The 144179-nt window shown below is 41.7% G+C and overlaps 1 protein-coding gene across 1 annotated transcript; it reads left to right on the top strand.

Moving 5' to 3' along the window:
• The first annotated feature begins 72129 nt into the window (after positions 1–72129).
• Positions 72130–143856, top strand: TOP1 (DNA topoisomerase I). Its single transcript, XM_081009234.1, has 21 exons — positions 72130–72311; positions 73311–73335; positions 105231–105333; positions 114283–114418; positions 115174–115229; positions 117237–117323; positions 118361–118436; positions 119010–119110; positions 123071–123186; positions 126906–127027; positions 128337–128459; positions 128880–129067; positions 130331–130475; positions 130949–131092; positions 131820–132005; positions 132752–132820; positions 134619–134733; positions 136498–136625; positions 139949–140043; positions 140973–141122; positions 141295–143856. Exons 1-21 carry the CDS (start codon positions 72279–72281, stop codon positions 141395–141397), a joined length of 2301 nt encoding a protein of 766 aa, XP_080865360.1. The 5' UTR covers positions 72130–72278; the 3' UTR covers positions 141398–143856.
• Positions 143857–144179: the final 323 nt, after the last annotated feature.

Genomic DNA, 144179 nt, shown 5'->3' with positions numbered 1-144179 from the left:
ATTCACAAATGGTAATATTATTTAATACACTTTTATCTTTCCCTTCCTTCAAGAAGTAAGGGTGGAATGGATGCCCACTGCTGCTCCTTTATCTTCACAGAAATCTTGGGGGTATGTAGGGCTGAGTGATGGTGAGTGACTGGCTTAAAATCACTCTGTGAGCTTTATGCAGTGATTTTTGATCCCAGGTCTCTCTGATCAAAGTCTGATGCTCTAACACAGCGATTCTCAACCTGTGGGTCCCCAGATGTTGGTGGACTACAACTCCAATCATCCCTGAGCTCTGGCCTGGCTAGCTAGGGATGATGGGAGTTGTAGTTCAACAACATCTGGGGACCTACAGGTTGAGAAAGGCTTCTCTAACTGAACCTGGTGCCATTCAGATGTTCAAGGCCATTGGCGAAGAAGAGGCCCTGCTAGCTCACTCTGCTCGCCAGTTTGGAGCAGAGTCCTTAAAGATGACCTGCAAGCCAATGCATGGTGAATAATCTTCTAAGGCAGGGATGAGCAACATCTGCAGAGTAAACGGCCATGCTCACCTGGAAGAAAGTCATCAGGGGCCATGTACCTGTGTTGTTGGGCAGAGCCAAAACAAAGTGGGAAGGGCCAATGCAAAAATCAGATGGAACACTTCTCTCTGTCTCTGTCTCCATCTCTCTCTCTCTCACTCACTCCTCCACCATCCATTAATTATGTCTCTCACTTACACCTATTCATATAGTCAAACCTCAGTTGTTGAACGTAATCCGTTCTGGAAGACCGTTTGACTTCCCAAACATTCGACAACCAAAAACTGAAAGTGGAAGCCTCAGTACAATAGGGAAACTCAAAACAGAAGCCGTGTAGCATGTTCGGCTTCTGAAAATATTAAAAAACCAGAGCAGTTACTTCTGGGTTTGGGGCAGAAAATGGAGCCAAGGTTTGACTGTACAAGCAAGCACATAAGCTCCCATTCTTTCCCTTCCATTCATCCTCCATCCAGTGATTTTCTTTCATTCTTTCTCTTTCTCTCTCCCCGCTTCAGGGAGAGCATACTGAAGGAAGTGCAGGGCTGCAGGCTGCTCACCTTTACTTGAGTCTAAGATATGCATCCACTCTAAGGGTGAGCCGAGCAGCTTACATAAATGCATACTGAATTCATATCTGAAGTGACTCTGGAACCAGAGGTTTCCTACTTCCTAGTTTCTGAACTAGTCTCACAGAGCTCTTCAAGATCCTCCCCATTACTCTGAGAGTGTTGCAGGATATAGAAATCTGCCTTATACCACATCAGATTGTCCACCTAGCCCAATATCATCTGCTAGCAGCTTGCATAAAGAATTCTATGCAACCAGTGGTAAAAACTGTTCAGTTTGTAATTAATTATTATTATTAATAATTTATTATTTATACCCCACCCATCTGGCTGAGTTTCCCCAGCCACTCTGGGCAGCTCCCAATCAAGTGTTAAAAACAATGCAGCATTAAATATTTAAAAATTCCCTAAACAGGGCTGCCTTCAGATGTCTTTTAAAAATAGGATAGCTGCTTATTTTCTTGACATCTGATGGGAGGGCGTTCCACAGGGCGGGCGCCATTACCGACAAGGCCCTCTGTCTGGTTCCCTGTAACCTCACTTCTTGCAATGAGGGAACAGCCAGAAGGCCCTCAGTGCTGGATCTCAGTGTCCGGGCTGAACGATGGGGGTGGAGACACTCCTTCAGGTATACTGGACTGAGGCCATTTAGGGCTTTAAAGGTCAGCACCAACACTTTGAATTGTGCTCGGAAACTTACTGGGAGCCAATGCAGATCTCTCAGGACCAGTGTTATATGGTCCTGGCGGCCACTCCCAGTCACCAGTCTAGCTGCTGCATTCTGGATTAGTTGTAGTTTCCGGGTCACTTTCAAAGGTAGCCCCACACAGAGCGCATTGCACTAGTCCAAGCGGGAGATAACCAGATCATGCACCACTCTGGCGAGGCAGTCTGTGGGCAGATAGGGTCTCAGCCTGCGTACCAGATGGAGCTGGTAAACAGCTGCCCTGGACACAGAATTAACCTGCACCTCCATGGACAGCTGTGAGTCCAAAATGACTCCCAGGCTGCGCACCTGGTCCTTCAGGGGCCCATTTACCCCATTCAGGACCAGGGAGTCCCCCACACCCGGCCACCCCCTTTCCCCAAAAAACAGTACTTCTGTCTTGTCAGGATTCAACCTCAATCTGTTAGCCAGCCATCCATCCGCCTCCAGGCACTCACACAGGACATTCACCGCCTTCACTGGTTCTGATTTAAAAGAGAAGTAGAGCTGGGTGTCATCTGCATACTAATGAACACCCAGCCCATACCCTCTGATGATCTCTCCCAGCAGCTTCATATAGACATTAAAAAGAATGGGGGAGAGGATGGAAGAGTCATCCCACCATCTTTATTCAAAATGGCCCCCAATTGTATCCAAATCATAACTAAAGCCTACTCCTTGATCTCAGGAACCATCAAACAAAATTTGGTTGTGGTGCCTTAAGATGTGTCCAAATGCACAGCAAACAGACAAGCAAACCACTTTCCAAAAGATATAATAGAAAAAGATTATGACTGGCAGCTGTTCTGCCCATCACCTGCCACCTGACCTTTTGAACTGGACAGGCCAGGGAATAGACTCTGGGACCATGGGCTCTCTCACTGAGCTGTGATCCCTCCGTTAACCCACTCAGTGAATTTCCCCACTGTAATGCACATCAATATCATTTGCCAATGGAGGCAGGCAAGGAGCTGCAATGCATGAAGACCCTGACTCAGAGCTGAGGAAATGAACCCTGCACGAACTCAGAGGCACTCTCTCCTTTTGTATTACATCTTTGTTTCTAGGACTGAGAACTGACAGTGAAAACCACACCAGTGGACCCTTGGCTCAAATTAAGCCCCACTTCAAATTCTTGTGCGTAACTTCTCCGACTTCTCATTTCCTTTGCTAAACACATGATATGTGGTCCAGTTCTCTCTGGTCAAAAGAACATTAATGATCCTGTTAATATTTTCCAGAGTCAGGAGTCAACTCTGCTTGCACAGTTGCACTCCGATTAGGCTCAGAGTGCCGGTAACCTTACGGTCGTAAATGAGTGTCACATATATAGTTGGACAATTATATGTATTGTGACTAAATTTCCCCCTGAAGAGCTCATTCAAGATGTTAGAGTGAAAGGATCATAAAATGAATTAATAGCTGATTCACTGTATAATTTCCTAGTTCAATATACTTTAGTGTACCAGCTAAATGAGGCATACACAGCATTCAGCCTGGCCAGTTAACAACTTTATCATTGAGATTTCAGGCATGGAAATAAAAGCGATTCTTCTGAAGTAATTGCGTCTAATTAAAAGAAACATTTAAAAAGTGTAACCAAAAGGAATTCATTTCAAATGGAAAATTAATGCTGAAAAATAGCCCTAAGCTCTCTTGTCTCTGCTAATAGCTAAGCATTTTCGGAATAATTAAACTGTTTTGAAATGTTGATACCTTCCTCCGTTAGGAATGATTCCCATTCCTGAGCCCATTAGGAAAAGTCTTCAAGGAGTGCCTAGCTGTTAAAGGGGGCAAAGCATGCAGGACAATCAGCAACAGAATGAGACCAAGCGGCAAGCAATGGTTGTGTGAGGCACCATACATTTCCTTAACTCATATACATGTGTCTGTGACATAACAGCATTGGAAGAGGCCTGCTGGGTCAGATCAAAGGCCCATCTAGTCCAGCATCCTGTTCTCACAGTGGCAAACCAGATGCCATAGTATATATATATATATATATATATATATATATATATATATATAGGAATGCATATAAAAAATAAAGTGTCCTCAACCATCAATATGGATGGTGAATAAATTTGATTCAGTTCGCATTTAAAGGCAAACCTACCTAATTTTTTGGCCTTTCCAAGATGATATGTGGACCGCAAAGCACCCATCCTTCAAGATTCGCCCTTTCTGAATTTTGCAATTCGGTTCTGCAGCCAAGGAAATATCAAAAATGTGTATACTGGATACAAAAATGTGTATACTAAGTGTGCATTAACATGGACAGAAGGGCATTGGTTTGCAAAAGCAAATGTATGCATCGAATTAAAAATGTGCATATTAGGATAAATTTGCACTAAAACGCTGACAAAATTTCAAGAGGATGTGCTGAAATTGACAGTTTTGACAGCCCTGTGCATCCCTTACCGCCAAGCAACACAAAACTCCAACCCATAGCAAATCCTGGAAAGCTGCATCTAATACTCTGCAATGTAAGTGCATCAGTGTTCTGCTCTTTAATTGTCTCAACATGTGTGGGTAACACCTTGCAGCTTGCAGCTTTCTTGTGATGCGGTATGCATTGGCTCACAGGGCACATATGCATATGACAAAGTCAGATAAGATACATCTCTTCCATCCTCTCTGAGGGTCAGCTTGCACCTACCCTCTCAAGCAACAGGAGCTTATTTCAGCACTAAAGTGCTTTTATTTCTTGGGGTGAAGATTCACTAAAGTGATCAGGAGCAGTTTATTTGCCACTGCATTGGCAGAGCTGGCCATTCGAAGGCTGTCATTCAATCCAAGTAGTATTGAGTCAATACAAGTCTGAATTAATTAATAGATTGAAAGAAACCAATGTTTCTTTGGGGGGAAATTCCACTCTGTTCACAGGAGCTCTGTCCCAGGAAAGTGTGAAGAGAGACCTGTAGCCAAAACTCTGCAAAAACAAGCTGCAATTGACTTTTTTAAAAGTGTACTTGTGAAAGCAGGTGTGTGACTAGCCCAAGGTCACCCAGCAGCTGCATGTGGAGGAGCAGAGACGCGAATCCAGTTCACCAGATTACGAGTCTACCGCTCTTAACCACTACACCGCACTGGCTCCACTACACCACTGGAGGACCATCTCTGCCTTAGAAGCAGAGGGGATGTATCTTCTTAGATGGCACCAGCTGTCCATATGATTTGTTGTTTCTTATACTAATATTTGTCATTGTAACATTTAACAAAAAAAATCTGCTACTCTACAGAGCAATCTAAATAGGCTGCTGCCGCCACATCTGTAGCCTACCGCTCACAGCAGAGGAAGGTGGTGGGGAGGCAGATTTGGGCCCAATCTCTTGCCAGCTGAAGCCTGGCACAGAAATTGAATCTGGATAGGGACCTATGCCGGCTGCTGCTGGCTGTAAGAACAGCTTGGGTTTCAGTGGCTCATCCCCAAGCTGCCCTCAGAACACCCCAGTTTGGGGCTTTCTGCTGGTCTCTGCTCACAGGAGCATCACCAGTGGGCACCAGTGGGCACAACCAACATGAGGCTGGCAGAGCTGGCAGAGGAATGCATCAAGTCCATCCAAACTTCCAAGAGCATAACAGGGTGGGTGGGGGAGGATTGCAGCCCTGTTCCTATTGATTGACTTAAATAATGAAGCCTTGGTTAGTAAATAAGACGAGTACTTGCCTACAGAATTTATTGTTGGAATCAACTCCCTCTGCTCAAGAAGATAGATGCATCCTCAGTACTGCTTTGTGTTGTCCGTGATATTCACTTGACACATTGCGTCTGCAAATAACACCCAGTAGTGAGAATCAGGGTATATCAAAGAGGCAGGCAGGGTTAGCCGGGGTCACCTGTCAAGCATACATTGGGAAGGGTGGGCAAAGGGCAGCAAGTGAAAACATACATGAGCAAGTCCTTTTGCCAGCTGAAACCCTGAATCCCTTCCAGAAACAAAAATCTGCACTCGTTCACCCAGTGTTTCACAGCTTTAAAATGTGTGTTACATTATTTTAGAGTTGTATACAAGAGTTCAGCAACGAAAGTACGGCTTCCGCTCAGCAATGCCTCAAAATGCAGTTACAAGCATAATGATCTAGTTCACCACACCCTTGAAATGTCAATCTGAGTTTAGATGGCAAAATCTTTGCATGGTGCCATCAGTGATATGTGTTGTGTATGCATTACAGCAGGCTGCTTAAACACGCATGCACCTTTCACAGTTTGCAGCACTGCAGGTGCATTTTGCTATCTAAAGCTGGGTCCTTTTCGTATTCGGGTTCAAAACATATAGTGTGGATCAGCCTAAAATGAATGGGATGTTTCTATTGGGGGCAACACATTTGACCTAAACAAAGAAGCATTTGTCAAAGCACCTTGCAGAATATTGCATGCTTGTAAACATGCCCACAATCCACCTTTTCACATTCAAAGGGAAGTTTTTAGCCTTTATCCACTTTAAAATCTTTAGGTGCCATGCAAAAACATTCCTTTGCTCCCAGGCCATTGGCTAATTAAACAACCTATGGCCTTTTAAATAGGGGGTGGGGGTTGTATTGTTTTGTTTGTTATTAAGCTATGTTTTGTTGTGTTTTTATATTATAAACCACCCTGTGGTCCTCGGATATAGATTCAATAAATTGATCAGTAATAAAAAACAAAAGATTACAAACTCAGTAAACTAAAGGCCATAAACCCCTCATTTCTGCAATTGTACAGTAATTTCATGAAATGCCTGGTTCACACTTCCAGAGACACCTTCTTAAGCAAAAATGCCTGCAATATTGTATGACATGAGAATAGGGGGGAAGTGGAAGTGGTGACTGGAAGAGGAGAAAATGAGCAGACACAATCAAGAATAAACTAATTGAAACAAACAAGTTGCAAAATGCTGAGAAGGACTGAATAGATCAGATCTCAGCAGGCAGAACATCCCAGAACTAAGGAAGAATCGAACAAAAAAAAGAATCAAGAAAGGGAAAATGAAAGATTTGGTTTTGCAAGGCAAAAAGGGAACTCACAGAACATAAGGATCATTGACACAACATAGGTACACATCACGAGGAATTAATTGAAATGTCTGCAAGCTGTAAAAAAGGGCATCTTTTGCAACTCCTGTGTATCTCAGTGAGGTTTGCTCAAGAGAAGTTTCCTGTGGATTGTAGCCCATCTCTGTGTCCTGTGTGTGTTTTAAATCCCTTGATGGTTCTAACTGAGCTAACATTATTAGACCTTGTTTTTTCTCCCCCCCCCCTCCCCTTTTCAGGGAAAAAAAGAAGAAGAAGCTTCCCAAATTCTCTTTGCGTCTCAGCAGCTCCTTAATATGCAAGGCAGCAAAAGATGAGCTTGGTCTAATTATGAGTCCCAGGAGTAGCCAGTCAGAAAATGAATTGATGCCTTTTTCCTTATGAACAATGCATGTACCACAAATTAGCGGCACCATCACCAGAGATTTAATTACAAAATATCATTACTTTCACACATCATTTCAGATTTGGCTGATCAAATCAAAGTTAGGGGAGAGGGGAGGGCAAAGGAGGGAGAGAGGGGGGAGAGGAAAAACTGCACCACTAGCAGGGTCATTCGTTCAGGGGTACTTGGAAGCAGAAGGGAGCTGGTGTTATTGAAGGCTCCCAAAGGCATCTCTGCGGAGAAATGGCTTCAGGGATGATAGGGAAAGGGGAAATCCTTTCTTCCTTCCAAAGGGCTCACAGACAGGTTTGACTTCAGCAGCTGTTTATATCATGGCAGAAATAAATAGGGTGATCACATATATAAGAGGACAGATCATCAGCACCTCTACAATGTGCAATTTCAGCAGGTATCACTTGCCAGATGGGGGTTGTTGTTGTTGTTTAGTCTTTTAGTCGTGTCCGACTCTTCATGACCCCATGGACCAGAGCATGCCAGGCACTCCTGTCTTCAGATGGGGGTTAGGAAGCCTATATTTGCTGAATGTATTCCACCACCACCACCCCTTCTCTCATCATACTAAAGAACCTAGGGCCATCCAAGAAAGCTAAATGTTGGAAGATTCAGGGCAGGGGTCAGCAACCTAAGGCCCATGGGCCACAAGCAGCCCACATGGATTGTTTAACCGGCCCACGAGGCTGCCCCCAAACTGAGCTGCCCGCTCGGTGAGTCCCCGTGCGCTACGCTAAACAGGCATAGCATGGTACGGGGACTCGCTTCCGCGGTGCCGGAAATTGCATCTGCGCAGGTGCCAGAAATTGCGGCCGCATGCACAATCCAGCCCATGGAGGGATCTCCGCTGGAGTGAACCAGCCAAGGCAAGGTAAACCTTGCCGACCCCTGATTCAGGGCATCTTCACAAAGTGCAAAATTCATCTATGGCATTTGCTACCACAAGGGACAGCGATGCCCACCAACTTGGATGGCTTTAAAAGAGGAATGAGCAAGTTTCACCAATGATAAAGGCTATCAGTGGCTACTAGCTGCAGTGGCTATGTTCTACCTGCCCTGTTGGAGGCAGTATGCATGACGACTAGTGGGAATCACAACTGGGGAGAGTGATCGCACACTCAGCTGGTTGGCCACTGTGGGAACAGCATTGGCCCATTGGTCTGATCCAGCTTCTTATGTTCTCATATACATTTCCCATCTCCATTTATTCATTTGTTTCTTACATTATGCTATTATCAACCCACCTTTAAGTGCTAAGCCCTATTTGCAAGGCTTACATAATAAGAATTAGAATCCTTTTTTAAAAAATGCTATATTATTTAAAAGGATGCTGTTTTAAAGTTTGTTTAGTTTATTAACGGAAAATGAGTTTGATTTTCTGTTATTCTCAATTCATTAAAACTGGATTGTTTGTTAGACTAAAAGCACTGTAGTACTTATCCTTAAGTTGTTTTGAAAAATGCTTTAAGCATGAAGACTTCCCATGTGATTTAGAACCCTGGAAAATCAGTGTTCTAAATTGTGCATATGTTTCCTTTGCAACCTATGAGAGGCATGTAGACTGAGTAGTGAAGAGGTGACAGAGGAGGCAGGACCGGGAAACAGGATCGTGCTCATCTTCACATCATTATAATCATGTGAAGGGGACTCTCAACAGGGCTACTTTGACTGCCCCATCTCATGATGACCTACAGACATGAATGAGCCATCGCATTCATGTTACCTTGAACACAATGCTTTCAATGGATCCTCTTAGTTCATTCAGCTGCCAGTCATCAAGTGTAGAGTAATCAAAGAATAAGAAACAGGGTGGCCATGTGGCCTACTTTACATAGGGCAGTCCTCTATTTTGAAGCATTCTCTATTTGAAGAGTTGTCCAGTCCAAGTCTGGTTGAAAGATAAAGAACCATGAGAAAAGAGACCAGGTGAGATTCCTGCATTACAGGGGGTTGGACTAGATGACCCTTGGTTCCCTTCCAATTCTATGATTCTATGATTCTGTGGAATGCCCTCACATCAGATATCAAGGAGATAAAGAACTACATTTTTAGAAGACATCTGAAGGCAGTCCTGTATAGGGGAGTTTTTAACGTTTGATGTTTTATTATGTTTTTATATTCTGCTGGAAGCCACCCAGAATGTCTGGAGAAACCCAGCCAGATGGGCATGGTATGATTATTATTATTATTATTATTAGCCCATCAACAGTTAGCAGCTGGACAGCAGAATGAGCAGGTCACCTGATCATCACCTTCTCACTATGGTGAGATGCATTGCATTTCTATTGAAAGTATGGTATTTATTTCTAAATTTGAAACTTATCTACATATAAATTAGCATGGGAAAATCTATGTCCCAATGGGTTAAGTCCTTAATCTAATGAGAAATCATATGACATCCATGTGCATGTAGGAGGCAGACCTTTCCATCACAAACCCCTCAGGCTAAATGAAGGATGCTAGACTTTGAAGGGGGAGGAGGACGATGGGTATTGAAAGTCTTGTCTTCCAAGAAATTTAGCAAGAATCTACTGGAAGCAATAGCATGGGATATTTCCCCAATGGGAGTTTATCAGAGGAAAAGTGAAGGAAGATTTTTCATAACAGACCAGACCATCTGGATCAATATTGCCTGCTATTCTAGGTCTTTCCTATCACCTGAGCCTATCACCTGATGAGGACAGGGATTGAACTTGTAACCTCTGTTACCTGGTGAGGGGAGAGACTTCATCAGGCAAGACCTTCTTCCGCCTGCCTTGCCCCACCCTCCATCCCTGGGAGTCCTCATAAGGGAGCTGTGCCTGGAGGAAGAACTGTGAGGGGAGAGACTTCATCAGGCAAGGCCTTCTTCTACCTGCCTTGCTACACCCTCCAGTCTCTGCTTCTCAATTTGTATTGTATTATTTTATACACTGTGGCTTGCCATTGTTTTATTTATTGTAGTTTAGAAGTTATTTATTGTACAGTGGTACCTCAGGTTACAGGCGCTTCAAGTTACAGACTCCACTAACCCAGAAATAGTACCTCAGGTTAAGAACTTTGCTTCAGGATGAGAACAGAAATCGTGCTCTGGCGGTGCGGCAGCAGCAGGAGGCCCCTTTAGCTAAAGTGGTACCTCAGGTTAAGAACAGTTTCAGGTTAAAAACGGACCTCTGGAACTAATTAAGTTCTTAACCCGAGGTCCCACTGTAATTGTTAAGAGTGGATTTCTGTTTAATTTTTATATGCTGATATTTAATATTATTCTATACTATTCTAAGGATTGTTGAATGTTACTTTATTTGATGTAGATTGCTTATTTTAAAGTTATGTTTTATTATCACATTTTTGTATTGCATTAGATTGTTATAAGGTGTACATTCTTTGCTTCTTCATCTTGTAAACCTCCTTGGGTATTGTAAGATAGAAAGACGCTATACAAATTAAAAGTAATGATGATGATGATAAGCTTCTGTGGGCAAAGGATGATGCTGCCCACTGAGCAATTGTTGCTCCCTAAAAACCATGAACCTGGATATATCTCGGCATGACTTCTCCATGTTTAAAGGCAGTACATGTTTAGAGGCAGTACACACAGAAATGCAACTTGGGAACAAGCAGAAGTGGTTTGCTGCCTTTGTGCCCTGCTTGTAAACTTTAGTGCTCAGAATCTCCCTTCCAATGTCTCAAAAAAATTCTTCCCCAGCAAAAAAGTGGGCGGGTGGGGAGGTGCTTTCATTTTTCTGCATCATTCTCAGGGGAACCTTGAGAATTTCCTTAGAACTTTGGGAGCTTTTGAACTCACCTAATGTGAGATGGCAAAGGCTGGGGTGTGCATTTCTCTTTTCACTAAGCATTGCTCCGGCCCACTGCAGGCTCCCCAGCTGCCTGCACTTCCTGATCTGAAAAAAGACCCATGGGAAGAGTTACCTTGGGATGAATTCCTCTGGGCTTTCATTGAACCCTGGGCACCTGGAAGGACTGCAGAGTGCAAACCACTTGTGAGATGGTGAAAGCCAGGGCAGTCATAGACATCTCTCAACCAAGAAGGTAAGGACAACATAAACCCTCCGCACACACACACCCATGATAATTTTATCTTCCAATTGCTAATTTTCAAATGCAATTTCTTTTCTCATTAGCTGATGTAGAATTGTTTTGTTTTTTTAATGCAGGAGAAATTTTCAGCACAGCACTAATAAACTTCCAAGAAGCCTCTGGCTGGCCACTACCTCTTGGTCTGAAACAGCAGAGTTCTTCTTACATTCCCAAACCCAGCTCTTAGCTTGATTTTTGCCACCATGGTTTCTGACGGCGATGAAATTAGTGCATATACATGCTGGCACCTGCTTGGTTGTTACACAGATGCCTGGTCTTTAAATAGTGCTGTGTATCCCTGTAAACTAGAGTGACAGATGCGGGGAGGGGGGGCGAATGCGAGCGGTCACAAACCCTTGAGATTGATTTACAGCTGCAGCTTTCAGGGTAGGCCATGGGTTGTGATTATTTCTCAGGCGGATCTGCGAGCCAATCGTTTCAGGAAGCAAAAACGCTCTCCAGAATTTACGAGGGAAATGACAGCTTGTTGAATGCACGATGTTGCGAGATGTAGTTTTACATTAACTTAAGAGGCACTTATGGGGCGATATTCATCGTCCCTATATTATGGTGAGTATAATAGCAAAGGACGCTATGTCAGCAGGATATTATACCTGACAGATAAGATGTACATGGAGAAGAATGGTGATGCTTGTGACGGAGGACGGCATGGAGGTGCCACGGCAGTGGGCGATTGTTGGAAGGGTGTTGGGTTTCGATGAAATGGAGGCTGTAGCTTATCCTCCACTTTATATGAATAAATGAAAGCTGTGTTCAAGCTCCATTCAAATACTGTATCTGTGCAACAGTTTGCCTTGTTCCTCCTTCTTCTGCCTTGTTACTTTGGTTCACATTTCTGCTTTCATAATAGAAGCCAATGGAGGCTGGTCCATTAGAGTGAATGGTGCACCACCCTCACCAAACTCTGTGCTTGTCATTGGCTCTGGTGCCAACTTTGGGTCCTCTGCCTGCAGCTGTACCAGTTCCATTGACCCCCAACCGATACTGCTGGAAGCTCAATCAAGTTCCTGCACTAATTGCATTATGCTGAGGCAATGGGGGCATTCCCTATCCTTGGAATGGGAGTGTGTCACTTGATTTCCATGCTTGAGAATTATTTGGCTCTTTTTCTTGACTGAAGGTGGGTGGGACTGTCAGGAGTTGAGCCTACACTCGAGTAGGACCCTGGCAGAGACACATGCCCGACTGGCATGTTCCCTCCCTCTTGGTCGATCGTTCGGGAGCTTCAAAAGCTTTCTTCTGCCCAAGCATCACAGCAACCGGTGCCAACCGACACCAGCACACTTGGGGATCTGCAGAGTTTATGCATCATACGCGTGACAGACCTCAGCAGCTCAGCATTTTGGCTAATCTACTTTATTTACATATAAGCATACATGGAGCAGTGCAACATGGCTCCTTCTCTCTCCAGCATCAGGCAGCAAAGAGAAAAAGAACAAAAGACAATAGTCCCACTTCATGGAACACAGTAACACAAACATCCTGTCTCCACCACTTCCCACTCTGTGGGGTCAAAACATATACCTTCATGTGAAAGACAAAAATCCCATGACTGCAATCATGGAGCAGGAATTCTAACAGGGACGGGTCATAGAATTGTAGAGTTGGAAGGGACCCTGAGGGTCAATCTGGTCCAATGTCCTGTGATGCAGGAATCTCAATTCAAGCATCCATGACAGATGGCCATCCAACCTCTGCTCCAAGGAAGGAGAGTCCATCACCTCCCGAGGGAAACAGTCCCACTGTCCTGTAAGGGCAAGTCTCCTGTTACATAAAAATGTAACCATAACTATACATTGTGGGAAAACACAAGGCGAACTCATTGCAAATATATCAGGGAGCAGACCTTTGAACTCACGGTGAACACACAAAAAGTCATGCAGAACCCAGAAGCTGCAGCAGAAACAGCACAAAATGGAGAGGGCTTCCCTAGACAACCAATCACCATTTTACCCCAGCATTACATGTAGCAAGAACCAGCTTCCTGGCTCGCCTTGTGCTAATCAAACATAGGACTAATTTGGGCTGTGCGGAAAGAGCACTTTCTGACGGTTCCAAGGAAGACCGAAACAAAAGGCGCCGGCTTGCAGGCGAAGGAAGAGAGGCATGACGTATGACACCCATTAGACTGTGGCGAAATTAAAAGGATTGATTGATATCAATTATCGGGAACAATTTGTTGCTGCACAATTGACACGTTAATCACCCTCCCTTGCTGCATTTTGGCACGCCGGATTTTTGACCAATTTGAGAGGTTTACGGCAACAATATGATGCTGATTTATCTCTCCTTAATAAAAAAGTGATCAGCTGAAACCTGCATCCATCATTCTGTTTATCACTCATGGTGATTTATTAACTAATTATACTTACAGTGGGTCTTTTTCTATAAGTATGGATAATAGAGTGATATAGTAGTGGTCCAAGTCATAAATAATGCCACTGTACAGTATGTTTAATACTTAGTCAGAGGACCTGCCCATAATATGCTGCCTTGATTAAGGCAACCAGATGGCTTTGTTTGTCAGGAATTCAAGAGACAGAATGAATATATCTCTCTCTTTCACAGTTTACTGTATGTTGTGTCAAGGAATTCAGCCACAGATTCCATATAGGGTGGGCATACCTTCTATTAACAGCCTAGTTCCCCAACCCCAACCCCTGCCCCCAGAAATGGCTGAAACTACCAAATTTAGCTTATTTGCTTCTAACATAGTTTAGAAAACTTTCCACTTCATTTTGGAAAAAGTGAACACTTTTTGAGGGGGGAGTGCTTTAGAAATTTGGAGTGTTTTGAAATGGTCACTGACATCCATAATATATATATATATATATATATATATATATATATATATGTATATATATGTATATATATATATATATATATATATATATAATATAGAATTAACCATGGGTGTGATCCAATGTTACTCATACTCACCTATTGAAATAAAAGGATTTATGCAATTCAGGTCCATCAAGTTCCATAAGTGTCCTCTGAGTATAATAGATCAGATATCGCCCTATTATTTTAAAAGAAAAAGATCTTTAAAACTGGTCCTTTAAAAAAGGGGGGTGCACAGACAAACTGTATCCTTATTATATCCTGCCTCTCCTCAAATGAGCTCAAGGAACCACCTACAGCTTCACCTTCTCATTTTATCATCTCAATAACAGTGTGGGGTGAGAGCTAACACTTGGACAAAGCTCACTCACTGAGCTTCATAGGCTGTGTGGGGATTTGAATTCATGTCTCCCAGGTCCTAATCCAACACTTTAACAACTGCACCATGCAGGGCTTCCACCATCATCCTCTCTTCTCCTCATGCATCACTCATAGCGTTCTGTTGACAACTGCAGCCAGTAGTTGGTTAGAGTGTAATGCTGATAATTGCCAAGGTTGCAGGTTCGATCCCCGAATGGGATAGCTGCATATTCCTGTACTGCAGGAGGCAGGACTAGATGGTCCTCAAGGTCCCTCACAACTCTACAATTTTGTGATTCTATGTATTTTTGCTTAGATCTACTCTTGCATCACAGGTCTTCCACCATCTGTTCAAGCTGTGCCCTTAGTCCAAAAGGCTGAACATGAGCTGAGTTGAGCACATTTAAGTTCCTTTGATTTCAGCAGGAAAACTGAGCATATACTTTAACTCAGGGGTCAGCAACCTTTTTCAGCTGTGGGCCAGTCCACCATCCCTCAGACCATGTGGTGGGTCAGACTATATTTTTTTTGGGGGGGGGGGGAATGAACGAATTCCTATGCCCCACAAATAACCCAGAGATGCATTTTAAATAAAAGCACACATTCTGCTCATGTAAAAACACCAGGCAGGCCCCACAAATAACCCAGAGATGCATTTTAAATAAAAGGATACATTCTACTCATGTAAAAACACACTGATTCCTGGACCGTCTGTGGGCCGGATTGAGAAGGTGATTGGGCAGCATCCGGCCCCCGGGCCTTAGGTTGCCTACCCCTGCTTTAACTCTCCCACTGAAAGTAGCTGGATTTTAAAATGTTTTCACTTGTCTGGATGATACTACCCACTCTCTACTGTCCCGTAAAGTACGTGTTGATTGACAGAAAAACAAAGGTACAAAAGTAAACTTCAGAGCCCCCAAATCTCGCCTTAGTTTCAGCTTCCATCCATCCATCAAAATATCTTTATAAAGTTTGCAATCCAGCAAACTGGCCTAAGCACACTTCTAGATGTCCCCTAGCGGCACAAATATATGTGGTCAGTCACCTTGTCTAGCTCAAAGGCATTTTGATGCGACTCTATTAAATAACTATGCCTAATAATGTAATTCTCAAGGAGAAAAGGACAGCTCAGGAAAAAACTGTACACTCATGTATTCAAAAGTATCATCTAAGATCGGAACTAGAGAATCACCCTGTTCATCATTATTATTTTTTAAATTTCTTTATCACCTTTCATCCGAAGATCACAGGGCAGTTTACAATATAAAAACAAAAAAATGCATACCATAATGACAAGCAAAAGCAATAATGTTATAAAGGTAAAGGGTAAAGGGACCCCTGACCATTAGGTCCAGTCGTGACTGACTCTGGGGTTGCGGCGCTCATCTCGTTTTATTGGCCGAGGGAGCCGGCGTACAGCTTCCGGGTCATGTGGCCAGCATGACTAAGCCGCTTCTGGTGAACCAGAGCAGCACACGGAAGCACGTTTTCCCTTCCCGCCGGAGCGGTACCTATTTATCTACTTGCACTTTGACGTGCTTTCGAACTGCTAGGTTGGCAGGAGCAGGGACCGAGCAACGGGAGCTCACCCCATCGCGGGGATTCGAACCGCCGACCTTCTGATCAGCAAGTCCTAGGCTCTGTGGTTTAACCCACAGCACCACCCACATAGTTTAAAAAGCCATTGATTGTTTAATTAGCCGGGAAGAAGAGGAATGTTTTTGCCTGACACCTAAAGATATGTAACAAAGAAGGTGCCAAGTGAGCCTCCCCAGGAGGACGATGATGATGATGATTACCATGCCCACCAGAATGGGTTGCCCCAGCCACTCTGGGCAGCTTCCCACAGATAAAAAAAACCATAAATAAAATATCAAACATGAAAAGCTTCCATATATGGGGCTGCCTTCAGATGTCTTCTAAAAGTTGTGTAGTTATTTATCTCCTTGACATCTGGTGGGAGGGCGTTCCACAGGGTGGGTGCCACTACTGAGAAGGTCCTCTGTCTGGTTCAGGCATTCAGCATAGGGTCACAAAGTGTGTTGGGTGGGAGTGGGAAGTTTTTTTCAGCTCTAGGGCCACACTGCCATGCAAGGAACTTTTTGCAGGCCACAGGCAAGTGATGGGCAGAGCCAGAAGAAGATTTGGGTAGAGCACTGGATGTGTACAATAGGCTGAGGGAACCAGATCCACACACTCCATGTCCTTACGATAAGTTAAACATCACTTCTGTTTGTCATGGAGAGAGGGAGAAGGAACCCTAAGGAACAAGTGTAATTAAAGTGCTATAAGAGCCTTATGTGAAGCATACTCAAGTAGGGTGAAATATGCTTGGTGGAAAGAGTTTCCATAAGAAACCCCCAAAGATTGATCTGTGGAATGGTTACCGTAACTATTCTCCTTTCCCTTTTCACTCTCTGTTGTGAAAGAGGTGCTTCAGGGCAGAGAGGCAGAATATTGCATATCTTCCAACTTTTCCCAAATGAAAACAAGGACCTGCTTGTAACATCTCTATGTTCACTCCAAGAACCACTGTCTGGCCCACATACACAAATACACACACCTCGGAAGACACAAGACTTACCCACACTGGAGGAATGGCAGATGAAATTGATGGACTACATGGAATTGGCGGAAATGACTGGCAGAATCCGAGACCAGGGAGAAGAGTCGGTGGAAGAAGATTGGAAGAAATTTAAAGACTATTTACAGAAATATTGCAAAATTAATGAATGCTAGAATGATGTTGGATTGAAGTTAAGTGGTTTCTAGCTGTAACGGTATAAAAGAATATGGAAAAATTGGATTTTAAATACGTAAAAACCTAATGCTATAATATATTAAGATTAAAGACCAGGATTAAAAAGGAGGGAAGGCAATTGCTGAACTAATAAATTGAACTGGAATACAAAAAAGGGAGGTATGAGGAGGTCCGGGAAACAAGTAAATGAAAGAGAAGTGATCAAAAGATGGAATTGTTTTTAATTGTTCTTTTTTGTATTTTGTGTTTTTCTTTTTTCTATTTTTCTTTTTCTTAAACTTTAATAAATATCATTTAAAAAAACAAAAACAAATACACACACCTCTGCCCTGTTACACGTTGTTGCAAGTTATGGTATTTCATTTACCTGTTTTAAAACCAAGAAGGTATTTGTGCTTTAGATTTAATATTGTCTAAGAAAACATTATTGGCCTGCTCACTGTTATTAACAGTACAAGGTGTACTCTTGCCAACATAGGAGCCAACTTCTAGAGGCCAAGGAGACTTCAGCTCCCCCAATAAAATGTCTGAGAGGGCCACCCCTGCCCAAGTTAATGGGCACTGCCATTCTAATGGTGTAGGTGCACCATGTCATGTGACTGAATGTGCGGGGGGGCGCTTACCTGCCCCCCCAATATTTTGTTCAAGTTGACACCCCTGCTTGCCACCATGTGAAATGGTAAGTCTGCATATTACTTCTCATTCCTGCTTGTGCACTAACACACATGCGATGAAATTTGAAAAGTGGCAAATCCAGCATCTCCCATGAGCAGAGTTTTAACAAAGCATCCCCTAAAGTCAAACACTGGGGCACAAATAGGGGCAGCAATTTACCAGGGACACGGTCCATGCAATCAGAAATGTTTCTGGTGATCTTCCTAATTTTTATTCAGAATCTCCTCTCTCGTTATTTATACCCTCTGGAGCAGCAGGAAACAAGCTTGCTGCCTCTTCCATGTGACAGCCCTTCAGATATTTGAAGATGACTATCGTCTCATCTCTCAATCTTCTCTTCTCCAGGTTAAACATACCCACCTCCCTCAACCGTTCCTCATCAGGCTTCGTTTCCAAGCCCTTTATCATCTTGGTTGCCCTCCTCTGCACACATTCCTGCTTGTCAATATCCTCCTTAAACTGTGGTGCCCAGAACTGAGCTACAGGTCTAAAGGGAAAGGAGCTGGGCTAATATTCTCATTTAAGTCCTGGGACCTAGGATTGTTCCTTTTTTATAAACAACAGCAACATACTAACATGGACAACTTTTTCAATATAAAAAGAAACAAAATACACAAATTGTACAAGATAAACATGCATCTATAGCAATATTTTTACAGTAAATTAAACTTTGAGTCTCACAACTGTAGAACTGTGAAACTGCCAGTAATTAACAAAGGAAGTCCAATCTGAACAAAATTGTTATATCTTTGCCTCGCTCCTCTCACTCTGGTATAACTTGTCAGTTTTGACACAATTGCATAATGGGATGAACAATATTCTCTCTTTTTTTCTTTCTTTCTTTTTTGCATAGCACACTCATGCAGCAGTAACCCATGTATGAAATTAATTCATGATAGTTAAATGGTATATCCCTTAAATAAGTTAACAAGAAGATTAATGGTTCTCAATGTAATTGTAAGCCCCTGATCCTCTCAACTGCTGTATTAATTTTGTTACAGAATGTTACAGCTAGGACCTAGGGTGGTTTCTAAGGAAAGTCATTGAGAACTATTGTGCTGCGTGCTTTAAAATTGTATGGCATAGTCTGAGTGGCTCCAAACCAGAAGTGTGACTTAATTTCCTCTTAAGCCAAAGGGTCCAAAGGTATTCAATTACCTGCGTTCCATAAGCATTTAGTATACTGGCTACATCCCTGCTCAGCTGATTAGACTGCCACCATGCCAGTCTCCTGCAATAGCTTTATATGGTGTCAGTTGTCCTCTTTGGGCGTCTGTATCAGATTGTTATGGATATTCAAGAAGGATGGGTGAGCAGCCTTTAAAGTGTTTCATTTCAAAACTACAAAGGTATACTTCTGCCTTGCGGGGAAAAACAGACAGGCACGTAGCTGAAATTGTGGGGCTTATTTACTAGAACCCTGTGCTAGCAATCTCAATACCCAGAGGGGCAAGTAGAATCACAGCCCCAACCCACCCCCAAAGAGACCCAGTGTGGTGTAGTGGTTAGGGTGCTGGACATGGATCTGGGAAACCAGGGTTCAAATCTCCACTCGACTGTGAGTGGTCAAGCTCATTGAGTCTCAAAGCGGCTAACATTCTCCTTTCCCTTCCTCCCCCACAACAAACACTCTGTGAGGTGAGTGAGGCTGAGAGACTTCAGAGAAGTGTGACTAGCCCAAGGTCACTCAGCAGCTGCATGTGGAGGAGCGGAGATGCGAACCCGGTTCACCAGATTACGAGTCTACCGCTCTTAACCACTACACCACACTGGCTCTCACAGGGTTGTTGTGGGGGTTAATTGAGGAGGAGAACATCTAAGTACACTACCTTGAGCTCCTTGGAGAAAAAGGTGAGATATAAATGCAATAAATATAAATAAATGAGACCTCATGAGCATTCAGCATCCCCTTGTGCATGAAGCTTGCACATATTGGGACACAGGTGGCTCCTGTCTGTGTGGTCAAGGAAGGGAGCACATGAAAACCCTGTATGTATGTGAGTTCGCCTGAGCTCTGCGAGTGCGGCTTTCTTCTGATAGAAGTGCAGTGTTTGAGGACCAGGACATTCGCAGGGAAACCAAAATGCTTGTTTACAAAGCTATTGTACTACCAATCTTACTGTATGCTTGTGAAACATGGACCACTTATAAAAGCCATCTCCAACTCCTTGAAAGATTTCATCGACGGTGTCTCCGAAAATTTTTACACATCACTTGGGAAGACAGGCGAACTAAGACCAGTGTACTGGAAGAAGCAAAGATCACCAGTGTTGAAGCAATGATTCTTCAACATCAACTTCGCTGGACTGATCACGTTGTGCAGATGCCTGATTATCGTCTTCCAAAGCAACTACTCTATTCCAAACTTAAAAATGGAAAGCGTCATGCTGGTGGTCAACAAAAGAGGTTTAAAGACGCTCTCAAGGCAAATCTTAAAAATGCAGTATAAACACCAACAATTGGGAAACACTTGCCCGTGGGCACTCCAACTGGAGAACACCTTTACCAAAGGTGTCATGCGCTTTGAAGACACTCAAACTCAGGATGCAAGGGAGAAACATGCTAAGAGGAAGACACGCTTGGCAAATCCACACCGTGATCAACTCCCGCCCGAAACCAATATCCCCTCTGTGGAAGGACGTGTGGATCCAGTTCACAGTCACTTACAGACTCATTGTTAAAACCACGTTTATGGAAGACAATCTTACTCGGCTACGAGTGATCGCCAAAGATAGAAGAGCATACTCTCTGCACATGAGGCATGATGAATGCATGGAGGGCATAGATGAATGCTTGCCCCTGCAATCCCACTCATTTACCTAAAGTGTATCTAGATTTAGAATACCTGGGTTTTATTAGAAGTGTGCTTTCATTGAAAACAGCAGTTGTGTGTGTCTAATATCTCCATCTCCTTCCAGTCAGGTGTCCTGACATCAGGGCATCCTTTCCAAGCTATTGACTTCTGATGGTGGATAGTATGGAAGTGCGGAACATCAAGGAGCAGGGAAGTCACAATAGATATGACATACCCTCCAACATTTCTCCAATAAAAATAGGGATGTCCCAGTCCATAATGATAATTTTACTATTTATACCTCACACATCTTACTGAGTTGTCTCAGCCTCTCTGGGCAGCTTCTAACATATATAAAAACATCATTAAATATTAAACATTTTTTTAAAAGAAAAACCCTTCCTTATAAAGGATTGCCTTCAGACAGCTCGGGGGTCAGATAATGCCATACCCTCCAACATTTCTCCAGTAAAAAATAGGGACATCCCACCAAACCCTCCAACATTTCTCCAAGGGAAATAGGGACACCCTAAGGAAAAGAGGCAGGTTGCACTGTGGTCTAAACCACAGAGCCTAGGACTTGCTGATCAGAAGGTTGGTGGTTCGAATCCCTGCGACGGGGTGAGCTCCTGTTGCTCAGTCCCTGCTCCTGCCAACCTAGCAGTTCAAAAGCACGTCAAAGTGCAAGTAGATAAATAGGTACCACTCCAGCGGGAAGGTAAACGGCGTTTCCGTGTGCTGCTCTGGTTCGCCAGAAGTGGCTTAGTCATGCTGGCCACATGACCCAGAAGCTGTAAGCCGGCTCCCTTGGTCAATAAAGCAAGATGAGCGCTGCAACCCCAGAGTCATTCGCAACTGGCCCTAATGGTCAGGGGTCCCTTTACCTTTTAAGGAGAAGTGGGACTTTCCAGGATCAAATCAGAAAATGGGACAGTTTCTCTAAATAGGGGCACTTGGAGGGTCTGATATTATAGAGGGGAAACTGGACATGACACATAGTTGCCATTGGGATGTGGCAGGGAATTTGGAGGGGCTGCGGTTGGTTCAAGGTGTTGAGAGACTCCTGTTCCCTTCCCAGAGCTACAGTTTCCAGAGTTCCCTATGAAGAGGGTTTGATTGTTCATCTGTTCTGAAGCTCTAGCTCTGTGAGGGGAATGGAGTCTCCTAACAACTGTCAGCATCCTTAACAAACTACAACTCCCAGAATTCTTTGAGGGAAAGCCATGACAGTTTAAAGTGGTATCGTGGTGCGTTATAAGTATGGTGTGAATGTGGCCTTGGGGGTTGAACATAGCCCACTGTGTGGGAATAATTATTTGCCCTGACTGCGAACAACGCTGAAGGGATGATCAGATCCAGATCAGATCAAGAAAGAGCCAGGGGTTCTTCGAAGTGACAAGTTAAAGATGAACCGAACGGTTCTCACATCCCAAACCAAGATTGTTAAGAGGGGAAAAGAAAATGCAGACCTTCATCTTTCTCTCTTTTCATTAGTTTTTGAGGAAACTCTACATTCTCACTATTTGGAGGAGCCTAAATCACAGAACCTGACAGAACTTGGGAGCTATTTATCAACCAAGAAGCCATCTTTGAAGAGGCAAAATTGAAGCCGTCTTTTTTGTTGTTATTGGTGTTATAAAGAACAACAGCGCCACCTGCTGAAAATGTTCTCCTCCTTCCAACTCTCCCCCCACCCTCCACTTTTCCTTCTGAAGGCAGCCAACTATATATGCCTACCCCATCAGGCTGGTAATTATGCATAAAGAATGCCAGTTTATAGCTAGCACTACACAAGGGAGTGATGTGACCATCGCTATATCCATCAACCTTTTGATTCCCCACATGAATGGATTGCCTCATCAGCTGCTGACTGGAAGTAGCCATCCATGAGAATTGAGATGCTATGCATCTCACTGTCACCCTCCCAAAAGAAGCCATGTGTGCGTGTGTATCTATATAATTTATCTACAGTATTTATACCTCACCCTTTTGCCCAAAAGGCTCTTTGAGTGGCTTATACAAATCAGTTCTATGACAGGCCCTGCCCTCGGGATCACGATCCAAAAAGACGCAGCATGTGAGGAAAAATGGAATGGGAGGGAGGAGGGGAAAGCAAGCTCAAACACCAGTTCTGAAACTTGCTCAAGCACCATAGCCCAGGCTAGCTAGCTGTCCTGCCCTTGATGAAAAGCAGTCCTTCCCCTGGAGCACTCTTCTCCACAGATCAAACCCAGGACCAGAGCTGGTGACAACATCCAGGCTAGAAGAACTTGGGGTGCATTCACCTTATAGTGGCACTATAATACCACTTTAAACAGTCATAACTTCCCCCCAAAGAATTCTGGGAACTGTAGTTTGTTAAGGTTGCTGAGGGTTGTTAAGAGACCCCTGTTCCCCTCACAAAGCTACCATTTCCAGAGAGGCTTAACACTCAATCCCTTTTCACAGGGAACTCTAAAAAAATATATCTCCTGGGGATGCCAAGGATTGAACCTGGTGCATTCTGCATGCAAGGCAGATAGTCTATCATGCAATGACAGCCCTTCAAGAGCCAGTGTGGTGTAGTGGTTAAGAGCGGTAGACTCGTAATCTGGGGAACCGGGTTTGCGTCTCCGCTCCTCCACATGCAGCTGCTGGGTGACCTTGGGCCAGTCACACTTCTCTGAAGTCTCTCAGCCCCACTCACCTCACAGAGTGTTTGTTGTGGGGGAGGAAGGGAAAGGAGAATGTTAGCCGCTTTGAGACTCCTTCGGGTAGTGATAAAGCGGGGTATCAAATCCAAACACCTCTTCTTCTTCTTCTTCTTCTTCTTCTTCTTCTTCTTCTTCTTCTTCTTCACCACAGTCATTCATTGGGCAGGCATCTTGGCCAATTGTGAGATGTTCTGCTTTCTAAGCAGGGGAAAGTGTCTAGAGAACACTACCTAGTGTTGTAGGCCCTATCTTCATTGTACATTGTACAGCCATGGCTTCTTCCCCCAAAGAATTCTGAGAGCTGTACTTTGTTAAGGGTGTTGAGAGTTGTTAAGAAGATCCCTATTCCCATCACAGAGATCCAATTCCCAGAGTTCCCCAGGAAGAGGGACTGACTGTTAAACTACAGTGAGAATTGCAACTCTGGGAGGCCTCCTGGCAACGCTCAGCACCCTTAACAAACTACAGTTCCCAAAGGATTTGGGGGGTGCCACGATTGTTTTAAAGTGGTATGATGCCGCTTTAAATGTACAGTGCAGATGGAGCCGTAGAACAGAAACCTGTTTGGGGGGGGCTCTTTTTAGAGCCAAAAAGAAATGCCTTTAGAAATATAGTTTAATGTACATGAAGGACAGGCTTTGTGCAGGTGTTAATGGCAATGGAATTATAGCACGGAGATGCTGAAATGTTGATCTCTTGGCTTACCATGTGGTTTCAACACATTGTACTTGGTTTTCTGCATGCAGCATGCTGCCATTCCAATAACCAACGCACAGTGGTATCATTCAATACCCGAAGCAGGCAATGCGTGTGTTGTGAAGGGAAGACAGCACCATTGCTTGAATTGGAGCAACTTCTCTGAAGCAGGTGTGCAAAGTTTTGAAGTTCAAATAGTTCATCTTCAAGAGGAATGCAGAAGAACTCTGTGAAACTCAGTAAAAGATGTATCCTTATTTCATGTATCCCATTTTCTGGGACAAGCAGAATAATAATAATAATAATAATAATAATAATAATAATAATAATAGGATTGTATGCAAAACTTATCTGATGAGTTTGGTTCATTATTTTGCCACAAGATGGCACTCAAACTTCTTTTCCAACGCATCCCAAATTTATCTGTTTATTCAAAGCATTTCTATGTTTCGGAACATGGGTTGTATATAATGCCAGCTGAAGTTGATGGACATGACTAATTTAGGTTCATTAATTTCAGTTTGCCTGCTCTTGGTAGAACTAGCATTGGCTGCAAGCCCAAATCACAATGCTGTTTACAACCTATCTTCAAACTTCAAGCAGAACTTCCTAACTATTCTAACATTTTCAGAATTAAATGAAAATTCATTCCAATTAAAAAAAAAACCACAAATACAAAATGGTCCACGTTTTAAAGCAGGACAATTAACAGGAAAACAAAATATGCTTATGTAAAAAAGAAATACAAATTACAATTTAAAAATCTACATGTAAAAGCATCATTAGTGACTCAGTTCTGCTTTTTTATCCTGCTACATCCCAATTGGCTAAATAATAAAAATCTACCTGCTTTGTGCAAAAGAATTTCATGATGTGTTCCAGGAAAATTCCAGTTTATTGTCCTTTTTCTATCTGTGCTAAGTTTATTTCTATATACTCGTACCATTCCTATTTATCTATCTTTGGAACAATATTGTCTTCATATAGTTGCTATTTTCTATTTTGGTGAGATACTGGGAAAGCAATTTAAATCATTATTAGTGTATACCTTCCTTCCCCAACCAGGTGCCCTCCAGATGTTTTGGACTACAACTCCCGTTGGCCCCAGTCAACAAGGCCAATGGTATGGGGTGATGGGAATTGTAGTCCAGAAACCTCTAGAGGGCACCAGATAGGGGAAGGTTGGACTAAAGTAGGTAGTGAACTTGTGACTCTTCAGACATTGCTGGACTACATCTCCCATGATCCTTGGCCGTTGGCCATGCTGGCTGGTGTGGCTGAGACATGGAGCCCAACAATAGCTGGAAGGCCACAGGTTCCCCCTGACTGCGCTTGGGGTTTCAGCTGCTTCTTCCAGATTTCAAGACTGGGACCTACATGTGGATTGCATTCAGTATACAGTATATGGCATGCAACTAATGTGTCCCATCAGTGCAAGGATTTAAGCTTGCGCAGCAGAACTTCCTGCATCTTTGTGCACCCTGCACTCTCCCCCAATCTGCTCTGGAGAGTTGGGGGAACCCATAGAACAGATTAAGGGGGGGTTCAGGGGAGGAGAGAAGGTAAGTTCCATTTTGCAAGTGCAAATCCTTGCACTGATGGGACACGTTAGTTAGATACTGCCCAATAAGTAAGGTGTGGTTTGGATCTCCATGTTTGTGTGTAGCTGCATATCTAGTGTGGGGTGTTATAGTTTTCATTTGCTATTACAATACGTATTTTGTGGTTTTATGGTGGTACCTTGGTTCTGAAACGCCTTGGTACTCGAACAACTTGGAACCCAAACACTGCAAACCCGGGCGGTTTGCAGACTTTTTTCGGAAGCCAAACATGCTCTGTTTTGAGTGTTATGCTTCCAATTTGAGTGCCACTCTTCCATTTTGAGTGTTAAGCTGAGGTCTGTCTGTTTTTGCTATTTATTTTGTGTTTCTGCTTTTGTGACTGTATGGAACCCAGTTCAGCTACTGATTGATTGACTGTGTGACTGCAGTACATTGTTTATTGCTTTCATTTTATGTATCAATGGTCTCGTTAGAGAGTAAAATTCATGTCAAATTGCACTTTTAGGGGTTATTTTTAAAAGTCTGGAACAGATTAATCCATTTTGCTTTACTTTTTATGGGAAAGCGCGCCTTGGTTTTGGAAGGCTTTGGTTTTGGAACAGACTTCCGGAACGGATTAAGTTTGAGAACCAAGGTACCACTGTATATTGTAAACCACCCTGTGATCTTCAGATTAAGGGCACTATTAAATTTATTAAATAAAGAATAACAACAAGAAATAATAACAACAACAACAATCCAGATAAGACGGAGTCACTGTTACTGGGTGGTTCCCTAGACCAGATGGCAGGGAGGTTGCCTGCTCTTGATGGGGTTATACATCATCTGAAGGAGCAGGTTCATAGCTTGGGGGTACTCCTGGATCCTTTGCTGTTGCTCGAGGCTCAGGTGGCCTCAGTGGCCCGGAGTGCCTTCCATCAGCTTTGGCTGGTTGCCCAGCTACACCCTTATCTGGACAGGGATAGCCTAACTACTGTTGTTTATGCTCTGGTAGCTTCAAGGTTAGATTACTGCAATGCGTTATACGTAGGGCTGCCTATGAAGACAGTTCGGAAACTTCAGCTAGTGCAGAATTCAGAGGCCAGGTTGCTCACCAGAGCAAGATGGTTTGAGCATATTACACCGATCCTGGTCCAACTGCACTGGCTACCAATTAGGTTCTGGGCCCAATTCAAAGTGCTGGTTTTGACTTATAAAGCTTTACATGGCTCAGGAATGCAATACCTCAAGGACTGCCTCTTTCCATATGTACCTACCTGAGATCATGTTCTGAGGCCCTCCTTCATGTGCCTCCTCCTTGAGAGGTCAGGAGGGTGGCAACACAAGAACACGCCTTCTCCGCAGTGGCTCCCCATCTGTGGAATGCTCTCCCCAGGGAAGTTTGCCTGGCGCCTTCATTATACACTTTTAGGCACCAGGCAAAAATGTTCCTTTTTAACCAGGCCTTTGGCCAATCTGATTGACATAATATATGTTGCTCTTTTGGGGGGGGGGTGTTATTGGGTTATTATTTTTATTTCGGTTTTATATATTCTGATCTTTTCTGTGAACCACCCTAAGACTTCTGGGTATAGGGCGGTATAATAATAATAATAGTAATAGTAATAATAATAATAATAATAATGTAAAGGTAAAGGTACCCCTGCCCGTACAGGCCAGTCGTGTCCGACTCTAGGGTTGCACGCTCATCTCGCTCAAGAGGCCGGGAGCCAGCGTTGTCCGGAGACACTTCCGGGTCACGTGGCCAGCATGACTAAGCGGCATCTGGCGAACCAGTGCAGCATACGGAAACGCCGTTTACCTTCCCGCTATAAAGCGGTACCTATTTATCTACTTGCACTTAGGGGTGCATTCGAACTGCTAGGTGGGCAGGAGCTGGGACCGAATGACAAGAGCTCACCCCGCCATGGGGATTCGAACCGCCGACCTTGCGATCAGCGCCACCCGCGTCCCAATAATAATGGTGCAAAAGTACATGGAATGTGTGTGGGCATATCTACTCCCACACCCTATTTCACAGGAAGGTTGATTGTGGTTGATCTTGAGGGCCCCAAACAAGTAGGGAAACTTAACTCCTATTACCTTGAAGAACTGGAACCTGCCCTACCAAACCTTGCTTACCTGAGTTCTTAGTTGAGCAACATACTAGGATGACTAGCATGGTGCTTATCTCAAGACCAGCCCATAACACCCCAGATTATTTGATAGAGATCGCATTATTTGTACTGGTATGCTGCCCAGCTCCCTGTGGCTATTATGGTGTGTTGGTAATCATAGAATCATAGAGTTGGAAGGAACCCCAAGGATCATCTAGTCCAACCCCCTGCGATGCAGGAATTCTGCTCACAGCCATCCCTGGGTAGAATCGAACAACCAACCTTCTGGCTAACAGCCAGGCACACTGACACACTGCACCACCGAATCTACCTCCTTGCGCTTCTCTCCCATTATATAGTACCAACGGTGTCTCTGAATCAAGGAGATTGCACTTTTTTCTGCCCTGGCTCCTGAACAACAATAGAATCATAGAATTGTAGAGTTGGAAGGGGCCCCAATCCCCTGCAATGCAGGAACCTTTTCCCCAAGGTGGGGCTTGAACCCTGAGATTAAGAATCCTATGCTCTACCAACTGAGCTATCCCTGACCTCCATTCAGTCACATCATCCTTTTTGGGTTGAATCCAGCAAAGTTACTGTGGGAGCAGAGCAACTTCCACTTGTGCAACATAATTTTTCCTTCCCTCTCATCCCTCTGTGCACACCTGCATACCCTCCCCAATCTGTTCTAGAGGTTTTTCTCAACCTTGGAGGGGCATGCTGGGGGTGGGGGAGGTGGAGAGAGAGAAAGTTGTTGCTATTGTTTATTTCATTTTGATACTGCTTTATAATTTCAAGGGGGGGATATCAAAGCTGTTTAAAACACATTAAAACATCAAATAAGACAATCCATCATAAAACACTACTGAGAAAAGTCATTTTTGACTATTTGAAGGAAGTCAGATATAAAGTACAGTCATACCTTGGGTTACAGATGCTTCAGGTTGCATTTTTTCAGGTTACGGACCTGCCGAAACCTGGAAGTACCGGAATGGGTTACTTTCGGGTTTTGACAGTCGCACATGCACAGAAGTGCCAAATCGCAACCCACGCATGCACAGATGCGCCACTGCGGGTTGTGAACGCTGCAGGTTGCAAACGTGCATCCCACATGTTCACAACCGAGCATCCACTGTATACATTCAAAGCAACATAATTAACAGGAAACCAAACTATTATCTTAAAAATTGTAAAATAAAACATTGCAAAGGAGGTCGACAACAGAAGGCATATTTAATGCCACAAAGTTAACAAACAAAAAATCTTAACCATTTCAAAAGAAGACATTACTAAATGAAGTCAAATATAAAATTCAGCTTTAAAAGAGCATAACTGACAATAGAATAAAGTTCTGTTGCATGGACAGAAGTCATTCTGCTCATGCAATGACTTGGCTGAATTCAACCCAGTAAAAAGCAAGCCATCATAGCTCACAGAGAAGTGTGGGTGCGCTCTAGGAAGGACTGTCAAGTTGTGCACACACTAAACCTCCAAAGAACATTGTTTCGCTCAAAAAATTCTGGGCACTGATGTTTGTTAAGTGTCGCTGGGAAACTGAACTCTGTGAGGGGTAAACGGCACTGCCCAGAATTCTTTGAGCAAAAGATTGTGCTTTAAAGGTATTGTGGGTGCGCCATACCTCAAATTCTACAGAGCAAAGGTGAGGGCCAACAGCCGTGGCCACATCCTGCATGAAATGGGTGTGTTAACAACATCCTCTGCCACACCTAGGATCACCTGGCAGAGAAGCAGAAGTTGCTCAATGGGTGAGTTGATGCAGCAAGGAGGTCCCTGAAGCTAGAAAGTCTGAAGAACCACCAAACAATCACACCTTAAGATCAAATGAAAAAGAGGAGCGTAAGGTTTAGAGTAAGGGAACAGAGTCGTTTGTGACTTCAGATCACCCAAAAAGGCAGCTGGAAATATAATACAGATGGCTGGGGAAATAATTAATAAAGCAATAACTACGAGCAAGCAAGTTAAGGAAAGAAAAATTCACCGCACAGTTTTCAGGAGAATGATCGTAGCTAATAACCCCATCGGCAAGATTTCTGAACCATGGATTTTTCTCATGAGTTAGCAAAAAAAAGCAATGCTGGCTGTTCACGATTTACAGCATTGTCATCAATTACGTTTTAAGACTGGAATTTTGTATCATCAGTAAAGACACATTTTATTTTTATATAGCATCTATAATACACACTTAAGGAGAATGATAGTGTTGTCAGAGGACATTGTGATGATGGAGAGAGGGAAGGCAAGGGCTGCCCAGAAAGAGTTTAATCTGCAAGATATTTAGTGGCTGACAGATTTAAGGGAGAGTCACAGGGGCATCTTTGCAAGGTGGATGGTTACCAAAGGAGCAGCCAGATAGATTTTTACCCGGCTTAACAGAAATGCAAATGACTTTCATATACAGTTGTCTATTTAAAGTGTCCCATCTGTCTGTGACTCTGTCCGTCAGCTTGTCCAAATCTCTACTTGAACCATTTTGAGGGCATGATAATAATAATAATAATAAACCTCTGTAGAAATAGAGTGATGGGGTTGAGTAAAAGGTAGTAGGCTGTGTTTTGGGAGCTAGTAGCCTTTCAGGTCATTGATGGAAAAAGATCCCCCAGATGCTCCCAGGGCAAGGGTGGAATGACTGGTTTCCTATGCTTTCAGGAGTCACCAAAAGACACTGGCAACCATTGGACCCATCTCATATCTATTTGCATAACTAGAAACCAATAAACACAAGGGTTTCAGCTCAGGCCCTAACTGCCAGCCATATCAGGCCTATTCAGACAGGTCTAGGCCTCATTTGAGTCACTCTGAGACAGCCCTGGGTCACTACAGGTTGGGTTGAGCAGCCCAAGGCCATTCAGGGCTGTCAGGGAGCAGGCGTCAGGCAGGATAGAGAGGTAGGTATGAGTGAGAAGGAGAAACTGCAAGAAGGAGGGACCTGTTGGGCAGCTGCATCTTTGTGGAAGAAAGATGGCAATCTGGAAACAGTGGCTCATGTTCTCCTGTCCTGTCCCCTTTATAAAGATCTGAGGAATGAGATCATCACCCCACTCTTACTTACCATCCCAGGCCACCCATCTGCGGCCACATTGTTCTTTCTTTTATCAGACCAAAATGGTCAGACAACAGCAAAGGTTGCTAGGTTTATCGAGGGTGCAGTGAGATTAAGGACCACTATCTGAACGATAATCTTGGTCATTTGAATGCCCTTTTAACCCATTGTTGTCTTTTTAATTGTATATAACGCTTGTTTTATGTTGCTATGGCCGTTGGCTAATGCAAATAAAGTTTATCTATCTAAAAAAGAAAGATGCTAGGTCTCTCCATCTTCCTGCCAAGCATCTCCTCCTTCCTGCCCCCTGTGCAGAACCAAACAGTGAAAATGTTCTGGAAGGCCTGTAAACGCCATCTTCGTAGTCAACCCCAGGACAAATTGGTAGCTGCTGCCAGAATGAGCTCACCTATGTTTATGTGCTTGCTTTGATGTCATGCTATTCTGGTTATTGGCCTAGGGAAGGGAGCTATCTGTAAGACTTGGAGGCCTGCCACCTTTGCCTTCATCAGCCAGGTGAACAGACAGGAGGTTCTGGCCCAAATGACGTATGCTGTTTTTTTGTATAGGTAATGCATCAATGTTTCCCCAGGTGTGGACAAGTCATGACAAATGCTTGCTGTTCCGGTGTCCATCCTGAGTCTGTAACGGCAGCAAGGCTCTGCAGGCTGTGTTGTAAGTGTGCACTTTCTTCTGGCGTTTTTGACATCCTTCTTTAGTGTCCCTCCACCAAACCACTCGCACAGGCCTTTCTTTGGGTCTGTGGATCAGTGCTACACTGAAGCAGTGCCACGCATGATTGGCTCTTCCTGCTTAGCAGCTGATATGTGAGAGGATATGATCCTGAGCAGTGCTGCTTCTTCAGGAGTGGCGTCGCTTGCATGCAAGGAAGCTGCTCATGGAAGAGCAGCACTGCACAGAATTGCATCCTCTCACTTATGTAAGCAAGAGGATCCAATCATGAACCCACCCTCTCCCGACAATATTCTTAAATCTTATTTTCACTATACGTTGAAACAGGGTGTGAGACGAGTGGTGGATTGGGACCACATGGCGTGCTCAGCCCTAATAAACACACTACATAAAGAGACACATGTTACATTGAATGTGTCTACAAATAATGTGTACACAAATAATTGAGTTGCATGCTTCTATTGTTATTCACATATACCGAGTGTACAGTCTGTGTACACAATAGTTGAACTGAACAGATCATTTTTTTAAAAAAATAATCTTTATTGCTTTCAAAACTTACAATAAAATAAAAGGGAAGAAAATAGGCGAAAGAAAAAGACAAAATAGAACAGAGAAGAAAAAAGAGAGAGAGAAAAGAAAAAACAATACAATAAACAATACAAAACACAACCTTAACACATTAACGTAAACAAAGCAAAAGAACAACAATTTAAAAACATATACCGTACCATTTCATTACTCTATCTTTCATTCCCTTATTTCATTGACCTCCTCTCACCTCCCTTTTTGTATTCCACTTCTATTACTTGTTTCAGCAATTCCTTTCCATATTTCTCTATTTTTATCATTATGAATATCTTAACATATTTTGTACCTTATTTTCCATTAAAACTGAAATACTTAATTATACCTAACTCCTTATAACATTTCTGCTAAAGCCATAAAATTTCATTCCAACAATTTTCTAACACTCATTAAATTTACAATATTTCTATATATAAACTTTAAACTTTCCCAATCTTCTACCACCATCTCTTCTCCCTGGTCTCGGATTCTGCCAATCATTTCCGTCCATTCCATATAGTTCATCAACCTGGAGATCTTCTGTCCGAGGCTCTTAAATCTTTTCCAAGTCCCTTCTGCAGTTTTTCTTCATATTCTTTGATACTGAGGGTGCTGAAGCGCAGGTCTTGGGGGGGGGGGCAATCCAACCATGCCCCCATTCCCTCTCAACAGACCAACCAACTCTCCACAGCTAAAACCAGTGTCCATACAATGTCTCAAATCATGTTTCAAGGCTCCTCCAGATCCAAAGGCCCCCACAACTCCAATCACCTCCTCAACCAAATTCAGGACCCAAGGGTCAGTAAATCTCTGCTTGAAAGAGTCTATCTAACCTTCCTTCTTCAATCCAAGCAGGGCTCCAATCTTCAAATTCTGACTTTTTCTATATTCATTCATAAAAGGCCTCCACTTATAGTCCTCAGTTTGCCTCTGTAAAACTGGGGCTTCCACTTGTATTATTTTAGGTTTAACAACACCAACATTCTCCTTCGTCTTCTCCCCAGTTTGTCCTGTCAAGGTAAGTTCCTGTGTCAAATCCTGAACAATCTGTATTAATGGTCACTTTTTGTTCCAAATTAGTCACTTTTTGTCCCAAGTTCTCAAGTTTGGTATTCATAACGTCCGTCTTCTTGTGGAGCTGTTCCAACGAATAGCTTATCTTACATAATACAGTCACTAAGGCTCCTTCTGTCAACATTCTTAAAGTCCAAGGTCAATCTCTATTTCACACAGTTCTTATCTTGTGACTGGAAAAACCCCAGCTCCACTCTTGTAACAGTTTCAAAAGCTCCCTCTAGAGGGAAACAGTCTCCACTTGTATCAATCCTTTCAAACACAATTTAAACTATAAAGTTAGTTTCTTTTCCCACTTTTTAAATGCAGATGAGTACAATGGAAACAATGTATTTCTCTTATTGCTAGCTGTCAAAAGACGTCACTCTTTCTGGCAGCCCGTTTCCAGGTTCGGAGCAGTGGTAATTTGGTTTTTCACTCTCTCCTGCAGGCTCACTAGGTCCAAAATTTCCCCCCTCTTCTCCTGCTTCCAAGGGGGGTTTAATAGTTTTAACCGATGGAGATTTAATCCTTTACAAAAATAAACTTTCCAAGGCTTTAACTTGCAACTTCTTTGCTTCAATCTGTTTACAAAAAAGGAAGGCGGACTTCCTGTTTAGAACCTTCCCGTTTCGATGCCAAATTAATGAATTTAAGGATCTAATTTTCCGTTCTACTCACGGGTAGTTGTTTAAAATCCAATTGTCCACAGGAAAAAGTCAGTGCTCTCCGGCAACAGCGATGCGGCTTCACTCCGTGAAAGAAGCAGTCAATTCGAAGCACCGCGCCACTCACCCCACTTCGCTCCGGATCCCCAAATCAGGGTTTCCCCGCGAGTAGGGGAGGTGCAAAGGGTGCCAGCCGAATCCCAAGTTCACAGGCTTCTCCCGCCTGTGATTTCAGTGGGTCTCCTTCGCCGTGGCGGTCAGACCCTAATTTCCGCGGAGCAAATTCCTCCCGATCGGAGGAACTCCGCCATTGCCTGGAGGCGCCAACCTGGAAGTCCGAACTGAACAGATCAACAACTGTATACTCTTTCACACAAACGTGTAGCTTGTACAGTCATATCTCGGGTTAAAGTCACTTCAGGTTGAACGTTTTCAGGTTGCGTCCCACAATGACCCGGAAGTAACGGAATGGGTTTCGCCGCTCGCGCATGCGCAGACGCTCAGAATGACATCGTGCACATGCGCAGACGTGGCGAATCAGGACCCGCACACACGCAGACGCAAAGACATGGGTTGAGTTCTGCTCATGATGCGAACGGGGCTCCGGAACGGATCCCGTTCACATCCAGAGGTACCACTGTACCTGTGTTCAGTGCTATGTGTGAACAAGCCTAAAGACTGCCGTGCTCAGAAAAACCTAGAAACAAAGAATCGAGAATGAACACATAGGGGCAAGCTCTATTTATATCAAATTGGCCACCACATTGCGTATGGCTACTTCAGACACATGCCCAACATGTGATGGTCAGTTTGCTAAAAATACTGTTTTGTTACAATGATTCCCCAATGGTACATCCATCCATGATGGAAGACCACAAGTTCCCCATCCTGCATTAAGAGAAACCTCCTAATGAAAAGAGCTGTGGAACAGACTCCCTTGGGAGGTGGTGGGTGGCCATCTCTCAGGGATGCCATAGTTGCAAGAATTTTGCATTGAGCAGGAGATTGGACTAGATGACTTCCAAGGTACCTTCCAACTCTACAATTTTGTCATTCAGTGGTGGGCATCAGATCTCCTGGATCTCTGGCAGGGGTCTTTTCCCATCGTGGCTACCTGGCCCTTTAAAAGAAAAACTAGAAATGCCAAGAATCAAACCTGGGACTTTGGAGGTGAGTTTGGTGTGTCAAGCTGTGTGCCAGACTCCTTCAATCCCCTCCCTCAACAAACAAAGCCAGAGTTCTGCAGTGATGTGACCTATAAGAAAAGCAGCAAGCTGACAAGAGAGTCAGAGCGAAGTTTTAGAGCAATGTTTTATTTCTATTTGAATCTGATGCTGCAGCTATGGGAAAAACAGGACCCTTTTGGGGTGTTAATATTGTGAACTCTTCCACTGTAGGCTCAGATTGCATACATGTGTAAATCAGGCATAGGCAAACTCGGCCTTACAGATGTTTTGGGACTACAACTCCCATCATCCCTAGCTAACAGGACCAGTGGTCAGGGATGATGGGAGTTGTAGTCCCAAAACATCTGGAGGGCCGAGTTTGCCTATGTCTGGTGAAAATAAACAATATATCATAAAGACACCACAGTCTTTATGACCCTGTTTTGTAGGATCACAGCGATCACTCTGTTGAATAAGAATGCCAGGTTGTAATTCAATAACAGGAGGAAAAATCCAATTTGCTTCCATACAGAGATCAGTAGAATCTCCCACGATTAGGGAAAGGTTGGGTCAGGTCTGGAAATTTACTATGATGACATCCCCAACAGAGACAATATGATTAGACAGATTTTTGAGAGATACCAGTTAATTATTGCAAGCATGGTGACAATCTTGATATAAACTAAACAAAAAATAAAAATTCCCTTCATGTAAAAGCAACCTAATACATTTGCAGTCTTCATCCATGTACAGTGGTACCTTGGGTTACAAATGCTTCAGGTTACAGACGCTTCAGGTTACAGACTCCGCTAACCCAGAAATAGTACCTCGGGATGAGAACAGAAATCGTGCTCCGGTGGCGCGGCGGCAGCGGGAGGCCCCATTAGCTAAAGTGGTGCTTCAGGTTAAGAACAGTTTCAGGTTAAGAATGGACCTCCAGAACGAATTAAGTACTTCACCCGAGGTACCACTGTAAACTTCAGAGACAGCATGAATGTGCATCTTCACGCATACAGTATCTGTTTTCATACACTGAATGTGCTTCCTTCCCCTCCAGATTCTCTGTTGCCATCTGCTTTAGGGGGTGGGGGGTTTTATATTAATTATTAATTAATTAACTAATTAATTAAATTTGTAAACCCACCTTTCAACCCTACATTTCAGGGCAATTCACAGCAGAAAAATACAAAATAAAAACACAAAACACATAATATGAACAAAACAAATCAATAACTCTGAGAAGTCTCAGTTTTGCTTGGAAAATTAATTTGAGGGGGGCCACTAGGGGGCGCATTGGAAGATGGCCGACAATACCATCTCTCTGACCCACACGGGGTAATTAAGAGGCTGTTATGGGAGTAGGCAGCCTCCCTTGTTGCCCCAAGGAAATGGGGAACACTGCCCTTGCCTGCTGTGCCCATAAATCACCCCCTAATTCGAAAGAAGGGGGTGAGGGCCCTAGGCAGAATGCCCCCGTGTGGACATCGGCTCTCCTGGACGCTGTCTCTGATCGCGCATTAGTTGCAGCAATTTGGAATAATTAATTACAAAAGAAGCAAATGCACATATTTCAAGTGAAGGAGGGGAGTGAAGTCTGCTAATTTAAGTGACCTCTGCAAAAGAAGACGACGGGCTGGAGAAACAGGAATATTTTACGATGAAGATACACCAAAGGCGGGGTATGTTGACAACAGGGCTGAATGGGGGGGGGGGAAACCTTTTTTACTTTCCTTCTATGTGATTTACAAGAACCCCTCCTCATTAGAACCGTCGGCTGAACTGACCCAAGCAGGATGATTAAGGTCTGTGTGGAGATAAACCTTAACCAAAAGTATGCTTTATGGAAACTGAGAAGCAATAAGAGCTTTTGGGAATGGCGCAGCAATTAATTCGGAGTCGCCATCTTGCCAAAGGATTTTACAGCCGGGAGGAAGAACAGATTTGTTTTCAGACTGCATTCCTAGTGAATCTCCTCAGAGGTTTTGAGAAAGGAGGCAGATTGGTGAAGATTAATGACGCTAAGACTGTTTTGACGTATGGAAGTGATGTTATATGGAAAACATCTGGATATGGCTACTGGATAAAAAAAAATTAATATCCACGCAGGATTACAAACTGTTCTAACCAGCTTGCAGAGACTATCAGAGGTCACAAAGAGAAAGGAAAAATATATGAAAATAACAACAAGAGATGTGGAAAAATAATAAGAAAGGACTGGATAGTACTGTGAACATCATAAGGTTAGATTTGTGGACATTAAAACAGCAGTAAGAAGCAAGAAGTTGATTGGATCCCTTCGGAACTTGAAATATGGGTACCCCCAACAAAAATTTAAAATTCGGCTGTGTAATTTGGAATTTATGTAATTTGGTTTGATTTGATGTGATTGGTCGGTTAATAAAAAATTATTCTTAAAAAAAAAGGAAAATTAATTTGAAAAGTTTCTTTTTTAAATGATATTTATTAAGAATTTAAAGTTACAAAGAAAAAAGAAAGAAAAGACAAGAGAAGGAGAAAAAGAGAGAGAAAAGTAGATAAACATAACAATTAAACAATACAGATCAATAAAAACCAAAGTAAAAAAAAAAACACACACACAATGCATCTAAATCAAAAAACAAAAATAAACAAAAAAATTAAAAACAAGTCTAATATTAATTTGAAAAGTTTCAAGCATGCAAAATGTAAGATAACCTCAGACATTCTGGACAGTAAGAGCAGATCCTCTGAAAGTCACCACCAGTTGCCGCATTTTTTGTTTTGCCAGCCCTAGTGAATAATCACAGGGCAAAATTTAATCTGCAGTGTTAAAGCTTGGTGAGTTTAATATGCTCCAGCTGCTCCTGTTTTGCCAGAGACTGTTCCTAACTGCCTCTCCTCTCACCTCCCCTGTTGTTCGTGACCCCTGGCCCCCCTCACATGTTGAAAGGAGAGGTTTGAAGCAGAGTGGCTTGCGGCTCTCAATATTTCGGCCCTCTCTCAATGTTAACTCTCTTTCCATAACTGTGGAACTTTTTTGGCTGTTTCATTGCAGTTAACACGTTTCCCACTAGATGTCTCTTGCTTCCCAAGCAATCAATTGACGCCAACCCGTTTAGCAGTCTGTTAAATTGGACGCCTTGGCAGCTTTTGTTGTGAATTTTAAGGGCACCTCCGACAGAAGCCTTCTCGCAGTGTGTGCAGAGTGCTGGCTTTCTGGGCACCTGGGCAAAGCGAATATTCTGTTTATGCTTCTAAAAGGATCTAAGGGCAAAAGGGGCTTCTAAGTACAGTACGTCCAGTGTGTTTTCTCTTTCCACTCTTTAAAAATCAGTGTTAAGAACAGCGCTTTTCATCATGCGCATGCCATTGTCTGAAGGATACAAGGTCTCCTTTTCTTTCTCTCTTTTTAAAACTGCATCGTGTAGAAAGAAGGTAGATGTGGAAAGAGTTTGCACGCACATCTTTAGGCTTTGCATGCTCCTTTTCTGGCTGACTCACTCAATTCTGGCCAGTTGTCAACTGCAGTTGGATGTCATGTTCTGTGGCAGTAGCAGAGAGAAGGTGGTTACAAGTGTTCACTTGTCACTTAGAAAATGTTCCATGCCGCAGCTATAAATGCACAGAGGCCTGGTAAGAACAGGATGTTCTCACTCAGTGTTCCACAAGGGATCTCTTTCCTAGGTAGCCACAGTCAGAAGAACATAGGAGCAGACAAAGGTTGGAACAGGCCAAAGGCCCATCTAGTCACATGGCGGCCAATGACATGCCCACAAGCAGAGTCCAAGTTCAGAAGCACAACCTGAGCACAACACGCATCTTGAGGATAAAGTTACTCAGCTCCATATGTTTTCAAAATGTAAGCCTTTATATTCTTTTTTTTAAAAGCACTGTAGATATTGAAATAGGATCCACATTGTTGTCTCTATGCTAAAATCCTTGCACAAAAGCAAAATTATTAAGATGTAAAAGTATTTCACAAAGTTTTAGAGATGGCATATATATATATATATATATATATATATATATATATATATATATGGTCCACTTTGACAAATGCAACTTAGTACAGTGGTTTTTCTAAGGGCTTCCATTTCAGGTGGTTTTCTATTGTTGGAGCAAACCTAGCAGCTAAACAGTGTTGGACCAATAGGCATACTGGTGAAATATTTGCATATTTCCACTAAACCACCACCACCACTGCACTTTGAACATGCTTAAAGTATATTTAGTCTGGTTTATACTTCACATTAGAAACAAGCATTTTGATATAGGTTTATGCAATGGTTAAGCTAAACCGTAGTCTATAATCCTATGCACACTATTTTAACAACAGAATCTTCCATCCTTGGCCAGTGTGAGCATCAGTGAGCAACTTCCAAATTTCAGCAGTCAGGTCCAATGCTACTTCATGCATGAAGTCCTTACAGTGAGTGTAAATTTCACACAATGCAGAATATTTCCGTTATGCACATGGAAAAGGAGTAAGTTATTTCCTACAAGTCATTTCCTATAAGTTATTTCCAGCCTTCAGTTGTAGACAAATCATCTGACAACTGTTGATTAACTTAGTGTTACCTAAGTGCTAACAAACTGTCACTTGAAAAAGCGAGTCTGATTTTCTCCAGCCAGTTTCTTAAGATGCAATTCCATTTTCTGCCCCTTTCATATTAAGTGAGTAGTTGATCGACTTAAAAGTATGACTCACCTTTTCAAACACTGGCGGCAGGATAATCAAGGAAAAAGAGCGGTCGCCTTCAGCCAGTCCTCCAGGCATCACCCGCTTCATCTCTGGTGGTGGTGATGACTGGGCAAGAACTGGCCAGGGAGCAGCCATTTAGGGTTTCGGAACTGGAATCAATTCTTCCTTCTAGACCAGAGATTGTGGCCTAGCACTTAGAGAGCTACCATCAGTGGAGAAGGCTTGCAAAGTGTTTAATTGGTTCGCTAACCCTCCAAATGTCCCTATTTTCCAGGGACAGTCCCAGATTTACAGAAGCCATCCCAGTTTCTGATTTGATCCCATAATATCCTACTTTTCCTTAGGGACGTCCCTATTTTCATTGGAGAAATGTTGGAGGATACACTGCTGTGTGCCATCAAAGCTCTTCGAAATGCTCTCCATGGTGTGGGAATGTGTGTAAAATTAACAGTTGTTGCTTCACCCATGTTTGCCTGTGGCTCCCACCTACTGTGCTCCCCTCAAAGAGTGCCCAGAAAGGAATGGGACCCTTGCCTAGACTGAAAAAGGGTTCCCCACCCCTGCCATACATGTTTATTTGTAAAGATGCCCCACTGAGTGAAATGGGGCTTACTCTCTGGTAAGTATGCATGAGACTCCTATAGATTTTGGCTACATGCACACCCTACATTTAAACATAGCTGTCAACTTACAGATTTGAAAATAGGGAACCAGCAGCCTCGAAAATAAGGGATCAGCAGCCAAAATAAGGGATTTTGCTTAGCTTATACGGAAATCCGGCACTGATGGAGCCATGCTGCTTTTGCTGCGACTGACTGTGTTTTGCAGGGGGTTGGACTAGATGATCCTAAGGGTCTACAACTCCCACCAAAGAAGAGTGGCAGACAAAACTGATGAACGACATCGAGATGGCAAATCTTACAGGCAGAATTAAAAACCAGGAAGAGGACCTCTTTAATAAAGAATGGGGAAAGTTTATAATTTAGTTGAAAAGCTATTGTGAAGAGTTACATACATTTGTAGGATTGACAGAAAACTTGTAGTAAAAATTTGAACTATGGATGGACAAATGATTTATAAAAATAGAGTTATGAAAGGGATGCAGAGGGGGAAATTACTACATTAAGATGCTGCACTGGTTGGAGGGTATGCTAAGCAGCACGTCGGGGCTGCCGTCGTCCTGGCACAAGGAGTTCCATTGGCCCTTCCCCGCCTGGGAGAGAGGGAGGGAGGGAGAGAGGCTCTCGCCCACGCCGCCTGCGAGCCCGGCATGAGGCGGTTGTGGCGCCGTGGCAGCCGATGAAGCGCCGCCCTTCTGCATCCCTCCCCATCCCCTCCTCTTCCTCCTTCCTCAGGCCACCTTCTCAGCCGCCACTGCCACCTTTGGCTTTCCCTGGCAGCGCGGCAGAAGTCTCGCGAGAGAGGGGCTGCCTGCCCGCCCACCGCCACCCGTCTCTTCACGACGCTCCCCTGAGGGGGGAAAGGGAGAGACGGAGAGGTGGCAGCTTGTGCGTGCGGCTCTCATGCGACAGAGGACCCCGAGCCGCTGCTTCCCTCCCCAGCCAGGCGAGCATGAAACCCGGGAAATTTAAGGGACATCATCAATAAGGGACAGCAGCGGGATATGGCGCTGGGATAAGGGAGTTTCCCGCCAAATAAGGGACGGTTGACAGCTATGCATTTAAAGCACATTTCAAGCTTTCTCTCCACCCCCAAGAATCCAGGGAATTGTAGTTTGTTTAAAGCACTGGGAATTGCAGCCCTGTGAGGGGTAGACAGTTCCCAGGATTCTCTGGGCGAAGCGGTGTGCTTTAACTGTGTTTTGAACGTGTGGTGTGTACATAGCCTTAATATACATGAAGAGCTTTGAGGACGCTGAAGGAGCTGCATCAGTTCTAAACATGTTTTTATTATTAACTTGGAGCCATTTGAGGGAGGATTTGAGATTTTACTGTCTTTTTTCTTCTTCTTCTTTTTGCTGAAAACCTCTAGAGCTGCATTATGAACAATCAAGCTGAGTACAAACAAGAGGGATGGCAGGGTGAGATTCTTCTCATTTGTCTCCGAAGCCATCTGTCAGCTGGTGACAATCTGTGGAGATGTGTCAATATAGAGCTGGCTTCAGAATCTCCAAGCCTCCCACTGAGAAAGACAGAATTTTACTGATTCTTCAGCAAACAAGGCCGATCTTTCTCTCTCTCCTCTATAAAAAGTGGGGGGGGGGGGAGTCATAGTTATGCAGCATTAATGTAAATAGCTGAAGAGAAGCCGTTTTCCATTTATCGGTAGGCTTACCTTTAATTGCTTGTGCTCTTAAGAGCTGCCTAGCAGACAGAAATTCACCAGGTGCAGCCTTTCCCATACCCCATCTCCATTTCAGGAAAATCTGCTCCTGTTGAATTTTGGCTTGCACCTCCATTCATTCTCCCACTGCAGTGGGGTGGGTGACTCTTTGTCCTGAGTTGTTTTTCTGATTAAAAGTCCCTTCCTCATCTGTTTGCCCTTCAAGGTGGGTATTGGGGGGCACAGTTTAAAAACAGCAGTTGGGGAGGCATGATTTTGATTGGGAACATGCAGGCCTGGCCTTACCATTAGGCAAAGTGAGGCAGCTGCCTCAGGTGGCAAATTCTGGTGGGCGGCAACAGTCCTTCGTCCCTTCTCCCTAGTTCCCTAAGCTAGCTTGTTCTATACCTTCTCAGCTACCCTGTTGATGTAATGCACTGGAGGGTGCTGTCTCATTGCTGGTGTCAAAATAAAATTCAGCTGCCAGCCCAGTCAGATTCCGTATGTGGGATGAAAGGGTGCCATCTTGTCCTTCACCCCAGTCAGCAAAATGTCTGCGACACCCCTAGAGAAATGCATGGTGGGGAATTCCAGTCATCAGCTCCAGGCATCTTTATTATATTTTTTAAAAGATTTTAATTGCTCTGAAATACTGCAGAATTTAGGTTGCAATCTGAACACACTTGCTAGGAAGTGTGTCCCACTGAATGCAGTAAGACTTCAGTCAGTGTTGCTCTTTACGGTGGTACCTTGGTTCTCAAACACTTTGGTTCTCAAACTCCGAAAACCCGGAAGTAAGTGTTCTAGTTCTCGAACAATTTTTGGAAGCCAAACATCCGATACGGTTGTTGGCTATTGTTTCCGGGGGAACCTGCACCAATCAGAAGCTGTGCCTTGGTTTTTGAACATTTCGGAAGTCAAACAGACTTCCAGAACGGATTAAGTTTGGTGCTTTTGTTTTTGCTATTTATTTTCCGTTTTTGTTTCTGAGGCTTTTTCGGTTAATTTGTTTTTGTGACTGTGGAACCCAGTGCAGCTACTGATTGATTGATTGATTGATTGTGTGACTGCGGAAAGGGATAAAAGTCCCCCATCCAAACAATGACTATCATCAGTGCAGGGAAGAAAAAAATTCCATTTTAATTTTTATCATCTACAATACGGGCTTATTTATTTTATAATACAGTACATTGATTATCGCTTTCATTTTATGGATCAGTGGTCTTGTTATATAGTAAAATTCATGTTAAATTGCTGCTTTGGGCATTGTTTTTAAAAGTCTGGAACAGATTAATTAATTTTGCATTACTTTCTATGGGAAAGCATGTCTTGGTTTTGGAACGCTTTGGTTTTGGAACCGACTTCCGGAATGGATTAAGTTTGAGAACCAAGGTACCACTGTATCTAGCAAGCAGGCCTTGATTGTCTGCACACTTGCTCTGGAAAAAGCCCCACCGCATATAATGAGATGTACCTCTCCAAGTCAGCATGCAGAGAGCTGACTCTAGGAGGAAATCTGGAACATATCTCATTTACGTAGGAGGAAGGGGAAATGTACAGACAGCAATCAACCAGATCCAGGGACCTTCACTTCAGTAAACTTGGCCATGAGGGTTTGTTTTTTGCAGAGTGCAAGTGCTCATTCTCTTGCTGCATTTGAGAAATGCATGCCAAGTGAGAGAGTGCTTTGGTCAGAGTTCAAATTAGCAACCCACCATTTGCAGGAAGGATTGCAACGATAAAGATGAACGTGCTACCGAAAATGTTATTTTTATTTCAAACAATACCAATAATAAAAGGAGTGACAATATTTAAAGAATGGCAAAGAATATTATCAAGATATATTTGGCAGGGCAAGAAACCAAGAATTAAATTTAAGATATTAACTGACGCTAGAGAAAGAGGAGGTTTCGCCCTGCCAGACTTGAGGTTATATTATGAAGCGTCATGTCTTTGTTGGTTGAAAGAATGGATGAAGTTAGAAAATAATGAATTATTGGATTTAGAAGGTTATGATAATAGATTCGGTTGGCACGCGTATTTATGGTATGATAAAAAAAGAATACATAAAGGGTTTGAGAACCACATCTTTAGAGGATCTTTGATTGGAGTTTGGAATAGGTATAAAAATGTATTAGAACCAAAGATTCCACATTGGTTATCACCATTAGAGGTTATGAGTATTAAAAAGATAAATATGAGCGGGAGATGGATAACATATGAGAAACTATTAAAAAAGGAAGGAAATAAGTGGAAATTGAAACCATATGAAGAAGTAAAAGAATATGTTAAGGATTGGCTGCATTATTTTCAGTTAAATGAAATGTTTAAAAAAGAGGTTTTAGAGAGGGGATATTCTGAAAAAGAATCTAGATTTCAACAAGAAATCTTTAACAATGAAGTGAAAATTTTATCTAAAATGTATAAAATATTGTTGGAATGGAATACTGTGGACGAAGAGGTTAAATCTGTTATGATTAGTTGGGCTAGAGATTTTGGATATAATATTGAATTTGAGAAATGGACTAAATTATGGAAGGATGGGTTAAAGTTTACAGCTTGTACAACGATTAAGGAAAATGTTATGAAGATGTTATATAGATGGTATACAACACCAGTAAAACTGGGTAAAATGTATAAAGTGAGTAATAAATGTTGGAAGTGTAAGGAGACAGAAGAAACATTTTACCATATGTGGTGGGAATGTAAGAAGGTAAAAAGCTTCTGGGAGATGATGTATAATGAGTTAAAGAAAATGCTGAAATATACTTTTGCTAAAAAACCAGAAGCTCTCTTGTTGGGAATACTGGATAATGAAATTAGTAAAAAAGATGTGAAATTAGTTTTGTATGCAGTAACAGCAGCCAGAATTTTGCTGGCACAGAAATGGAAACAGGAAGAGATGCCCACGAAAGAAGAATGGAGGATGAAACTGATGGAATACGCAGGAATGGACAGATTGACGGGGAGAATTAGGAACCAACGTGACCAGAGATTCTCCGAGAACTGGAAGAAATTTACAGAGTATATCAAAAATTTCTGTGATGAGCAAATAACGTTTGTTGGCTTTCAAGAAGCTCTGTGAAATTACTGTTAGAAATATTGTTTAAAAAATATGATGTGATTAAGAGTATTTGAGTGCAATATAATATTGGGAAATGTGAGACGAGGATAAAAAATAAACGGAAAATTATCAGACAAGCTGAGGGAAGTTCTGGAAAAAAGGGTTTAAGTTAAAAATGGATGTATAATTTTGTAAAAATGTTTTTTTTATGGAAAATCTAATAAAAATATTTATTACACCATTTGCATTTTGAATAGGTTCAAAGTTAACCCCAAGTTTCCCCTTCTTTAGGTGCTTCCAAAGTCAGAGGCAGGAATGGGTAAATCTGTCAGCTTCAGTTTTCCTCAGTTTCTCATTTTTCCAGCCTTAAGAGCAATTCTCCACATTTCCACATCAGTTTGCAAATGCATTTCTTTCAATGACTTCATGAAATTTTAACAGCATTTCTTTCAATGTGTACACCTTTTTATATGCAAATACACACTTTTGCAAAGCAAAATATAATGCATTCTAATGTATGCTATTTTCACTTACATATGCATTTATATGCACACTTTATGTGCATTTTTGTATGCTTTACTTGGCTGGAGACAAAATGCAGAGAAGTGTGAATTTTGAAGGAGGGCTGTGTTTCGGCTCACATATTGTTCTGAAAAGTGTGGATTCCGTAAGTTTGCTTTTAAATGCCAACTAAATTGAATTTGTCCCCTAGCCATACTTAGAGGTGTAGCGATGCTGTCATCCTCTGGTTTGCGAGAATTTGTTGGTTGACAGAAACAGGCATAGGAAGAAGCTGTGTGGGAGGCCAGACAAATCTATCCAAACTCCTTAGCCTTCTGCCCATGGAATTGGATTTACTTATTAGTGTTATACCCTGGAGCGGCTGCTTAACATCGACGACCTTCTTCCTGATTTTCATGGAGAGGCAAGGAAGGATTACGACCGAAATTCCCTAAGTGGTCTGTGGGATGCCAGCTAAAGCCCGCAGTCTGGCCTTCACATAAATACACCTATTTATCCCGATCTTCTTCCACCAGCTAGTTTTCATGCCTGATGAATATTAATAACCTGCCGCACATTCATACACGGAGCAGACTGCACGCTGCAGCCTTCCCCCCCACCCCCGCTCCTTGAGCTCAAAGGTTAGGGTCATTCCCCTGCTACCCAGTGCACAGTCTGAGTGGCATAAAGGGGGCTGGTTGGTGGTTTGGGCGTTGTGCATAGAATTAGCTGAATGTTGAAAGCGGGGGGGGGGGGGGAGGGGTGTGCCGTTGACCTCATAAAAGGAACAATGGACGAGTGGGGAAAAGTCTGGGAGCTGAACGATTAAATCCATAGTTTGGAAGCGGGGGAGAGCCAACGTCAGGCTCACACGCTGCTCAGAAACACAGATTTCTCTGGGACCAGAGAGATTTAGAACGTGCATCTCCCAAGGTGGTGATGAAGCACGGGCAATAAATCCAGCCGACTGCAAGCCATTCTCCTTGCCACTCCTCACATCTGTATTCAGGCTAGTGCTTCCATTTAACAAATCACTTGCCAGAGAGTCTCCCCTGTTTCAGCAACAAGTCCAGGCCTTTCCCAGACGGCTGGGAATTAAATCAAGGCGGCTGCCCTGGATTAAGATATGGATGGAAGACTTTAAAGAGAGCAGCTTCGGCATATGCGTGGAGCCCCTGTTTACTTAGACGAGTGGAGACTACGAACACATAAGGCTGCCTTTTGTTCAGTCAGGTGGTTGGTCCATCTACCAGGCCAGGCACCAGCTCTCCAAATTTGGTGTAAGTGAATGTAGCAGAGGTTGATCTGGAGACCTTCTGCATCCTAGACATGTGGTCTATCACTGAGCTATGGCCCCCTGTGAAATATATGAATACATGCAAACACCATTGTTCTGTTTAGCTCACCATTGTCTATACCAGGAGTAAGGAACCATCCCCCCCCCCCATACTGAGGGCCACATTCCTTCTGGGCAACCTTCCAAACAAGAAAACAAAGCATTTCTTCCCACAGCCTACAGATTAAACTATGGCATATATGCTTCCCACAGGAGGCCGTGAGGGTGACCAACTTGGATGGCTTTAGAAGAGGATTAGACAAATTCACAGAGGAGAAAGCTATCGGTGATTACTAACCCTTATTCCAAAAGGCATATGGATTGGGCAGTGGCATCCAGTCAGTAGAGCCTATAAAGCCAAATGGAGTGTTTGCTCTGTGCCTATAGCAGACCCTCCAAGTGTCCCTAAGGACGTCCCTGATTTAGAGAAGCCATCCTAATTTCTGATTTGATCCTGGAATGTCCCACTTTCCCTTAGGATTTCCTTATTTTCATTGGAGAATTGTTGGATGGTATGGAGTTATCCAACCCCTGAGCCATCTGGAGGCAATCCTGCATAGGGAAGGTTTTTTTTTTTAAAAAAAGTTTCATATTTTATTATGTTTTTATATATGGTGGAAGCTGCCCAGAGTGTCTGGGGCAACCCAGTAAGATGTGTGGGGTATAAACAGTAAAATTATCATTATGGTATGGGACGTCCCTATTTTCATCGGAGAAATGTTGCAGGCTTTGCTACAGTCTTATTGTAAGTTTTTCCTATATTGGAAATTATTGCTACACACACAAGGAGATCATTCTGACAGCCGCAAACTGTTTTTGATTTACATGTCAGTGGTAATTTGGGTGCTTATTTTTGAGCACTATCCGATTACAAGCTCAATTACTTAAGTACTTGTTTCAAGGATATATGATAGGTCCTCTTAGAATGCTTAACATGCTTCTGTCACAAATGGCTTGGCTTAATCTTTGTTGTCTGCTTTTATTAATTGGTTTTGCCCTTATTTCAATCTGTCGCTTTTTTGTTTTGGCTGATGGCTGAAATACAATCAAACTGATGTCTATTCTGTTTTCTTTTGTTTTGAAGGTTGATACAGCCATTCTACCTCCTCCTTGCCTCATTTTTACAGCCTGGCTGAAGCCTCTCGTAGCCAAGAATTTGAATTTCAGCAAGCATCAGCGATCGCTCTATATTTCATGGCAAGAGGTCCAGAGCATGCCATGATTTTGATCCACTGCCCTTTGAAGTCAGTGGGAGCCTTTCCATTGTGTTCGCTGGAGGTTGTGACATGTCGCTGTGTTGATAACTTGTCAGGAGAGCCGTTTGCATCTATATTGGCATAAATTTGCTCATCAAAAATCAAAGCACATGGCCGTGATGTCAGTGCTCCCTGACAAACGACTAGAAATTGTTCGGTTTTGCGAGCTCGATGGCAGTAAAACACCACAGATGAACAGTTTTGTCCTCAAACATATGACACAGGGCTTGGAGGACCTAGTTGAAGAGTCAAGTGCCCCTTGCTGCATTCTGTAGGTGAACAAGGAAAGGTAGCTACCCTATTTAGATGAGGAATGTAAACCATTTTAGCCTCAACAAAACAGCTTTTCTGGATAGGGGTTAGATATGTGAGTCAAGCCAATGTCTCTACTGAGGGCTCCATATCATGCAAACTTCCTTTATATTTTAAAGCCATCACCATCCCATGCTGACCTCCTGGGAGGCAAACAATCCATGAATCAAAATTCCCCTCTATTAGTTCCCAAGAATGCCAGTGAAAATTACCCAAGGCAAGCTGCACTGTGTGAAGAAGAATGGAGCAGTAATCTATTGTCACATCCACACCGTACATTTTAAACACTCTTATACCACTTTAACCATCAGGGTGCCTCACAAAGTTTCCTGGGAACTGAAGTTTAAGGGTGCTGCGAATTGTAGCTCTGTAAGGGGTCTCCCTAACTACTCCTAACAAGCCATAGCTGTTAAAAGTGGTATAGAAGGGCTTTAAATGTATGAGGTGAATGTGTCCTACCTTAGTCCTGTTGTTGTTGTTGTTGTTTAGTCGTTTAGTCGTGTCCGACTCTTCATGACCCCATGGACCAGAGCACGCCAGGCACTTCTGTCCTCCACTGCCTCCCGCAGTTTGGTCAAACTCATGCTGGTCCTATGCAATATTTTTCTTTACAGCATTGGACTTTCCTTTCGCTTCCAGGCATATCCGCAACTGAGCGTCCTTTTGGTTTTGGCCCAGCCTCTTGATCAGCTCTGAATCTACTTGTACTTGTCCTCCGCTCTTCCTCACTAGCATGTTGGACGCCTTCCCACCTGAGGGGCTCATCTTCAAGCGTCATAACTTTTATATGCCTGTTGTCTTTGTCCATGGAGTTTTCTTGGCAGGGATACTGGAGTGACTTGCCGGTTCCTCCTCCAGGTGGATCACATTTAGTCAAAACTCTCCACTATGACCTGTTCATCTTGGGTGCCCTGCTCAGCATAGTTCATAGCTTCTCTGAGTTATTCAACCCCCTTCGCCATGGCAAGGCAGTGATCCATGAAGGGGACCCTAGTCCTAGGTCAGTCCAAATATGGAACACTGGAGAAGGTAAGGTATGGAGTTGTCTGAGCGACTGCCCACATTTTAAATTCCATATTCCCAAAATGAATAGGTATATTTTCTTGAAAGTAGCTCTGATTGAACTCCCTGCGATGTCTGCATAAGCGTGCATTGGATTGTGCTTCAAAAACATTGTTGCTGTATTGTACAGTGAGTCTGCAACTTATGCAGAGGTTATATTCTGGAGAGCGTGCCTAAAGCCAAAATCGGGCATAGTCAAAACACAGTGGGTTCAGTGGTGGGTGGAATGGCCAAAGTCTTTTCCCCCAGGTGCCTGCCCCTTCCTGCCCCCATTAAAAAATAAATAAATTATTTTGTCAAGCATGTAAAGCTGAATGCACACAAGTTAAATGTGTGTACTTTGCATGCTTACTGTATAACTACTGTATAACTAATCAATAACCTTTGAGATTGTTAGATCAGCAACAATAAAGCAATACTAGTTTTGTACCATCAGCTCTTGAGTTTCTCTCTCTCTCTCTCTCTCAGCATTCATTTGTCTCAGGAGGCAATGGAAAAGTGCATCTTCAGGTGTGAAGTCAGACCGTTGGAGAGTTACAGCGCCTACTGTGGCTGTGGAGGCTAATGCAGAAGAGACATGTTTTATTGCAGCTGGGGTAGATGAAGGCATCTGGTTATGCTGATGCAGGTGCACCCTGAAGTTTCTTATTTCTGCACTCTCTTTCTTAATCCCCACCAAATGGATTCAGATGAATTATGTTTCTAGGCAGGGTGTCAGAGGCCTAATAGACGAGACGAGCTATCTTTCCCAAACCATTAATTTTGGAAACCCATTTCTAGAGTTGCCATCTGGACTGGTATGAATGCCAGGACTCTGCTTTGGAAGATGTGCAGCAATAATAATAATAATAATAATAATAATAATAATAATATCCTTGAATGTGTGAAAAGTATGTCTTTCTCTCCTTCTTTCCTTCCTTCCCTCCTCACTGAATAACTCCCTCCAGCCCACACACATCTGGTATTAGGGGTTTCAAGAAGTTGTAGTTTCTAGGCAGCTTTAGATTCTTCATCTCTCCTTTTTTAGAAATGTGAATCCTACCCAGTTTTTGATATTTGAAACAATGCATTTGGCAGTGTCAAAGGACATTATGCTAGCCCTGTCTTTGCCAACCTGGTGCCCTCTGTTTTGGACTACACCCCACATCAACCCCAGCCACCACATGCTGGTTGAGGCTGGTAGGACCTGTAGTTCAAAACAGCTAGGGGGCACCAGGTTGCAGAAGGCTGTGCAAGCCCATCAGATTAAATGAAACTGACCGAAAAGGAGAAGTGAAATTGACAGATGTTAATTCAGAGACTCTCAGAAATTCAGGTGGTAGCCCTAACAGTACAAGAGCAGTGATTCTAACAGCATAAGTAAGCTAGCCTCCCCAATGAGATGCAAATAGTTGCCGTTGAAGGGCAGATTCCTGCCTGGCACTTTTAACAACAACAACAACAACATTTTATTTGTACCCCGCCCTCCCCAGCCGGAGCTGGGTTCAGGGTGGCTAACATCATAAAACTAACACAGTATACAAAGAACATAAGAACATAAAAACAGGCAATCAATTAATTAAAATACATCTTAAAATTAGTTCAGATTTAATGTACATTTTCAAGCTCAAGTTCACCTACATAGTTCACCCTTCCCCATTTCACCTTCACAACTACCCTGTGAGGTTGGTTAGGCTGAGAGACAATGTCCGACCTAATTCCAACCTGTGAGGTTCATGGCTTAGCAGGAATTTCAACCTTGGCATCCCAGGCCTTAGACTGACACTGTAACAACTGCTCTCAGATATTGGGCTTGGACTGGAAGACCATAGATAGAACTGGTCAGTTGATTCATGTCATTGGGGGTCAGTACCATATCTTTTCTACAGGGTGTTTCTTTTCTACATGAATTTCCCTCCTTTTCCCTTAGTGAGCTTCCACACTTCACCATTTGTGAGTGCTGAATTAGAACGCCGGTCACTCTGATTTAAAAGTGCCAATTACTTTATAACAAACAAAACAAACGTCATCTGGACAGCATCTGTGTGACGAGATGGGTGAAAATGCATTTGGCCATTAAAATTAACAAGCAAGGAACAATGATTAAGGGTAAGTCTCCACTCCAAATTCACCAAGTTCAGCTTGAAGTTACAGAAGTCTGGTGCATAATGATCTCAGATGCAGATTTCAGGCTCTGGGCAGATTCATATGGGGAAAGGCAGTCCTTTAGGTATAGTGGTTCCAAGTCATACAGAGCTTTAAAGGTCAAGACCAGCTCTTTGGGTCTAGCAACAATTGCCCATTGGATCTGAGGTTCCCAGTTCTTGGCCTAGGGCTAAATAAATTGGTCTGGAGGCCAGGGTAGAGAACAGCCATATTCAGCCCCTGGGACCGAGGTTCCCTGCCCCTGCTCTAAATCTTGCGAGAGGAACTAATTATTTATTTTGGTGCTTCCTGTTCTGTACCTTATTTCAGCGCTACTGCTGCAGCCTGATGATACTAAGGAAAACAAAAAATGTAATATTTTGTCCAAGTAAGCCAAGTCCCATTCCTAGGGATAAAGGAGTAATTTGGTTCAGGTAGGATTTTGATTTAATGCAAACCTACCTATTGACACCTTTTGAAACAATATGTGAAACAATACACAGGTATTCATCAAAATTTGCACTTCTCCAGATTTTGTGAGCCAGTTTTCCAACAAAGTTGCATGTGCAAACATTTGTATATTAGGGGAAAGTGTGCCTAAAAATGCAAATATTCATGAAAACTGTTTATAACATGCATTATATTAGGGGAAATTGCTTGCAAAAATGTGTGTTTTCAGGCAAAACCTGCATTACACAAAAGTGTATATTAGGGAGAAATAGTACTTTTAATATCTTGTTCTCACTTTGAGAAATGTCTTCCTAAGAAACAACACACAGAAGGCCCAATTAAGCATTACTATTTATTTATTCATCCATCCATCCCATTAGATTGTGCCTTTCCTCTGTGGACCTCAAGGTTGGTATAAAGGGTTCTTCCCTCCACACCACACTTTATTTTCACAACAACATTGTGAGGTACGTTAGGCTGGCAGTCACTGGCAGGGGTTTCAACCTGCCTCCCAAGTCATAGTTGGATGTTCTAGCCATTATACCAAGATATTTGCACCTATTAGACAATAATTGTGCTACCCAGTTTGCTATAAAATACCTGGGAGGGATTTATGTTGCCTAATGAAATGCTGCTTAATTCAATGAGGACACATCAGCGGCTCTTGTTTTCACCCTTCCCATGTTTAAAGTCATTTCTTCTTTGTGAGTCATCCTCACAGAAAGGGATGCTAGCCGGCTGTTGCAACAGGTTTGGTATAGCCTTGCCAATATTAGCTAGTACTCTCAAACTTGTAATTGCGTAATATTAGACTGCGGCTCAGTAATTAAAAGATGGCCTTTGAGAATTGCTGTGAAGCATGGGGCTATCAAAGGGTTGGACCGCATGGCTACCTTACTTACTAGTTGTAGCAAAGGCGGCATGCTGTAAACACGGTTAGGATAGCTGGCGCCATGCTGAACTTGACAAAGGATTTAATCCTCAGATTATTCCAGAGCGATTGCTCCTCTCTCCTGCAATAAACGCTTACTGCCTAAGTGTCATGCACTGACTGGTTGCAGAGGAGGCACCAGCTGGAGAGACCCCAAGGGAACCCCCAGGAGAAGAAGACTCAGAGCCAGGGGATTGGTGGTGGGACGATGATGAGTGTTCAGAGGGAAAAGCAGGAGCAGACTGGGAGGAGGAGGTATTGGATGCTGAAAAGGCAACAGGGTTCAGTGAGCAGAAAGAGGGTGGGCAGAGAGTGGTCCAGAATCAGAGGCAGAATCAGAGGGGGGTCAAGAGGCAGGGTGGAGGCAAGCTGCTGAAGAATCCAGGGAGTCTCCTCCTGCTGCTGCTGCTGTGGCCAGCTCCCCTTCCCCCTGATCCCAGAGAACACAGAAATGAAGAGGGCAGAGCAACAAGAGACAAGAGGACGGAGCCTTAGGCTGCTGGGGAAGGAACTCAAGGAGGACCTTAGAAAGTGGTGGGAAAGCAGGGACCTTCTGTCCTTGCAACTGCCTCATTGGGGCAAAATACCTCCTTGCTGTGATCACTAGGCCTGCGCCGAGGGCCTTCTGGCGGTTCCCTCACTGCGAGAAGTCAGGTTACATGGAACCACACAGAGGGCCTTCTCGGTAGTGGCACCAGTCAAGGCATAAGCAACTACCCTACTTTTAAAGAGCATCTGAAGGCAGCCCTGTTTAGGGAAGTTTTTAATGTTTAATGCTGTATTGTGTTTTTAATATGCAATTGGGAGCCGCCCAGAGTGGCTGGGGAAACCTAGCCAGATGGGCAGGGTATAAATATATTATTATTATTATTATTATTATTATTATTATTATTATTATGGTTTCTTAGAGTTCACTTCACTGACACTGGTGTTTTCATTGCTGATCTACTCCTGACTAAGAATGCATGCACATACATACTCATGCAAGCCTACAGAGTCCAGGTTATTTGCTATTGAAGCCCTAACATCAGAATCTATAGGAAGAACATAAGAAAGTGCCTTCAGCTGAGTCAGACCATTGGCCTACCTTGTTTAGAATTGTCTACATTGACCTGGTAGTGGCTCTCCAGGGTTTCAGGCAGGAATCTCTCCCAGTCCTACCTGGAGATGCCAGGGATGGAACCTGGGACCTTGTGCATCCAAAGCAGATGCGCTACCTCTACACTACAGCCCTTCCTTCCAGGGTGGAGAGCCTGTAAGTAGCAACTTTACTGCTGGAATGCAGTAAGGATGTAGTAAGATCCAATGCTCCACCTACTTTTGCCTCTGGGCCTGCCCACCACTGGCATGTGACTCCAGAAGGTTGTCCATGGTGGCACTTGGGCTGAAAAAGTCACCCACATTTTTTTTGGGGGGGGGCCAAATCTTAAATGTAAGCAAGTAAAAAAAAAATCCCGATCTCCCTATTGGAGTGGATTTTTCACTATATAAATTCACTTTTATAATTATATACAAACATACAAGTATTACTGGTTCCTACCCAAGGGGATTGCAATCTTAAAATAGACACAGAAAACAAGGGGGGGGAGGCATGGGTACAGTAAATTGCAGGGAAATGTGCAATTATTTCAATTACATGCACTCTTGCTTAGTTACAATAGGGTATAATCTGTTCCAAAGGGTTCCTGGAAAAGGTGAATTTTGAGGTGGGACTATATTTATGATTTCATTCCCTCCCCCTTTCCCCCCAAAGCTATCACCTGGACTTAATTAAATGAGCATGCTACACTGCTGCCTTGTTGAGTCAGCAAAGGCAGAAATGCTATAGAAATATGATGTGTGGATGTCCTCTTTTATCTTAATGGGCATTAGCAGTCTTGGCATGTAAGCAGTCATAATCACACTAGACTATTATCTTCTCTGCTGATCTTTGTAATTGAAATAGCCAGTTTAGCTGGAACATCGATATCTTGGGGTGTCCTATAATGATAAAACCACACTCCCCCCCCCCCCATGGCACCGAGTCAGATATGAGCCTGGATTGTGAGGCAAACTGAGACAGGGGTTAATAGACTTCTATAACTATAACTTATATACTGGTGGAAAGGACTCAGGGAGTGCTAACGGTCCACAGATTAGGGGGACACAATACTTGCCTTGCCCCGGGCACTGGCAATCCACACTATGCCACTGATGTACAATAAGCACCTAGAAAGCTGGCTGAGTAGACACACAGATTACTTGGTCACACCCTTTCTCAGTATGGTGAAATATGTTTCTATTTAAATTATAGTATTCTCCCCCCCCCCCACTGCACCTGTATACAGTGGTACCTTGGTTTACAAACTTAATCCATTCTGGAAGTCCGTTCTTAAACTAAATCCGTTCTTAAACCGAGGTGCGCTTTCCCTAATGAGGCCTCCAGCCGCCGGTGCCCTTCCACTGTTCAGCTTCTGTTCTTAGACCGAGGTAAAGTTCGCTAACCAGAACATTACTTCCGTTTTTGCAGAGTTCATATACCGAATAATTTGTAAAAGTAAAGGTAAAGGGACCCCCTGACCATTAGGTCCAGTCATGGCCGACTCTGGGGTTCCAGTGCTCATCTCACTTTATTGGCCAAGGGAGCTGGCGTACAGCTTCCGGGTCATGTGGCCAGCATGACTAAGCCACTTCTGGCGAACCAGAGCAGTGCACGGAAACGCCGTTTACCTTCCCGCCGGAGCGGTACCTATTTATCTACTTGTACTTTGACATGCTTTCAAACTGCTAGGTTGGCAGGAGCAGGGACTGAGCAACAGGAGCTTACCCCATTGCGGGGATTCAAACCACCGACCTTATGATCGGCAAGTCCTAGGCTCTGTGGTTTAACCCACAGCGCCACCCGCGTCCCTAAACCGAGGTACCACTGTGTTACATATAAATCAGCATATACAGATTTCATGGAAACCTGTGCCCTCTTTTCTTTCTTTTTTATTGTGGTGATGCATAGATTGAGTGGCCACCCTAGACCCTGAGCAAATCACTCTTAGTCATAAAGATACTGCAAGAATGAATGAAAGGAGAGTTCTGTAACATCATGTATACGAAACATGATGATGATGATGATGATGGTGATGATGATGGTGGTGATGACGCTACCAGACATGATGTTCACTTCTCCATATTTAATGAAATACATATGCTTGTCCAATCATGGAGGAAGAGCAATTGCTCTGTTCATATGGCATTTTCATACTGAACACAAGTAGGGAATGGGGTTAGACACAACCTCCACACAGATCACACAACCTCCTCACATGCATGCAGGTAGATTCTTCAAATGAAGTCAGTTGATTTAAATTTAAAACAAAAGAATTTGGACATTATTCGTTTACAAGAAACTCATGTGAAAAGAACTCATAGAAAAATTTTAATTAATAAGAAATTGGGAAACAAATTTATCTCATCAGATAAAAGTAAAAAGAGGGGAGTGGTACTGTATATTAAGAGTAAAATTGAAGCAGAACAATTATTCAAAGATGAAGGAGGAAGATTACCGTATTTTTCGCCCCATAGGACGCACCGGCCCATAGGACGCATCAAGTTTTTTGGGGGGAAATAAAGGGGAAAAAAATTTATTTCCCCCCCCCAGGCACTTGTGGGGCCGGCAGCGGGGAGAAGCACTCTTCTCCCCGCAGTCCACCTTCAGACCAGGTCCGGGGACAGCGGGAAGACGCGCTGCGCCTCCCAGCTGTCCCCAGAGCTTGCGGGGCAGGCAGCGGGGAGAAGCGCTCTTCTCCCTGCCGCCGCCTTGAGATCAGGTCCGGGGACAGCGGGGAGACGCGCTGCGCCTCCCAGCTGTCCCCGGAGCTTGCGGGGCAGGCAGCGGGGAGAAGCGCTCTTCTCCCCGCCGCCCGCCTTCAGATCAGGTCAGGGGACAGCAGGAAGACGCGCTGCGTCTCCCAGCTGTCCCCGGAGCTTGCGGGGCAGGCAGCGGGGAGAAGCACTCTTCTCCCTGCCGCCCGCCTTCAGATCAGGTCCGGGGACAGCAGGAAGACGCGCTGAGTCTCCCAGCTGTCCCCAGAGCTTGCGGGGCTGGCGGCGGGGTCTCCCCGCCGTCAGCCTCCAAACCACTTCGGGAGACAGCGGGATGGCGGCGTTCCGCCTCCCTCTGTCCCCCGACCTTGTGGGGCTGGCCCTGGGGCTCTCCTGAAGCCTGGAGAGCGAGAGGGGTCGGTGCGCACCGACCCCTCTCGCTCTCCAGGCTTCAGTGAAAGCCTGCATTCACCCCATAGGACGCACACACATTTCCCCTTCATTTTTGGAGGGGAAAAAGTGCGTCCTATAGGGCGAAAAATACGGTAATTGCTGTTCAAATTAATTGGCAAGGGGGAAAACTGATAATTATTGGAGTATATGCACCGAATGGAAATAAAACAGAGTTTTTTAAACATCTGGAAGAAAAATTGTTTGAATACATGGATCAAAAAATTATAATAATGGGGGACATGAATGGGGTGGTATCAATAGAAATGGATAGACTGCGAGTGAAAAGCAGAATGAAAGAGGGGAAACTACCAAAGACTTTTTTAAAAAAAATATTTTATTAAGGATTTTCTTGTTTTACAGAAATAAGTGTAATGCCTCGTATTTTTTTTCCATGTAACATTTTTACAAATCCATTTCATTTGTTGAGGCATTAGGGGGAGAAGAAAAAAAAGAAAGGGGGGGTGGAGAGAGGGAAGATGGATGGGGGTGGGGTCGGGTGGCGGTGTTTCTATTATGTTTAATGTATGTAGAGTTTGGTGTCAGTGTTGCTTGTGTTGTTCACTTGTGTTCCTTTGGTGGTGAGAGAGGTTGGGGTTGGCCTAGGGTGTGATTGTTTGCTTGTGATTGGCTGTGGTGATCTTTGTTTTCGTGTGTGAGTGAGGTGGGTGGGTGTTTTGGATCAGGTTAGCCATATTGATTTATATGCTGTTGGTGGATTATTGTCATTGTCCTGTTGGGCTGTGTATGTGATAAAGGGGAGCCATACCGGGGTGAAGGCGTCTTCTTCTGTTTGTCCCCGTGTCAGTTTCAGTTTATTAGTTAATTTTTCTAGTAGGGCTGTTTCCCATACTATTTGGTACCATTGGTCCATGTTTACTCCTGACAGGTCTCCCCAGTGTCTGGTTATGGTGTTTCTGACTGCTGATAGTAGGTGGGTTATGAGTTCTTTGTGGTGTAAATGGGCATTGTTGTCTTGGAAGATGTTTAGTAGGGCCAATTCTGGGGTGATGTCTATTACTTGCTTAGTTATTTTACATATTTCTTGTATGGCTGTTGTTTTTTTGATATCGTAGAAAACTGTAATCTGATTGATATATGGAGGTTGAAACACCCATTAGAAAAACAATTTACTTTTCACTCGGAAGCAAATCAATCACTGTCGCGAATAGATCAGATATGGATATCTAATGAATTATCTTTGAGATTCACAAAAGTAGAGATTCAACCAAAAGTTTTATCGGACCACAATCCGATCAAAGGTATATTAAAATGTTATGAAGAGAAATCCTTCCGGTGGAGATTAAATGAGAATCTTTTTAATGATCAGAAAATTGTGGAAAAAGCACACCAATGTCTAACTGACTATTTTCTAAATAATGCAAATAAAGGAACTAAGATGAGTACGGTCTGGGATGCTAGTAAAGCAGTAATGAGAGGCTTCTTTATACAACAAAATGCTATTAAAAACAGAATGAGAGAAAAAGGGAAAAAAGAAGTCCTGAAACAAATTATGGAGAATGAACGAAAATTGATTACCAGACCTGGAGATGTAAAAGTGAAACAAAGCATAAAATTGCTCCAAACACAATTTGCAATGATGATCAACAAGGAAGTGGAATGGAATATAAAAAGAATGAAACAAAAGAACTTTGAATGGGCAAATAAATCAGGGAAATGGTTAGCATGGCAAATTAAGAAAAGGAAGGAACAAAATATGATAAATAAGATAAAAATAGATCAAGAGATTGTTAATCCAAAAGAAATAAGAAAAGGATTTGTGGACTTTTATAGAGATTTATATAAGAAAAAGGAGAGATGCAACAAAAAGAAAATAGATGAGTATCTAAAGAAGAAAGAAGTGCAGAAAATAACTGATAGCGACAGATTTAAATTGAATGAATCGATTGAAATAGAGGAAATTAATATGGCTATAAAAGAATTGAAAAGTGGGAAGACACCAGGCCCAGATGGATTCAGCGCAAGATATTATAAAGAGATGAAACATATACTGCTTGCACCAATAAAAGAAGTGATGAATAATATACTAATAAGGGCTGAAATTCTGGAAACATGGAAAGAAGCTTATATAACTTTTATCCCAAAACAGGATTCGGATTTGACTCAAGTTAAGAATTATAGGCCGATTTCATTGTTGAATAATGACTATAAAATATTTGCAAGCATCCTAGCAAGTAGACTGAAAAAGATTTTAAATAAGATGATACACAAAGATCAGGCAGGTTTCCTTCCTGGTAGACAGATGAAAGATAACATAAGAAATATAATTAATATTATGGAGTATCTGAACAACAGGAAGGATAAACAGGCGATGTTGATATTTGTGGATGCAGAAAAGGCCTTTGATAATGTTTCTTGGGAATTTATGTTAGAGAATTTTGAATTAATGGAAATGGGCCAATCTTTCCTAAATGTGCTGGTCCTGGGGGGAAGGTTACCGTTGGCGTAGTCAAAGTCCGGTCCTGGGTCACTGGTCTGGAAACAGTTCACAAGGAGCGAGGCGAGGTCCGAAGCAGGAAGCCGGGCGGGGACAGGATCACTGGAAGGTCAGGTCTGGGTCCGGGCAAGAGCAGGTACTCAACGACGTTGCTCCCGCAACCTGGGACCGGGCTGACTGGCCTTTATCTTCTCTGAGGCCAAGGGCGGTCCCGGCCCCCAGGAGACCCGCCTCTCCTGGCCTTAAGGCGAGCACTCCTCCTGGGAGAAACCAGTTCCCTTCGCCTCTCTGCCCTGAGCCTCTGTAGTTCAGGAGAGGCTGAAGGGTTACTGGGCCCAGGGGGAGACTCACCTGTAGGCACTGAGTCCTCAACCACCTCCGGAGCCAGAGTGGATTCACCTGGTGCCTGCTCCTGAGGAACCGGCACAGGTGCAGGTGCTTCAGAATCAAGGCCCTGCCCCAGTTCAGCCGGCCCTGGAGGCGGGGACTCCTGTGCAGGCTGGGATTCCTCCAGTTCAGCCTCTGAATCGGATTCCCAGGCCATCACACTAAATGGTGTAAAGCCTATATTCGGAACAAAGAGCAAGATTAATCGTTAATAATGTATTGACAGAGAAAATTGCTATAACTAAAGGTACAAGGCAGGGATGTCCATTGTCACCGCTGTTATTCATCTCGGTATTGGAGATCTTCTTAAGATCAATAAGGAATAATGAGAATATCAAAGGAGTGTCAGTAGGGCAAAATCAATACAAAGTCAAAGCTTTTGCGGATGATTTAGTTATTACAATAGAAGATCCTATGAAGAGTGTAGATGAAGTGTTGGAAGAGGTAGAACAATTTGGAGAGATGGCCGGCTTTAAGTTAAACAGAAAGAAAACCAAAATAATTACGAAAAACATTGAACAGGATGTAATTAAAAGATTGCAGCAACAATTAGGGATTGAAATGGTGAAAAAAGTTAAATATTTAGGGATTACACTAACCACTAGAGGTATTGATTTATTTCACGATAATTATGTACCAGTATGGAATAAGATAAAAAAGGACCTGGAGGTGTGGGGTAGAATGAAATTCTCATTTCGGGGAAGGATTGCAACGATAAAGATGAATGTGCTACCGAAAATGTTATTTTTATTTCAAACAATACCAATAATAAAAGGAGCGACAATATTTAAAGAATGGCAAAGAATATTATCAAGATATATTTGGCAGGGCAAGAAACCAAAAATTAAATTTAAGATATTAACTGACGCAAGAGAAAGAGGAGGTTTTGCCCTGCCAGACTTGAGGTTATATTATGAAGCGTCATGTCTTTGTTGGTTGAAAGAATGGATGAAGTTCCGGAGGCGGCGCGAAACAGCAATGGCGGTCCTCTTCGGTCTCTGAAGAGGGGCTCCGCAGGAAAGGGTCGTCCATGTAGTCCATCAATTGCGTCTGCCACTCTTCCAGTGTGGGTAAATCTTGAGTCTTCCAGTATTTTGCGATGAGAATTCTTGCTGCTGTAGTTGCATACATAAAAAAAGTTCTATCCTTCTTTAGCACCTTCTGGCCGACGATGCCCAGGAGGAAGGCCTCTGGTTTCTTGGGAAAGGTGTACTTATTGGATTTAGAAGGTTATGATAATAGATTCGGTTGGCACGCGTATTTATGGTATGATAAAAAAAGAATACATAAAGGGTTTGAGAACCACATCTTTAGAGGATCTTTGATTGGAGTTTGGAATAGGTATAAAAATGTATTAGAACCAAAGATTCCACATTGGTTATCACCATTAGAGGTTATGAGTATTAAAAAGATAAATATGAGCGGGAGATGGATAACATATGAGAAACTATTAAAAAAGGAAGGAAATAAGTGGAAATTGAAACCATATGAAGAAGCAAAAGAATATGTTAAGGATTGGCTGCATTATTTTCAGTTAAATGAAATGTTTAAAAAAGAGGTTTTAGAGAGGGGATATTCTGAAAAAGAATCTAGATTTCAACAAGAAATCTTTAACAATGAAGTGAAAATTTTATCTAAAATGTATAAAATATTGTTGGAATGGAATACTGTGGACGAAGAGGTTAAATCTGTTATGATTAGTTGGGCTAGAGATTTCGGATATAATATTGAATTTGAGAAATGGACTAAATTATGGAAGGATGGGTTAAAGTTTACAGCTTGTACAACGATTAATGAAAATGTTATGAAGATGTTATATAGATGGTATACAACACCAGTAAAACTGGGTAAAATGTATAAAGTGTGTAATAAATGTTGGAAGTGTAAGGAGACAGAAGGAACATTTTACCATATGTGGTGGGAATGTAAGAAGGTAAAAAGCTTCTGGGAGATGATCTATAATGAGTTAAAGAAAATGCTGAAATATACTTTTGCTAAAAAACCAGAAGCTCTCTTGTTGGGAATACTGGATAATGAAATTAGTAAAAAAGATGTGAAATTAGTTTTGTATGCAGTAACAGCAGCCAGAATTTTGCTGGCACAGAAATGGAAACAGGAAGAGATGCCCACGAAAGAAGAATGGAGGATGAAACTGATGGAATACGCAGAAATGGACAGATTGACGGGGAGAATTAGGAACCAACGTGACCAGAGATTCTCCGAGAACTGGAAGAAATTTACAGAGTATATCAAAAATTTCTGTGATGAGCAAATAACGTTCGTTGGCTTTCAAGAAGCTCTGTGAAATTACTGTTAGAGATATTGTTTAAAAAATATGATGTGATTAAGAGTATTTGAGTGCAATATAATATTGGGAAATGTGAGACGAGGATAAAAAATAAACGGAAAATTATCAGACAAGCTGAGGGAAGTTCTGGAAAAAAGGGTTTAAGTTAAAAATGGATGTATAATTTTGTAAAAACGTTTTTTTTAATGGAAAATCTAATAAAAAATATTTATTTTAAAAAAAATGAAGTCAGTTGAATCAGCGGCAGACCATGGGGTCTCAAATTTCAGTGGCACCTTGCGTGACACCAAAATTCAGTGTGCCCCCACCTCTTGCCTTCCTTTCTACATCATAGTTGTAGCACCCCCAAGGCTCCACACCTAGTGTGGCTGAACCAGTCTCACTCCCCTCAATCTGCCTCCAATTGAATGCAATGGGGATTGGAGGGGAACAGGACCGTTTGGCATGATCCTGCTACTGCCCTCCTTCACATGTTCATGTTGTAGGCCATGTTATGCACACGAGACTAATGTGGCACTGGGCATTTGGAGAAATAATAATAATTGTAATAATTTATTTGTACAACAGTTCCTGTTTCCACAAGCAGCATAGCAAACAAATAACTGCATGCATTAGAAAAATCAGGGGAATTTATTTTTATCTTTTTTATATATAAATTTTCAAAATTCAAACAGGACAAAGAAAGAAATCAAAACAAACAAAAAATAATTTTTTAAAAATTACTCTGCCGTCATTAACATTAGAGATAACACTTCACATTAATGCTAGCTATCTTGAGAGAAACCACATGTTGTTTTTCTTGCAGCACGTCTATGGCAATTCTTTTCTATACTTCATGATTAAAAGTCTTTATTGGCCTATGGCTCATAATTATAGCCATTCATTGCGTAGAAGCCACTGATCTTTGTACATGCTGATACTGTGTACCTGCACTTAGTTGCCGTTTAACATTACGTCAAGTAATTCTAATGCAAGGACACCTTGGATCTGTGACACCCAGGCCGTAATTCACTAGATAGCCTAAAGCAAGAAATGATTCTCTGAGCCTTAGTCTAAACATCTGTAACATAATGATGCTGAGATAAAGTATACTAAAAGCCACTGTGTGCCTGCACCTGAAGGGTATAAAAGAGTGCTCTCTCTCTCTCTCTCTCTCTCTCTCTCTCCTTCTCTTTCTCTCTCACAGTTGAACTTTGTTATGAAGAAACATGCAGGCACCAAGCAGTGTGTAAGTTGTTCTAAAAATTATTTTTAGTATTACAGTGGTACCTCGGGTTACATATGATTCAGGTTACATACGCTTTAGGTTACAGACTCCGCTAACCCAGAAATAGTACCTCGGGTTAAGAACTTTGTTTCAGGATGAGAACAGAAATCGTGCTCCAGCAGTGCGGCAGCAGCCAGAGGCCCCATTAGCTAAAGTGGTGCTTCAGGTTAAGAACAGTTTCAGGTTAAGAACGGACCTCCAGAACGAATTAAGTACTTAACCCGAGGTACCACTGTATTTATTTTTAAAAATAATTGCTAGAAACACTCTTAATTCAGAATGAGTTCACAGGTAAAAAGGAACTTAGTAGTAGTTTTAGCTTAGTTTAGTTTAGTTGTTTAGTTTAGTTTAGTTTAGTTTAGTTTAGTTTAGTTTAGTTTAGTTTATCATAGAACTGGAAGGGACTGCGAGGGTCATCTAGTCCAACCTCCTGCAGTGCAAGAATCTTTTGCTTGAACCTATGACTTTGAGATTAACAGTCTCATACTCTACCGACTGAGCTAGTTTATTGCTTCACAGACACAGAGGCACCCCAAAGTGATCTACAATAATCAAATACAAGATCCCTAAGAAATTCAATACAGAATTACAAATATAAAAAAAAATATCCAAAAATATTCAACCGAACAAAAGGTAATCTAAAACAGCACAAAATATTTACCCTCTCCACAAAGGATGAAAAAGAGTGTGGGTTTTACCACTGCGAGCTGCCCTGGGAGATTTTAAACTTAAAGGCATCACATGAAATTAAATAAATGCTCAGAGTTGTGAAGAATATTTTAAACTCTGACCGATGGCGCAACACAAGAAGCAAATGACTGTGCACACCATGTTGTCTGGGGCCATTATGAATCCACCTGAATGCTGCTATCTTCCAATAGTCTCCTTAGGCCTTGCAGCACTGCAGCCGTGCTGTTAAAATGGGGACCTGATCTCATTGATCCGCAGAAACTCTCTCACTATGCCTCCATATTTCCTGCTGAAGACCTACCAGCTCTTTCAGCTCACCATTAGGTCTACCCATCTGTTTTGCACTAGAAACTATCTGCTCTTTGCCATAATTGGTTTCAACCCAGCCCACCCATTAGGCAGTGGGGAGCTTATACTGTATACTGTGGTCTCCCTTCAGACCATTCCTCAAACCATATGGATGATGGAGGCAGGACCATCAGGGATGCGATTTTAAAAAAAAAAAATATTTATTACTTTTCCAAAAAAAGTAAACACTAAAAGAAAGAAAAAACAATACATTCAACTTAACAAAACGAAAGAAAAATAAAATAAATCAAACAGTTTCATTATCCCATCTTTCATTCACTTATTTCCACGACCTCCTCACACCTCCCTTTTTGTTTTCCACTTCTGTTAATTATTTCAGCAATTCCTTTCCATCTTCCTCTGTTTTCTATCCTATAATTATCTTAACTCATTCTAACCTTATTTTTTCCTTTAATACTCTATTAATCTATTTATACTTAATTCCTTATAACATTTCTACTAAAGCCATGTAACTTCATTCCAACATTTTTCTAACATTCATTGATTTTACAGTATTTCTGTAAATAGTCTTTAAATTTTTTCCAGTCTTCTTCCACCAACTCTTCTCCCTGGTCTCGGATTCTGCCAGTCATTTCCGCCAATTCCATATAGTCCATCAACTTCATCTGCCATTCTTCTCGGGTGGGTAAATCTTGTGTCTTCCAATATTTTGCGATGAGTATCCTTGCTGCTGTTGTTGCATACATAAAGAAAGTTCTATCCTTCTTTAACACCAATTGGCCGACCATGCCCAGGAGAAAGGCCTCTGGTTTCTTCAGGAAGGTATATTTGAATACCTTTTTCATTTCGTTATATATCATCTCCCAGAATGTCTTAATCCTTGGGCATGTCCACCAAAGTTGAAAGAATGTACCTTCAGTCTCGTTACATTTCCAACATTTATTATCGGGCAGATGGTAGATTTTTGCAAGCTTGACTGGTGTCATGTACCATTATAAATCATTTTCATTAAGTTTTCTCTTAGGGCATTACATGCCATAAATTTCATACCTGTGGTCCATAACTGTTCCCAGTCAGCCATCATTATGTTATGTCCAACATCTTGTGCCCATTTAATCATTGCTGATTTCACCGTTTCATCCTGAGTATTCCATTTCAACAGCAAGTTATACATTTTTGACAAATTCTTAATTTTGGAATCTAACAATTCTGTTTCCAATTTTGATTTTTCCACCTGGAAACCAACTTTTTTGTCCAAATTGTATGCCTCCATTATTTGATAATAATGGAGCCAGTCTCGCACTTTAGTTTTCAATTTTTCAAAGCTCTGCAATTTTATTCTGTCTCCATCTTGATCCAGAATTTCCCAATATTTCGGCCATTTGGCCTCCATATTGAGTTTTTTCTGTGCCTTTGCTTCCATTGGAGACAACCATCTTGGGGTTTTCTTTTCTAACAAATCTTTATATCTTATCCAAACATTAAACAGTGCTTTTCTAACAATATGATTTTTGAACGCTTTATGTGCTTTTACCTTATCATACCACAAATATGCATGCCAACCAAATACATTATTGAAACCTTCTAAATCCAACACGTCAGTGTTTTCAAGAAGCAGCCATTCTTTCAGCCAGCAAAAAGCTGCTGATTCATAATAAAGTTTGAGGTCTGGCAGGGCAAATCCACCTCTTTCTTTAGCATCAGTTAATATCTTAAATTTTATTCGAGGCTTCTTGCCCTGCCAAACAAATCTGGAAATATCTTTCTGCCACTTCTTGAAACAATCCATCTTGTCCAAAATTTGTAATGTTTGAAACAAAAACAACATCCTTGGCAGCACATTCATTTTTATCACAGCAATTCGGCCTAACAGTGATAACTTCAAATTTGACCATATTTCTAAATCCTTTTTCACTTCTATCCAACATTTTTCATAATTATCCTTAAATAGATTCACATTTTTGGCAGTCATGTTAACCCCTAAATATTTCACTTTCTTAACTAATGTTAGTCCAGTCTCTTCCTGAAACTTCTCTCTTTCATTCACAGTTAAATTTTTCTCTAAAACCTTAGTTTTCGTCTTATTCAGCTTAAAACCTGCTACTTGTCCAAATTCTTGAATCAGTTCCAATACTCTTTTTGTACTGGATTCTGGCTCCTGTAAGGTCAATACTAAATCATCAGCAAATGCTTTTAGTTTATACTGTTTAACTCCCACTTGTATACCTTTAACCTCTTGGTCCTTTCTTATCATGTTTAACAGAACCTCAAGGACCGATATAAAGAGCAGTGGAGAAATTGGGCAGCCTTGTCGTGTCCCTTTCTCAATCTTAAACTCTTCTGTCACTACATTGTTCACAATTAATTTTGCCTTTTGTTCTGAATAAATTGCACTTATACCATTTTCAAAACCTTGACCTACCCCCATCCCCTGTAGATTCTTCTTCATAAAGCTCCAGGAAATGTTGTCAAAGGCTTTCTCCGCGTCCACAAATATCAAAACAGCCTTAGTATTGATATTCACTTGAAGTTTTTCTAGAATATTAATTATATTCCTCATATTATCAGACAAATGTCTACCCGGGAGAAAGCCCGCTTGGTCTTTATGAATTTCTTCTACTAACACCTTTTTTAATCTTTAAGCCAAAATATCTGCAAAAAAATTTATAATCCACATTTAGCAGCGATATGGGGCGGTAGTTCTTGAGCTGTGTCTTTTCAGTCTCTGTTTTCGGTATAAGTGTAATGTAAACTTCCTTCCACGACTCTGGTGTCTTTCTCCCTTCCAATATTTCATTGCAGACTTCCTTCAATGGTTGTATTAACCATTCTTTCAAAGATCTGTAATATCTTGAAGTTAAACCATCTGGTCCTGGAGATTTACCTAATTGCATGTTCTGGATAGCCCCTTCCACCTCCTGGTCCGTTATTTTATAATTCAACGTTAATTGTTTCTCCTGAGAGATTTTGTGTAGTCCATTTATTTTCAAAAATCGATCAATGTCCATTTCTTTCTGCTTCTCCTGTGTATAGAGTTGTTTAAAATACCTCTGGAAACTCTTCCTTATCTCCACTGGGTTCTGTATATTTTTTTCTTCCACTTCCAAATTCGTAATAGTATTGAGTTTTTGTCTTTTCTTCATTTGCCAGGCCAACAATTTCCCACATTTATTTGCCGATTCAAATGTATTTTGCCTCATCTGTTTAATCTTCCATTCCATCAGGGATGCGATTAAGGGTCCAGGACCCCTTAGTGAACATAGCCATGCTCTCTCCCTCACAGACAAAATAATAATTAATTAATTAATTATTATTATTATTATTTATTATTTATACCCCACTCATCTGGCTGGGTTTCCCCAGCCACTCTGGGTGGCTTCCAACAAAGTGTTAAAATACAGTGGTCTGTTAAACATTAAAAGCTTCCCTAAACAGGGCTGCCTTCAGATGTCTTCTAAATGTCAGGTAGTTGTTTATCTCTTTGACATCTGATGGCATTCCACAGGGTGGGCACCACTACCGAGAAGGCCCTCTGCCTGGTTCCCTGTAGCTTTGCTTCTCACAGTGAGGGAACCGCTGAAAGGCCCTCGGCGCTGGACCTGTGTCCGGGCAGAACGATGGGGGTGGAGACGCTCCTTCAGGTATACTGGACCAAAGCCATTTAGGGCTTTAAAGGTCAGCACCAACACTTTGAATTGTGCTAGGAAACGTGTCACTTTCTCTGTGAATGTAAGGAGAGAAAGAAATGTGGGCCAGAGCTCTGCAAGTCTTCAGAATATGGGATTCCATATTCAGTCATTCCACAATGTCTCTAATATATCCAACACTAGTCCTGCCTAGTGCACCATTTTGCAGCAAGCTGGGCCTTTCTGTGAACAAATGCTCTATCGCGATGAGCCTCCATCATAGATTATAGAGAATTTTCAAAACTGGATTACCAGAAATCAGAGAGGCTTCTGTTCTGCTGTGTTAACAATACTTTTGCGCTAAACACTGCACAGTTGACTTCAGCAGAGCTGCTCTGGCATAAAATCAGAGAAATGGAGTGGAAAAAACCAGCTCAGATTATGTGTCACATTTTAGAAGAAGTGTTCTGAAAATAACACAATGGGAAGCAAGCAGTTTACAGTATAGATATTGCTATTATTTATACAGTGCTGTAAACTGTGCCTAGGGCTTTATACAAATAGAAGAGAAGTATATAACTCGAAGTGTTTACAATGTTAAACTGTCAAGGAGCAAGTGAATGAATTCAGATACTATTGCTAACTCAGCTTTACATGAGCAGTGATCTTACGCATGTTTACATGGAAGTAAAATGAGCTGAAATCAGCAGAACTTATTTCTGTGCATGGCATCCTGCTGTTTACACAGTTAAGCTGCAATTTTATACACACTTACCTGGGAGTAAGCTCCATCAGACATCTCTCTCTCTCTCTCTCTCTCTCTCTCGCTGTGTGTGTGTGTGTGTGTGTGTGTGTGTGGAAATGCACTGTAAATGTGTCATTTTCCTTTTGTCAATTATTCATGCTGATCCTATAGGAAATAATCCCAACCCCAAAAATCTAACATGTAAAAATCAAAGATACAATACGTAACTATAGACAATGCCATCAGCAAGCAGAAAATGATGTCATCAGCAAGCAGAATATGATAATTTCTCCACCCTCAGAAGTGCAGAGACTGGTGGCTTGGGAGAGGGCTTTCTCTGTGGCAGCCCCTAAATTGTGGCACTCCCTCCCCACAGAGATGCATCTAGGATTGTCATTGCACAACCTTTGCTGGAAGACACAACTCCCTACTCTGGCCTTCGACAGCTAAGGTATTCTGTTTATTTATTACTTATCCATTGCATTTATATTCCACTTTTCTGCCAAAGGCACCCAATGTAGTTTACAATGTTAAAGGACTAAAACAAATGATGTTTCATTTAAAGTTGGGCAGGGGGCAGGGAGGGGACAGTCTGGCTGGGGCAGGCCTGAATTTCTGTTTGCCTGTCTACTTCACACTCTTCCTCTTCCTCACAGGTCAGGAGATGTACGTTGGTTGCAGGAGGACTAGTCTCAGTGTGGTTTAGTAGTTGGACTAGGACCCGGGAGACAAGAGTTCAAATCTCCTCTCAGTCATGAAGCTCTCCAGGACAGCAACCATCTCTTAGCCTAACCTACCTTGTTGTGTATGCCAACCTGAGCTTCTTGGATGAAATGTGAGGTATATATGTAACAAAACCCTGGGTCCCTAAGGTGAATAACAATTATTAGATTGATTAATGAATTAATGTTAGAGAGCAAGCTTCTCCACACTGCCTTTTTACATCCGTTTGCAGCATGCTCAGCTGTCTTTTGTTGCCCATTTAAAGCCCAAGGAGACAACTAAGGCCACATTCACACCATATATTTAAAGCACTATGATGTTGATGGCAATGTACTGTGTACACCCTCAGAGGATAACCTCCAAACCATCCTAAATATCTTCACAGAAGCTTACAGAAAGCTTGGCCTATCACTCAATAGTCAAAAAAACCAAAGTGCTGCACCAACAAGCACGAAACAACCCCTCTGCAGCATCACAAATCCAACTAAATGGTGTAATGTTGGAAAATGTCAATCACTTCTTCTACCTGGGCAGTTATCTTTCCCCAAGGACCGACATTGATGCCGAAATCCAGCATCGCCTGAGCTCTGTGAGTGCAGCTTTCTCCCAACTGAAGCGCCAAGTGTTTAAGGACCAGGATAGTTTGCCTGTCTTCCCAAGTGATGTGTAAAAATTTTCGGAGACACCGTTGATGGAATCTTTCAAGGAGTTAGCATTTATAAGTGGGCAGTACAATAGCTTTGTAAACAAACATTTTTGTTTCCCTGCGAATGTCCCAGTCCTCAAACACTCTGCACGTCAATCGGGAGAAAGCCACACTCGCAGAGCTCAGGCGGTGCTGGATTTTGGCATCAATGTCGGTGATATAATAATGCTTGGAATGTATGGTGTATATGTGCCCTCAGATAATGCCAGTCATCTTGCTGTGCTAGGCAAATATGGTGTTTTTTAAAAGAGCTATCCTACTTCACAGAATCTTCTGATTCTATGCTTTCAAAAGCTTTTTAAAATTGTGGAAAGGGTATTTGATCTCTCTACTGGTACGGCACTTTCTCTGCAATACATACCTCTTGCATATTGACTTGTTAATGTGTTCAAATGGTTTAGAGCAGGAGCTGGTCAATGATGCAGAAAACCCATAGCTAAAGTTTCCCAATCTCTTCAGTTAGCCCCTATGGCTAATTGAGCTGTCTGTGCACCCTGTTCTAAAGTATAGGCCACATGCACAAAACTAGTGAAGCACTAGCAGGCCTCTTTGGCAGTAATGGTTTCTCGCAAAGCACCCTGGAAGCCATAGTTTGTTAAGCATGCATTCCCCTGACAAAGCTACAAGTCTCTCTCTGGGAAGAGGTTGTTAAGCCTCTCTGGGAATTGTAACACTTTGTGAGGGAAATAGGGGACTTCTGGCAACTCTCAGAAACCTTAGCAAATCACAGGTCCCAGAATTCTCTTGGGGAAGCCAAGTGGTTATAAGAGTGCTTTAAATTGTTCTAAGTGTGCTTTAAAAGAAACGTGGGGATATGGCCATATTATTATGATTATTATTATTACATTTGAATACCACCCTTCATATCAAGAAATCAGAGCGGTTGACAGCATAAAAATGCAAGATAAGAACACAAAATACATCATCAAAACAGGAACAATAATAAAACAAACCATAGTAATCGGCCTAAAAGGGGAAGGGGGAGAAAAAATGTGTTTCACAACAAAGGAGAGTAGAAATTTTGCAAAAGATATTTTGCAGGTATAATTCAGCATTGAGACGTCTGAGAAGCGGTCTGGCTCCGACGTAGGGCTCCTCCACCTTACATACCGGCTAACAGGTGTCCAGAACTGGGTGAGGGTTAGATGAGGTGAGTTTTTAATAGAACCCCCCCCCCCATTGGAAGGGGAGGCTGAAAGGGCACGCAGGCGCACTGCGCCCACGGGTCTTGCACAACGTGCTGCGGAAAAAGTACCTTTCTCGCAGCGGAGAGAACTCGCCTCTGTATATGTTAATAAGGCGAGCCCGCCTCGTGCCGCCTCATTGGTGCCGGAGGAAGGGGCGTGACCGGATATGTAAATTGAACCCGGCGTTTTGAAGATGGGAGGAAGGAAGAGACGCGCGAGGGGGAGGGGGGGAGCAACCGGCATTTTTCGTAAACGGCGGAGAAGGAAGAGGCGTGGCCAAATCAGGCACAAAGTGTAGCCGGGGCGGGGAGGCGAGTCCAACCAAGAGGTGGTGGGCGTGGCTAGCATGCAAATCCCAGCCCTGGCGCCTGCTGATTGGAGGAGAGGCAGCGGAAGGGTTGGGCCACGTTAACGAAGGCGTTCTCTCCTCCGAACTTGCCCTCCCTAGTCCCGCTGTTCGCTAAGCCCCTCCCCTCGGTTTAAAAGTCGCGGCGCCTGCGCAGTAAAGGGAAACGAGGACTTAGTCTGTTACACAACTGACTGTGCTGTTTGAGGGGGCTGCGTTCTCCCTTCGGCCTCAAGACTTTGCCTGCTCCCCAAGCTCTCCTGCGAGGCTTACCCCTTCCCGCCCCCGCCCTGCTTTACAGGCATGAGTGGGGATCAGCTGCACAACGACTCCCAGGTAAGGGGCGGGGGGCTCCTACTCTTACATTACTTAAGGGGAAGTGGATGGAGACCGAGGCCTAAAGTTCCTTTGGAGGGGGAAAATTAGGATTCCCGCCCCCCCCTTCAGGTGTAGGGGAAAGAGAACCCTTCACCCTCATAACTTAGCCCCTTCCCATAAATATCGGGAAGGTGTTTTTTGCCTCAGCTTCCTCAAAAGCAGGTATTCCCCTTCTTAGTAATAGTGGAGGGGAGCTAAATAAAAAGGGGTTTTTTTGGGGGGGGGCTTCTTTTCTCTGAGGGAGAGAGCCTCTTTGCTTTCAGTTCCTACCGGAATTATTTGGCTGCGGCCCTTTAATAGTAGTTAGGCCTTTCACCTTATTCTCTCTCCCTCTGCTCCCCCAAACCGTCGCATCCCATCAGACCCCTTTGAGGGGTGACCCCTTTTGCCTGCGGAGAGTCACACCTTAATCTCTCGCAGGGCTTCCTTCAAGTTGCCTGTAGACACTGTGTCTATAATCAATCATCTCCTACCCCCCCCCCCCGCCACCCTCGTCATTTCTCTGAACCCGCATCTTCCCCAACTCCTTCCAGAAAGAAGGGGGGTTTGGGGGAGGGGAAATTTGTGGGCCCCCCTCCTCATTCTCGTTTTCTCCCCTAGCGCTTAGAGGGCACGTAGGGACCTTAAATTGGGGGGGGGGGGCGGCGGTGCGGGAAGGTTGAGGAAAAATCCTACTGGGAATACTGAGCCACGCACGAGGAAAAAAGGCAATTAAAATAGGATGGGAAAACTTTGGTGAGGTGGGGGAAAGTGAGGGGGGGATCTCTATTTGCCCCCCTCGCTTTTGCTAAGGGGTAACCCTGAATCAGTTTTTAAGGGCCACCGGGTTGATTCCTCAGCTCGGCTCGTGTTTTGCCTTGAACAGGGCAAAAACGCGTGTGTGATAAAACCATACCCAGGTCCTGTTTTCGTAAAAAATATGTATGTATTTTTTCCTCTTTCCTTTCCCCCCCATAGATCGATCCAGATTTCCGAGCGAATGGTGAGTGCCTTGTCCCTCTGTACTGGGGAGTGGGTAGGATTTGCCCTGCTTTCTCTCCTTTCTTCCTCTCTTTCCCCTTCTCTTGTATTGCTGAGGATGGTAAAGGACAGACATGGCGTCCCAGAGACTAAGTCCCGTCTCCTCGCTCATCGGCCCCATTGTTCCCATCGAGCTTCCTAATACTCGGAAATCATAGGGCCCTCAGCCCATCCGACCCCATTTCTCGGCAGTGAGGGCAGTGGAGACCCCAAATCCGGTCTCGTTTGGTTTTTCGGAGGCCCTCTTGGGCTCCGATTCCCCCCTGGAAAGTCGCCTTGTCGACGGTCGGGACTTAGTCTCTGCGCCATTTTCTTTTTCTGTCTCTTCCCTGTGTGTGTCTCTTTCTCCTTTTCCTCCTCCCTCGAGCTGCCCATGAGAAGCCTCCTGCAGTGAAAACATGCGATATAATCACCACCCTAGCTCCAAATATTCTCCCCGAAAAGGGAAAACCGTCATTTTTGTTTGCTTGCTTTTGTTTTGTTCTTTCAAAGCTTGGTTTAGTTTCCTCGCTGCCTTTTTATTCCCACCTCGTCCTCTTTTTCTCCTCCCCCAGTTCTGTTTCTTTCAAAACCTTCCCCTGTAGAAAGCTGGTTGCAACATGTTGCTCTTAAACTGATTCTCCATCCATTTGAATATACAGCATATTTTAAGGTCTGGATGCAGGAACAGGGATTTTATTTCTGGATTTTAAAAACAAGCAAAAATAAAACAGCACAGGCAGTTCTAGAATTGTATTCGGTATCACTTTGCTAAAGTTTGGTAGCTGATGGTGTATGCTTGTGTTCAGTTTATAAAAGCTATACATGATGGATATATTGAGAGGTTTTTTTAATTAAAAAAATCTGTTGTGTGTGAGGATTCTGATTCTGATATATATGCCTTTGTCACTGTTGCATAGCTTTCCTCTTCTTTTAAAAGGAGAAAATAGGTTCTGGGGGAAGGGGATGTAGAGTTGGAATGACATATCTGTCAGAAAATGCCAAGATTGCTTCTCCCACCTTTTGAAAGGTGATTTCACCTTGGCTTTTAACTCCTGGGGGCTTTATGATACTGGCTGTCTTGCTTTCATGAAACATTGCAGTGTTCTGCGTAGCATGTTTGCATACTGGATTGACAGCAGGTTCTCGTATCTTCTGAATTTCTGCTCCTGTATAAGGAGTATGAAGTCATCTATGATTAAGAATATGTGTTGATGTAATGCAGGTATTTCTCCCTGTATGTTGAAATATTTCTGCTAAGACCTTTAGATTTTTCAGAAATGTACAAAATGTGCAGAACCTCCCCAACTGCTAAGAAATAAGCACTAATATTTTTAACCACTCTGTAATGGCCATCCATTGACTAATAAAAATACATAAAATAAAAATATCAGTGGTTGTATTCTATAGGGTTTAGCATTTCAGTGTTAAGACTGTGCTGAAGATGGGGTTTGAATCACAATATACCTGTAATTGTGTTGAATCTTTTGGCTTCTTGCCCTATTCTGACTTCTTTTTGAAGTGTGTACTGAGCAGATCTCAAGTCTCTGGTTACCGTGGGCACCAAAAACTTAAATGCTGCCTTAACATAGTGGTGGTATCTAATATTTTCAGTCTTAGACTTGGGAATTAGAAACATTTTCCTAGCCTGGGTATTTATTATTTCACAAACAAGTAATGTTTATCACTGACTAAGTAAAGTATGAAGATGGCTTTGGAGGATGGATTTTCTCCCCTTTTGTTGACTCCAGTCTTTCTTTAGTTATTTCACTGCAATCAGCCACAGGCTCTTGCTTATTCTTCAAGAAATAAGTGTCAGTAGTCACATCCTTTTTGACCTCGCCACTAAGACTGTTCTTGCCTTCATGTCCTTTTTTTACTTACACTATTGTGTTCCTGACTTCTAAGTCAGAATGTTGAAGTTAGAGTCCTAAATATCCATTTTTATTCTAAGTAAAGCAGTGGAGAAGACATAGAATTAACCCCTTACAAAGCATCTTTAGTTCAATAGATCTCTTTATACTGTAGTTAACAAAGTTTGCTAGTTCCTCTTGTTTCCCAGATCTTCTATTCGTGTAGCTTCAAGCACACAGTTCTAAAAAGGTGAAAAAGTGTTGAAACAGAAAAGTAGTGAAGTGTTATTGTCTATTCATATTTATTTAAAGGCACTGATGAAAACTACATATCTCTGTTTATTGAGTATGTAATGACCATATGTATTTGATGAAGGCAGCCAGTTTGGGGTAATGTACAGCTGTGCCACCATGTGTGAACTTTTTTAGATCTCAGAAGCTAAGGAAAGAATAGTAGAAATTCTGAAGTTGATGGGGGACACTCAGTGAACACTACTGGTTTAATGCATAGTATTGTTTCCTGTGAATAGAACTAAATTCACGCATTAGTATGGTTTGGGAAACAAAGTGGTGTCAAGCATAAGTTTGGCCTGCCATGGACAGTTAAGTATCAATACCTATCCTAACCAGATTGTCCTTGTAAACATCTGCTTAGGTACTTCTGTAAAATAAATCTGCTTTATGCTTCATTTTGGTACTTTATTTTCTATAAACTTGTGACTTTTTTCTATGCTTTCTTAAGCACCATGTGTAGAAGGGTCTCCTGTTCATAATTTTCAAAATAATTCTCCTGCACTACATGCAGCAATTGAATAGGGCCAATTCAAAGAGCCAGTTTAACCATTCAGGTAAAGTATATCCCATGGCTTACTATTTCAGAATGCAGCAGCAGTAGTAGTACATGCTGATATGCTCTCATCAGAACAACCACCACCACTTTCCACATAGAAAATTTACATGCCATAGTTAAGGTTAGTTTACATGTACTCTTCTCTTTGACATTCAGAGGGTGCATTCAGATGTCATTCACCCAACTGCCTGGTGCATAGTACAGCTCAGATAGGGTTGTAACAATGTGCTTTTGCAGATTTTTGAATTTGCCCATGATGGAAAATAATTTTCCAGGGTAAATCATCCAGAAATTGCAGTATAAAGTGTAACCAGAACCAGCAATCCCATGCTGCTTTTAAGAAAATGTTCTTTTTATTTTTTAAAAAAAGTTTTCAGTTACAATATTCACTTTAATTTTTTTACATCAGGCTCCCCCCCCCCCCCCCATGCAGACCTGTTAGTCATCTTATAGCTGTATTTTATCCCAATACTTGATAGCTTGGAGGTTTGAACTCATGTAATATTACTCTGATACAGAAATGAACACGTTGCATGCTTCTGAAAGCAAGCAACATAGTTTAATGAAGAAATGAACTTGTGCGATATATTTTCCAACAGTTCTATGGGTTTGAGGCTCTCAATACGAATTTGTATGTTTGGCAGAGGAAAATTGTGTGAACGATGTTGTGTCTGTACTGAAGACTTAAAATCTGTTTCAACTTGCTAGTTCTCCCACCACTACCAAAAAGTGTGTATGTTAGACAATGCAAAACATAGCTGTTTTCTTTTTATACAAGTAAAGATTTTTAGCTATGGTGGGTAATTACTAAGAAACAAAAACCCTGGTGCCTTACAATAAACTTTTTGTAGCATGTAGAATATGATTTTGCTTTCAACATTCCCTGGCAGGCTTGCATAACAAATCTTCAGTAAAATATACCATTAAGTTTTTGTTTTGGTCAATGTGAGAATGTATATTGGTAGTAAAAGAGATTAGAGGCCTTTATCTGTGGAATAGCAGTGAAATATATTATGTAGGATTGAGGACAACTTTACAAACCTCTGGCTTGTTAGATGGGAACTTCTCACTGAAGTACATTTGCTTCCTCAGAAATAAGTTTTGAGTCTTAATAGAATCTGCAGTAACACCACAAAAATGTTTCTATATGACAATTTTGGTTCAACTCTATTGCTCAAAATGCTAAAGGGCATAATAAGTAGAAGAATGACTTTTAAATATTCAAGTCTAATAACATTTACAAATGGCAGAATCTACTAGATGCATGAAATAGCTTATTAAGTTTTAAGCTGTTTGAACTAGGGATTTGTAGTAAACAATAGCTAAATAAAAAAGGAGAAACTTAAATTCTAAAAGATCACATAGGTTAGTTTAGTCAATCAACCTCCAAGGACTATGGTTCTGGTAGCAAGTGTTCTGTTTAATGTTGCCAGGAAACAAATGACTTTGGGAAATGTCAGCTTGTTCTTATTTTCCTGTATCAGCCAATTATTGGGAAACCTGTTCCTTTCTAATATGATCTGTGAACTCCAGGTATGGTAAGCCAAATAAACTCAAGAATAATAGGGTTTGCAATTCTGATCTTCCCCTCTCTCTAGGTGTGGTCTCCTTAGTTTCCTTTTATCTGTCTTTGCAGATGAATTAGCATGTGACCTTTGGCAAGCTGCTTAAGTTCTTTGCCTCAGTTCTTCACATTTAAATTGTGGATAAGATTAATCTGCAGTCTAAGTGAGTAAAAATATTGAAGATCTTGAAGATCTTTGCTTGTAGAGCTCATTGGCTGAATGCTTGGCAGTAGCCCAAATTAGCATTTTTTATTATTAATTCTGGCTAGTGTTGTAACTTCTTTGGTCAGAGTTCCCTGTTGAAAAAGATTTCCAAAGATGAGATAGAAGTTTCCATTATTTCCTGTTGTTGGGCAGCTTTGATATGATTTACTTGAGCTGATTATGAATTGTATATACATTCTCATTATCGTGTACAGTTCAATGAGATACTGTCCACACATTTTCCTTAATTTTCTGAAGTAAATATTTGTGTACCATGTTTAAAGAGAACCCAACCATTCTTCAGTCATTCCCATTTCTTCCATAGTGCTATTAGTTACAAAATGAAGCATTAATAGCACTCAACAAGACCATACAGAACTTGCATGCCAAACAGCAGCTTATGCAGCTGCAAGCATTGGTTTTGAAACTGAGTGTCAGATTTTCATTTCCTTACACTGAAGAAAATCTGTGCTTTGATATTATGTACTTGTTTACAATAGTATTACAGTGGTACCTCGGGTTACATACGCTTTAGGTTACAGACTCCGCTAACCCAGAAATAGTGCTTCAAGTTAAGAACTTTGCTTCAAGATAAGAACAGAAATCGTGCTCTGGCGGTGTGGCAGCAGCAGGAGGCCCCATTAGCTAAAGTGGTCTTCAGGTTAAGAACAGTTTCAGGTTAAGAACGGACCTCCGGAATGAATTAAGTACTTAACCTGAGGTACCACTATACTGCAGATGTTGTAGCTCCTACTGTGTGGTATTATCTTAACAGTTTTATAAAAACTTCTGTGTTCTGCATTGCAAATGATGCCATTTCTTTAGTGAACTGATTACACTCAGGTTGGCTCAGAAATGTGCTCCTCATCCTCAGTAAATAATTGTGATGGGCTGTGGGAGTACAGATTGCTTCCAAGAGTCTCACATTTGTTGAGTAACTGTTGTTGATGTGTCCTATTACTTGATCTCTTAGTGTCTTTTGATATCATTGACCATAGTTATTGACACTTGGTCACTAATAGAAATTGGAGCCACGCATAAGCAAAATTAATACAATCATTGTGAATGGTACAGAAGGACGATAAACACTCGCCTCCGGAATCTTGTTGCCTTCATGTATTGCTTATTAATGTATGAATCCACAAATCAGTTCCAGTATGGTATAATTCCCTCTTCTCCCCCAGCGTGCGGGCACTCACCTTTGCAGGTCTGCTGAACTTTGAAGGTGCTTCAGATGCAGTACAATTTTGGAGATAAGTCCTTGCTCATCTGCCTTGTTCTGCTATTGTTCCATCTATAAAAAACGTTGGTGCACAGTCCTTGTCCTTCTGGCTAACTGGGTAGTGCTTCTTCCTGGTCAGTGGCTGCTGAAAGCATGCTCAAGTTTTTGTTTGGTTCAGTTTGACCTACTGCTCCACTGAAAACTAGTATGCCTGCCTGCTTACTGAGAGGGCTTATAAAGGAATAACATTTTGTATTATTTAATGTTTATATAATGCAGGGTCGTGCATCTGTATGTCCACAAGTACTTTTGCCTTTTCATCATAAAAGGGAAAGTATTTTTAAAGTCATGTGAGTGGTTCTCTGCTGTATTTTCTGTTTTGCTTTGTAGAGAGAAAGTAGCATTTTTCACTGAGGTGGGCTGAGATCATCTGATGGATGGAGCATATGGTTTTAGGATGATGTTTACTGTTATGTATAGTTAACCAGTTGGGGCAGTACCTTGATTGGGATGATTTGGTGCCATCTGCACCCTGCCCCAGCTAGTGAATTGTAAAGTATGCAAGTCATTCAGCGCTAGCAGGCAGTGAAACCATCAGCTCTAGTTTGGTTGCCTTGGCAATGTTAGTGTGCTCTCTCTTCTCTCCCCACCCCCCAAAGAAAGAAAGTGCAAGGTCATGGCTTGGTTTTCCCTCAATAAAGTTGCCATGAAGCCAAATCTGATTGGCTATTTGATGCTGCAGTGTCATGTTCATTACATGATCCCTGATTGACTGGGATCACACAGCAAAGAAAGATGTGATGGGCTTAGTAAATAAACAAAAGTGGTGCCAAAGCAGCAGCTCAAGGAAATAATGGCTGTTAACAGGTAACATTTCATCTCCCCTTTCCCTCACTTCCAAGCTTTCTTTCCGCTACTGACTAGTGTGTTTAGGTGATACAAGGCCATTTCATAGTGACTCATGATTTGATGTAAGCTGCAGTCGGCCAGCTAGTGATAAGAACAGTTTGCCCCCCCCCTTAATCCATATTTGTGAGATCAGAACATATGTTAATTTCAACTGTTCAATGATAAACTTTTAGAAATGCACAACTATAATGGGTCAGTGAGGAACTAACTGAACATAAATATCTCAGTGGCCAAACCCTGCAAGGGAGATTGCAGTCTAAACAGTAAATCAGAATTTACAGAGTTTTCAAGAGCCATCTTTAGCTCAAACAAAGCTACATACAAATTCAAGTATTTGCATAAGAGCAAAGAGTACATTTGTACCTTCAGGCATTTTTGGGGGGTAGCCCACTGGATTTTGTTCATTTTCCTAGTTGCACTGTCAGCATGAAGTGTGGAAATTACAATATATACTTGACATGTAATTCATGTTAACTGTTCTATTAATTTCATTGCAGAATAATTGTGCAAACCAGACCGTGTGAATTACAGTGTTGTTGGCATCTGCATCACTCTCTTCTTAGTTGTTTTTTAATGAGAGCATAAGCTCCTAAGAGAAGAGAGAAGAGAAGAGCTATTTTGTATTTTGAAAAGAAAGTCTTATGAAGATCAACACAGGTCTTTTTCATTCATTTTACAAATTTGGCTGAAACTGATTGTTGTCTTAACAGACTTTAAATCTGCTGCCTTAGTAGGGTTCTTACAGCCTATGTCATGAAAAATGAATATATAGTGTTATATATCTTTTCTCTCCCTCCCCATCTCTTATGGAGTGTTACATATATCTTAAAGAGAGCTTTAAATTGCACATTCAGATCATGACACTTTAATTCTACTTGATTTGACAGGAACAGCAGCATAGCTAGCATAATTTTCTTTTGGCATGATGATTAGTTGGGATATTTAGCTATGTAAGTGTTGAAATGTGTCTTGTCCTCATTAAGATACATACAACCTAGAAGTTGTTTTACACTATTTTTAATGTAGAAGAGTGGGTAATGCATTTAAATAATAATACTGTAGTATAGGGGTTCATTTCTGTGATAGTTGTTGCTATGTGAATGGTGCCATGGACCCCTGGGTGGGTTACGCAGCCCTCCTGGGGTTCATGGACTTCCAGTTGTGGGAACTACTGCTGTAGTTCATCATCATCATCATCATTTCAGTTAGTTGGGTGAAATTTAATTCCCAAGGTAGCATGTGTAGGGTTGCAGCTTGGTGGGATAGTAGTTTTTCTTTTTCGTTGTTGTAAATTTTCCAAAGGCAACAATGGACTGATAAACTGTTTACAAATGGGTAGTCAGAATTAATGACAGAAAATGCTCCTTCCTCATATCCTTGATGATTTGTGTTAGGAATGTGTGGTTTGTTGGATGGGGTAATTTTCAACCAGTGGATTCATCTGGACTTGGTAGGATCTGGAAGGTCTGAGCAGTTACCAAACTTCTTCAAAACGTGCAACTTTGGCTGCCTCTTACGTTACATTATATTGGTGGTGTTGCACTTCTGTGACTCCCACCTAGACAATACCCTAGAAATAACTTATCGTAAGAGTTCTATAATGTATCTACACTTATAGTGATTTAAAGTATCCTGGTTCTGGTTCTCTTCCAGCAACTTTTTGAACTTTGGCAAGGCATTGGGTATTTCTCTCAGATTTACACATAGAAATGTAATGCATGAACTGTGTGTCTTGTATTCATATTAACATGATACCTTCTGATTTTATTACTAGATGTTTCACAGATTTTGAGTCTCGACAAAATTAGAAGTTTGTCTAGATACACATTGTACACTAGATAATGTAAAGTGCAAGTATGACAAGTGGTGCTTGAAAATATGTGCATCTTGTAGGCTCACTCATCAAAGAACTAGGCGAGGCTACAACCCTTGACTGAGGGCACATTTGGTTATAAACCCAGGTCTATTACTGTGTAATGTGTGAAACAGGCCTTTGCCTAACAAATGAGAGCCCATTTCACTCCCATAATTCTATAACTCATTCAATTTTCTTTGTGTCATTTTGAGGGTCACTTAATGCAACACAATTTAAATGGGTGCTTGTTGCAGACCTGCTTTATGTGCCTTTTGAAACGAACATGTTTTCAGCCTCTGTACAAGGTGACAAATAAGATGCACCAGTGACACATGATGCAGGGAGCTGCAACTGGCCCAACTTGCATGTTTTGATGAATGAACTAGAGGATGCGTATTCACTTCAGATATGATATTGGCAAGTATACAAAGCAGTTTTATAAGAAATACACTTAAAAACAAAACATATAAAGCAACCCTTTTCAAGATCTTTGAAAATTCACATAATTCCACTAATGAGGCTCCCCTGATCACAATGGACCTACTTAAAAACCCCCACTAATACTCTAGAATGCTCACATCCAATATTTGCTGTTTTGAAAACTGGACCTTTTTGGTTTTATGAATATATTGAGTAGTGGAGTAAAGAGAACAATCTTTGTGGTTCTGATACCCCAGAGAAACAAGTAAGCAAAGTTTGTGCTGTTTGGTGAAATGTCAGCGTCAGGGTTTCCCATCAGATGGAAATGAAAGAGCAAAGATAAGGTATGCAAGGGAGCACAAGAGAAAAACAGCAAAGAGGCAGTAAGGAGGCTTTCAGAAACCTCTAAAAGCTTTATCACAAACATGCAGTGAAAATACTTTGTCTCCTCAAAACACTCCTTAGATAAAGGCCAAGTTGCCCTGTGCTCTTGTGAAGAATGTATATTCTAGGAACCACCTACTTTTAAGCTTTTTAAGTTGTAATCTCAGATTTAAGTTGTATCTGCATTCCCCCCCCTTCTTTCCCTCCCCCTTTGATAGGCTTGTAAGCACAGTGTATATATTGAAATGGTGTATATATTGGAGCGCATGTATGGTGTAGTGAATTTTTTTATTTTTGGTCACAGATGTTTGGACTGTTTATGTACAGCTGCATGTAGCTAAGGAGAAACTTGAACAAAACATGCATAATCTGTGTATTCGCCAAAGAAATATGATTAGAGACCCTTGCTGGGGCCTGTTTTTGATGCATTTATTTCCATGAGACTTGATAGCTTTATTTCCAAAAGTAATTAGCTCTTGCATAGTTTGAGAGATGAGCTAAAAAATGGTATCAGAAATAATTCCCTGAAAAGATGGTTTTATTATTAATGTAGAGCACTTGTGACTAGCCCTTCATTCAAAAGGTCTCAAATGTAAAAGCAAAATAGAAAAAAATAGGCAGACGGAGAGTAGTATTCTACTAACGCATCCTGTCAGTGCAAGGGCTACCACTAGCACAGTAGGACTCCCCCCTCCTGTCCCTGTGTTTGCTCCACACCCTCCCCAGATCTGCTCCAGAGGATTGGGGTAACCCCTAGTACAGATTAAGAGGTTGCACAGAGGAAGGGGAGCAGATAAGGTTCTGTTGTGCAAACATAAACTATGTGCAAGCAGAACTACTTAGTGCAACATTGAATACAACCCTTGTTTTTAAAGTAGAATATCATCAAAACAGTGACTCATGTATTGCTGCAAAGAATTAAACATTTCATTATCAAACTGCCAAAGACTGGGTAAATAAAAATGTCTTCATTTGACATCAAAACCAGTAATGGTGGTGAGGTGGGGCACTGCAGGAAGGAAGGTACCTTTAGTGGGAGATAACTCCAGAGTCGGGACCCTACAACAGATAATGCTCTTCCTTTGTTCCCTCAACCAGGAACCTTGGTGGGGACTGCAAACCAAGTCACCTTTCCTCCCCCCGGCTGGTAGTAGAGGAGGCGCTCCTGCAGATATTTGCCCATTTAGGGCCTAGTAATTTGTTGACCAGAAAACAATTGGGCAGGACGAAAATCTGGAGTTGCGTGTTCACTAGAGTTAGCACATGTTGGGGCACAAGCTTGACTATAGGCAAGAGGGGCCACCATTACAGAACTGCATAGCACCTGTCAAAGGAAAGCATTTGCTCATCTAGTTAAAATTATATGGATACGTACATCTGGTAGAAAACAGTATTGCAAATACTAAAAAAATATAAACTTGTCCGTCTGTCAATCTCTGCAGCATAGTACGTTGTTTTCATGAGAGGACAAGGCAATTCATTTCCCTAATTCATGCCCTTGAGAATATAATCAACCTTTTCTCTTTAAATAGCAAACTCCTAAGAAAGAAGTTGTCTGCGGTTCCTTATTGAGGTGTGTGAACATTTCTGTCGTCATGACATTGAATGCTTGTTAAGGATACAAAGCTGTTAAAATTATTTGCCAGAGATTTGCTGTGTTGCGCAGATTTGAGCTACTAGATGACTAAATATAGACCAGTTCCTGCCTCAAGGAAAAGAGAGTGTACTTGCTGCCTCACTCAAAGCATCTCACTTAGGTGTATCACATGTCTTGCTAGACCACACCTGATCTCCCTTTCCAAGAGATGCCTGTGTACTTGAATTGCCCTAGCTAACAGGATGATGATGGGAATTGTAGTCCCAAAACATCTGGGGAGCCGAGTTTGGGGGTGCCTGATCTAACCATTATGCTAAATATAATTACTCTTGGCTGTATGATAGTCCTTGTACTTTTCTCCTTTCATTAAAATAGTTAAATCCAATAATGTTCGTATTTAAAATCAATGGACTTTCTCTATCAGCTTCAGTAGACAATAGCTCTGCATCCTCCAATTCTTCCCATTTTATGTCATTTTCTCCACCTCTCAATCACTGGTTCTTGATATAGTTTAGCATCTTAAGTAGCTTCCATAGAATAGTTGGGAATCTCACCAGCAGAAGGTTGTTGAATCACAGGTTGGAAATAACAAGTGAGAAAAAGACTTTAGACTCTGCAATGTGGATAAAATGGTTTTAAAAATTGTTTTGCCAACTCTGCCTGGAATCTGTTCTGGTTGTTAATCAGCTTCTTTTAAGTTGACTGCTGTTTGCAAAACCAAAAGTAAAGCTAGTTGTATTTCCCTATACAGTGGTACCTTGGTTTACAACCATAATCCGTTCCGGAGGTCCAGTTGTAAACCAAAACAGGTTGTAACCTAAGGCGTGCTTTCGCCAATGGGGTCTCCCCCCCCCCCAAAAAAAAATTGGTTGTAATCCAAAAAAGGGGACACGCACTTCCGGGTTTGACGTGATTGTAATCCAAAACGGTTGCAAACCAAGATACCACTGTATCCATGTAGGAATTTAACTCTAGTCCTGCTTTTGTAAGCAGCCATATTAACAAAGCACCAGAAACCTATGGCAGAAACAATTCTTAAGTTTTACTAATGCAAATTACTTGATGAAAAACCGGAATCTCCTGTATGAACAGAGCTCCTGCAGTGGCTTTCCTTTGGAACTGATCCTCATGCACAGTCATTTGCAGTGGAGTGTCATATGTGCATCGGAGCATACAGAGAATTCTCTGGGAGAGCACGGGTTTGGTAGCATTGCATGGTGAAAATGATTAGTCTTCTTTTGAAAAAATGTAATTTTATTCATCTAGATTTCCAAGATAGCCTACAAAAGAGAACCATAAAACAAATATAAAACAGATCAAAAACATCAGAAACAAAAGCAGTTATCGTAGCAACAGTAAAAATACAAAAAGCTGTAGATATAAAATCAGTTAAAATCATTCAAAATGATTTGTCATTTTGAAGGAGTCCTATAATTTTTAGTTTTCCTTATACTGTTAATGTCTAGATGGTGTTCTCATATAAGAAAGTGAAGAGATGGAAATGTTACCAGGTGAGGTTCTATCTCTCTTTATAATAGTAAGGTGTGGGAGCACTCCTAGAGCTCATTCTGGAGCCTAAAATTTGTAATATGGAAAGGTTTGTGCATTGGAAGGCCTAACACTGTGGCACCCTGGCGTGGGGGTAGCATCTGTAGAAAGGTAAGCATAGATATTTATCTATTTTTATTGCTTTCATGTTCTGTGTATACCTTGCTCCCAAAGTGACATACAATGAAAATTAAAGCCTAGAACATCAGTATACCATGAATTTATTTTCATGATAAACCCGTTTGACCCACTGATGCAGAGCAGGAACTCAAGAACCATTGATAAACCAGCTTTGTAGGTTTTCGCTGATGCTGAGGAAAGCTGTCTATATGGCGTGCTTCTTTTTCTATGAAAAAGGCACAAGCGCCCTCTTCAGCAGATTTTGTTGAATTAAGTGAACTTGGTGACAATGTGTCGTACAGCTGTCGAGTTGAATGGGATCTTGGAGGTCATCTAGCTCAACCTCCTGTTCAAGGCAGAATCTACAGTGCAAGATGCAACTGTTCATATGATTTATTGATCTATTGGCATAAATACACAGTATACCTGACAGGTGGTGGGGTCAGCTGGTGTCTCCCCATTCCCCTCTTTAAGGGTTAGTTCTGAAGAGGACTATGAACAGCAACCCATTCAAACATATTGATCATAATTTGTCTCAGAAGTGAGCAGGTGGACAAAATCCGACAGTCTCAGGATTTGAGGCATAAAAGTAATGTGTAGAGACTCACATTGGTTGAAAACCTAATGTATGGACTTGCCATTTATTTTATATCATTCTATGCTAGTGAACAGCAATTCTTTCTCAAATTTGATATGTCACTTTAAGCTCACTACTTCTTTCCCTACAAGAAATTGGCATGGCTTAAATTGGGCTCTTCATTGACGGATATGCATTCCTGGTCAGAGCTTACATTTCAGTATTTGAACAACAGCCAAAACTTGTTGAAACAGCTGTTTGGTTTCCTCTGAGGTTGCAGTTCCTTGTTCTAGAGAGAGGCTGTTCAGATATGATGGACAAACATACATTGGCTTTAGGATAGGTTGTGCAGTAAATGCAGCTTGTTTAATTCCAGGGATATTTTTCCAGGGATTTGTTAATTTTTAAATGGCAGCTAAAGAAATACTGAATATTGCTAAGCTTTCATTACTTGCATTTCTAACATTTGTTTTACAAGTAAAAGTAAGATGTGATGATGCAAAAGTATAGAAAATCCTATTGCAAACTTGCTGTGATGTAATTTTTTTCTACTGTCCAATTCAAGAATGCATTGTTTGAGAAATGAAATGGATACGATACCAGTCAAACTGTGCTGCTTCACACTATCATGTGCAGAACTTCACATCAATGGTCTAAATCTGATTGATGTCAATAGAATTTAAACAGGCTAACTAAATGGGCCTAGGGAGACTTGGGGTTAAATCCCCATTTTGCTGTGAAGCTCACTGGGTTTCCTTGGGCTTGTCCCTGTCTTTTAAGCTAACCTACCTTGCAGAGTTGTCATGAGATTAAGATGTGGATGAGTAGGAGAATGAGATATGCTGCTGTAAAATTCCTAGGAAGAAAGGCAGGAGATAAATGCAAGACACGAAAAAGTAAGAAATTTGTGATGTTGGACAGAAGTAGTCTTGTACATAACTAGGGTATGCTGGATCAGGAGGACAGGACAGGTAGTTTCTCTTTTTTCGTGCCCTGTGTAAAGGTTTACTTGCTGTTTTTTCAATAACAAGTCTAGTTAATAAGCATGGCAAATGCTCTTAAAATATTCTACTTTGGGGCAATTACATTTTTAATGCATCCAAGAATCTCCTTCACCCCTTTGTTGTTATTGAAAGAATGGCTGCAGCTCAGTGAGAGAGCATCTTTTTTGCATGCAGAAGATCCCAGGTTCAATCTTTGGCATCTCCAGGGATGGGTGGTAATGTTCCCTGTCTGAAACCTTTGAGAACCAGTCAGTGTAGACAAGAATGAGCTAAATGGACCAGTGTTGTGACTCAGCATAAGGCACTTTCTTATGTGCTGGTGGTATTTTTGCTTTTGCAGTGTTGCCTGTTCAGAATAACTAAGGGTAAGAATTGTGGCCAGAGTAATGCTTACTAGCCTTGGAATTGTTTGAATGCGTCGCAGTTTAGTAGCCTGACTAGTGTCCATGCCGAAGATTTTTAAAACTACACATTGATGATTCAGTAATAAACTCATTAGACTAGTATAGTGGAAAAACTGGAATTGGGCATGTACCAGTTCTAACGTGTCTAGAAAAGCTCATTTCAAGACAGGTGGTAATTTTACAAATTCTTAGAAGCTTTAAGCATGAACAACCTGGAGAACTCCATGTGGTGGTGGTATGAGACTTTATAATACAAGCAATTTGTGCAAAATGGGGAGAATTGTGCTTCTCTTGAAAGGCAGGCTTGGGGATCTGCTCATTTGTTAAATGTAATATTGATAGGGTTGTTTATGCTGTATATAATAATCATATATAGGGTTGAGTACCCGCTCCTATGTAGTCTAAACAGCAGCACTTAACACACGTGAGGGAGATACAGACAAGGTTTTCAGAAGTACATAAAGTCTTTAGGAAGAAAATAATGCTAAAATGGGAGAGGTAGCCCAGTGAGGACTCAGTAACCATGGAATGTTGGCTAAGAGAGAGAAATCTCACATTCAAGACTGCAGTCATGTGCAGGCTTACCTGGAAGTAAACCGAATTGAACACAATGGGACTTTGTTCAAGTAACTGTATGCAGGATTTCATAATCGGGTATTACATTAGGTCAGCCTATTAACAAATGGCCACTTTTGAATCATGTAGGAAGACTTAATAAGGAGGAGGTGGTGTCTCTGAATAGTTTCAAAATGTACTCTGGACTGTCTGCATAACCTGATCTTTTGACTGGAGATGGCTGGGACTTGCTCTGAGCTATCCCCCTCCCATAGTCTGATGTTATAGAATCCAGAGCTCAAAGGAACATCAAAGCAGCCGCCGCATCCATGCTGTCTGCCACTTCAGGAAATCCAATAGACCTGAATCCCTGAGAGATGGCTATCCAGCCTCTGCTTAAAAACATCTAATAAAGGAGAGTCCAACATGTTCTGAGGTGTCCTGCAGAGTGGAGATAGGGAATCTGTGGCCTTCTAGCAGTCATTGCTGGCTGGGATTGCTTGGAGTGCAGCAACTTGTGGAGGCCATGGGTTCCCTATCCATGCTGTAAGGATTTGTTTCTGCATCACCTGCTAGACATATGTATCATGTGTGCATGTGGGGAGGAGGAGTGGAGATGGTTCAACACCTCACATCTGTTCTGAGGCCCAGGGGTAGAATGGAAGGTACCCCATCTTCACTTTACTTTGTACTTCGTTTGGGTCTATTTTTTAGCTTTTCCTTGCATTAGATTCCACTGTATCTGAAATTCAGGTTTGTAGAATAGCTATATCCAACAATATGCAAGAGTAGTTTAAGGTTGTTAAAATGAAATTCATATTGTAAATTTCACTTTCATTTATTTGCTCTATTATAGGTGAACCAAAACTATTTTCTGCTTTATTTTACTTGCCTTTACACTCCTGATGTATGGGGAAATAAATATTAGTCAGTATAAAACAGTAGATCTAGTTTTTATAGAGGTATTCCTGGATGAGTTAGAAGTTTACTTGGCCTTTCAGTTCTTGTATAATCATACATGGGGATCCTGTGGCTCTAACTTCTTTCCTGCATGCTGAATGCAGATACAAGGCTTAGTGAGGATTGACTGACCTCTCAATCTAGACTTCAAAACCTAGAAAGTTCATAATCCTTTTTATGTGTAAATATCTGTACACTGAAGGCGGTGTGGTGTAGTGGCTCAGACTGTGGAATTAACCTTCTGCAGTCAATACATGTCAATGTTGAAGAAGTGCTTGTGTCTACAAACTTTGCAAATAAACTTCAGAGACAGCATGAATGTGCATCTTCACGCATACAGTATCTGTTTTCATACATTGAATGTGCTTCCTTCCCCTCCAGATTCTCTGTTGCCATCTGCTTTAGGGGGTGGGGGTGTTTATTAATTAATTAAATTTGTAAAGCTCCTTTCATCCGTGGATTTCAGGGCAGTTCACAGCATAAAAATACAAGATAAAAACACAAAATACATAATAAGAACAAAGCATAACTCCCCTACCCACAAAAAGGTGTAAAGGGGTATAGGATGTTAATTAACTAAGGGCCTAGTTGAGGAGGAATGTTTTTGCCTGGCACTGAAAGGTATATAATGAAGGCATCAGCCGCACCTCCCTGGGAAGAGCATTCCACAAACAGGGAGCTGCTGCAGAAAAGGCCTGTTCTTATGCTGCCACCTGTAAGACAATGGTCCAGCACATCCACTGCCACACCTGCAGATGTGCTTCAATATAACAAACTAACAGATTTTAAAACTCGTGAAAAATTATTGTCAACACTCTACTGGTGGAAGCGGCCATCCACCTGCCAAAAATTCCCGTTGTGGCTTTGCAAGTCTCCTCGCCCCTCGCTTCCCCTTTAAGCCCCCATTCTGAGATGTTTAAAAGGGAATTGTGGTGATACTTGCAAAGCCTTTAAGATAAACTGCTTGCTCCCATTTTAGGCTGAAACTGGATTGTGGGGGCTACCTAAAAGTGCAGCTTGAAGCAGTTTGTGCTTCTTTATGTTGGCAGGTGGCAGTGGGGTGTGTGAGAGAGACTCTTCTACTGTTCGCTCACCCACTTGCTTAAAGAAAAGCACGAGCTGCTTCAAACAGTACTTTTGCAAAAGGCTTTAATCCCTCCTCATCAGTTGATAAGGGATTAAATCCTGCTGCCTTGACCATACGTATGCTGTTCCCTACTGGGAACAGGGCACACAACCAATGCAGCATTAAACCTTTTCCTCCTGCTCAACAGCTGATGTCACTGGTGATGCCAGCTGATGAGTGGGTGTGGTTTGAGGGAAATGGTTTTGAAGGCCAAATTGGACTCCCTAATGGGCTAAGATTAGCTCATGGGCTAAAAGTTCACCACATTTTCAGTACTAAAATAGATGCCACTGGTTAAAGATGGTGATGATCATTATATAGACATACCTGTTGAGAGATAAATTGCAGATGGCAAACACCTTAAGAGTCAATTTCCCCATTTCTCTTACACAAGGGATGGCTCTTCCTCGTTTATGCATATTATGACACATGTGCATCTCTCCTAGAAACCAAGAAAGTGAGAAATATGTTTTAGCTGCAGAACAATAGCATTAACTAAAATTTGTAGTCTTCTTGTTTCCAGCCTGGTCACCTGGGGTCAAAACTGTAGAGTGTATATGTTGCCCCGTCCCCAGTGTCCTGATCATTTATCAGTGTTTTTGACTGCAAGGTTGCTTGTAAGCACATCCAGACAAACATGCTTGTAAGCCCCCTTCAGAACTTCAGACCAAACATGTAAAGGGTGAGTAGCATGGGACTATCTTCAGGCATCGCAGACAAGGTTGACATTCAAGCCGCTGTCCCACTACACACTTTTTGCCCTTGCATGTTGAGCTGAATGCCAGAAGAGGGCTAGCGACTAATGTTTATTCGTAGTGACTCAAAAAATTCTCTTAATCATGTCACATACCTGTTTTGTCAGTTTTGTACCTTGAGAGTATAGTTGTCTCTTGCAATAATTGGAAGAAACAGAAGAGACTGGGGCTGCTGGAAATCCCACCCAGCCTCCTCAGTTGTTGCAGGATAAAGTCAAGGTTATCCTTGCTGTTGTAAAGCAGGCAGGAAAGAGATCTGGAAAAAGGGACCAGTGGAAAACCTGCACCCTTTCACCCTACCTTAGCAGCCTAATTATGGGATGAATCTCTCCATTCAAGGGTCTGGCAGTCCTAGGGCTGAATGCACTCTGAGAACTTGGCAAACTTTTCTATAACATATTTCATCCCAGGGCAGTGGGAGGCAATGTATCATCTTGTTCATCCTGCTGCTGTCCTCTTAGCAACACTTAATTTCTTGAAATGCAAACAAAACAGAAACATTGCAGTGATAATTCTTTGGTGGTAGCACTGTTTATTTAAAAATAAATTGGTTATCTTTTTAAAAAACCAGTGTTATAATCTTTTTATGCAATAAATCACGCCATTGTTGCATGTATTTCCAAGAAAGCTTAAAACATAAGGATTTACTTAACAAATACACACAAAGGCATCTCTTTATGCCATAACGAAGTGTGTAGCTTTCAAACATTAAGTGCCTTAACTCACAGTGCTGGAGAACTGAAAAGTCTGCCCCTCTTGGAGGGGAGGTATAATAGTGCTGTACTTAGAGAAACTGCTGCTCCATTTATTGCAGTGGTCCTTGCCAATTTGTTTGAGTTTTTACGATACTTATTTGTGATCTACAGAACATGTGAGAGCCAACTCTCCGAGCAGGCTTCGTTTCTAATTTAGCCAACCCCACAAAAGTTGAGTAGAGTGGCATAGGACTAGAGCAGAGTGAATAATAACTCTGCTCCTCTGCTTCCAAATCTGTATTGGTAAGAGCTAGTGTAAAGTAATAATGATGGACTTTGCTGTGAAGCCCACCTTATAAACTCACCAATGCCCAAACTACATTGTGGAAACAAATGTGTGTATCAGAGGCCTATTGGCTCTATTGTTGAAGTGGGGGGAAACGGCTTCAGCTGGTTGGCTGTCTGAAATGGAGAAGTGGCTCAACACTTTCCCTGACTCACTTTCCCAATGTAAGCCTTTCCTCGCAAGTTGCTTCTTCTTCCAGGGAGTTTGAGACAGTAATGTGAATTTTCTTTAAAAACATTCTTCTGTAAATCAGGGTAATTTGAATTGGAAAGGTATCAGTTTGCACTGGAAAGTTTTCTGATGTCCCAGAGAATGAACTAATTAGCATGTTTAATTTACTTATATTTAGTAAACAAAGCTAACAACTTTGAAATGGCCAAGTTTGACTAATACATATTTACAAGTGGAACCTGGTTAGTGAACTTATAAAATGGGAAATTTTCTGTGGAAAATGAAAGCACTGGTTCCAAGCATTCATTTACTACGTAAACATGCTTGGAATGCTTGGGTGGGTGGCACAGGGAAGGATTGAGCCCTCCCTTCCTGCTTATTACCCCTTTCTCAACCCACTTGCTCGTCTGTTTCTGAAGAAGCTGCTTTTCCTTGGAAGAGAATATTTGGAATTTTGTTACCTTCATTTGTGGCATTTAGGTGCTCAGATGGGCTTAGGCAAATTCCTCTCTCAGCCTTGGTATCCTCCCACCCTTGCCATCTGTAGTATGGGGACAGTAATACTTGAGTAGTTTATAGGTTTTTTTAAGCAATTACTGAGATAACATTATGTGCTTTTGAACACTCAGAAGTGCTATATAAATACTTGATAATATTATTAAGCTGTGTTCATTCTCTAGCAAGCTGTCCTTATTGGTATCCAGCAAATGCTGGTGTCCTGTGGAGAAAGCAATGAATCAAAAAGCTTTTTGAGTTATGTATATCCAGCATATTCCTCTGTGTGTTTTATAAAACTCAGCAACCATTTGTAAGGACAGACTGCTTGAAATCCGCAGATAACAGGATCATCACCAGTGTGAGGCGTACTGCTTGTGAAGTGGTCTCAGTTGTCTTTTCCTGCTCTCGGAAGCAATGCAGTATAGATTGAAATGTTTGCTTTAAAAATTCCTCTGTATAGTAAAGTTGCTTCTATAGGGTGCAATAGATTTATTTGTTGACTGATGAATCTATTGAATGTGGTTCTCTCCCCCCCCCCCCAATGATCAGTGTAGTTACAACATGAAATTTGCAGAACAGATTAATGACGAACTGTGTAGAATCAAGAAAATGTGTTCCATAATTAATGGTTCCTTTGAGTCCCAAGTATCCACAGCAGAAGCTGCCTGCTGCATCCCTGCATTGGCATTGCTGTCCTCCTCTTTCTCCTTTGCAGAGGCTGCCTTTTCTGCTCTGGGTAAAGAAGAGCAAGGGGCTGGAGCAGAGGAAAAAAGGTTGTTTGAGACATCTGTGCCTGCATCTCCTAAAAACCTTAAGACAGAATGTTGGAGGAGGGGCCCCTTCAGGTGTTTTGCAGGTTTCAGGTGGCACCCTGGCCTCCCAGGATGGGTAAAAGCATATATCACCTCATGAAAGGGGTTTGGGAACTTGAAACTTGTATGTGCACTATTTTGTGGAATTTTGTTAGATCTAATAAAGGTGTTGTCCTCGTATGGATGTGCTACTTTTTTTCTTAATGGCTACCATAGCTAACTTTCCATTTTAAGGTTTTCAAAGATTAGGAAAGATTCCTCTTCCCAGGAAGATTTAAAAAAATATAGCCACTTCTTAAAATGTGGAGGGGAAAGCAAGAAAGCATTGTTTTGCATTCAGTAAAGATTGCGTGTTGAACTGAGCTGAGACTAACACATTAGTGTTATTTAGAAAGCTCAATTACTATTGCTTTGTTTAATGTCAGAGCATTTTTCTTTCAGCTGCGCTAGTCTTTTGCTTGATCTTGGCCCTGGAAAGAACTGCTAAGAAGCCCATTAAGGTTTCACTTTCTAATGCCTGTGAAAGGATTTAAGTAGATTGTTGAAATTGCTCCTAGTAAATGGTGTGATCAGCATCACAATCCACCTTGCTACAAACTGTTGCTGACAGCAAAACACTTCCTACTACTAGCTTTCTTTACCATGGCATTTAAGAGCTTGTAGACAAAACATCACAAGAGAACTTGGTTAGAATGGCTGTATGCGTTGTGGTGTGTGTGTATTGAACCTGAATCAAAGTCCCAGTGCATCTGACACAAGAGTTAGCATTTGAGCAGGAGCTGACTGTGAAGGATGAAGATTGGAATCAGCACAAGGGGAAAAGAAATAGCTTGTGCTTGTTGGAAAAATGCAGATGATCCACTGGCTGCTAATATTGCTTTTACCAGGTGCGTATGGCTCTTAACGCTGGGTTTATGTTTCATAGAATCATAGAATTGCAGAGTTGGAAGGGACACTGAGAGTCATCTTGTCCAACTGCCTGCAATGCAGGAATATCAACTAGATCATATACATGGGAGTCTGTTCTTCTGTTGAACAGCTCTTACTGTCAGAAAGTTCTTCCTGATGTTTCCAGGGATAGTGCTAAAGCCAAAATCATGTATAGTCAAAACACAGTTGATTCATTGGTGGGTGAGATTGCCTAAGTTTTTCCCCTGGATGCCCCCTTTCTTTTTTAAACAATTTTTGCCAAATGTGTAAACCTGAATGTGTACGAGTTAAATGTGTGTAAGTTGCAAGTTACCTGCACAGATTTGTGACCTTGTCCTGTTCAGTTGTCTCATAGACGAGTTCAATTCACAGATGAAAGAAAATTCATTGTTTGATGGCTGCAGTTAAAGTAACAGCTCAACCTGTGCAGGCTGCCTATCTTGCATCAAATTCTACAAATAGTATTTGCATGTCACCTAACACCTGTAATCAAAGGACTTCACTTGTTTGACTGAGAGTCATCAAGTTATGAGGTTTCAAGAGAGAGAGAAACTGAGACAGAGAGAAGTGAGTGATGAAAATGAATATATATTCATTTTATATAGCCTTTTCTGACACTGACTTTGCTATTCTTATATCTGAATAGGATTCACAGCCCAATCCTCTGTATGTTTACTTGGAATGGGGCTTTCTTACAGGCAAGAATGAATAAAGTAACAGTCTTAGTTGATTAACTGACATTGGATTATTTTTATCAGTGCACTTTAAAAAAATCTAATTTGGTCCTGATGTAGCCCTGTAATAGGAATAATAATGAAATAAAATGTTGACATTCCCTTTTGTTACTAAACTTTCTTCAATAATAAAAAGGCATACATATTGAGGTTTTGGTAATAAGCAGATACATTGTAATTTGTTTTGTGTTAGTTTGACTCAGAGTCCTATTGGCAACAAATGAGAGGCATGTTTGGTAATCTTAAGTGTGCAACTGCAAATGCAGGAACTATTTGTGGAAGAAGTCTAGGCATGTGTATACATACACCACCACATTTTACACAGCCTCTGTGGTCCTGCGGTTGTTCTCTTCAGCCTCACAGGTGAGTAGAGAACTAGTCCAGCACAAGCCATTATTTGAAATGAGCACAAGTCACTATTATTATTATTATTATTATTATTATTATTATTATTATTCCGCCCATCTTGTTGGTTTTCCCGAGCCACTCTAGGCGGCTCCCAATCAAGTGTTAAAAACAATACAGCATTAAATATTAAAAACTTCCCTAAACAGGCTGCCTTCGGATGTCTTTTAAAAATAGGATAGCTGCTTATTTCCTTGACATCTGATGGGAGGGCATTCCACAGGGTGGGTGCCACTACTGAGAAGCCCCTCTGTCTGGTTCCCTGTAACCTCACTTACCGCAATGAGGGAACCGCCAGAAGGCCCTTGGTGCTGGACCTCAGTGGCTGAACAATGGGGGTGGAGACACTCCTTCAGGTATACAGGACTGAGGCCATTTAGGGCTTTAATTGCTCAGCAGTCCATTTGGACTGGAAATCTAAACGTTATTGTTATTAATTTCATTGCTGTACCACTTTATATGTTAAAGAAAAATCAAAGTGATTTACAACACATTAAAACATCAAATAAAACAATTCAGAGTAAAACAAATTTAAGCTTCAAGGGCAATATTTAGACTCTTCTCTAAAGTGACATTTTGCTTTCACCATATTTAGTTACCTACTTAATTTATATAACTGTCCCATAACAGAAGTATTCTAGTTTGTTTCTGCATTTGAAGTTTGGATACTACCTTGGTCTCTACACTTGTTTTGAGTCTGTCTTGAAGACAGTTATCTGGATGAAAGCTGGTGTGCATGTTTTGAACTCTATTTGGAGTTTCAAGTTTGTACTCCCTCAGGTTTTCTGAGGGTTAAAAAGTACAAACCATAACTGTAATGCAATATCTTCCTTGAGATTTGTGATATTGGAATGATCCTTTCGGACATAAATTTCTGTTTGATGTTTGAACATCTGCTTGCCCTTTATTTACACTTAAGATGCAATATAGATTCTAGTGTGAAGTGAGGTCTACTTTAGTGAAAATCATTATTTTACTTCCTCTGCCTCTTTCTTCGCAGGGTATAGCTGATTCAGGCAATGATGCAACTGACATGATTAAATTGCTTTTCTTAGATTGCTAAATAATTGCACTGTAATGCTGGGCAGCACCTGCTTAAGATGTTAGTAGCCTCGGAAATTGAATCTATTTCTCCAAGTTATCTGGGTTCCTGTTTTCTAATCAAAAAGTATTCTAGACCTCAGAATATTTACCTCCTCCCTTTCTGTAAGCCAGAAAATAGGGCTGTTGCTTTCACAGCAGGGGAGGAAGGGAAAGGAGAATGTTAGCCGCTTTGAGACTCCTGAAGGGGAGTGAAAGGCAGGATATCAAATCCAAACTCTTCTTCTTCACTAAAATTGAATGGGACAGACTTCATACATTCACTAGTGTAGAGTCCATCTGTCCCCTCCCCACACATAAATCTCTGTTGACGATAACCAACTGCTCCACTAGGGTGCAGCAGTGCTTATTAAAAATAATTCAATTGTAGCTGGTCTTTAATGACACTTTCTTAAATGGCTACTTTCCCTATAAGAGACAGTAAGCCTCTGCATACAGTTATTGGGAATCATAAGCAGAAGGAGGGTTGTTGCACTTCGTCTTGCTTGTAGGCTTCTTAAAGGCATCTGGCTAGCCAGTGTGAGAACAGGATGTTGAACTAGATGGGCTTCTGATCCGGTGATGGTGGCACCAACAGGGCCTCACTTGCCCATTATAAGATCTGAGATGGTTGATATTAGGGGGTTGTTCTTTTCGGTACTTGGTACTGTCTTCAAGGGCAGCCCCACATAATAGTGTTTTACATTAGTCTATACAGGAGCATGGACAACTCAGGTAAGGCTATTCCAATCTAGGAACAATTACAGCTGGTGACAGAGCTTGAGCTGGGCATAAACACTCCTAGCTACAGAAGCCACTTAAGACTCCAGTGATAAGTTGGTCTCCAAGTGTACTTCCAGCCTACAAACGTCTTTCTTCAGAGGAAAGGTCTGTGGTACTTCCTCCTCCTTAACATCCAGATATATGGGTGAGGTATAAATAAATTATTATTATTATTATTATTTATTTACTTACCTGCTGAGGCCTTCAAGAATAGAAGGTTGAAGGGTGATTATAGACAATAAGAATGTAGTATTTATATAGCACTCTTTCTAAGTGCTCAAAGCACTCTTAAATCTGTGTTGTTAAATAAAGCCAGTTCCAACATACAGTCCTCTCCGGGAGAATTATTAGCAAGTATTAATGACACCTGAGCGTTGGGTCCCATTAAAATTGGCTGTTGCTCTGTATTCAGTAGGTTTTGCAATATCATATTGGTCTCATTGGAATTCCTGATTGGGGAGAAGAAGCCCACAACAAGGCCTCTGTGGAGAAACACAAGTTGCCAGGCAGCTCCTGAGTACATTAAGAAGATGCTTGCCAGTAATCTGCAGCAGTAGCAGTGCCTCACAAAGCAATTTGTGCTGCACTACCAGGGAATGAAAGCATTTGCCAAGTTCAGTACTGGCACCACTGTTTTGTATGACAGTTCTCAAATACCTTCATTTAGCTGAAGTATTATTATTATTTTATTTATTTATACCCCACCTTTTCTCCTGACAGGACTCAAGGCATGGGAAAAGTATGTGAAATATGTGTAGGCTTGCTCCAGGGACTCTTCTACCATTCAGTGATGGTTGTAATATGTGTGTAAATAATCTTGCCTGCTTTTATCAGTGAAATTATTGGAATTTTTTTTTTTTAATTAAAGAGCCATGTCGAAAGTCTTGCAATTCAAACAGAAAACTCTTTTGTGAATAGTTGCATTACACAGTTGTAGTTTATGTAAGCTATGAGAACTTGGAGGATAGATTACAGAGCTTTTGTATAGTATTGCAGTGGCAGGTTGCAGGAACTAGCTTAAAAATATTTCTAGCCTATAGCATAGAACTTTGGTATTCAATGAGAAGTACATCTATATTAGCACAATAAGCTGGGTGCAGAACATAGCTTGTCATATGTTTTAGTGCTTCTCTGTCAAAGGGTTGTCTTTTCTACGTTGTGAGAAATCCATGGCAGTGCTACAAGATAATGGGAAAAATCAATATAGAACTGACCTCTTCCACCACATCCTCTTAAGGCACGAGGGAGGGAGACTGGCAAACCCATATGCACCTTCCTTAGCCTCACAAGTAAATGAGGGCAATCCCATTGATTTCCATGCAGTTTCTTAAATGTACTTATGTGTAACACTATATTTTTAATATTTTTTTGGAATCCAGCAAAATTTGTTTAAAAATACATCCAATTGGGTTTGGCTACTGTTCTCTCTGTACAAGTCTTTCAACAAAGGTCAAGACTTCTTCAGTGTCGTCATTGATAGCTCTTCCCATTTTTCTACGTTACAGTCTTATCCCTGTTGGGTTTACAAACATCACTGCAATCTTACATTTCCTAAGCCACAATACCTCTGGGAATTTGCTTTTATTTTACGTTCAAATTGCACTTTGAATACTTTCTAAAGAGAACATTGATGTGATGATTTCAAATTAATTGCAGTGCCTCATCTTGAGCTAGTTGCTGTTATTTGCACTTTATAGGCAGGCAAGTAAGTTTGAGAGAGAATAAATTAGGAGCATGGTAGGTGAGTAAAAAACCAAATGCTTAGCTTGTAGCCTGTTTTCCATCCTGACTGTGGAGGAGGGGAATCTATCATGGAAACACCTGCTACCAGCCTCATAGGCTAGTTGCTTTTATAGACTTATAAGGTTAGTCTCGCACTACTTCTAGTTTGTCATGGTGTCCAAATTAGCAAACTATGATTAGTACTTCTCCCCATCCCCTGCAAAAAAACCAAACAAACATGAATTAGAATTAGTTTTTTTCTGATTCTGTTTAAGAAAGTGATTAGGGTTGCCAAGTTGTTGCAGCAAACTATTCTGAACACTGAACAGAAAATGAAGGTGTAAGAATAGAAGAGGGAATAAAAGAGTCTCTGGCACATCCTCAATTGTTTAGAAAGATCATCTGAACTGAGTAATTTAGTCTACAGCAGATTTTAATTCAGAATTCCTATCCAAGCCCCCTGTTATTATTATTTTTAAAATGCTTTGATAAAATCATTGATCTTCATATGAAGGGCTTGATGGAACATATTTAGCATATATCTTCTTCCCTGAATTTTCTGGGTGTATGGTTTTTTTTGCGGAGTGGGGGGTGACAGATCATGGGAGCATGCAGGTTGTTAATACAGTGGTGCCCCGCAAGACGAATGCCTCGCAAGACGGAAAACTCGCTAGACGAAAGGGTTTTTCGGTTTTGCGTTGCTTCACTAGACGAATTTCCCTATGGGCTTGCTTCGCAAGACGAAAACGTTTTGCGCTTTTTTTTAAAGCCTCTTGCAGAGGCGCGGTTGCGACGGACCGTGCTTCGCAAGATGAAAAACATCGCAAGACGAAAAGACTCGCGGAACGAATTCTTTTCGTCTTGCAAGGCACCACTGTACAATTTGACACATTCCCAAAGCCATCCTTGTCTGTTTTAAATTGTTCAGCACTACCATTGTTGTCCTTTGTCATGTTATGCATGAAGAACATGCAGATGATAATTGGGGAAAGTTATAAACTTTTACTTTTACCCGTTCCTTTTGATTGCTCCCATAACCAGTATTCCTTGGAGTGAATGACCTCCTCTGAGTCAGTAATATGACAGAGTAGTGACAGTGGTGGCTGTGGGATCTAGGAACTATTCAATAGTAAAGGCAGAACTAATAAGAACCCTACAGTCCCATGCTCTTCACTCCTTCCCTAATTCTCCCCGTATTAATTCCTTAGTCCTCTCCTTTGTGTTTAGAGTTATTTCTGAACTGGTGTAACCATAGTTATCCTTTAAACCAGAGATTTGTTTAAAGTTTCCGAGAGTGCTTTCAGTCTCTGGTTTAAAGGCTATGGCCAGTTCAAGTGTAGCTCTAAAGCATAATTAATACAAGAAAGGATGATGAACTTTGCATGGGCAGAGCTTCAAGGGAGGGGGTAAGTGTGTGAGCCTTTGATCCACTAGTGATCATTCAGCTATGGTTTTGCAACTAAACGTCATTGTTGCCATCCATCTGTCTTGGGAGACAATGGAAGAGTGCACCTTTGGGGTGAGGTCAATCTGTTGGAATTCAGGCACCTGGCCTGTTGGCATCTGAACTGTTCCTGTGTGAAAAAATCTTCACACTTATTACAATTACTAACATTTGAATGCTTACAAGGATTAGGAAATGGCACTTTTGTGGCTTTGGATACTGCAGCCTTTGGATATTCCATTGATGGGATTCCCAAGCCACTAGTTTCTGTCTGGGGAGGGGTGTCAAAGATTACTAAAAGAACAGTTGTATTACAGATTGCCTTGAGAGGTGATTCAGTAGTTTTAACATGGAGATCATGCATATGACAACTACCATAATAGCAGCAATTCCTGCCTTTATATTTCAGATTAAAACTCTTGCAAATGTGTGGCTAACATTTAGAGGAAATGAAGTGTGTCCCCAGATAGTGCTGGCGGCCAGGAGTTTGGAACCTTGAAACAATGAAGTGAAATTACAGAAGGTCAAATGCTTCCAGAATACACTAACAAAATTGACTCTTTGTTCTGGAGAGATAATTATGAAATTGCAAGGTGGTGAAGTACAGTGTAGTGTGTAATTCTGTGGGAATAGGTGCTCAGCTTATTTTCTACATTAAACTACAATAAAATGAAATAAACTCTTTGAGGGCAATGTTGCTGCCTACAAACCCATAGCTTCAGTCCAATTTTGTTCACACAATTCCATTAATCCCTCTCCCCACTTTACAAAATACCTTGGAATCCAATCTGAGTTCAAAGTCTCTAGATCTCAAGAGTGATTTTTATCTTTGTAAATAAGCATAAATGGTTTCCCTTCGTAGACTTTCTAATGACAGGTGCCAGAATACTCTCAAAATATTCTATGAGTGTTTCTAATACCTAATAGGGCACTGGGCCAGTAAAACAATTATAATAAAGAGCTGGAAGAAGGAAGTGCTTGGGGTCTTTGCTTGGAATTGCAAAAAGGTTTTCTGAAAAGTGTTCACTGGTAGCATTTGCTTCATATGCCCCCCCCTCCTGCCCACCCGAGTCTTTACAATAATTTTCAGCTTGCTTAACTTTCTTTTACTTTCCATTTCCCCATTTATTATACAATCATTTGATTGTGCTATCTGTACAGAATGCATAAATTGCATATTTGTGCATCTCTATGTGCTTCATTTTTATTTATTTTAAAATGTTGAAATAAAGGTTTCCAGGGTGTCTTACCTGTTTCTATTGCACTTTGGAATATAGGTCAAGAGAAGGAAACGTTTTACTTTTTGTTCAGGGATAACAGGATTCACTGAGACCTGTGAGGGGTGGTGGTCATTTTCTCCACATTTTACATTGTATTTGATATTATAAAAGGGAGCAGAATTTAACCCCCACCTGTACTCTTACTGCTTCAAGTGGTTGTATCAAATTTAATCTAGGTATGGTAAAAATAGCAATGATTTCTACAATAAATGAAGGGCAGAAATTGATTTCAAGGTGAGTCATTCCACTTTTAAGTGAGTGATTCCCCTCTGTGTGTATATAACATGTAAATGTACATATTTGTATGCAGTGTAGTACAAGCAGTCTAGTCTAACTCAAAATTACTACTAGATGATGTCAGCACTCTATTATGGAGTCTGATCAGTTGTGAGGGCCTCGGTTTGTATGGCAGAATACACTTTCAGCCCTATATGATGTGGATAAATAGTGTGCGCCTACTGACCCCATAATACAAAAAGTTGGTTGTAAACTTTACTGTATATACTATATTTCCTGTCAAGTATTTCACATCAAGTTGTAATCCAAACATCTCAGAATTTCACAAGCCTTCTCTTTTTCACATTCTTTTCCTATTCGCTTCCTCCTTGCTGTTTATTGGTCTTGTACTTTCCATTATGCTTATGTAGACAACTGTCTAAAGAGATTACTCTAATAATTTGTTTACAAGACTTCCATTAAACACAGTTTATTGCTGGCTCTACAGTTAGGCTCCCAGATAATCGCTTTCAATGAAGCAAGTTGCTTTAAAGATATTTAGTAACTGTTATAATCTAGTTTTCTTTCCTGATGGAACCTGTTTGTATAGCTTTGTGCTACGGTGAACCAAGATAATCTGATGTCTATTAAGCCAAAGTAGTTTGTCTGTTTTTGCCTGTAGAATTATGGTGGTTTGAAAGGCTACTCTATTACAATTGCAGCTTTAAAATCATGCATAGTCACAAGGCACTCACAGTGGCCAAACCCACTTTCACCCGCCTCTGGTATGTAGCACTTGATGTGTTAGCCAAGATTAAATGTGGCCCTGAGGCCAAGAAAGGTTATCTACTTTGTGTTATATTCCATCTGTGAAGAAAGCATTTAGTCTTCTCTTGATGCAAAATTAACAATTTTAGTCTGTCCAGTAACTATCAGACCTTAGCTTAAGCCTAGTCAAATGTCACAAACATTTCATTTTTGTTTACTGCTTTTTGTTGTGAGATTAGAACTGGGACAAAGTAGGGTGAAGCTGAAAAGAACAACACTAGAAAAACAGAAGGAACAACTGTACAATATGCAAAGTCCTCTATTCCCATACTTCACCTCTGAATATCATGGCTGCTGGTTTTAAGAAAAACCCTGTATGCACATAATGCTCAGCCATGGTTTGTTAAACAACAAGTTAAGTACAGGTTTCCCCACAGTCCATCAAACCATTACTTGTTTCTCCAAAATTTGTTCTGTTTTCCTACTGCTTGTACATTATAACTCTATGACATTTAGGGTGGAATTACCAACCAAATTGTTAAGGAAACTTATCTAGGCATGCTTTGTAAGCAAACAGAACCTGGCTTGCCTATAGCGTGAACCAGGTCTAGATGGGAATATTTTGAGGACCTTCCCTTTAGCCGGGTCCTCAGTGGCATTAGGAAATAGTCACTGCATCACTTGTTGATCCAGTAAATTGAGATGCTTTCCAAACAGCTATGGAGGAAACATGTATTAGGAGAAATAAAACTGCTTGCATTTAGAAAGTTGCTTAATGAGTATAATTTCTAGGTAATTTGAATAAAATGTTCCAATCAAAATCTCCACTGAACTGTTCGTTAACTTGAAATTGAGTATCCAATGTGTAAAAGGCAGTTGATCAAATAATTGGTTAGATTCAGGGGCTAACTTCCAGTTAGGAGTGTTTCCAGTATAGACATTTTTCCTTCTGTGCCAGTTTTACTAGTGGCCCTTTCTGCTTTTTCTATAAGAAGATGGTAACCTGTAGCACATAGGTTACATATGAACACCCAAGATTTGATTTGATTTGATTTGCAGCCCAAAGACCCCTCTAAATTTTGTCTTTCCCCCAAATTAAAAATTAATTGTTTTAGCTGCATGTATATCTGCGTGGGCTAGAAAAAGACAATACTTTTCTTGTACAGTAAGCAGAGAATACATAATCTGTTGTGCGGTGCTGTGTGTTTGTGTGTGTTTGTATGTGTGGGAGGGAAGGAGGACCAATTATTTTAAATGTCATGTGGAAGAGAACAGGACACCAAAACACCTTTAATATTTGCAAGGTTTTATGCTTGGGGAAAATATGGTTTATCTATTTGAGTAGGGAAGTCCTGAGTACAGGCCTACCTTGGGTTACAGACACTTCAGGTTGCGTGTTTTTGGGTTGTGCACCATGCCGAACCTGGAAGTACCGGAACAGGCGCAGACACGGCACTGTGGGTTGCGAACGTGCCTCTTGCACGGATCACTTTCGGAACCCAAGCGTCCACTGTACTGTGGTGATCCTTTGCTAGTTTTTCCCACAGGTTGGTATATGGATGAACCTGCACACTTCATTTAAACCTTTTCCCTCTGTACTTTTTTGTCACTTTCCATGCACCAGAAATACTAACTTGTCTATCCCAGGAGAGGAGAATTGCCCATCTGTAAAATGTCAGGGAACATAATAACAATAGATTTGGGCTTATTTTCAGAGAGAAGCAGAGAGAAACAGTCATGTAGGGTGAGGTCCTCAGACTATTTATTTATTTCATTTCATTTCCTTCCCTTCACCCAAAAGTCCCAGGTTACAGCATCAAAAACTATTTTAAAAACCCATCTCTTGGCACTTGCCAAGGCCCATTCCCCCCCCCCCCCAAAGTTGAGGACCCCAGCAGTAGAGGATGCACATGGGTTTGCCTGATAATTGATGCCAATTTCATACATATAGTGAAGTGATGTACATCACTGCTACTGGGATGTTTAGGTTGCATATTTGTGGCAGCCAATACAAAGCTGCTTTACTAGAAATTGTCATAGCTTCTCAGCGATTTCCTAATTCGTTTCTCTGTTCTCTTGCTTTCAGATTCTCACAAACATAAAGATAAACACAAAGACCGGGAACACAGACACAAAGAGCACAAGAAGGACAAAGAGAAAGATCGAGAGAAATCCAAGCACAGTAACAGGTGAGATTGCTGGCTGTTGTCAGCAGGTTTGTTGTCCTGGCGTGCAAAACTAGGCCTGGAAACATGTACCGGTTGCAAGATTACAGTCTGAGTGCTTGTCAGCTGGCTAGTGGGGAGGTGGCATGCATTGAACTTGCTTCATGTGATCCCATCTGATTGGGCTATTGGCATACTTCTCAGCTGTTTCCAGCCATAGTTGGGGGAGATGTGGACATGATGCAATCTCAGAGATTGGCTAGCCCAGTCAGGCTGTTGTTCGTCAGATAGTATTGTGTCTACTATGCCAATAAGTACATTGGCTGGCCTAAGTGTTGTGCAAGGCAAGAAGCCTGCTTTAGTCACTTTTGTTCACATACTCTTAACTTTGCAGGAGATGCAGGCTAGTTCACCACAAATTAAAACCAATAGTGCTTGCTCTTGATTGGCATAGCTGTGCTTTGGTACTGGCTTCCTTTCCTTACTTCAAAGGTCTCCACATAAATTGGTGGCCATTCTCATTGGAACTCTTGTTTTAATAATCTTCCTGAGTCATAAAGTGACACTTGAAATGGTAAATTCAAGACAGCTATTTTTTACTGTTTGGGGGTTAACCAAGTTATATGTAAGTTAATGTTACTGAGGTTAAAACCTGTGAATAGCTTCCAGATATCAAATTATGGGGCTGCCATTCTATGGTATATATGACTGCCCCCCCCCCTTCATTCACATAGCCTTATTTTGTACCTAAACAGTTACACAAATTTAACCGTTTAACAAATTTAACACCTTGATCCCTTTTGTGCTTTTTTCTAAACTTGAATACATTTTAATAAACCATTTCATTTTCCAATTTGTGATAGATGGGAGATATTTCTGAGCCAACATAACTCCAAAACTTACAACATTCATAGACCTTGGAGGCAGAGGCTGTAAATGTCTTAGCTAAGCTGTTGCACACTTTACTGGTTGCTTAAATCCCAGCAATGCTAATTAACACACTTTGCAGGGAATGGGGGTGGTATTTCACCTTGTGCTTCCAAATGTTGCTAAATTGTTGTGAAACTCTCTTCTCTCCTCCACCCACATTGTAGTGTTTACAGCCTTTTAGAAAGGGACTTTTTGCATGGCATAATGCAAAACCTGCTTGGCTTTTGGCTCATTATTCTGATGTGTTTCTTTTTTATAATCTCAATCACATTGCAGGCTTCCAAAAGATAAGATATATATCTTAGAAGGCGAGCAAAAAAACTCAGCCAAATGGGCGGAGTGTAAATAAATTATTATTATTATTATTATTATTATTAGTGAGAACACAGTGGATAAAGGGTAGACAGTGCCACAGGCTGTAGCACCTGTAGCACCTTATTCATCATGCACATGTTTACTTGTGTCCATTCAATGACTCTTGTGTGACAGTTCTGCCCAAGTGAGGAGCTCTTGGTTAGAATTTATATGCAGACAAATTAATTGTGGTATGTAGAGCTTTTCAAGTATGATTGCTTAGTAACTGTATTCATATTTTATGGTTTCCTAAAACTTAGAGGCATTTTAAATGAACATATTTATATACCAATCACCTTATATTCATTATCTGGCCACCTATTCATGATGATTTCCTGCGCTGACTAATAAAATACTTTGGCTCTTTCTAGAAGGCACGCTGTGCCCCTTTACCTGATTCAATTCAGTAGTACATACTTCTGAGTAGACACAATAAATTGCCTTGTCCCATCCAAGCATGCACTGTGTAATGTGCACGATTCAATTATAATAGATTCATTGAGAACATAATATTTGCAATTTGAAGCACTTCATGTGCCAGATCAGGAAGTGTATACTGAGATGACTCCCCTGTGTGTCGAGGGGATCAAGCATATGAGTGTATCCTGCCTCTTATGCCGCAGATCGCCTATATGGGGGCTCAACGTGAACTGACTACATAACTTGGATCATGCATTTAATTCAGAATTTTTTCTAGGATATTGCTCTTGCAATCTTGGCCCATGTGCTTTAGGGTTGGATTCATGTTCCATATTTAGAAGATGTCTGGTGATGTCTGAGGAGGTGGTACAGGCATGCTGAGAGGGCAAGTAGGGGAGGTGCACGTTCCTCACTTTGTATAACATGAATATGGTAAATCAGTGAAGAAATTCTGTCACTTTTTCCATTCTTACTCCTTTTGTGTTTTGAAATCACATGCCTCCCATGTTTCATCTCATAAATATACCTGTGCTCAGTCCTACCCTAGGGAGGGAGAGAGAGAGAGAGAGAGAGACCAGAACTCTATGTCAGGAGTTGAATTACTAGAACCTGTATAAATAAAAGACTTTATATACTAATATTAAAACCTCAAACTTGGCTCGGCAGCAAATCTTCCAGTGCTCAAGCAGTGTCTCTGCTTACATAGAACTCTGTAGCATACACCCATGTTAGGGAGGCAGGTTGCTGAATTACACTTAATATGATCCAGGAAGTGGGAAAACTGGCCAAAGGGCAGGCCTAATTCCTGTAGAATGGTTTAGGCCTGCATAAGGTGACGTGTAAGAGATGATCAGGGGCAAACCAGAGTGTTTGGGCTAGCCATATTGAAGTTTTGGTGGGGTGAGGGTTGCCTTGGTACTATGGCTGTTTTCATACTTATTCCAATAAGTTATTCCATTAAGGGAGCAAAATTATTTATTACAATTATACTGCAGCCTTCCTCCCAAAGGAGCCCAGCCAACATTCAAGTTTACTTGAATTTATTATTGTTTCTGGATTAATCTTCATGCTTTTAAATCCAACATATTGGATCCAACATCCAATATCTTTCAGCCCAAAGGCAACTTGGAAAGCAGGCTGGTGTACAAAGGAAATGTAGCAAAAATGTAGGGCTTCTTAGTAGAGAGTATAAAGTTGCAGGACATAATATTCAGGTAACTCACATCTTACTCGAGATTTCAGTTCTGGGAGTCCACGCATAAACACAGAAATGTATGAAGCCGGGAACAACCCCCTCCTGTGAGAGAGCTGCTTACTCTGCTTTGTGAAGGCGGTGCAAGGGCTCTGGCAGCGTCCCAGAGCCCTTCCACTGCTTCCCCAAAATCTTGTAAGCCTGCAATTGTAGCTGTGCACAGGTGGCCAGGGAAGAATAAATAAATAGGGAGCAGAGGGAATGGTGGGTTTCCTCTGCTTTCCATTTATTTATTTATTTATCACACACACTTACACACACCACTGCAAAAGCATAAGTATAATATGTGTAAGTTGAGAGTTACCTGTAGGTAAAAAGGTAAAGGACCGCTGGATAGTTAAGTCCAGTCAAAGGTGACTGGTGTGCAGTGCTCATCTTGCTTTCAGGCCAAGGAAGCCGGTGTTTGTCCACAGACAGCTTTCCATGTCATGTGGCCAGCATGAGTAAACCGCTTCTGGTGCAACAGAACACCGTGATGGAAATCAGAGTGCATGGAAAACCCATTTACCTTCCCGCCTCAGTGGTACCTATTTATCTACTTGCATTGGTGTGCTTTCGAACTGCTAGATTGGCAGGAGCTGGGGCAGAGCAACAGGAGCTCACTCCGTCCCAGGGATTTGAACCGCCGACCTTCTGATCGGCAAGCCCAGGAGGCTCAGTGGTTTAGACCACAGTGCCACCCACATCCTGTAATGTAATTCAGCTCATTGGAGTGCTGATGGGGATGTTAACCTGGAGAAAGAATTTTAGCTGGTATTTTATCTAGGGCCTGTAACTATTATAATAAGTTTTGGTTTATAGCAGTCTATATGGTTCTTTATATAGCTTGCTGAAAGTCCTGTGCTGGTTCAAGATAGTAAATAAGAAGTAAATGTATTTATTTGAGTCAGTACAATACATAAGTGCCACAAGGATTAGGCTCAGAGTGGCTTGCTATGTCATATTCAGTGCAGTTTTTTTTTGTTTTTTTTGTTAGTTCATCTCCAAACAAAAAGCTACGTCTTAACTCTAGCAATGCCATTAATGTTGTGAGCAATTTCCAGAGAGTACAGTGATGCCTACTTGAAGGAAACACTTCCTGAAGGAATAGCTGTGCATCAATCTACTAATAAAGTAAAGTGCTTTTTGCAGAGGGTTTTTTTTAAGTACATCTCAGAATAAATCATCAAAATACTTTGCTTCCTGTGAATCAAATCAAAAGCTTTTATGAAAACAAGGAACATGGAGCAGAAACAGATGCAAACACTGAGTAAAACACTTCATAGGAGCAAAAATATCGTTTTCTAACTCTACCATGCTTCTCCACACGTAATTGGCCGAAAGAAGCTTTCAGATTCCTGTGCTGAATCTGAGTCCTCCACTTTGGTGGACCACAGAATAGAGTAGTGCCTCCTTGCAAAAAGAACCACCTCTAATTTTCAGTCTTTACACCAGTTGCATGTTTTCTTATGCACTCTGTCGGAATAAGAATTCTGTAGGCAACACTTAAAAACCAGGTCATTAGACATCAGGCTATTAAGGCCCTTATAGAGTTGTTTCAAGGATAAAATGAAGGAGGGGAGACCAGGTATGCTGCCTTGACCAACTTGGAGGAAAGGTGGGATATAAATATAAAATAATAAAAGTTGTGATCCCAGCTCAGCTATGAGTGAAGACTGATTCGTGCAACAGTCTCTAAACCTGATTTGTGCATAGACTTGATCCATCCTTCATGATTCAGAGGGGAAGCTACGTAATGCAGCTTCGGTGGCAAGCTGTGAGCTGATGTTTGAAGGGAACAGAGTGTCCTTTACTATGATCTAGCTGAAGGAGAGGCTGTCAGGAAACAACTAACTATTCATTATCATCCTGCCCCAGGCTGAGGAGTAAAAGTAGCTGCAACACACTGCTGTCCTACATCTGGGAAGATAACTGTGTTACACTAGGGCAGGCTTCCTCAACCTCTGCCCTCCAGATGTTTTGAGACTACAATTCCCATCATCCCTGACTACTGGTCCTGCTAGCTAGGGATCATGGGAGTTGTAGGCCAAAAACATCTGGAGGGCCGAGTTTGAGGAAGCCTGCACTAGGGCCAGTTGCTTTGCCTACTAGAGAAGGTAAGCTTTCCGAAAGGGTAGTCTGTGCCTGTTGGCCAGGTTGAGAATTAAACAATGAATGCAGCTGCAGTGTTCTCTTCTTGGAAAAGGCCAAAGTAATTTTGTACGGTAACTTGCCCTTCAAGCTTACCTACTTGTTCTGAACCTTGGTGGAAGAAGGAATTCCAGAGCTTGCGCAGGAGAATCGGGACTGGCCCTACCATTAGGCGGAGTGGAGTTGCTGCTTCGGGTGGTAGATGCTGAGGGACAGCATTCCCCTGTTTGTGCCAACAGCCTGTCCTGAATCCTCTCAATTAGCATGTTGCCCTCAAGAGCCATGGAAGACACTGTCCTATTACCACTGATAGATCCAGCTGCCAATCTCCTTGGCTTCTGTATGTAGAACGGGGGCTTTTTGCCTCAGGCAGCAAAACACCACCTTATTAGTTGTTAGGTGAACCATTTTTTTTGTGCCAGCAGGAGATTGCTTGCACATGTTGAACATGCTTTTTAAATAAAGGGCTGGACTGCAGTGTAGATTTGAGTCAACTGTATTGCCTGATCTCAGGCTGACTTATGGTCCAGGTTGCTATCCCCATATCATCCATTTCCCAACTGTCAAATAGGGGAAATTATGTCCTCTCTTTCACAGGATGACAATCTTTTTATTTTTTTTATTTTTTATTTTGGCACATAAGCTAGTTTACCAATCTTACTCATATCAAACAGGCATTTAAAATGAGGGCTTATGTCTTGATGTGAGGTGCTCCAAATAGTTCTTGTCTGATTACAAAACGATATTAAGTTAAATGACACATTTGCTTACCTTCATTTATTAGAGGCTGTACTGGTCTGTGAGTTTTTTTCTTCAGAGACACATACCATTTTTTGGTGGTTTTTTCCCTATTTTCTGCTGTCATGCAAATTAAATCTCTTTTTTTCTCTCCTGTTGCGAAGTTTGCTTGTGGTGACATTTCATACGTGTATGTTCTCTAAATAGGTATTTGTTACCAGGAAAGTTCTTACTGTGTCTGTCTTTTTTACTTGTCAATTTGTATAGCTGTGGGGTGCATGTGTTTGTGACTGAAGTAGGGAAACTGATTGTAGTGCTGCAGGTGACAAGAATTCATGTCAGTTGTATTTAATACACCCAGGTAGAAGTAATGAAAAAAAGAGCAGAGGATGTTGTAGCAGTAGAAAAATGTGAAGAATCTTTAATGTGCCATGACAAAAAGCTGGCTAAAAATTTGTTGTGTTCCTGCAATTAAAAACTGTTACTTTTTGCTGGTGTCCATGTCTGTTGGAGCACAGCATAGTAGCAATTAACCTCCATCATAGTGGCCAGGTTTTGATGATTATCCATTGTTTTATAAACCATGGTTTTAAGAGGTCTCTTCCCTTTTCACTATCAAACACTCTGTTCGGTGCAACAATCCTGACTTCATTAAACCTATTCCCTGTTGTACCCAAACTACATCATACAACTCTGGCTTAACATTAGTTAATAAACTAGCGTACTTAGCCAGGCTAGTATTGATCCTCTCTTAATTCTTTACAGCACCTGTACATTTCCCCCCTTTCTTTTTCTCTTTCTCTTTCCTATTTTCTCTTTCTGTTGAAGCGCTGGGGTTGGGAACCTATGGAATGTGCAAGTTATCTAGACAATAAGCCATGAATGGGTAGGAAGAAGTATATTCTCTGTCCTCCAAGCAAGGAGCGGATGACATTTAGGCATTCCTAAGTAGGCAAACAGACAGCCAAAGTCAGACCTGATTATTAGATACAAAGTTATGTAACTTAACCTTTTCAGCATCATTTTCATGAAGGGGGGGGGGTCACAATTGCATAAAACAAAAGTGAAATAAAAATACTGTTAGCCAGTTTAAGTTTGTTAGATGTTGTAACAAGTGGGCTTTCCATTTTATGAAAGTTGGATTGTTGAAATAAATTATGTGGACCAAAAAAGGTTGGCCACTGTGGGGAACAGAAGATTGTATTAGAAATTCCATCTTTTTGTATTTGGTAAATATTATTTCTTTATATGTAGTGGTTCTTGTCTTAAATACTTAAATGATGAAGTATCTCAAAAATCCAAAGAAATTGCACCCCATTTTTAAAAGGACTAAATGTTTTATGGGCATTTGGAGAAGGTATATGACACTGAAGGCTGGTATTATATAGTGTTTAACCAGACCTGGGGAGACCCAGCTTCAAAACTCCACTTGGTCATGAAGTTAATTTGATGAGCTTAGGTGATCACTATCGCTTAGTCTAACCTTTTCAGAGTGGTAGTGAGCTGAAATATGGGGAGGTAGCACGTGCACTTGTTCTATATTGTTGTTGTTATTTAAGTTTATTAGATACTTTTTCTTGTCGCAGGCAACTTAAATCAACTTTACAAAAAACAAACTATACCATACATTCATTAAAACCAAGAAAAAGTACTTTAAAAATATTATTAGGATATGGGCGGAATAAAAATGTAATAAATATAGTTGCTTATTTGACTTTATTGTGGTATGTGTCTCTACATTAGGGACGGAGAATTTTCCAGATTCAGGAAGCAGTAAGTCACATTGGAAGGGCTTGTGGGAGCTGAGAATCAAACCATAAGAAATAGAGTGGCACTAGCAAGTGGGAGGAATGAAAGGGGAATCCAGAGTACTTAGCTTGCAGAGTCATTGAGGGGCAAGAGGGTCAGGATAATGAAGTAAGGAAACCTAATGAGTGTAATAGGAGAAGGCTGCAGTTGACTTCTCAAAATGCAGTGTTGGAGTTCTCTAAGAGCTGCTTTCTTTATCATGTGCCTGGATATAATATAATCACACATGAGCCTTAAATCTTTCCCTAGCAGGATATACCACATCGTTAAGGGTTTTTCAACAATTCATCTCTGTAATCTACAAGTTTAATTCTGATTATTGTGGTCTAAGCAGCCACTGAATAGTTAATTGGGAAATGGACCACTTTCTAAAGAGACTGGGTTTTGTTTTGATTTTGGCATTAGAATAGAATTACAGTGGTACCTCAGGATGCGAACAGGATCCGTTCCGGAGCCCCGTTCGCATCCCGAATAGAACATAACACGCATCTGCGTGGGTCTCGTTTCGCCGCTTCCGTGCATGCGTGTGACGTCATTTTGACTGTCTGCGCAAGCGGCAAAACCCGGAAGTAACGTACTATGTTACTTCTGGGTCGCCGCAGAGCGCAACCCGAAAGCGCTCAACCTGAAGCATATTTATCCCGAGGTATGACTGTAGAGACATACCATTTTCTTTCTGATGTAATGAAAACCCATCATTTTTTTTTAGCCTTAACATACGTTCCATTTGCTCTCTCCCTCATAAGTGAAACAGGCTAGTGGTGGGGAGAGGGAAGAAGTGAGGCTTGGCGAAGGTCATATGGCACAAGTATCATTGGTTTCTAAAATGCACTAACAGGAGGAGAATGTAACTAGACAGGAAAGAACTCCTGAACTCAGTTTCTGGCTCTTCTAGTGACTGAATTGAGTGAACCACAGCCCATTGCTTAAATGCTGTATGCCTCTGTTTCTCTCGTCTAATAAATTTATCAATACCAATATGAGCCATAAATATGATGTTTGGTGTTATAACTGCAGGGTTTGTCTTCTTTTTACCCCTGTCTCAGTAGGGGGACAAATCCACTGAAGGTTCCAGTTAATGTCTGCTGTTAAAAGCATAAATGCCAAGATGTTAGTACTGGGCTTAAGGTGTACTAAACAGTGCACATATATTGTTGAAACTCCTTCAGGCGAAAATGCATTAGTCTGTGGTGTCCCTGAGGCATCTTGACTTTACTATGTTCCTTATTGCTACAGTTATGTGATTCTTCATATTAATAGAAAACTTTCTAGGGCTTGGCGTGTCAATCCGCTTGGTCGTTGCTACCGATCCTGTCCCAACTGACTCTTGTATCTTCCAGTGAGCACAAAGATTCCTCGGAGAAGAAACACAAAGAGAAGGAGAAAACCAAACACAAAGATGGCAGTTCAGAGAAACACGACAAACACAAAGACAAACACAAAGATAGAGACAAGGAGAAACGAAAGGAAGAAAAGGTACAGGATGGTGGTGGGGCTGAATGGCACTGCTTTGGACTGGGCTTTTGTTGTGGATAAAGACACGAGCAGCTTCACATTTTTGACATTTTTAAGCTGTTTTGCAAGTCAAATCCCACGTACAGTTTCAACAGAAACTCAAGGCTATGAGTATAGGAGCTGTGGCATTAGGTGTTAGATGATATCACTGTGCGTCTGCTTAAATGGCTGTTGTAAACTTGTCATAATAAAAGTCATGTTAAACTTCATAGCAGCTACAGGCCGAATTTCAGCACATGTTGTGTTCTACAAGAGGAGGGGTTCTGTAGGTAACTTGATGCAGGATCTTACAAACATTGTACTGATGCAGGTGCACACCTTAGCCCAGCCTTGACAGACAGAAGAGGGACAGACAGTACCTTGATAATTTTCCTACCCCATCTGTTCATGTCTGGGCAAAGCGCATAATTATGCAGTGTAACAGTACAAGCAGAAGCCTTGTCTAAATAAGCTAAGGAGTTGATAGCAAATTCTGCAGTTGTGGCCAGACAAAAGGAAAAACTTCGGGAGAACATCTAGATAGATAGGAAAACAGCAGGACAGAGCACGTATTTGGGATTGGCTGGATCCAATAATGCTGAAAGCGTTTCTGAGGAATAGCTGGAAGTGCACTGGCTCCTGGTACAAGGGTCTTTTGTCAGTTACATTTGAATGCACAGGGAAGATATGACAGTGCTTTTTATAGCTTACTAATCAGCTCTCACTTCTGTTTTCAGAGTAAATCATCTGGTGAAGTGAAAATAAAGAAGGAAAAAGAAAATGGCTTCTCCAGGTATGCAGCTGGAGCCTTGTGTGAAGAAGACTGTTAGATTTTTAGTTTTGACTTGTACCCAGAAGATGAGTGGAATTTTTCTCAGTGGGATCCCTGAGACATTCTGGGATCCTCTTTTCTGTTGGCATAAAGAAAACCTAAAACCAAAGATGGGGAAGCTTTTTTGTGTTAAAAACCAGTCCAGCTATATGGACAGGAATAAGATTGTAAAGGATTCTCTTATGCACTTCTCTTTTTTAATCCAATGTAGACATAGAACCTTCTTGACCCTGATAAAGACTCTAAAATAACATAGACTTTTAAAGTTGTTCCCTATCAATATCAAACGCTCGGTAGAAGAACTGGGAATTTAGGGTCAAACTAAAGTTGTTCCTCCTGTGCACTGTTTCTAAAACAGTATTCAAGCATATATAAACTGCTTGATTCACAGTAGAAGAAAGTAAGGACCCCTCTTGGTATTTCTAGGAACTGCCATCTTAAGAATGTAAAACCTGCTTGTCAAAAAGCCAGCAGCAGTTATGCTCAGCATAAATACCTCGTGGAACTGACACCAGACTTTTCCACTATTGTGCAGCCTGTTTCCAGCAATCTCCTGCATTTTGATGCACGATGCTGGATTGATTTAAAACACAGCCTTTAAAATCTGCAGTGCCTTTGTACTTTAAAATACTAGCATTCCTTGCACAAGTTTTTTAATCTGCTGTCTTGTATTACCAGCTGATCTTATCTGTGTTAGATATTTGAAGTGGAAAGCAGATCAGGCTACATCTTTTTAGAAGAGAGATGGCACTGCAGAAGGTGACCTCATTGCTTGCAGTGTTTTGGGTTTTGTGCAGTTTGCACTGCACTGAAACATCCAAGCAGACTGCAGCTCTAAGATCTTTTGTATTCCACGGAACGCAATCTTCATTGCAAAATAGCTGCAGAATTTTAGCCTTTGGAAAAAATGTATTTTTAGAGTCAGCTCAATAAATTAGCTTTCAGTGGCTGAAATGTGGTCTCCTGAGTAGCTTTGTAAAGTGACTTCCATCAAGATGGCTCCTTTAGCAGCATGCATTTGTTCCCAGTAACTGTAGAGGTGTATTTGCCAGCGCTGCTGAGTTTTTCCAGCTGTGAGATCAGGCAGCGTGCATTAGCATGCTGCTCATTCCTGATAAACCATGATAAGGTAGGAAGTCTGGGTCAATGTGATGTTTGAACACAGCCACTTTTTGTTACATTGTTTTATATGCTTTGACCCACCATGGTTTTCACTGGAAGGGCAAGCCACAGATTCTCTTTAAATATGAATTACACCCCCACACACTGTACAAAAATGCCATGCATACCTGTAGGTAAAACAAAATAGAACTAGTAATTTATATTATGGAATATCCCAATATCCAATGTGTCAATATTGTAGGGAGAGTAGATTTATTAAAACAATTTTAAAACTTGAATTGTTGTAACTAAAAAGCAATCAAGTAGTTTGAATCTGACACATCTTTAACACTTAATACTTGCTAACATCTACAAGTTTGTGTTCAGGATTTATAATCCATTGTCCCATTGTTGTAGGATTTTTTTCTCATTTTTCTATGCAGCCTTAATTTAAATCAGAGCTTCCCAAAATGGTACAGCTGGAGGAATATGGAAACCTAGTAGGGTGTCATGGGGGAGAGTTTGGAGGAAACCAGCTAAGAAACGGGGAGTTATTTGTATCCCCACCAGGGTGTTGGGATCTACTTTCCAGCATGTTTATTTTAATTTTGTTTTTTGCTGACACCAAAATCTGGGGTGGGGGGTGGGGTTGGGGGGGCAGAACCCCACCAGCCCTGCAATATGGTGTTACATTTTCAGTTTAGCTGAAACTGTATGAAAGTCACACATCCTGTTCAACTCTAAATATGGCAGGGATAATGAGAGAGTTCTCCTCGCGTGGGTTGAAGTGGTAGGTGAAGTCAGACTACAAGCTGAAGCTTAGTATTCATGTTCTTGACTAAATAACTCATTTCCTTTTCTCTCTAGCCCACCTCGTATTAAGGAAGAAATGGATGACGATGGCTACTACAAAGAAGACTATAAGCCCCTAAAGAGACCCCGAGAGGATGATGAGTGAGTAGCTTGTGAACATTACCTACAGTGAAAAGTGGGAATAATGGGACATTTGGATCTGTCTATAGCAAGCAACTATAGTATCTTGCTAAGTCATAACTCAGAATAGACCCATTGAAATCAATGGATTTAAGGGCTTAAGTTCTTTTGCCCATTCCAGATATCAGTTGTCACTCAGACTTCATCATGCCACTCAGTGAAAAGTGAATGCTTTTAATTACCCCTGAGGGAGGACCACATTCTGGGGGTTTACCTTTTTTTCTAATAGCGCAGTTTTTTGTTTGTTTTCATTTTATGTAAGCGGCCTTGATCTTTTGAAAGGTAGCTGACAAATGCTTTTATAAAACAAAAGAATAATTAGTAAGACAAAATGTTAAGGACCGAATGAATAGTGAGTGTTAATAATACTTTGTGAACCCCAGCTGTCTTCTATAGTGAATTGCCTTGATCCTGCAAGGGAGATGTTAATACAGAAGCAACTGTGGACCTGATGTGTGTATCACAGTGCTCATCTGGATCCCGCTACTCCATCTGGGACCATTAGGTGCCTGGGATTCACACTGGGTCAGGGCCAGCATCAGTCGTCCTACTAGTGTAACCCATTTCTGCTGCAAAGGGAATTTAAACTCTCTCCGCCCTCTGGTCCTGCAACAGCAAAGAGAAGAAAAGCGATCAGTGCAAATGAGGGGCAACAGGTTGCGTCAAATACAAAAATAGCAGATTTTATTTCTTGATTGTATTCTGCAGTAGCCGTGTATAATATGGTGTCAGTGTGTGTGTAGCACAGGTAGAGAACTGGCATTTGTCTACAGACGCTGGAAAGTAGTTGTGTCTGTTCTTACGGAAGGGGCTTCAGGAAATGTATAACTTAAAGTCAAGCAGCAGGTTTTATCTGAGCCATAGGAATTGGGGTGTTGGTGCTTTTGGAATGCAGGCTACAAGCAGCACAGCAGCAACATTTGTGTGTGGAGGGTGAGAGTAATAAAATCCGGAACTGGAAATAAATGATTTGTTTAAAATTGTTGGATCTGTTTCAGTGTCGACTACAAACCCAAGAAGATCAAAACTGAAGATATAAAAAAATCAAAGAAGCGGAAACAGGAAGAAGAGGAGGTTTGGTTGAATTTATATTTTCTGGATCTCTGGGGTAATAACAGGTTGTGGAGACAACTGTGGAGAAAGAACACTTTATTTTGCTTAGAGTATCCAGTTTAGCATTCATCTGAAAACATTAACCAAAAAACACACACGATGGCTCGATCTAGAGTACATGTTAAGATCAGTATGTAGAGATCCTGATTTTTGGCTAGATTCATGCAGAGAGCATACTGGTGGCTGGGCTCTGCTCACCACAAAGTTGCAACTCATCCTCCATCCTTAGGCTAAGTGGTCCTCATCTCCTTTTTTTCTCTACATTATGCCCTTTCACTTCTGTATATGCCTCCTGTATATGGCTTTGCCAGTTTATTTATGTCGTACCATGATACACTCTGCATGTTAATTGATGATAATTCCTTGCCACCGGTAGGAAACTGAATAAGTAGTTTGATTTAGACCAAGGGCCATTTTTGTGAGAAGCACATTTCAAATGGTTTCTTACAAAATTTATTTGTTTTTAAATGTAAGAGTATCTTGTAAAACTACTCCCGGTATAGGGTCTCTCTCTTTAAAAAAATCTCTTTTCAGGATATCAAACCCAAGAAAATAAAGAGCAAAGATAAGAAGCCTCCTGAAGGAGACATGAAGAAGAAGAAAACAAAAAAAGAAGAGGAGCAGAAATGGAAATGGTAACACACCTCTGCTATTTCAGCCTGTGGCTGGCTGCTTCCTCTTACATCTGAAAAAATGCTGACTGAAAACTCTTTGTGGTTGGACTTCAAAGCTGCAAACAGGATTATCTTCCATTTTAGAGGGAAAAGGAAAACCCCAGTTCGAGCTGTCAACTAGTTAAGGATTTGTTAGGTTAATAATTGGCTTTCAACTAACTGATTTATCATTGGAACAAATGTTTAATATCCATTTTATTAGAAGTCCTGAGGTACTGAAGTCATAACCTTTGTTTCTCTTATTATTAGGTGGCATGTCTATCTGTTATTAGATGGAACGTTTAACGGTAGTTTTTTGTTTTCTGTTAATATCAATTTCACTAGCAGCAAAAGTATCACAAAAATTAAGTGAAGTTTACAGCTAGCACTTTGCTGATTTCATAAAGTTATATTTGCTCAGCAAAAATTGCCAGTTAGGAGCAGTGAAAATGTTCGTTCAAAAAGCCCTCTACCCTTCACTTAAGTACACTTTTTAAACACCTGCTCACAGCCACTGTTCATTATTCATGATGCTATTGTTCACAGAGCATCAGTCTATCAAGGACTATTAGCCCTTTCTCATTTATACCAGTTGCTGGGAATCACAAGTGTGAACCGTGTTGCTGCAATCTGGTTCTGCTTGTGGGTTTCCCATAGACTGGAACAGGCTGGTGCTTTTAATCTGATCTAGCAGGGCTCTTATCTTCATTTTGTTCTTCCAGTTAGCAGTTGCTTAGACTAAGGGAGCGTGTCCCTGTTGCTGAGGTAGCCAGACCAATGGTCCCTTGAATTATACTAGCAAGTGGACCCCCTCAGTCTACACCTTTTTACCAAGGGATAGAAAACACTGCTGCATCATTTTAGAACAAGTGAAATCATAGAATCTTAGAATTGGAAGGGACCTTGAGGGTCATTTTGTTGAACTCCTTGCAAGGCAGGAATCTCAACTAAAGCATCCATGACAGATGGCCATCCAACTCCTGCTTAAAAATTTCCAGGGAAGGTTTTTGAAACATTCCTATTTCCCAACCCCGCAAAAAATAGCTTGGCACCTAATTTTAAAGTTGGACTCTACTAATTAATCCACTGAAGCTTTAGTTGACGAATCTTGAAGTTGAAAGCTTACCTCCTTTGAACCATAATAATACTTTTTGTAGTTCTGCTTATTTTCTTACTTTCCAAACTAGTATGCCTTTTGCAAGAGAATCAGTCTTTATAAAACTTCATGACTCTTGCTTTTGTGTTAAGAACAATGCTGCTTAGCCTTCTTTCAAAACGTTAACCCTTACAGGCTGCAGTCCACAAACTAAACCAACCTTTTTTAGGCATATGCAGGGATGTAAAGCTAGTCTTTTTTTTTTTTTAACATTCCTGAGCATTAGCCTACCTCATACCACAGGGAATTTTAAAAGAAGCCTGTGAAAGCAACTGTCTAGTATTGAAAATCCAAGGCCTTACTCCATGCATGGCATCCCTCCATGCTTTTCTGGATCAAGGCTGATTTGATCCTGAATTTTGCTTAAAATGGACACAATGCTAACAGTCTCGTAATGGTGTATTGCATTGCAATCCACTTTGTACAGCAGTGTGTTTTGAATAACTTTTTGGTGTTTGTTCTTTAGTTCTATACTTTTGGCTAACCAACTCCCAGTGTTTCGAGATACACTCCTTGGAGAGAGGCTGTGTCAACAAACTGATTAAGTGAAAACATTCCAGCAGATATTTAAACATACTTTATGGCTTCAAAACCCGAGGATCGTTTTCATTGAGAATTTGTTGGCAGTTTCATTAGAAAATAGTTCTGAGGAAGAGCTTGTGGTATTCACCTTAATTTTCCTTTGCTTTATGCTTCTTGTTTCTGTGTTTCATCGTGAAACACAATGCCCATTACAATACAGGGCACTCTGTCTTTACTTTTCTGTACTTAAAAATTTAAAATACGAATGTAAGGAATAGTTTTTTGTATTGTGTTGTAATATGTGCACATGTCAGGGAGCCACGATAGGCCATTGCTGCTATGTCTCCCCACCACTGTTTTGCAGCCTAACACCAGCTGATAAATGTCAGAGTTCTAGGGGGAAAACAAACATATGGCCAAGCAGATATCTCAAGCTTAATGTAGAATTGTTCATCCATGCTTTCTTGCTGGTTCTTACCATTGCCCACTCCCACCCTTGTACCCTGTGTAGCACAGCAGCCACACTTTTGAAGTGATCCTGCTTTCAAATGAAAACTGTTAGCCCACGTTGCCCAATTAACTCCCAGAAATTTGCATGTAATTCAGCTGGTGATACCCCCCCAAGCGGATCTGACAGAGTGAAAGACCAGGGGGTATTGAGGGGGTGGAGAGATGCCAGTTGTTTTAAAAGGAACCTGTTTGGTTGGGTTTAGGGTTTAGGGTTGTGTTTAGGGTTTTAGAGGAGTAATGCCAACCTTCTATCAGATAAGTACTATGAGGAATCAAGCTATTATTCTCAGCACTAGTTGTAGTGGTAGATAAAGTCTCTCTGTATTCCCACATAGCCAGGGGTGAAAATGGCTAAGGTCTAAGTCATAGCAACTCTTTCCAAGTGGTAGAGCTGGTGAAACTAGCATGGAGGTAATTTATGATACTTTGGGCTGCTTCCAATGTTTCTTTTTATCTTTTAGGATCTTTCTGTATCCCCATCCAACCACTATTTCTTTTGGAGCTACTTCACACAGTGTGTGATAGCTGCAGGACACCTTAAAAACTGTTGCTAAGAGCTCTTTCCACACAGTAATAAAGTGGAAGCTAAAATATCCTCTCCCCTCCTCTCTCCCTTCCTGCCTGGTATACACCATAGAAAAACGTTGAGGAGTATCTCTGCTCTCTGTATGTTTCTACACACAATGAAAACAAAACTTTTTAAAAATAGCATCTACCCGCCCTTTACCCAGTGCCTGCTTCTGCTGTAAGATATTATGTGACCTTCAGTTCTGCAGCTTGAAATACAGATAGACTAAACACACAAGTCAGTTGCTGAGTGAATCTAGGAAGAAAGATATGGCTCACTAGTGATACGTTGCGAATCCCTGTACCGGAAATGCCTATTTCAGGTTTTTCTGTAGAGACATGACAAGTACCTGAGAATTTGAGCCTTTCAGGTTTGGATTTAGTGTTATTGCAGAAAAGTGTCATCCCCTGCTGCCAGTACAACCCAACAGACTTCTAAGTGGGGATGAGTTTGGCCTGTGCCATTTCTGTACCTCAAGCAACATTAATCATCATTTCCCTCTGCTGACCACAGGAGAGGTCACTGACCCTAGTGCAGGTTACTCTGGGGATTTCTTCTCTTTGTTGCTTTTACTAACACCCCAAGTGGTGTATACAAGTAAGACATGCATCTAAACTGACATAAAAACAATGCTATCTTCTTTGTGAAGTAGCCTGGAATATATTGTCTTGCTTGTGAGGCGGTCAGAAAGTGCTGGCTGATAAATGCAGACATGGGTAATGTGTGTAGCACAATGGGTTGGCTTTCTAGATTAAAATATAGTAGAAGGTTTGTGTGAATAAATAAAACAAAATAAAACCCATGTGCCCTGAGGGAAGGTGGAAATGAGGAAGCCCAGGCGAGGAAGAATATAACCACCAAGTCCTAAGAGAACTGTTGGGGCACCAGCCTTCCCTGGTGCTTCTTAAGAAAGACCTATATCCTCTCAGGGAAGTCAGAAGCAAGGAAGCTGAGAATATTTTGTACCATTTCCTGTTCTAATATGCTAAATTATATTGAGTGTCTTGGCAGAAAGGCATTATAAAAATGAAAGAAGTAAATGGAGTAAATGAAAGGATGGATTGTTGAATTTGCTGAATTGACTAATTTTAGCATTCATGGTGCCCCATTTATAGATTCTGAATCCATATGGCATTTGAATGAGCACATGTTTCTCTCTCCCACCCCCACCCCCTTTTTTTTTAAGGTGGGAGGAAGAGCGCTATCCTGAAGGTATTAAGTGGAAATTCTTGGAACACAAAGGCCCTGTGTTTGCACCACCATATGAACCTGTGCCTGAAAATGTCAAATTCTACTATGATGGTAAGCTACTAAAGGCTGGTGTTTGGTGGAGAAATAGGTGTCTTTATAATGAGCATTCATAAGGCAGAAAAAGCCCATACTGGGAGACCTTGTAGGGAGGATCATCCCATGCTGGTAAAATGTGGCTGGTGGTTTATATATTCTCTGAAGGTGGTTGGACTTTCATCTGCACAACCATGCAACCAGTACTGGAGGCTGCTGAGTACAGGTCTGTCCATCTCCCTTTCCTCCTCCTCCATTCAAGGCTTGTGATGTGACAATCCTTAACCCTCTTGTCCCCCTGCGTGGACAGTGAATTGTGACTGGTGCAGAGACAGGATACAGTGTTCCCTTGTGCTCCCTGATGTCAGCACAGAAGTGCTGGATCATTCCCAGAGCTGTGAATGCAGTGTCATTTAGATATGTTAAAGCATTAGTAGCAGGAATGAAAGATACATAATTGCATAGGAAGACACTCATGAAGTATCCAGTCATATTAAATGAGGCTTATTTTGAAATAGTGCAATGTATTTCAGTGGTGGGTTCTCACAGCGAAAGTTGTTCAGAGATAATGCTTTTTTCCCTTTCATTTTTTAAAATGGCAGTAAGTGCTGTCTGGTAATAATATTTTCCTTTAAAGTGGTTTTATTTCTCAAGTCTGACCGTTGTTTTTGGCAGCGGAATTCCTCATGTGCAGCTGATGTGCATTCATTGCCTACATGCATCTTTTCAGTTAGAATGCAAGGCATGCTCTCATTGAGGGCCACTTCTAGTTCTGTCTTGCTAAAGCTGGTTGAGGGTCCTTTGCTTCCAGAGCAAGGTATTGCCACTTAACATACTGTCCCTGCCCAATGACCAAAGGTCAATTCAGAGATTATCCATATCTTCTTCCCACCCTATCCCTGTTGAATTTCCTGGTTCTGACTCATCTGTAATGACTGTTGGAACCTTTCCAGTGTGTGAGAGATTAAATTTACTGAAAAGGAGGTTGACATGACTATTTATGCTGGCTCCGGAGATTGCTGCCATCATTAGAAACTACCTTTTCAGGTTGCTTTAAAATATGAAATGTGAGAGGGATTAATTGGCCCATATGAGTTAGTTGAAAGCTTATGGCATCTATGCCCAAGTAATCTCCCCAAGCAAGTTTGTGAGCAATTTAAATTAACTTGATATTTATATTTTCAGGGGAATAAATACCTCTGGCCCTATCACAGTGAAATCAGTTGAATGCAGTTTGACCAAGCTGCCACTAATGTATAAAATCCCCAAATGGTTTATATTCGGTCTCCCTACCAAATCATCCTAGAAACTGTCTTAATAGCACATAAACACTCGATGTAGTTACTGGTCTCATTCAGAAATTACGTTAAACCTTGTTTTAGCATTATGAGACCACAGGCATTGGACTGTACACATCATTCTTCACTTTCTACCTCCTTCGTGCTCAAAGATAGATAGAGGCAGGGACCCAGTCCCTTTCTTGATTGTGCATCTGAGTATTTGAAAGGACAAACCTCAAATTGTACCTCTGTGCCTTTGTGAGTTTGATATCCCTATCAGAGCACAAAATGTCAAGTGAACATCATTCCTATGTTCCTAATCTTCCAAAATAGATGTTACAAAATAGATCAGATGGCCATAAATCTTTTACAACATTCAGAAGCACTCTTCTTAGCAGTTTTCTGTAGTACTTTTCTATAGCTTACTTCCTTCAAGCTAGATGGAAAATTCCTCTTCCCCCCACACTGGGCACACCCTCTGCATCATGAAGACTCCATATTGCCATCTCTGTCTGCCTTAACTACACCAGTACAAGTAGTGGCTGGATTGGATTTCACAGGAATCCATTATTCTGAAATGATGCCAACTCTTTAGGCTGCTGGCAAGTGAAATATTTGTTCCTGTTTGGTATTGCTGTGGAATGCTGGCAAGCACCTTCTCTGGGTGCACTGAAGACTGGTGTGACGTTAACACTGTCTGGGCCTACATTAGTCAGATTGCTTAGAAAGGGGGAGATGTTGGGTCTGCAGCACATTGATGCAGCAATTGCTTCCCCCTTGAGCTGTGGGAAAAATCTGCCTTTCTGCGCAGCTAGTTATTTCATGCTGAGCCTCCATTACAATTCTTCAGTCAAGGGGAAAGAGGACAGTCACGAATCACTGGTATATCAAGCAGGCAGCCTTTTAACAACAACTTTTTAAGCCAGTGGAGTTAGAAATACCAGTGTCCTCTCACACAGCACAAAATCAGCCCAATATGGAGGACTCTTGTGCCAGTTATATGATCCTCAAGAACAGGATAAAGAGGAAGACAGTCTGATGATGGGCATGTCAGCTATTACTTTTCTGCCATGAGAGCCTGATTCCTTTATCCCTTGCTTTATGCATATAATGGGGTCGGCCCCACTAGGCCTCATGGCAAGCCAATGTTGTAACGTGGGAGCATACAGCTGAACTACTATAATGCTTCTTCACCCTTGGGAATCCTTTGATTGCTTCACCTCTTGTAGGATTGAACTCGCTGTAGTCAGAGAAGAGTCTCACTGTACATCCACAGGGGAAGAGTTAAGAGATTCCATCATCCTGTATTCTAATTCCAAATCAGTTATCTGAATGCTGTTGCAAATTATCTGGAAATAGCGAAAGCCACACACAGGAGGATGCCGTTGGCAAACTCGGGGTACCCTTGAGGTTTGCAGAAGTGCAAGAAGACTTGGGCAGAGGAACTAAGAAGGAATAACTCCATCCCTCTCCAAAAATACAAAACAAACCCTGAATGTGCTCAATACCTGCAGACTGACAGTTGAGTGGGAATGGGATGGTGTGACTGGGTAAAGAGGATGGTGGAAAAGACTCAGAGAAATAAAAAGAAAGGTGTTTTGTTTTTTTAAGTATCCCCAGAGAAGGAAGTGAGATCTAATAAAACTCAATGGATAAATTCAAAACATTAATGCCATACTTTGTTGGAGATTGCACTTCTTCCTAAGGACAGAGCTGGAGCACATTCCTGAGTGGGATAGCTCCCCCTACTGGATTAGACAGGCAGCGTCTTCAAGTCCTTTCACCTCCTCTCCAGGGGAAATTTTCCCTCCTTCCAGTCTGGCTCTTCCTGTGGTCTGCGATGGCTGGGTTTCTTAACTTAGCCTTTTCCTCTTCAATGTTCTCTTTCTACTGTTGGCCTATTTCCTTGGTGGTTTTGGTAGCTAATTCCTCCTCTCCTTGTTATTATGTTGTCATTTCGCATAGTATGTTGTCATTTCGCAGTTCCAGAGTCTACCTCTTTAAAGGAGCAAAAATTCCTGTGCTCTTCCTCTTTGAAAGCGAAACAGAAACCCAAAATTGGAGTACCTGACGTCATTCACTTCTGAAAAAACTTAGAACCAGACCCAACACTATTTTCATGCTAACTGATGTAAAGATGCTGGGTTAGGTTAGTGAATGTAAAGTAAAATTGTACTGCCCATAGTAAAATTTGGAGCCCAGTGTGTGACTTTGGTTACAGCCTTCCTCCTCCTGACCCCTGGCTTCCCCTGAAACACAAGGATGTTCAATAACTTGTTCGCAGGGTCATTATTTTGGCTGTGCATTGTATATTCACAGAGGGCCAACGCTGGGGAGGGATGTTCCTGGATCCCTTCTCTCTGAGGTAAGAGGAGTAGGCTGGTTGAGGGGTTGAGCGTCTGTAGGATGCCACCTCGTTTTTTCCTGTTTACTCATGGATTGCCTTCTCTGTTGTAGGTAAAGTTATGAAGCTCAGTCCCAAAGCAGAAGAAGTAGCAACGTTCTTTGCAAAAATGCTTGATCACGAATACACTACAAAGGACATCTTCAGGAAAAACTTCTTCAAAGACTGGAGAAAGGTATGGTCAAGGTTATGGAAGGGTGGGAGTGTTTGGTTCCTTAGGTAGCTAAAGTAGGCATGCAGTTTGCCACTTGCCTGGACACCTGCTGAATTGTTGCTTTTACGGTGATAGCAGTTCTGCTTGCCTGGTGATAGCAGTGCTGCTTAATGCTTTGGTTAAGTTGAAATGGCTTGATTATTACTATTTTTTTACTTTGTGTGAAGCATTGTCCTAGAATGGCCACAAACTATCTGAAACAGCAAAATGTGTCTGTGTTTATCACAGGCATGCTCTACTTAAACTCTGTGGACCAGGAACCTTTTATTAACAGCTTTCCTGACTAGAATCAATCTGCCAAGTGATGAAGTATATTAAATAGGCTGTCACAGGTGACCCAGGATTGGCAGGCTGGCTGCGTTCTCTTCTGTTCATGTAACATGGAACAAGTATGATCAAAATAATGTATAATAGCTAGTGTAGTATCATTGGATGTCATCAGACCAGTTTTTCAACCATCTTTCACTGTTGTTGTGAAGATGAAATGGTTGGAGAGAAATACCATATTCTGCCTTTAGCTGCTTTGAGGAAATCATTTCTCAGCCTAGATACCTCACAGCATTGTTCAGATAAACTGAGAGAGCTTCCTATATTTCACTCTGGACTCCTAGGAGACAGGGATACTTCTGTAATAAACAATGCCTGCAGGAGCATTGTTCAAGTGCAATATTTGGCACCCTGAGAGTCTTAGCATTCTTTAAAAAAGCTCAAATATCAAATCCATCCTGGGCAATGCCTGGTGAAAAAATTAATAATTAGAGGAAAATTAAGAAGGGCTTCCCGAGTCCAGGCGTGTGACTGCACAGCAATCTGGAATTCTTCCTTGCCTCCCTCTCTCCATTCAGTTCTGTGCTCCCCATTCTGTCCCTGAAAGGGGTTTAAAATCAGGATTTCAAGCTCCCTTGGAAATAACATGAAATTATAGGAATATACTTGACATACAGTTCCTGACTTCAGAGACTTCTTTGGTGTAGAATGTTGATAAAGTTTCATCTCTCAGCACTTGAGTATGGTTTGCTGAAGGATGCCTCCTTTCTTAATTAGATGATAATAACTCTCAAAGATGAAACCATGATGTTCTTCCATTCTGCATTTGGCCTTTTATAGGTTTATAGCTCTTGTTGTAACTTCACTGATCTTGTTGTAACTTCACTGATCTTGTTGTAACTTCACTGATATGATAGCAGCATCCAAACTGACTTTACTGAAAACAAGGTGGAGTGCAGTTTCCTTTTTAAGCGTTTTACAGATTCAGATTTCTTTTTTGCAGGAAATGACCCATGAAGAAAAGAGTACCATCACCAGCCTCAGCAAGTGTGACTTTAACCATATGAGTCAGTATTTCAAAGCCCAGTCAGAAGCCAGAAAACAGATGACCAAGGAGGAAAAACAGGTAACTTGATTTAGAATTTGTTGTTGTTTCAAGGTGCAACCAAAGGGTACAATCTAATATGATGGGTGCTAAATGGTGAATTAAGGAAGGGATTAAAGGCTGGCCCAGAGATAAGACTTCAGATAAATGAGAAGTGTGGTTGAGATGGGCTAGTCATGGTGGAAGGATGGGATGCTGAAATACTGGGGATATTTCAAGTTCTTTCTTAACTGTGTTGAGTAGGTCTGTGACTATTAACACTCTCAAGATCACAACCTCTTTCTTTCACTGTGCTTTGCTGTACTTGTAAAATGCCTCTTGCAGCACAACCTGGATGGAGCTAATGAATTTCTTGTAACTCTGGTTCTGAATAATTTATAGTGCAGTTTGGAGTGTGTTGTAATTTTTTCCTTTTTTTGTGGGTGTTTTGTTTCCCCCTAGAAAATTAAAGAGGAGAACGAGCGGTTATTAAAAGAATATGGCTATTGTATCATGGATAACCATAAGGAAAGAATTGCCAACTTTAAGATTGAGCCTCCGGGTCTCTTCAGAGGGCGTGGAAACCATCCCAAAATGGGCATGCTGAAGAGGCGGATAATGCCAGAAGACATCATCATCAATTGTAGCAAGTGAGCATGGAAGATTTCACACACCAGCTAGGAGTGACTTTTGGTTATAATGCGTAGCAGCTGTGTTCAGGCTTTTCGCTCCGGATAACCTTTCTGCCAAGTAGAATCTGTTGTTTCTTTGTAGAAACTTGTAACATAAGTGCAGCCCAAGAATTGAAGTTCAGTACATACCATGTTAAGTTTCACTTGTGAACTTTTCACCGTAGTTCACAAACAACTGTCAAATCATTAGTTTGTTTCTTTTAAAAAAAGTATTGTGAACTGGCAAAACTCAAATGTTTGGATCTATTTATTTTTAAATATTAGTAGGTGGTGGTGGTTGCATTTCCACCCTCCTTTTGCTTCGGGAAGCTCAAAGTGGCTTACTTTGAGACAAACAGGCATTCCACTGTTCAGCCTAAGACTTGGTTAGCTTTAACAAATCACTTGCCTTATGTCACTTCAGACCAGTTTCCTAGCTCACAGACACCATCGTATCTCTTTAACTTTAATAGATTGTGGAGGGTATAGCCCCATCCCAACTTGGTCCCTGGTATACTGTAATAACATGCGATCTCTCTTGCCCAATGTTTACTGTGTCAGACCTGTTGAAAAAAATCTGCAGTTCAGGACATGGTGGTTTATATTTTAAGGCAAAAGAGCAATTTGCCCAGTTTCAGAAGACCTTAGAATATTGATAGCCTGGTCTGCCTAAGGAGCAAAATAATATTCAGTAAGCAAGGTTTGGGGAAGGCGGGACTGGATGGTGAGAGCTGATGGAGTGAGGTAAGATTTCAGCTGCTTAGGCAGTTTGGTATTTCTGCAAAAGTGATTTGTAGAAACATGAGTGCAGGGTAAAGGTTGCAGAGGGAAATACTTCTTAACATACCTCAGCAGGGCTGTTTCAAAACATTCCAGTGACTAAATTGCTTAGTAGTTTTTAACATGCTAATAAGCTTAAGATTGTAGTTTTTATTTGTAAGAATAGCGTAAGCCTTGTTTGCTTTAAAACCTTTAAGAATCTTAAAGCAGATATATACAAGAATTGATGCAAACATTTACACACTTGGTTTTTCTGATTGCCGGGCTTGAGGCCTATAAATATCTGGCGAATCTAGACAGTTCGTATTGTGACTTTCATTTCAATTAATGGTTCCAGCTTTGATTATCTGAATTAAACTGAATAAATTATTTCCTGGTTGTATTTTGCTGTTATTCACGGTTTTTAGTCTTTTCAGTTCTGAAATCATTGTTGTGTTCTTGTTTCCCCACCCCCTTGTACAGAGATTCAAAAGTTCCTCCACCTCCCCCTGGACATAAATGGAAAGAGGTCCGGCATGATAACAAGGTGACCTGGTTGGTGTCATGGACAGAGAACATCCAAGGATCTATTAAGTACATCATGTTGAATCCCAGTTCTAGAATCAAGGTGATAGTTTGTCTGAAAACTTGCAAGCTACTTCTGACATGCCCAATGCTCTGTATCATAGGAATCTGCCCTGTACTGCTCCATCTAGTTCGGCAGCATCTACACTGACTGCAAGCAGCTCTCCAGGATTTCAGATGGGAGTCTTTCCCAGCCCTTCCTGGAGATGCTGGAATTGAACCAGGGACTACTGAACTACTGACCGTTCCTAAGGAATCGATGTGTCATTAAATGGAAGATCCAAAGAGTACTTCATTACTTTTTTGCGACTCTGCTGCCAGCTTAGTGGGTCTTTAAAACTTCTTAACCCCTTAGGCACTTCTGAAATAGGCAGTAACGTTCAAGTCGAATAATGTCTGTACGGTGGCAATGAGGGAATCTTGGGAAAGTGTTCTTGAAATATGCTCCATCTCCAAACTGGAGACTTTATGCTTTGGAGCAGGTCATCATGTTGTTCCTTGTGATTGCCTCTGCAGGGTGAGAAGGACTGGCAGAAATATGAGACTGCTCGGAGACTGAAGAAATGTGTAGATAAGATTCGAAATAATTATCGAGAAGACTGGAAGTCCAAAGAGATGAAAGTGCGGCAGAGGGCGGTTGCGCTGTACTTCATTGACAAAGTGAGAATCTGTCACTTTTCCAGTTCCTTCCTTTTTTTTTATTTTATTGCCTAGGCAGGGCTTCTCAGCCTAGACTTGTTGAAGCATTGGTTTGAAACTGATAAGCTTCTAAGCACAACGGTACTAAATGTGCTGGAGAGATGTTTGAAGTAGGTGCCAATGGAATTGAATAATCCAGAAATATTTCTAAAGCAGAGATGGGAAGCTTTCCTTGGCAGATGCACTGCTTTTTGTGATTGCTTAACTATGAGCTGAATGAGTACGGGTAAAATTCTGCCCAATTTTCTCTGGACGCCTCTGCATATGTACATACATGCACACACAATTTACTTTTTGCAATGCTGTTAAGAGGTGGCAGCCAAAGTGGGCAGATCTATTCTGGAATCAAATGTTGATAAATGGATTTTTGCTGCAACATCAGTGGTAAAATTGGCACTAACTTACCTATAAGCACTGCCCCGTATTAGCTCATTAAGGCATGTGGACGGCACACAGACAGGTCCCCAGTCACCTAAGCAAATAGATAAAATGGGACCAAGCCTAGTGTATTCTTTCAGTTGCATTTACAAATGCTATAATCTCAGCTCTGGAGTTTAAACTGATAGCTTCTTAGCACAAGGAATCCTGAAGCAGCTTCTTACTGGCTAACCAATGGGGTTAAAAATGCCTCCTGTTTTGAATGCTATTTGTGACATCTCTTCTCTCTTTCATTGTTTCATATTTGCAGCTTGCTCTGAGAGCTGGTAATGAGAAAGAGGAAGGGGAGACGGCTGACACAGTGGGCTGCTGCTCCCTCCGTGTAGAACATATTAATTTGCATCCAGAGTTGGATGGCCAGGAATACGTGGTAGAATTTGACTTCCTTGGAAAGGATTCCATACGATACTACAACAAAGTCCCTGTTGAGAAAAGGGTAAGATTTTTTTTCTTTTGCACTTAACATTTAATTAAAGGGAGTCTGAAAAGTCGTCTTACTGAATCGTCTTTCTTCTGGTGAGTCTTTAGATCTCACCTTGAGTAAGTACAGTGTCCATCTGGACATAAATATTTCACATCTTGGACTCATAGAAATGTAGATTTGGATGGGACCACAAGGGTCATCTAGTCCAACCCCCTGCAATGCAGGAATTGTTTTGCCCAAAGACCCACAACCCTGAGATTAAGAGTTTCATGCTCTTACCAGCTGCATCTAAGCAAGGAGGTTCCATTTAACCATCGTGGTTAATGGATCCTTCTTTAATTTTCTTTTTCTTCACTGTCTCCATAGTGTTAATTGTTTTTATAAAGTTCTGTAGCTCTCCCTGCCCCCCAAAATCATCTCTACCTTAGTGCTTTCAGCCTATTCTTATTGGGAAGGCACCCCAGTTCTTTGATTTACCTCTTCAGTCAGGAAAATATTTGTTGCTTCTCTCCCCCCCCCCCCACCACCACTGATGAATAGTGGTCTACGTACTCCCATCCCTTGTTTGCAGGATCCACCAACACACTTCCTGTAGGCCAGTAGAGAACAGTGTTCCTTCAGCATTGTGTACATGGAAGCATGGACATGTGAATTAGTGAGGAGCACGTTATACCGCCATCAAGTTGGGATGATGTCCATCCAGTTTCTTTTTTTCATGCTGTAACAGTCTTCTTCTCTCCCATTCATTTGCCTTGTAGGTTTTTAAGAATCTTCAGTTGTTCATGGAAAACAAACAGCCTGAAGATGACCTCTTTGATAGACTTAATGTGAGTGCCTTCCATACCTGGTACTTGAGAGTTAATCATAAATGATAACCTTGGCTAGATTTTTTTAATTGGAATTCTTGCTGTGATTATGGTTCCCTTTCCACTGACTTGGGAAAGGGTGCATTTTTTAACAGGCTGCTTATGGTGCAGGCAGTTTTGTATTTAACAGAAGAGTTCATGGAACTGAAATCTGCCCTCGTAGAAACTGTAATGTAGCAGCAGCTTGAGAGAAGGATGTGTGATACAGTACTGCTGGCTTGTTTCTGTTTCTCTATTTTAATTTGGGGTTTGGTTTTAGTGTTGCATCACAATTGATTGCATTCCTCTTTCATTTATCCTATAACCTGCCCTGAGAACTTCTTGTTATAGGGTGCCCTGTAAAGATTGAAAACCCATAAAAAATGTGTAACACAAGCTCCATTGTTTACCATCGGGCTTTTGAGCTTCCACTCCTATCAGCCCCAGCTAGCATGGCTCATGGTCAGAGATGATGGGAGCTGGCTGTAGTCCAAAGAGGGCCAGAGGATTGTTACTCCCAGCTTACCAGTTCACTAAATCCGCTTTCAGGCATTCATTCTGGGAACACTGAGTATACTAGTGGGGCTGACGGGTGGGCAGAAACAGGCTCCACCTCTGATCTACATGGATCTGAAGAGAACACTCTAATCCAGGCATCCCCAAACTCGACCCTCCAGCTGTTTTGGGACTAGAACTCCCATCATCCCTAGCTAATAGGACCAGTGGTCAGGGAGTTGTCGTCCCAAAACAGCTGGAGGGCCAAGTTTGGGGATTCCTGCTCCAATGAATGCATATAGATGGAGGCAGAAACACTTTCCCATGATCTCCCCACCCACCAAGAATTCATAAGTCCCTAAGTAAGAGTTGGAGAAATGCATTGCTCTTGGAGGAGAAATCCAAAAGGTTCACCACACGTTAAATGCCTGACATCATATGGTATTGGGTGGATCCATGCTTTCCAGAAAACAGCAGGGATCTGGTTCTGTTCCAGAGCTCCTGAGTGCAACAATGTCAGCAGTGCCAAATTTAAACAGTGCTGAAGGTAAGCTGCCAAAAAATGTGCACTCCCAGTTGTTCCTTGACAGCTGCCTCTTCTGATACACATGTGTCATCAGGGGAGTGACAAGGAGGTGTGACCTGCCAAAGATGGCCATGTGGACCAAATTGGCTTACCTGGTAGGCTTAATTTGACACACAGGCTGCAGGTGGTCTTCCCTCCCCCCCCCCCCAAAAAAAAATGAATTCTGGAAAGGGTTTAAGACTAGCTTGAATAGATGAATTTGCCCCTCTTGGAATTTAGTTGGAGTATATGTGTCACATGAAAAGGAAATGTGTCTTTCTTGTACAAAATACCCCAGCCTCCCTAACTGCAGACTCTACCTTTTTGTTGCAGTAGTAGTAGTAGTAGTAGTAGTAGTAGTAGTAGTATCTGCTTCCATGCTATGCCCACCACCATTTTCCCCAGTTGCATCTGTTAGTATCTGTCGCTTCTGCTGAGCTCATAAGTGACCTGCCAGATGCCTATGGAAAGCCCAGATGCAGGATCTGAGTGCAGCAGAGCCCTTCTCACTTGTGATTTGCAGCAACTGGTATTCAGAGGCATACTTCCTTGGACAGCAGAGGCAGAACATATCCATGGTGGCTACCAGCCACTGATAGGCTCATCCTCCCACTTCCCATCTCCTCAAATTACGAGAGTAAGGAGGGTGCACAGGTTGAGGTGTTCTGCTGATGAATGCTGGAATTAATTCAATCCTCCTTCTTTATTTCTTCCCCTTAGACTAGCATCTTAAATAAGCATCTTCAAGACCTTATGGAAGGACTTACAGCCAAGGTATTTCGAACGTATAATGCCTCCATTACGCTACAGCAGCAGCTAAAGGAGCTCACAACTGGTAAGTACTTTTTGGATTAGCACACCTCATGCTTTTCTGTTTCTGTGTTGATTGTAACATCGATCCAAATGCAGGCTTAAGAGCCACTGGCTGGAAATTACTTGGGCTTCTCCACAGTTTCATGTTCTGTTCAGAGGCAATTATTTTTGAACCACATTGAACAAAGTTGCTGTTGTGGCTAGCTGACCTTCTGAAGAGGAAGGAACTGAAATCTGTGCCTTTCCACGTCCATTTCGGATTTGAAATGTGCCCAGCAGTACCTTGAATTAGGTCAGAGGCAGCTTGTCAGCCAGTGCCAAGTGGCGAAGAATGCCAAAGGAGACCACAGAATTCTTAAAACAACTGTGGTTTCCAAGAGATCTTCAAAGGTGTATTGAAACATTTCAAATAGAAACGGTGTCTGTGACTTGCCTTTGCTAACCTGGTGCCCTCCAAATGTTTTGGACTACAACTTCTAGGAAGCTGTACAGAACATCTGGATGGCATCAGGTTGACAAAGGCTGCCCTAAATTAGCCAGGCCAGAGAGAAGACAGCTAGCCAGGACACTTGGTAAATCTCTAACAGCCTTCAAGGATTTATTTGGTTCCCTTAGACAAGGGACGTGGGTGGCGCTGTGGGTCTAGGACTTGAGCCTAGGACTTGCTGATCGGAAGGTCAGCGGTTCGAATCCCCGCGACGGGGTGAGCTTCCGTTGCTCGGTCCCTGCTCCTGCCAACCTAGCAGTTCGAAAGCATGTCAAAGTACAATTAGATAACTAGGTACCACTCCGGCAGGAAGGTAAACAGCGTTTCCATGCACTGCTCTGGTTCGCCAGAAGAGGCTTAGTCATGCTGGCCACATGACCTGGAAGCTGTACGCCGGCTCCCTCAGCCAATAAAGCGAGATGAGCGCCGCAACCCCAGAGTTGGCCACGACTGGACCTAATGGTCAGGGGTCTCTTTACTTTACCTAGTTCCCGAGAAAAACATTATAACCCATCTCCCACCACAGTGGATGTCTATAATATGCACCTCAATCAGATAATGTTCTGTCCACAATGAAGGCAGACTTGACCCTGGGCTTCAAGGCTTTGCCTGATAAAGATGTTCTGTTTGTGTTGTCCATATAAATGGATGGTGTGCCTTTTTAAAATCCAGCAAGCCCAGGCTTGCCGAGAAGGAATGCAAGAGGCAAATAACAGTTAGATCAGAGACCATGGATAACTATTGAAATACAAAGGGTTTAAACTGAATACTGGAGCTGATACACTAGAATACAAGTTGTAATCATTAGCATTTTCATAGCACTTTAAGGTGTTCAAGCCTGCATAAGGAATATAGAAATCTGCTTTGCATCTACCCCCAGTATTACTCACTCCATGGTCTCAGGCAGAAACCTTTCCAATCACATGCTCTCTGATTCTGTTAAGCAGAGGTGCCAGGGATTGAACTTCAGATCCTTTACATGCAAAGTATATGTTCTGCCACTAAGCTGTGGACTCACCTTAAAAGAGCAAGTCTTTCTGTATGCAGTCATCCCTCTGAACTCCATTTCTCCCCTCTGTTGCCTGACATCCTTAACTAGAGATGCTGAGGGCTGAACCTCAGACCTTCTGCATGCAAAACTTGTTATTTACTATTAAGCTACAGCCCCCCGTCCCATTATAAGCTTGGTACAGATGGCTGAGAGCCAAGCTGCTAATTTCTCTTCCCCATGAAAAAGTGAAATTATCCAAGAAAGAGCTAGACTTTTCCATTTCACTTGTTCATTTTGAACTTTTCTAGCGGATGATAATGTCCCAGCAAAGATCCTGTCTTATAACCGTGCCAATAGAGCTGTTGCTATTCTCTGCAACCATCAGAGGGCGCCTCCAAAGACCTTTGAGAAATCCATGATGAATTTACAGAGCAAGGTAACTGACTGCTTCCTTTCGTTAAAACCCAAACCAAGACGTTGTTTGGCTACCTTTGTTACTTAGCTGACCTGTGTCAAGCTCTCCTCTAACTTCACTATTGAAGCTTGTTTCTCTGATTTTTAGAAAGACAAACCTGCTTGATTTTATTACAGAAAATCATTCTTCAAATCCTTCCTGTTTCTGACTGAATTTAGGCAAGTTGCCTTTTAGTCCTGGAGAAGAAATATCCATAAAGCATCACTAGTGGGGTCACAAAATGTACCATAATTATTATTTTTGCTCCTGACAGCTCTCTGATTTACTCACAGGACACTGGGCAAAATCCAGAGAGTCCCTTACATGGCCAGAAAGCATGTCTTTCAAATAAGGACAGTCTCCTTAACCTCCTGGCCCGTTTCCCATGCTGCTTGAGAGGGACCACCAACTCCCAGGAACAGTTTTTTCGAGATTGTTCAGGAAGGGTGAAGGTGTGAAAGCCCCTTTGTGTGAGCAAAATTCTGCTCCTGGTTTTCTGGATCCTACCTGTATTTAGACACTCTTGGGGAAAGGAATAACTTGATTTAAAGAACAAGGGACTAAGCTAATGATACATATGCTTGGGCGCTTTCCTGAGGTTTCTCTGAGACATCATAAATATCAGTGCTGAAGAAAAGTTTCATAGTTGAATTTGAAAGCTTCTTGACCAGTTGACCTCAGGGAAGACTTCCAGCTTGTCTGCACAAACTGCCAATCACATGGCAAAGCTGTATTTGGACTGTACCACTTGAGACCCACAGGTGGAGAAATCATTTGAGTGAATGTTTTTTCCAAGTTCCTTGCATTTAGAAAATTAAATAGGCAGGCAGAAAGTTCCAATCGTAGCAGTTTCTCTGATGTGCTCATCTTCTGTATCTACATTCCTGGAGAAAAGCTTGAAAGTGCAACTCTGCTCCCACCTGTAGTCTGAAGTGGTCAGATCCAAAAATTATTTTACTGTGTGATGAACTATTTGTGTGGCTCAGGCCTTATTTTTCTAAAGTATTCTGTGCAGATTTCTATAAAGGCTATGACTTTCTCATTATCTTGTGAACTTAAAGCAAGTTCAAAACAGATAACTCTTCCATGTCCATGGCTTGAGGATAATGGTGTGGTTTAACACAAAATTATCCACCTTCCTCCTCCACAAAATTGCAAGCCTATCTATATCGAGTATTTGATTATATTTTGCTTGTCTAAACCATCCTTTTACTTTTCAGGTTATTTCTGACAAAAACCCTGAGGTCATTTTGGTTAGGTTGGTTTACAGCCTGAATCTGTTTTATTAATCAGTGGGGTGTACTTTTTGGCTTTCATAATATCTAACCTGGCTGCTTCAGTTGTTAGGACTGACAGCTTTGACAGAATGATAACGACTTGTTTGCCTTCACTCTCCCCCCCCCCCTCCAACTCACCTGTCCCATTATTCTTAGCTGAGCTGAACAGTCTGTCAGTCACAGCTTAGGCGAATGGAGCTGCGAACCTTCAGCTTCAGATCATCTTACTTAGTTTGCCGCAGATCATACAGCTTCTGCTTTTCATTCCTTTACAGCAGAGATGGGGAACCTGTGGCCCTACAAATGTTGCTGGGCTGGAACTGATGGGAGTTAGCATCCAAGAGCATCTGCAAAACCATAGGTTCCCTGTCTCTGCTTTAGAACAAACCTATTATTGCTTGGGCTGAGAAAGTTTCCTGACGTGACCTAGCACAGTGCATCCGGACCTTTAAATAGGCAGTGGGGATGATGGGAATTTTATTTGGAGGGTTCCATCTATATGGCTTCATGCACTTCGTCCCCAGTCACCCATTGACTATTTGTATTGCATACTTTGTTTCCTGAATTCCATTATTCATATGAAGGGTTGCAAGCTCTGTTTTGTGTAATTGTACATGTGAATCTTTGCCATAAACTGTTCCTGAGCCCTAGGTTCTCTTCTCCCCTGCCCTATATCTAATAAACTTGCAACTCTGCAGGGTCTTTTGAGGGGCCCTCTGCTCAGAGGATTCTCCTACCAACAGAAGCAAACTGGCACCCCAGCCAGGGCTTCTCGTCTGACAGTGCGCACTGTTGGACTTGAGACACATCGGGGATTTCTTGGATAAAACCTTGAGTCTTCTGTGGTTGGCCTGAGAAGCATCCATCTAGGCCCAGAATGGGAGATCTGTGGGCCTCCAGATGTTGCTGGACTTAGGCTCCCCCATCCCATCATGCCTGAACTTTGGCCATGCTGCCTGGGGTTGATGGGAGCTGGGAGTCCATCAGCATCTAAAGGAGCACAGGTTCCCCACCCATGAGTTGTGTCTCCTGTTTTTCCCAGGCGTAACATGTGACTTGAATATTTCTATAGGCTATCCTCACCCTAGTGCCTCCTTCAGTTTAGTCCCTGCCATTGCCCAAAGATGACTTTTTCCCCTCATTTCCTTCTCTTCTCTGGCTTTGGGCTCAGGTTTACTCTTTTTTTATTTCTTTCATATACTTTTTTCCCTTTGCCTTTGAAACTCAGCATTTGCCCATTCCTCTGCATATCACGGCAAATGCAACATTGACATTATTGATGCTGCTGTACCAACATGGTTGTCTGCATTTATGTTCGCCCGGCTTTACATTTAGAGCTGTATGCATTTGTAAAGGCCTCCTTCAGAAGAAGCGTTCTCCAGAACATTCAGCCTCCACCTTAGAGGACCATATATATTTCTTCAGAACCTGCACTTAGATCTCACCTAGCCTCCCCATGTTGCTCTATCTCCCGTGGCAACCTAAGAAACAAATAATAGCTCACATACCATGAATGGGCTTTCTAGGCTGGTACGGGGTGACAGCTACTGCCACACCATTGTCTGCCATGATGGCTGCCTGATCTACTCTTTGCTTCAAACTTAGTCATGGATCAAACTGCACAGAGGAGCTTGGGTGAGGAGATTATTCAAGTCACTTTTCCCTGCTTTGGGCAAATCAATAGAGACAGCCCTCTAAATTGATATCTTCTTATGCCACTCACAGTAAGTGAATCAATGTTCCTTTCTAAGTGCGGTGCCATAAGTTTGGTATCTAAAGTCCTGGTAATCACTTCTGCAAGTTTGATCCTTGCATGCCTATCTGAAAATGTAAATCGCAGCCAGCTCTTCAGTGAAACTTTAGTCAAGGTAAAAAAAGGCTTTTTGGACACCCAGTGAAGTGTGTTGGACAGAGACACTGCCTTGGTATCTAGAACTCCAGTGGAGACAAAAGTCTACCAGCTGTTTGCAGCTTGTCAGCTCCACACCTTCCATCTCCTGCTTTCTGTTTGTGTTTTGCCTTCCCTAGATTGATGCCAAGAAGGAACAGCTGGCTGATGCCAAAAGAGAACTGAAAAGCGCCAAAGCCGATGCCAAGGTCCGGAGGGATGAGAAATCTAAAAAGTAAGTCACCTTGGTGTGACACTCACGTGTATCCAAACACTTCTGCATGGCGTTCAGGGAAACCAACTTTGCTCAGACTGAGATTTCTGTTCAAAGGGCTCACCTTGTCACTGGGATGGTACTACAGTGGTGCCTCGCAAGACGAAATTAATCCGTTCCGCGAGTCTCTTCGTCTAGCGGTTTTTTCGTCTTGCGAAGCAACCCGCTTAGCGGATTAGCGCTATTAGCGGTTTAGCGGCTATTAAAGGCTTAGCGGCTTAGCGGCTAAAAGGCTATTAGCAGCTTAGCGGCTTAGAAAAAGGGGGGGGAGCAAAAAAATCTCAAGACTCGCAAGACATTTTCGTCTTGCAAAGCAAGCCCATAGGGAAATTCGTCCTGCGAAGCGCATCGAAAAACGGAAAACCCTTTCGTCTAGCGGGTTTTTCGTCTTGCGATGCATTCGTCTTGCGGGGCACCACTGTATATGAAGGGAAGAAAAAAACCTCTTTACTTCCTGCCTAATTTTATATATCTCTACCATGTCTCCCCTTACTTGTCAGAAAAAAACCTTTATCACACAGTGTGTAGTGGCTACCACAGTATGTAGTTTTTAGACTGCTTTAAAAAGAGAATCAATAAATTCATGCCTGTCGTGAAAAAAAGCTATCTGGCTACTAGTCATGATAGCTGCAGCCTTTCTTCAGGATCGGAGACCACATGCCTCAGAATACCAATAACTGTGGAGCAACTGAGGGAGAGGGCTGTTGTGTTCATGGCCTGCTTATGGGCTTCCCAGAGGCATCTGGCTGAGCACTGTGGGAAACAGAATATTGGACTAGATTAGCCTTTGGTCACACCTAACAGGTCTGTTCAGGTGTGCTTCATTCCAATAGAAAGAAAAGCCATTCATAGTTCCCACCTGAAAAAAAGTATCTCCTTGCCCCTCACAGGACCGTAGAAAGTAAGAAGAAAGCAGTACAAAGGGTTGCAGAACAGCTGATGAAATTGGAGGTCCAAGCTACAGACCGGGAGGAAAACAAGCAGATTGCCTTGGGGACCTCCAAACTAAATTATCTGGATCCTAGGATTTCTGTTGCCTGGTAAGCTCTTGCCTGTTGGGGAAGAAAGAGCAGCCTCCATCCTATTGCCGTCAGTCTTTGAAAGGAAAAGAGGCATTGGTTCTGCTGGGATGCACTTTTGTAGTTGTTTGGCTGTACACACCTCTTGCTGTTCATCCTTTTTATTCCTCTCTCTCTCTCCCCCTCCCTCCAGGTGCAAGAAATTTGGAATACCTATAGAGAAGATCTATAACAAAACCCAACGGGAGAAATTTGCCTGGGCGATTGACATGGCAGATGAAGACTTTGAGTTCTAACCTGATTTTAATGGGCTGAATCTTATGAATGAGAAGGGGAATAGCCTGGTTTTAGGGAGATTGATAAAACTGTGAGCCTTACTTGTCCTTTATATTTGGGGGAGGGGAGGGGGGTGTCGGGAGGGGAAAGCGAGTGTCTGATGAAATACCCAACATCTTTGAGAAAAGATAGGCCTGGAAATATTATAGAGTTGCTGAGCCAGTTGTCCTATGGACAACTTATTTAAACCTGTTTCAGAAACCCAAATTCTAGCTGTATGGTTTGTGTTTTTGTCTCTGGAGGGGGAGGACAAGTGGATGGGGGAATTTGTTAACCTTCTGCCAGGCAAATTCACCATTACACTGAGGAGCTTGGAAATCATTAGCTACTGTATACAGAATCCAATGAGATATTGGTGTGTTTTTACAGTTAGGGTTTTGCAATAACTTCTATATTTTAATAGAAAATGGATTCCCTTAATTTCCCGCCCCATCTCCCTCAATTAATTTAACACAACTGAAGCCCTCTCAGCACACTGGCTCTGGCCACAACAGTCATCATGGAAACACCCAGTTGTTTTCATTTTTACTTGCCACCATCATGGTATTGAAAACCTATAATAAAAATACAACATCTCTTCAAAGCAAAGCATGATGGGAAGATCCTTCCTGACTTGAGTGTTATTTTCTTTTTCTTTCTTTTTTTGTTAATGTGAATTTTTACTACTTTTAATTATTTTAAAATATTTAAGCTTTTTTTTTCTTCTTGATCTTAAAGATCATGTAGATTTTCAGGGGGTAGGAAGGAATGGGCTGGGGAGGGTTGATGCATTATGAGTACAAATAAATTGGTAACAAAATGTTTTCCCATCATACTTTGTTCTGAGTACATAATATATATATATATATAGATATATATATATCAGGAATATCCACATTTGTGGGTTTTGTTTTGCTTTTTTTTTGGCAGGGTTGTTTTTCTTTTCTCCCTCCTTTTTTAAAAAAAAGAAAACTCCACCCTCCTCTCTTTTACTTGAAAGATTTTATTGTGTAAAAAGAACTTTCACAGGTCAATAAAATTTTGAGGGAAGCGAGCTTTGGTCCAAAAAAAAAAAAAAGGAAAAATAATCAAGATCTTAGGTCTTTTTATTTTTTTTCTTTTGTAATTGTGTACAAAAACTTTAAAAAAAATTAAAGCAGAATTTTAATGTGAAACCTTTTTTGCTATAATCCATTAGTTTTAGAGGCATTGTTAGCTTAGTGTGGTGCAAAAACAAGTTTCCCGCAGTCTTTCCTCAACAAGTATCTTCTATTTTTATCATGAATCCCCTTTTAATCAACTGTAGGTTATTTAAAATAAATTCCTACAACTTAACGCAATGCCAGCATCTGTGTGTTCTTGTACCCAGAGAGCTGAATGGCTGGCTGCAGGCCAATAGCTGTCAGGAGATGCTTTGGGGAAGGATGTGGGGTGTGGAGGCGCTCTAGGATGAAATGCCCGAGGAACTGTGGACCGGAGGCACAGTCAAGATTCCATGTGGCCTTCTACACCACAGACATTGGCAGCCAAATAGTAGATTGCCAGTTCTCTGGGTATTTTTGTACAGTGCCTTGCATGTTGGATCCTACATATATATCAAGTTATCTAGGGGCAGCCTGGTTTTGAAGATTTCCCTCTAGCTCCAATCCACAGCCAGAACAATTTTTTCATGGCTGGTTCTTGGCACTCTTCTCTAGAAACAAACAAGGACAATTGTTTAGGAAGGAAGCGCTGTATTCTTTAAGATGACTATAGCTATACTTTTTATGGAGATCAGACCATTTTCTTTCTTGACTTGGAGAGCCTCAGAATACTGCATCTTCCATGTGTCTTGCTTTCAAGAGTTTGGAGAGCGAAGGCATTCTCCAACATGAACTCAACGATAGTCAACCTGCTTTGACAGAGTTGACTGGTATGTCATCTTGTGCCTTTGTACAAAAGACAGGACACATGTTCACTTTTCTTAAACTGGCACTTACGGCCTGCGAATCGGGTATGCTTGAAACCACAAGAAATTGGAGCCTCAAAACCACCAATATTCAAAGGTATGGATAATTGGAAACACTAGCCTTACACATCTAACCACACATAGCTGTCCAATCCTGGGTAGCACTCAATTTGCTGTATTACAGGTGCTAATCTGCATTCTAGGACCATTGACCTTGCTGCTGTTTGGCACTGCCACTCCAAATGAATCAGGCATGCCAGCAGCCCCTAGGGCCTTTTTAAATCCCCGTTTGAGGTTGGTTTATCTTAAATTTGCACATTCAAACCAGATACTGAAATGAATGTTTCAGAATCACAGGTAATGTAAACAGGTAAAGGTAAGGAGACTCGTATGTATTCTGTATACCTGCCTCACCTTCCTACAAATTCCATTTACATAGCAAGAAAATACTGGCCCTGTGAACAGAATAAATTTTTTATACAAGTGTTTTTATGCATGCATGCTCGGTTTGATCATTTTGCTTGTTAGTCAGAATTTCATAAAAGGCCTAGAGTAGCCTTCTCTAGGACAAATGAAGGCGGTATAAGGAGAAACTATAGACAGGAGATCTGTCCACCTCTTGACCACTGGAACTGGTTTGCTTTGATGCCTTTTAATAAAGGGTTCAGTATATTCTCCTTAGCAGTAATCTTTACAACATTCGGATAAGGTAAGTCAATACTTCCATGTTGCAGATGAGAAGTTATTTTAAGCCTTATTGGGGTGTTCTCCCACAAAACAACAAGGGTTCCAAATCACATAGGAAATTTACATGC

This window comes from Podarcis pityusensis, assembly GCF_964106645.2.
Source record: "Podarcis pityusensis genome assembly, chromosome: 6".
NCBI classification, from domain to species: Eukaryota; Metazoa; Chordata; class Lepidosauria; order Squamata; family Lacertidae; genus Podarcis; species Podarcis pityusensis.
Note: the sequence above shows the minus strand (reverse complement) of the source record. Positions and strands in the feature narration are given on the sequence as shown.

Excerpts from the sequence above, each read along its gene's own strand:
- TOP1 (XM_081009234.1), top strand. The coding sequence starts at position 72,279 with ATGAGTGGGGATCAGCTGCACAACGACTCCCAG. Across the intron at positions 118,437-119,009 it reads GGAAACAGGAAGAAGAGGAG|GATATCAAACCCAAGAAAAT; the intron begins GTTTGGTTGAAT and ends ATCTCTTTTCAG. Across the intron at positions 131,093-131,819 it reads CGCTGTACTTCATTGACAAA|CTTGCTCTGAGAGCTGGTAA; the intron begins GTGAGAATCTGT and ends TCATATTTGCAG.